Below are 138,864 nucleotides of genomic sequence, written 5' to 3'. Positions count from 1 at the left end.
TTAGAAATCCAGCTTCTGTGTTTAAAACAAAAGCATTGTGTGTTTAGGAATCTATCCAAGGTAAGTAATGAAAATCATGTATAAGATTTAGCTACACGAATGAATAAATTTCAACCCTTACTTCATACCACTTACAAAAGTTAACTCACAATAGATCAGAGGCCTAAATGTAAGAGCTAAAACTGTAAAACTCTTCGAAGGAAATATAGGTAGAAATCCTATGACCTTGGGTTTGGCAACAGTGTCTTAAATATGATACCAAAAGCACAAGCAACAAAAGAATTGCTTTTGATAGTCCAATTGCTTTTGAAGTCCAATAGATGAATTGGACTTTATCAAAATTAAAAACTTTCATGCATTAAAGACACTATCAAGAAAGTGAAAAGACAAAATGGAATGGGAGAAAATATTCACAAGTAACATCAGGTAATGGCATAGTATCCAGAATATATAAAGAACCCTTAAAACCAACAATAAAAAGACAAACAACCCAATTAAAAAGTGGGCAAAAGATTTAACAGACCTTCTTAAAAGATGATATACAAACAACCAGTAAACATGTGAAAAATGTTCAAATTCAATAGTCATCGCTAAGTCGATTCAGTTGTGTCTGACTCTGTGCAACCCCAGAGACGGCAGCCCACCCGTCCCTGGGGTTCTCCAGGTAAAAACACTGGAGTGGGTTGCCATTTCCTTCTCCATCAATATTCATTAGGGAAATGTGAATCAAAACCACAATGAAATACCATGCATACATACTAAGATAATGATACTAATAATATTTTAAAAGGAAAATAACAAATATTGGTGAGGATATGGAGGAATTAGAATCTATACACACTGCTAGAGCAGTGTAAAATGGCATAGCCACTGAGGAAAATAATTTGTTGTTAAGTCTCTAAGTTGTGTCCAACTCCTTGCGACCCCATGAACTGAAGCATTAGAAAGCATTCACTGTTCTTCACTGTCTTCCGGAGTTTGCTCAAACTCATGTCCATCGAGTAGGTGATGCCATCCAACCATCTCATCCTCTGTTGCCCCCTTCTCTACCATCAATCTTTCCCAGCATCAGGGTCTTTTCCAATGGGTCGGCTCTTCTCATCAGGTGGCCAAAGTATTGAAGTTTTAACTTCAGCATCAGTCCTTCCAATGAATATTTAGGGTTGATTTCCTATAGGATGACTGGTTTGATCTCCTTGCTGTCCAAGGGGCTCTCAAGAGTCTTCTCCAGCACCACAATTTGAAAACATCAATTTTTGGTGCTTAGCTTTCTTTATGGTCCAACTCTCACATCCATACATAACTACTGGAAAAACCATAGCTTTGACTAGATGGACCTTTGTCAGCAAAGTGATATCTCTGCTTTTAAATATGTTGTCTAGATTTGTTATAGCTTTCCTTCCAAAGGAGCAAGCATCTTTTAATTTCATGGCTGCAGTCACTGACTGCAGTGATTTTGGAGCCCAAGAAAATAAAATCTGCGACTGTTTCCATTCTTCCTCATCTATTTGCAATGAAGTGATAGGACTGGATGCCACGATCTTCGTTACTTGAATGTTGTTTTAAGCCAGATTTTCACTCTTCTCTTTCACCCTTATCAAGAAGTTCTTTAGTTCCTCTTCACTTTCTGCCATTAGAGTGGTATCATCTGCATATCTGAGATTGTTGACATTTCTCCTGGCACTCTTGATTCCAGTTTGTGATTCATCCAGCCCGGCATTTCACATGATGTACTCTGCATAGAAGTTAAATAAGCAGGGTGACAATATATAGTCTTAACATACTCCTTTCCCAGTTCTGAAGCAGTCAGTTGTTTCACGTCTGGTTCTACCGCTGTTTGACCTGCATACAAGTTACTCAGGAGACAGGTAAGGTGGTCTGGTATTCCCATCTCTTTAAGAATTTTCCAAAGTTTATTGTGATCCACACAGTCAAAGGGTTTAGTGTAGTCTACGAAGCAGACTGGAGATCAGTGGAGAAATAACTCCAGAAAGAATGAAGAGATGGAGCCAAAGCAAAAACAACACCCAGTTGTGGATGTGACTGGTGATGGAAGCAAGGTCCGATGCTGTAAAGAGCAATATTGCATAGGAACCTGGAATGTTAGGTCCATGAATCAAAGCATATTGGAAGTGGTCAAACAGGAAATGGCAAGAGTGAACATCAGCATTTTAGGAATCAGAGAACTAAAATGGACTGGAATGGGTGAATTTAACTCAGATGACCGTCATATCTACTACTGTGGGCAAGAATCCCTCAAAGAAATGGAGTAGCCATCATAGTCAATGAGAGAGTCCGAAATGCAGTACTTGAATGCTATCTCAAAAACAACAGAATGATCTCTGTACGTTTCTAAGGCAAACCTTTCAATATCATGGTAATCCAAGTCTATGCCCTGATCAGTAATGCTGAAGAAGCTGAAGTGGAACGGTTCTGTGAAGACCTACAAGACCTTTTAGAACTAACACCCAAAAAAGATAATCTTTTCATTATAGGGAACTGGAAAGCAAAAGTAGGAAGTCAAGAAACATCTGGAGAACGAGAGTGGACTGTGGCTCAGATCATGAACTACTTATTGCCAAATTCAGACTTAAATTGAAGAAAGTAGGGAAAACCACTAGACCATTCAGGTATGACCTAAATCAAATCCCTTATGATTATACAGTGGAAGTGGGAAATTGATTTAAGGGACTAGATCTGATAGATAGAGTGCCTGATGAACTATTGACTGAGGTTCCTAACATTGTACAGGAGACAGGGATCAAGACCATCCCCAAGAAAAACAAATGCAAAAAAGCAAAATGGCTGTCTGAGGAGGCCTTACAAATAGCTGTGAAAAGAAGAGAAGTGAAAAGCAAAGGAGAAAAGGAAAGATATACCCATTTGAATGCAGAGTTCCAAAGAATACCAAGGAGAAATGAGAAAGCCTTCCTCAATGATCAATGCAAAGAAATAGAGGAAAACAATAGAATGGGAAAGACTAGAGATCTCTTCAAGAAAATCAGAAATACCAGGGGAACATTTCATGCAAATATGGGCTCAATAAAGGACAGAAATGGTATGGACCTAACAAAAGCAGAAGATATTAAGAGGTGGCAGGAATACACAGAAAGACCTATGCAAAAAAGATCTTTGGAGAAGGAAATGGCAACCCACTCCAGTATTCTTGGCTGGGAAATCCCATGGACAGAGGCGCCTGGCAGGCTACAGTCCATGGGGTTGCAGAAGAGTCGACGACAACTTAGTGACTAAACAATAAATGTTTTGGAACCTGGAAAAAAAAAAAAAAAGATCTTCATGACCCAGATGATCATGATGGTGTGATCCGTCACCTAGAGCCAGACAGCCTAGAGTGTGAAGTCAAGTTGAGCTATTTCAAATCCTAAAAGATGATGCTGTGAAAGTGCTGCACTCAATATGCCAGCAAATATGGAAAACTCAGAAGTGGCCACTGAGTCAGTTTTCATTCCAATCCCAAAGAAAGGCAATGCCAAAGAATGCTCAAATTACCACACAATTGCACTCATCTCACACGCTAGTAAAGTAATGCTCAAAATTCTCCAAGCCAGGCTTCAACAGTATGTGAACCTTGAACTTCCAGATGTTCAAGCTGGTTTTAGAAAAGGCAGAGGAACCAGAGATCAGATTGTCAACATCCACTGGATCATCGAAAAAGCAAAAGAGTTCCAGAAAAGCATCTATTTCTGCTTTATTGACTATGCCAAAGCCTTTGACTGTGTGGATCACAATAAACTGTGGAAAATTCTGAAAGAGATGGGAATACCAGACCACCCGACCTGCCTCTTGAGAAATTTGTATGCAGGTCAGGAAGCAACAGTTAGAACTGGACATGGAACAACAGACTGGTTCTAAACTGGAAAAGGAGTATGTCGAGGCTGTATATTGTCACCCTACTTATTTAACTTATATGCAGAGCACATCATGAGAAACACTGGGCTGGATGAAGCACAAGCTGGAATCAAGATTGCCGGGAGAAATATCAATAACCTCAGATATGCAGATGACACCACCCTTATGGCAGAAAATGAAGAAGAACTGAAGAGCCTCTTGATGAAAATGAAGGAAGAGAGTGAAAAAGTTGGCTTAAAGCTCAACATTCAGAAAACGAAGATCATGGCATCCGTTCCCATCACTTCATGGCAAATAGATGGGGAAACAGTGGAAATAGTAGCAAACTTTATTTTGGGGGGCTCCAAAATCACTGCATATAGTGACTTCAGCCATGAAATTAAAAGACACTTGCTGCTTGGAAGGAAAGTTATGACCAAACTAGACAGCATATTAAAAAGGAGAGACATTCCTTTGCCAACCAAGGACCATCTAGTCAAGGCCATGGTTTTTCCAGTAGTCATGTATGAATGTGAGAGTTGGACTATAAAGAAAGCTGAGCACCAAAGAATTGATGCTTTTGAACTGTGGTGTTGGAGAAGACTTTTGAGAGTCCCTTGGCCTGCAAGGAGATCCAACCAGTCCATCCTAAAGAAGATCAGTCCTGAGTGTTCATTGGAAGGACTGATGTTGAAGCTGAAACGCCAGTACTTTGGCCACCTGATGCAAAGAGCTGACTCATTGGAAAAGACCCTGATTCTGGGAAAGATGGAAGGCAGGAGGAGTAGGAGACGACAGAGGATAAGATGGTTGGATGGCATCACCTACTCAATGAACATGAGTTTGGGTAAATTCTGGGAGTTGGTGATGGACAGGGAGGCCTGGCGTGCTGCAGTCCACGGGGTCGCAAAGAGTCAGACATGACTGGATGACTGAACTGAACTGAACTGATCTGAACTGAATGAAGCAGAAAATAGATGTTTTTTTTGGAATTCCCTTGCTTTTTCTATGATCCAACGGATGTTGGTGGTTCCTCAAAAAAGTGAAATAAAGCTAAGCTAGCAATTCCACTTCTAGGTATAAACCCAAGAGAACTATAAACATATGCCCACACAAAAATTTGTACAGTAATATTCATAGTATCACTATTCACAACATGTCAAAATGTAGAAACAACCTAAATGTCCATTATCTGGTGAATGGATAAATAAAATGTGGTGTATTCATGTGATTGAATATTATTCAGTCATAAAAAGGAATGAAGTATTGATACCTGCTATAACATGGATGAATCTTGAAAACGTTTTGCTAAGTGAAAGAAGTCAGACAGAAAAGGTCACATACAGTGTAATTCCATTTGTCTAAAATGTCCAGGATACGTAAATACATAGAGACAGAAAATGCACTGGTAATTGTCGTGGGATTTGGGATGGCAGTTGGGAGTGATTGGTACTAGCGTGGGGTTTCTTTTTGGGGTGATAGAAATGTTTAGAATTAGATACTTGTACAACCTTGTGACTATACTAAAAACTTCTGAATTGTACACTTTAAAATTGTACACAAGTTTTGTTTTGTGAATTTTATCTCAAAAAATTACAAAAAAGCTTTGACTACAAGGGTATTCACTAAATTGTGATTTTTCATACAAAAATAAAAGGAAGGAAAAAATAAAAGAAAGATGTTAAATATTCAACTATGGGGTGTTCTTTGAATGAATTGGACTAGAGCCATATGTACAAACTTGTAGAAATTTATTAATGTGGAAAGGTGTTCATGATATTGAGTAAAAAAGTTACAGAATAATATTTAAGGAATGATTCTATATTTTGAAAAAATAATGAAAACAAAACCAAAATACACTAGGGAATGAGAGACTGGAAGGGTACACACACAGTTTTCTTCCTCTTTTTGCCTCCTAGTGTTCTTGGATTTTTCCACAAATCCCTTTGCTCCCATAACAGATTATGGTGAAATAATTGGCTAAGATCGAGGGGTTTAGGAATTCTGAAGCCTGGGGCCACCTTGACTCTCTGACTTGCCCAAAGCTGTGCTTTGCTCACAGTCAGAAAAACATGACAATTGAAGGGGAAGGAATAAGGTCCCTAGGTAATAAAGAAACAGTTTTAGAAAATGTCATTAGGCAAATGACACCTGTAACTGCTAGACTGCCTGCTGCTTGACGATTTCCTTTTACCCTTCACACTCTACTAGTGAAGGAGGTAAAAAGACCAGTGTGTTGGCAATAAAATCCTTACGGCAGCACTGGGGAGTGCTACTGTAATTATGGGCTCTGCGCACTTTCCTGCAATTCCAGCTTTCAGATGTTTAAAACTATGTTGTAAATTCTTTATCCACATTGAAACTTAGCACATTTGACTACTAGCTGCCCAGAGATTTAATTGCTAGAATCAACAATGCCTTTTAACTGGAGAGAAAAGAAAAATAAGCTAAATATTTCTGGAACTTGGAAGGTATTCTCTCACATCATTTTATTTTTTTAAATGAAAACTTTTTTCTGACAGTCTTTTTGTATACTTAGGAGGTTTAAAAACAATATGAACATCTTAATATTTAAAAAAGCATTTTAAGATGCACTGATGAAAGTTGAACATTTCTAAAAACTCCAATAAATTACAAAATAATGTTTACTTATTGACCACAAGGAAAATAGAGGAACATTTACCAGCTGTTCACTAGCTGTGCAACTTTGGGAAATTTACATAACCTCTGAGCTTTGTTTTTCTTTCTGAAAAATGGGGATGACTATAAAATCCACCTCTTTGTGAGAGCCATGATGTACAGCACTCAGATCCTGCTTCAAGAAAGGACTTGCTCTTGAGTTCTAAGGATTGTTAGCACTTTCAGGATCAACCTCAATTTCTGGGGTGAGATCACGATGTTCTGGAGTAGCCCCTAGCCAGTAGCTGAGCTCAGTGGGGTACAGTGTAATCATTTCAGGCCAAGGTGAGACTCCTCTAAAGGGAAACATTGCTCCAGAGTTCCTGATGGCCAAGACTTTGTCACACTGCCGTGTGGTCAGAGACTGGCCTGGCCCAGCCTGCTTACTCTTTAACACGTCAGATCTGCAGTGTGGTCTGAAGACTCCCTGCCAATCTTGCTTTTCCTTCCTTTTATCAATATCTTTCCTAACTCTACCTGCTTCTTAGAAAACCCAGCTGACACGTTTGAATCTGTTTTAAGACTTAAGTGTGATAGTATATGATAAATCCTAGTCGATCGATGCCTGGCACACAGTAAGCCCTCAATAAATGTTTGACATTACTAGGATTATGTAATTGATTTTAAAATTAGTTTGTATTTTTGATCACCACTATTTTCTCATTTATTCTTGATTCAGTTTCCATCAGCCTTTTCTATTGGCATATAAATACAAGGTTGCATATGTACTGACTTTTTAAATAAAAGTTTTATCATTTGATGTTCTATGAAGAGAAAAATTGAAACAAATATTGACTAGTATTGGGCAAAAAACTTAAAGAAATTAAAGAGAAGAAAATAAGATGTGCATGAAGTGAAGATAACAGATTTGGGGGACATATTTTTATCTAACATTTAAACAATGTTACATGTCATATTCTTTAACTACTCACTTGCTCCACCCCTGCTTCATAAGAATTCTTTGTCAGCATTTAAAAGTTCTGTTATTTAAGAAAATTCTTTTTTAAAAATTTATATTGGATTATAGTTGATGAACAATGTTGTGTTAGTTTCAAGTGTACAGCAAAGTGATTCAGTTACATATATACATGTATCTATTCTTTATCAAATTCTTTCCCAATTCAGGTTATTACAGAGTATTGAGAAAAGTTCCCTGTGCTATAAGTAGGTCTTTGTTGGTTACATGTTTTAAATATAGCAGTATGTACATGTCAATCCCAAATTCCTGATCTGTCCCTCCCCACTACCCTTCTCCCGTAGTAACTATAAGTTCATTCTCTAAGTCTGTGAGTCTGTTTCTGTTTTGTAACTTCATTTGTATCATTTTTTTAGATTCTGCATATAGTAATATCATATGATATTTACCTTTCTCTGTCTGACTTACTTAGAATGATAATCTCCAGGTTCATTCATGGTGCTGCAAAAAGCACTGTTTCATTCTTTTTTTTAAAATATAAATTTATTTATTTTAATTGGAGGTTAATTACTTTACAATATTGTATTGGTTTTGCCATACATCAACATGAATCCGCCACAGGTGTACACATGTTCCCCATCCTGAACCCCCCTCCCACCTCCTTCCCCGTACCATCCCTCTGGGTCATCCCAGTGCACCAGCCCCAAGCATCCTGTATCCTGCATTGAACCTGGACTGGCAATTCATTTCATATATGATTATTATACGTGTTTCAATGCCTTTCTCCCAAATCATCCCACCCTCCCCTCTCCCACAGAGTCCAAAAGACTGTTCTATACATCTGTGTCTCTTTTGTTGTCTTGCATACAGGGTTATCGTTACCATCTTTTTAAATTCCATATACATGCGTTAGTATACTGTATTGGTGTTTTTCTTTCTGGCTTACTTCACTCTATATAATAGGCTCCAGTTTCATCCACCTCATTAGAACTGATTCAGATGTATTCTTTTTAATGGCTGAATAATACTCCATTGTGTATATGTACCACTGCTTTCTTATCCATTCAACTGCTGATGGACATCTAGGTTGCTTCCATGTCCTGGCTATTATAAACAGTGTTGCGAAGAACATTGGGGTACACGTGTCTTTTTCAGTTCTGGTTTCCTCGGTGTGTATGCCCAGCAATGGGATTGCTGGGTCATAAGGCAGTTCTATTTCCAGTTTTTTAAGGACTCTCCACACTGTTCTCCATAGTGGCTGTACTAGTTTGCATTCCCACCAACAGTGTAAGAGGGTTCCCTTTTCTCCACACCCTCTCCAGCATTTATTGCTTGTAGACTTTTGGATAGCAGCCATTCTGACTGGCGTGAAATGGTACCTCATAGTGGTTTTGATTTGCATTTATCTGATAATGAGTGATGCTGAACATCTTTTCATGTGTTTGTTAGCCATCTGTATGTCTTCTTTGAAGAAATGTCTGCTTAGTTCTTTGGCCCATTTTTTGATTGGGTCATTTATTTTTTTGGAATTGAGCTGCAGGAGTTGCTTGTATATTTTTGAGATTAGTTCTCTGTCAGTTGCTTCATTTGCTACTATTTTCTCCCATTCTGAAGGCTGTCTTTTCACCTTGCTTGTAGTTTCCTTTGTTGTGCAGAAACTTTTAATTTTAATTAGGTCCTGTTTGTTTATTTTTTATTTCATTTCCAATATTCTGGGAGGTGGTTCATAGAGGATCCTGCAGTGATTTATGTCAGAGAATGTTTTGCCTATGTTCTCGTCTAGGACTTTTATAGTTTCTGGTCTTAGGTTTAGATCTTTAATCCATTTTGAGTTAATTTTTGTGTATGGTGTTAGAAAGTGTTCTAGTTTCATTCTTTTACAAGTGGTTGACCAGTTTTCCCAGCACCACTTGTTAAAGAGATTGTCTTTTCTCCATTGAATATTCTTGCCTCCTTTGTCAAAGATAAGGTGTCCATAGGTGCGTGGATTTATCTCTGGGCTTTCTATTTTGTTCCATTGATCTATATTTCTATCTTTGTGCCAGTACCATACTGTCTTGATGACTGTGACTTTGTAGTAGAGCCTGAAGTCAGGCAGGTTGATTCCTCCATGTTTCATTCTTTTTAATGGCTGAGTAATATTCCTTTGTATGTACATACTATATCTTCTTTATCCATCTGCTGATGGACATTTAAGTTGCTTCTATGTCTTGGTTATTGTAAACAGCACTTCAATGAACATTGGGGTGCATGTATTTTTTTGGACCATGTTTTTCTTCAGATATATGCCCAGGACTAGGATTGCTAGATCATATGTTTGTTCTAGTTTTGGTGTTTGATTTTTGTTGTCACTGGTTTTTCATAGTGTACCAATTTATATTCCCATGAACAGAGAAAAGGGTGCCCTTTTCTCCACATCCTCTCCAGCATTTACTGTTTGTAGACCTTTTGGAGATAGCCATTCTGACCAGTGTGAGGTTATACCTCATTGTAGCTTTGATTTGCATTTCTATAACAATTAGTGATGTTAAGCATCTTTGCTTGTGTCTACTGGCCATCACTGTGTCTTCTTTGGAGAAATACCTACTTAGATCTTCTGCCTAAGTTGTCTGCCTTTTGTTTTTGTTTCTTGATATTGAGTTGCATAAACTGTTTGTGTATTTTGGAAATTAATCCCCTGTTGGTCACATTGTTTGTAAATATTTTCTCCCATACTTTGGGTTGTCTTTTTGTTTTGATGATGGTTCCTTTTGCTTGTGCAAGCTTTTAAATTTAATTAGGTTACATTTATTTACTTTACTTTATTTCTTTTGCCTTGGGAGACTGATCTAAGAAAATATTGCTACAGTTTATGTCCGAGAATGTTTTGGCTATATTATTTATCCTCTAAGAGTTTTATGGTGTCATGTCTTATATTTAGATCCTTCAGCCATTATGAGTTTGTTGCTGTATATGGTGTGAGAGTGTTCCTATATCATTGATTTACATGTAGCTGTCCAGTTTTTCCAATGCCACTTACTAGACTGTGTTATCTCCATTGTATATTCTTGCCTCTTTTGTTGTAAATTGTCTGTAGGTTTGTGGGTTTATTTCTGGGCTCTCTATTCTGTTCCATTGATCTATATGTCTCTTTTTGTGCCAATACCATGCTATTTTGATTACTTTAGCTTTGTAGCATAGTTAGAAGTCAGGAAGGGTTATACCTCCAGCTTTGTTCTTTTACCTCATGACTATTTTGGAAATTCTGGGTCTTTTATGGTTTTATATAAATTTGAGGATAATTCGTTCTGGTGGTGGTGGTGGTTTAGTTGCTCAGTTGTGTCTGACTCTTGCAACCCTGTGGACTGTAGCCCGCCAGGCTTCTCTGTCCATGGGATTCTCCAGGCAAGAATACTGGACTGGGTTGCCATTTCCTTCTCCAGGGGATCTTCTTGACCCAGGGATCGAGCCTGGGTCTCCTGCATTGCAGGCAGATTCTTTACCAACTGAGCTAAGAGGGAATTTTGTGGAAAATGTCACAGGTACTTTGACAAGGATCTATTAAATTAAATCTTAAAACTTAGATTAAATTTGTAGATTGCTTTTGGTAGTATGGTCGTTTTAATGGTCCTAATTCTTCCAATTGAAGGAGCATGGCATATCTTTCCATTTCTTTGTGTGTGTACCTAGTTGATAAGGCGTGTCTGCCTCTTGGTGACCCACACAAAAGAGGCTCTGTAACAAAGTTCATAAAGAAAGACAGAGAAGGGCACTATATAATAATGAGGACCAATACAAGGGATATTACATTTACGTTCATTAACATATATTCACCAAATAGAGGAGTACCTAAGCATATAACACAAATACTAACAGACATAAAGAGGAACGTTGACAGGACTATAATAATAGTAGGAGACTTTGACACCCTGCTAACAGCATTGGACAAATCTTTCAGACAGAAAATCAATAAGGCAACAGAGATTCTAAATGACACAATAGACCTGTTGGATTTAACTGATATCTGTAGGACGCTACACCTAAATAAACCCAGAATACACATTCTTTTGAAGTGGATGTGGACCATTCTCTAGGTTAAACCGCATTCTGAGACACAAATAAGCCTCAACAAATATAAGAGGATAGAAACTATTTCAAGCATATTTTCTGACCACAATGGTATAAAACTAGAAATTAACCACAGGAAGAAAAATGGTAAACTAACATACAGATGGAGACTAAACAACATGCTACCAGAACAGTGGGTCAATGACGAAATCAAAGAAGAAATAAGAAAACTGAAAAAATAGATTAAAAAAATAAAGAAAATACCTCAAGACAAACAACAAAATGAAAACACAGCCTTACAAAATCTATGGGATGCAGCAAAAGCAGTTCTAAGAAAGAAGTTAAGAGTGATACAGGTCTTCCTCAAGAAAAAAGAAAAACTCAGAAAAATAATCTAATCTACCACCTGAAATGATTAAAAAAAAAGAAAAAAACAAAGCCCAAAGTCAGCAGAAGGGAGGATATCATTAAGATCAGAGAGGAAATAAATAAAATAGAGATGAAAAAATAATAGAAAAGATCATGAAAACCAACAGCTGGTTCTTGAAAGGAAAAAAAAAATTGAGAAACCTCTAGCTAGACTCAGCAAGAAGAGACAGAGGACCCAAATAAACAAAGTAAAAGATGAAAGAGGAGAATTACAACTTATACAACATGAATACAAAAAAAAGGAGAATACTACAAACAGTTGTTATTGTTGTTCAGCTGCTCAGTTGTGTCTGACTCTGTGACCCCCATGGACTGCAGCACATCAGGTCTCCCTGTCCTTCACCACCTCCCAGAGTTTGCCCAAGTTCATGTCCATTGAATCAGTGATGCCATCCAACCATCTCATCCTCTGCTGCCCTCTTCTCCTTTTGTCTTCAGTCTTTCCCAGCATCAGGGTCTTTTCCAGTGAGTCTCCTCTTTGCATCAGGTGACCAAAGTATTGGTGCTTCAGCTTCAGCATCGGTCCTTCCAATGAATATTCAGGGTGGGTTTCTTTTAGGATTGACTGGTTTGATCTCCTTGCAGTCCAAGGGATTCTCAACAGTCTTCTCCAGTACAATTCGAAAACATCAGTTCTTCAGTGCTCAGCCTTCTTTATGGTCCAGCTGTCATGTCTGTACCTGACTACTGTACCTGACTACTACATAGCTCTGACTATACGGAACTTTGTTGGCAAAGTGATGTCTTTGCTTTTCAGTACACTGTCTAGGTTTGTCATAGTCTTCCTTCCAAGAAGCAAGAGCATTCTAATTTCATGGCTGCAGTCATCATCCACAGTGATTTTGGAGCCCAAGAAAATAAAATCTGTCACTGCTGCCACTGTTTCCCCTTCTATTTGCCAGGAAGTGATGGGATCAGATGACCTGATCTTAGTTTTCTTAATATTGAGTTTTAAGCCAGCTTTTTCACTTTCTTCCTTCACCCTCAGCAAAAGGCTCTTTAGTTCCTCTTCACTTTCTGCCATTAGAGTGGTATCATCTGCATATCTGAGGTTGGTGGTATTTCTCCCAGCAATCTTGATTCCAGCTTATAACTCATCCAGCATTTTTCATGATGTACTCTGCCTGGAGAATTCCCATGGACAGAGGATCCTGGTGGGCTACAGTCCATGGGGTTGCAAAGAGTTGGACATGACTGAGCGACTAAGCATAGCGCAGCACCCTGCATATAAATTAAATAAACAGGGTGACAGTATACGGCCTTGCCATACTCTGTTTCCAATTTTGAACCATTGTTCTGTTGTTCCATGACCAGTTCTAACTGTTGCTTCTTGACCCACATACAGGTTTCTCAGGAGACAGGTAATATGGTCTGGTATTCCCATCTCCTGAAGAATTTTCCACAGTTTGTTGTGATTCACACAGTCAAAGGCTTTCGCATAGTCAATGAAACAGAAGTAGATGTTTTTCTCGAATTCCCTTGCTTTCTCTATGATCCAATGAATGTTGTTGATCTCTGCTTCCTCTGCCTTTTCTAAATCCTGCTTGTACATCTAGAAGATCTCAATTCAAGTACTCCTGAAGCCTAGCTTAAAGGATATTAAGCATAACCTTATTAGCATGGGAAGTGAGCACAATTGTCCGATAGTCTGAACATTCTTTAGCACTGCCCTTCTTTGGAATTGGGGTGAAAACTGACCTTTTCCAGTCCCGTGGCCACTGCTGAATTTTCCAAATTTGCTGACATATTGAGTACAGCACTTTAACAGCCTCAGATTTTAGGATTTGAAACAGCTCAGCTGGAATTCCATCACTTCTACTAAGGTGATAATGCTTCCTAAGGCCCACTTGACTTCACACTCCAGGATGTCTGGCTTTAGGTGAGTGACCACACCATCATGGTTATCCGGGTCATCAAGACCTTTTTTGTACAGTTCTTCTGTGTATTCTTGCTACCTCTCCTTAATCAATTATATGCCAACCTATTGGACAAACTATAAGAAATGGACACGTTTCTAGAAATATACATCCTGCCAAAATTCAATCAAGAAGAAAGAGATAATTTGAACAAACCAATCAGTAGAAGTGAAATAGAATTCATAATTTAAAAAAAAATCTCTGCAAACTAAAGTCCAGGACCAGACGGCTTCACTGGGGAATTCTACCAAGCATACAAAGTTATCCTTCTCAAACCATACCAAAATAATGAAGAGGAGGGAACACTTACAAATTCATTCTATGAAGCCACCATCACCATGATACCAAAATCAGAAAAAGACAGTAACCAAAAAAAAAAAAAAAGAGAGAGAAAAAGAAAATAACAGGGCAATATATTTGAAGTCACTTAAAAACTATTTTCTGCGTCATGATTCCCATTATCCAGATTGGAAGCACCTGCTGGATACTGATGTATGGAGCTGGCTATCAGATATTTTAGAAACCTTTTGTGCTTTTAGGTAAATCTAACAGAAAATGAGCAAGGCAAAGTCTGCTGTTTGATTGCCATGAATGTAGGCATTAAAGTCTGTTCCTTTTTATGGTGGATCACACTTTATGAGTAAGATCCATCAGAGAACATGGTTAGGCAGGTTTTTGCCCTGAACATCTTTGGTACTTAGTTGGATGAAATTTTGTCAAAAATATCTTTCTAAAAATAGGACCTTAGAGACTATCAGGTACAGTTTTGGCTTCTTGAGTCTTGTGACTAATATCAAACATCGCTGGCATTTTCCCATCATGTCAGTTTAAACAGTGTCATCTATTTTCTTCTTGCTCCTTTTTTGTTTGAATGCTTTTCTGTAAGATCTTAGTTCTTCCTTGCCGTGATTGTTACTGATCAGAAAAGTAAAGTCAGTTTATTTCTTAGTCAAAGAGCAATGGGAGAATAAAAGTTATCATGAGTCTACAGAAAAGGCATAGCACTCTAAGCTTCTTAAGGACAGTCAATGTTGTGCATCTAATTGTATTTTCTACAATTCTTACCCTTATTGATATGCATGTTATGCTGCTGCTGCTAAGTCACTTCAGTCGTGTCCGACTCTGTGCGACCCCATAGATGGTAGCCCACCAGGCTCCCCTGTGCCTGGGATTCTCCAGGCAAGAATACTGGAGTGAGTTGCCATTTCCTCCTCCAGTGCATGAAAGTGAAAAGTGAAAGTGAAACTAATACAATTATGTAAAGTTTAAAAATAAAATAAAATTAATTAAAAAAAATTTAAAAAAATGAAGGAGAGATAAATGTCAGACAAACCAAAACTTAGAGAATTCTCTGCCCACAGATTTATACTATAAGGATATTAAAAAGAGTTTTCTAGAAAAAGGAAAACTATATCAGAAACTTGGGTTTATACAAAGCCATGAAGAGTGTTAGAAATGCAATAAACAAATATTGGATGCAAACACCTGCCCCAATCATCCCTAAATTGGCCATTTCCTTTTGGACACTAAGAAAAAAAAAAAAAAAAAAAGTGAAGTCGCTCAGTCGTGTCCGACTCTTTGCGACCCCATGGACTGCAGCCTACCAGGCTCCTCCGTCCATGGGATTTTCCAGGCAAGAGTACTGGAGTGGGGTGCCATTGCCTTCTCTGATGCATGTTATAGTTTCTGAAAATAAATTTAGGGAGTGTGTTAAAATATATGTGCATGTGTAAATTGTGGAGTGAGCCATAGTAGTTTATAGATTTTTATGTGGTTATTATAAGGTTAACTGAAATATACACACACACAAAACATGAATTTGATTATTTTAAACACAGTACACTCCTGGCTTTTTCAATGTTATCTGGTTTATAACTCTCAGGAAATCTTCAGCTGTGTTAATCAAAGTCATTTAGAATGTTGCCGAAATGTTGCCACTAGCACAATCAAAGATGCACAGTTTGCTTGCAGAGAGATGAGCCTCTATTCTCTGGGGGAACTAGAGAGGCTGGTCAAGGACAGGACAATAGGAACTGATGGCCTCTCAATAAACTCTGTTATAAGGAATGCATTCCCCACCCCTTGCAACATTCAAGCCAAAATTATTTGACCACGTCTTAGAATCCTGAAGAGGTGATTTGTATATGAGAGTTGGACAGGAGGAGAAGACTGCTAAGATTTTTTCTGTATGAAAAAAAAAAAACTGTCTTTGAGAATTAGATTTACAAAATTAGCAATGTTTAATGCTTCATCAGGACATTCTTAAATGGAACTTTTTTGTGTGTGTGTGAGTACCTGTCAGTGAAGAGAACAATAGTTATTAGCACAGTTTAGTGTCACTGCCTTGACTTGGGCTACAGTTCCAGCTGGTTTCCCCTCCATTGCATTTTCCCATCATAGTGCAAATGTCAACAGAGACATTTTCTGGTAAATGTCATACTTTCATTATGAACACAGAATCATTTTAAAATCCAGTCTGACAACCCTTCTCTTTTAGTCTCTTTACATTTATTATAAGTACTATACATTTGGATTTAGATCTATCATTTTACCCTTTACTTTCTTATTTTATTCCATGTATGCTATCCTCCTTATTCCCTCGCTTTCTATGCTTTCTTTTGGAGTAATTGTTTTTTATTATTCCATTACTGTCCCTACTCACCCTGTTAGATTGTTACTTGCTTGCATTAGCTTGTTAGTTATTCTTTTACTATTCTTTTTTGTTAAAGAATCCACCTGCCAAGATCCCTGGATTGGGAAGGCTCCTTGGAGATGCAAGTAGCAACCCACTCCAGTATTCTTGCCTGGAAAAATCACAATGACAGAGGAACATGGCAGGCTATAGTCTGTGTGGTCACAAAAGAATGAGACATGACTAAGTGACTGAACAACAACAACTCTTTTAGTGGTTACTCAAGAGATTAAACATGAATCCTTGATCAATCAAACTTTCAATATAAATAAGTACTTTTGCTACTTCCCAGACAATATGAGAACTTTGATCATTTTTACTCCATTTACCTTCCTTGAAACAATATTTTTTTGAAAAAATTTTTACACCTTCAAAAAGTTGCAGTAATAATATAATAAACTTCTATGTACACAAATACATATATTCTTATAGATTCACCAGTTGAATCTATAAGATTCTATGGATGTCTGTCTCTTTCCGTCTCAGTTTTGCTCATAAGGCCTTTGTATTGATTAGATGAGGCCCACCCAGATTATCAAGGATAATCTCCAGTATTTAAAGTCAACTAATTGTAAATGTTACTTATCTAAAAAATACTTTCACTTAGATCAGTGTTTAATTGAATAAATGGGTACAATGGCTTAATCAATGTGCACATAAAATGAATCATCACAAAGCACATCAAGTTTCTTTCTTGTTCCAAGTCAGAGGACATAATACACTTACCATTTGTACACTCATGACTTCATTCATTCATTTATTCAAGAACTATTTCTTTTTTTAATATAAATTTATTTTAATTGGAGGCTAATTACGTTACAATATTATATAGGTTTTGCCATACATTGACATGAATCTGCCATGGGTGTACACGTGTTCCCCATCCTGCCCCCTCCCACCTCCCTCCCCAAACCATCCCTCTGGGTCATCCCAGTGCACCAGCCCCAAGCATCCTGTATTCTGCATCAAACCTGGACTGGCAATTCATTTCTTATATGATATTATACATGTTTCAATGCCATTCTCCTAAATCATCCCCCCTCCCTCTCCCACAGAGTCCAAAAGACTGTTTTATGCATCTGTGTCTCTTTTGCTGTCTTGAATACAGGGTTGTCATTACCATCTTTCTAAATTACATATACATGCGTTAGTATACTGTATTGGTGTTTTTCTTTCTGGCTTACTTCACTCTGTATAATAGGCTCCAGTTTCATCCACCTCATTAGAACTGATTCAGATGTATTCTTTTTAATGGCTGAGTAATACTCCATTGTGTATATGTACCACTGCTTTCTTATCCATTCATCTGCTGATGGACATCTAGGTTGCTTCCATGTCCTGGCTATTATAAAAAGTGCTGTGATGAACATTGGGGTACACGTGTCTCTTTAAATTCTGGTTTCCTGGGTGTGTATGCCCAGCAGTGGGATTGCTGGGTCATAAGGCAGTTCTATTTCCAGTTTTTTAAGGAATCTCCACACTGTTCTCCATAGTGGCTGTACTAGTTTGCATTCCCACCAACAGTGTAAGAGGGTTCCCTTTTCTCCACACCCTCTCCAGCATTTATTGCTTGTAGCCATTCTGACTGGCGTGAAATGGTACCCCATAGTGTTTTGATTTGCATTTCTCTGATAATGAGTAATGCTGAACATCTTTTCATGTGTTTGTTAGCCATCTGTATGTCTTCTTTGGAGAAATGTCTATTTAGTTCTTTGGCCCATTTTTTGATTGGGTCATTTGTTTTTCTGGAATTGAGCTGCAGGAGTTGCTTGTATATTTTTGAGATTAGTTCTTTGTCAGTTACTTCATTTGTTATTATTTTCTCCCATTCTGAAGGCTGTCTTTTCACCTTGCTTATTATAGTTTCCTTTGTTGTGCAGAAGCTTTTAATTTTAATTAGGTCCCATTTGTTTATTTTTGCTTTTATTTGCAATATTCTGGGAGGTGGGTCATAGAGGATCTTGCTGTGATTTATGTCAGAGAGTGTTTTGCCTATGTTCTCGTCTAGGAGTTTTATAGTTTCTGGTCTTACGTTTAGATCTTTAATCCATTTTGAGTTTATTTTTTTTGTATGGTGTTAGAAATTGTTCTAGTTTCATCCTTTTACAAGTGCTTGACCAGTTTTCCCAGCACCACTTGTTTAAGAGATTGTCTTTTCTCCATTGTATATTTCAAGAATTATTTCTTGAGCACCACCTATGTTCCAAACACTGTGATAGATACATGGATACATTTTCTAAGATCCAGACAACTGACAACAGTTATAAATAACTGTTACAATACAACCTAATTTTTGTTAAACTAGGACCCTACTGTGTATTTTTAAGGCTATTGTCTTATTAGTTTTCCTAAAGACATAGACAAGACTATTTTCATGGGTTTCATAAGTGTCCTTGCATAATTGCTTGTCAGGTTATATATATAACTACGTCCTATAAAAAAAAAATAGCATTTTAATTAAATCAATAGTTTTACCAGAAAGGTTGAACTCAATGATTATTAAAATGGAGGGGAAATCTCAGCTCTATTTAGCAGCTTATTTCCAAAAGCTACAATAGAGGATCAGCCCCAGTGCATAACTGCTTTTCAAACTTCTGCTTGCACCTCATTTGTTTATGTCCTATGTTACAAAGCAAGCCACAAGACCAGTCCAGGTTCAGGATGTGGGGAAATAGACTATATCTTGATGGACATTGCTGCCATCATGAATTCATGGCCATTTTCCCCCTCCATGTACTACCATGGTTTGAAGGTAAGGTGAACCACATCACAGTTTTTTTGCAGAGGGTCACAATAAAGTAGCCCAACCGGACATACTCTGGTATACGTGGTGCCTTCCCTACCATACTATCATACCTGGTCACTTTAAAGTTGAAGTATAAACAAAATGGCTTACAATGTTATATTAGTTTCCCGTGTACAACCTAGTGAGTTTTATATGTCACAAAATGATTACACGACATGTCTAGCTACCATGTATCACCACACAAAGTTATTACATTACTGACTATATTCACTGTGCTATACATTATATCTCTGAGGCTTATTTATTTTGTAACTGGAAGTCTGTATCTCTTAATCTCTCTCACTTATTTGCCCACCTCAACCCTCCTCCCCTCTGGCAACCATCTGTTTGTTCCCTATATCTGCAAATCTGTTTCTGTTTATTATGTTTGCTAATTTTAAAAAAGTTCCACATATAAATGAAATTATATGATATTTGTCTTTGTCTGAATTATTTAACTTAGCATAATACCCCTTGGGTCCATCCATGTTGTGGCAAGTGGCAAGATTTTATTCATATTTTATGGTTGAGTAATAGTCCATATGTAATGGAATAATATGCCTGCAATGCAGGAGAAGAGATGACAACCCACTCCAGTACTCTTGCCTTGAAAAACTCATGGACGGAGGAGCCTGGTAGGTTACAGTCCATGGGGTCACAAAGAGTTGGACACGATTGAGCGACTTCACTTTCAATTTCAATGCAGGAGACCCAGGTTGGATCCCTGGGTCGGGAAGATCCCCTGGAAAAGGAAATGGCAACCCACTCCAGTATTCTTGCCTGGAGAATCCCATGGACAGAGGAGTCTGGCAGGCTACAGTCCATGGGGTCACAAGAGTCAGACATGACTTAGTGACTAAATCTGAATATTCCATTGTGTATATACCACAATTTCTTTGTCTATTAATCTATTGATGGACATTGACTTTGCATCCATATCTTGGCTATTATGATTAATGCTGCTATGAACATAAGAGTGCATATATTTTTTCAAATTAATATTTTGAAAAAAACATTGTTTTTGTTTTCTTCAGAAGAATACTGATAAGTGGGATTGCTGGATCATATGACATCACTGACACAACAGACATGAATTTGAGCAAGCTCTGGGAGCTGGTGATGGATAGAGAAGCCTGGCATGATGTATTCCACGGGGTCGCAAAGAGTCAGACACGACTGAACGACTGAACTGAACTAATGGTAGTTCTGGGCTTCCCTGCTGGCTTAGGCGGTAAAGAATCTGCCTGCAGTGTGGAAGACCTGGGTTCTATCCCCGAGTCAGGAAGATCCCTTGGAGAAGGAAATGGCTAAACACTCCAGTATTCTTGCCTGGAAAATCCCAGGGACAGAAGAGCCTGGAGGGCTACAGTCTATGGGGTCACATAGTTAGACACGACTGAGAAAGTAACACTTATACTTTCACTTCATGGCAGTTCTACTTTTATTTTTTTTGAGGAAACTTTCTGCTGTTTTCATGTGGCTGGACCAATTTATATTCCTATCAACAGTGCATGAGGGTTCCCTCTTTTCCACATCCTCACCAACATTGATTATTCCTTGTCTTTTTGATAATAGCCATTCTGACAGGTGTGAGGTGATATCCCATGGCTGTTTTGATTTCCCTGATAATTAGTGATGTTGTATACTTTTTTCATGTACCTGTTAGCCATCTGTATGTCTTCTTTGGAAAAATGTCAATTCGGATCCCCTGCCCTTTTTTTAGTCAGATTGTTTGGGGGTTTTTTGCTATTAAATTGTGAGTTCTGTATATTTTGATTATTAATTCCTTATCATTTGCAAATATCTTCTCTCTGCCCACAGACTGATTTTTAAAAATTTTCTTGATTGTTTCCTTCACTGTGCAAAAGTTTGATGTAATCAGTCCTATTTTAAAATTTTTGCTTTTGTTTCCCTTACCTGAGAAGACATATTTACCTGGTCACTTTTTAACATAAAGGGTAAAAGCTGGTGATTATGTAGTTAAATAAGACAAACTAGACAGTTCAAGCATAAAAACAAAAATCTCCTTTGAAACCTGAATTATTGGTTTTTCCATTACATCAACCAGGCACCTTGTCAGCTGTTCCCTTTGTTTTGAAGACATTAGATCTGCAATCTAAGTCACTGCCTCCTTCCTTTATTTCCATGCACATAACCATTCCTTCAACCCTTGGGAAAATGTCAAAATTTCCTTTTTTTCCTTGATTATACACTTTTAAACGATGCTTGGTCATTTAGATTCAAAATAAAACATTTTACTTACCTGGAAATGCCTTTTGATTTTTTTTAATAAGTAGAGTGGAAGATATGTAATAGGTGCTATGGTAGTTGTTTTCCTCTCATGGGAAAATTATTTAGTTTTTGTAATAAGATGCTATGCTTTAAACTTTGGCAAGAAGTAATGAAAGTATACCCTTCAACAAGGTTCCAGTGAGGACAACTGAGTAGCTAAGATACTTAGTGAGGGAAATTCAACCATAAGCTGTCTAATTCAACTGAGCACGAAAGCTCAGAATCTTGCAATGTGACCCTATTGACCTGAAAGTATGTGCGTACCTTTAAACATTGAACAGATTGCTTGCTTCCCATCAGCAGGTTTAAACTTGGTATTTTCGTGGTTGTGTAATAAAGCTTTAAAAACACAGTTAAAATGATAACTACTAGTTGGAGAAGGAAAAGATTAAAATTCAAACGTATTTCAGTTCTCTTAAACAGATTCTGCCCGGGGTGTGCACATATACAATTGGTCGCTTTCCTCAGTGAATGTTGTACAATCACACACCCTAGAAGAATTTGGCTGTGTTCAGTTCCAATTAACAAAGAGCCTTTTTTTCAAACATCTCTAGAGTGATATAAATAGCTGGGAAGGGTGTTAATTGCAGAAGTACAATGGTTTATCAAATGAATAGCTATGTGAATGAGCTCTGTAAACTCTACAAAACACTCTAAAACTTTGTTGTCATTCTTTTTATACTTGTGTACATAATACAAGAACACAGTCTAACATTTCACCTTCCGCAAATTGGCTTTGCAGTGTGTTGGACTGAAAATGAAATAACTTTGGTAACACTCTTCTTAGATGACTGAATTTTTAAATTTTACTTTCTTGTCACTAGAATCTAGACACAGTTCCCAACAGTATGAGTAGTTTCTTAAAAGGATTATTTCTGATGATCTGCCTAATATGTACCCATTTTAGAAAAATTTGAAAATGGAGGAAAGTATGAAAAATAAAGTGAATAATCGTTCACAATTTCATAATCTAGAGGTGCCCTCTGTGCTCAGTCACTCAGTTGTGTTCAACTCTTAGCAACCCTTTGGAATGTAGCCTGCCAGGCTCCTCTGTCCATGGGGTTTCCCAGGCAAGATTACTGAAGTGAGTTGCCATTTCCTCCTCTAAGGGATCTTCTACAACTCAGGAACTGAACTGGGGTCTCCTGTGACTCTTGCTTTGCAGGTGAATTCTTTATCACTGAGCCACTGGGGAGGCAGTAGTCATTAATATTTTAGCATTTTCTTCTCATTTTTTTCTATACATATAATATACACAGAAATATGAAAATTATATATATTTACTATAATATATGGGGCTTCCCCAGTAGCTCAGCAGTAAAGAATCTGCCTGCAATGCAGGAGCCACTGGAGACATGGGTTCAATCCGTGGGTGGGGAAGATCCCCTGGAGGTGAGCATGGCAACACACTCCAGTAATATTGCCTGGAGAATCCCATGGACAGAGGAGCCTGGTGGGCTACAGTCCATAGGGTCGCAGAGTCAAACATGACTGAAGCAACTTAGCATGCACACACGCACTATAATGCTATGATACTATATATGAGGCAATATAGTATAGTGGTTAACATTGCCAGAATATTAAGTTTGAATTCTGGATCCTCTGCTTTCTAGTTGGGTAATCTGGGCAATTTATTTTCACTGTAACTCACTGTATGTGTTAATTACTCAGTTGTGTCCGACTCTTTGTGGCTCTATGGACTATAGCCCACCAGGCTTTTCTGTCCATGGAATTCTCCAGGCAAGAAAACTGGAGCAGTTTGCCATTTCCTCCTTCAGGGTATCTTCCCGACCCAGGGATTGAACCCTGTTCTCCTGCACTGCAGCCAGATTCTTTACCATCTGAGCCACCAGGGAAGCCTTTTCCTTAGCTGTAATATGGAATAATATTAGTGACCTATTTTGTAGAGGTATTTTGAGGATTAAGTGAATTGATAGACTCAAAGCACTTAGAATAGCGTCTGCTGCTGCTGCTGCTAAGTCGCTTGAGTCGTGTCCGACTCTGTGTGACCCCATAGATGGCAGCCCACCAGGCTCCCCCGTTCCTGGGATTCTCCAGGCAAGAACACTGGAGTGGGTTGCCATTTCCTTCTCCAATGCATGAAAGTAAAAAGTGAAAGTGAAGTCACTCAGTCGTGTCTGACTCTTAGCGACGCCATGGACTGCAGCCTACTAGGCTCCTCCATCCATGGGATTTTCCAGGCAAGAGTACTGGAGTGGGGTGCCATTGCCTTCTCTGAGAACAGTGTCTAGTACATTATAAATGCTCAATTTTTAATTTTTTTGGTGATGCCACATGGCTCGTGGGATCTTCGTTCTCAGACCAGGGATCAAAACCAGGCCCATAGCAGTGAAAGTGCCAAGTCCTAATCACTGGACCACCAGAGATTTCCCTAAGTGCTGAATACTATAAACCATTCTTATCATATAACACCAGGGCATAAGCCCTTTCCAAAATAATTTAAACATTTAAAGATTGTGCTTGTGTGCTGTTGCTTCAGTCACGTTCAATTGTTTGCGACCCTATGGACTGTGGCCCACCAGGCTCCTCTGTTCATGATTATTCTCCAGGCAAGAATACTAGAGTGGGTTGCCATGCCCTCCTCCAGAGCATCTTTCTGACCCAGGGATTGAACCCATGTCTCATGTCTCCTGCATTGGCATGCAGACTCCTTACCACTAGCGCCACCTGGGAAGCCCATTTAATGAACATATAATTGAATATATTCCACTGGATAGAGATGCCATAATATACTTACCCAGTTTCATCGCTGAATTTTGTTTCCAAATTGTTATGATTATAAATATTTCAATAAATATATTAATACATACACTTTTATTGCATTTCAGATAATTTTTATTAAACTAGATTCCTACAAGTAGACTCTGGTGACCAGCTCCCATTATGGTCCCCAGTGATCCCCCTCTTCTGGTACTCAGGCCCTTGTCTAAGACCTCCCCATTCCCAACCTCACACTAAATACACAGAGCTTTTTGGTTTAACCAGCAAAATATTGCAAACATGATGAAGGGTGACTTCTGAGGCTAGGTCACAAAAATCACCATGGGTTCTTCCCTGCCTCTCTCTGTTTGATCACTCTCTCTGGCAAAGGACAGATGATACACTGTAAAGACACTTCAGCATCTCCATGGAGAAGAGATCGTGAAGAAGGCTGTATGCTGAGGAACCAAGGCCTCATGCAACTGCTATGTGAATGAGTTGTCCTGGAAGCAGATCATGCAGCTCCAGATGACTGTAGATGTGGCCAACAGATTGAAAAACCTTGACCCAGAACCACCTAGCCCAAGCTGTTCCCAGATTCCTGACCTGCAGAAACTATGTGAGATGATAAATGTATTGTCTATAGTTAATACAGACAACATTAGTCTGTTATAATCATCAAACTTGCTAAAAGGCTGCTGCTGCTAAGTCTCTTCAGTTGTGTCCGACTCTGTGTGACCCCATAGACGGCAGCCCACCCCACCAGGCTCCCCCGTCCCTGGGATTCTCCAGGCAAGAACACTGGAGTGGGTTGCCATTTCCTTCTCCAATGCATGCAAGTGAAAAGGGAAGGTGAAGTCGCTCAGTCGTGTTCGACTCTTAGCGACTCCATGGACTGCAGGCCGCCAGGCTCCTCCGTCCATGGGATTTTCCAGGCAAGAGTACTGGAGTGGGGTGCCATTGCCTTCTCCGCATTTACTCTCTAGTGAGGTTAATATTTTTTCTTACAGTCTTCTTTTTAAGACAAATTTTTTAAGCAGTTTTAGGTTCACAGCAAAACAAGAAACAGGTATAGAGATTTCTCATATATCCTCTGCTCCCACACACACACATAACTTAGACCATTATCAACAAATCTCATCAGAGTGGTACAGTTTTTACAATTGATATACCTATATTGATACTTCATAACCACCCAAAGTTCATAGCTCACTTAGCTGAAGCATGTGGGATCTTCACTGAGTCATGCAGGAACTTTTATTGCATCGCCTGGACCCCCTCTTGTGGTGGGGGGGCTCGGTAGTTGTGGCATGTGGGCTTAGTGGCTTGGCATGTGGGATCTTAATTCCCTGACCAGGGATTGAACCTGCATACCCTGCATTGCGAGGTGGATTCTGAGCCACTGGACCACTAGCCAAGTCCCTCATGTTTCTTTTCTATTTGTATTTCCTCTTCTTGGAAACCTCTTTATTTATAAATTGATCAATTTCCTATTGAGGTTTTAGTGTTTTTCTTTCAATTGTTTTTCTTTCAATTTGTATGAACTCTATAAAGGATATTAACCAGTTTATACTCGTCACATTTTCAACTGATTATTCTTTTTATGGTTTTATGTTTAATGATATGTAGATGTTTTAAATTTTTATATAGTCATTGGACTATGATATTTTCTGTAGTGTTTAAGCCTAGAAAGTCCTATTCTATTCAAAGAGAAGACAAACATTTATGTCAGTTTTTTTAAATCTGCAATTCCCAACTTTTTTGGCACCAGGGACCAGTTTTATGGAAGACAATTTTTCCACAGACCAGAAGGAGGGGAATGGTTTCAGGATAATTCAAGCGTATTACACTTATTGTGCACTTTATTTCTACTATTATTACATCAGCTCCATCTCAGATCATCAGGAATTAGATCTCAGAGGCTGGGGACCCCTGCCGCACATCGCTCCTGCCCCCACTATGTGCAATAGCCTCCCATATGTTATAGTTTTTGATTTTGTTTTATATTTGGGTCTTCAGTTCATTTGGAATTTATAGTGGTTTTTTTTTTGTATCACTAAATAGCTAATTTTAAAACAATTTATGAAATAAATAGAACAGTTTTCCTCTTTTCTATCAATGATTATGATAAATTAGGTTTTTTAAAGATCTTGTGCTTATTTCTATGTTCTCTATTTCACTGAAAAGCTCTTCCTGTGTCACTATCACTCTGTTTTAATTAATGTGGTCTATAATATTTTAATAACTGGAAGGACTAGTTAGTAGAATGACTTTAGTAGCATGACCTCTGGAAAGCCACAGAACTTTCCAGAATGCAATCAGATACCATTCAAAACTGTTTAAAAGTTGGGTGACATTTCACAGAACAATATGAAAGAAGGCAAAATTTCATCAAGGTCAGAAGTCCGTGGAGCTGGGCAGAAAAAACATTTTAACTTTCTAAGAACCAAAGAAATAAAAAGTCCAATCAGGAGTTTTAGCAGTCTGCTGAGAGTTGTAGACTTCCAGGAGTCAGCAAAGAAAGAAGGCAGACAGATTCACACACAGGAATGCAAATGAATTCCTCTGTGCAAACTAAGTTTGGCCAATAAATTCATTTTCATATTTTTGTGTATCTTTGTCAAACTCTGGAAAGTTTGAAATAATTCAACTGCAAAAAAAATTGAGCTTGAAAAAAAACTGATCTTGGAAAGCTTCTTGAGACATTCAGCTTTGATAACTGAATATTTTCTTCAGTTTTCTATTATTTTGAAAATAGTTTGATGTTATATTTGTTTTCTTCTTTGAGTCAACATTGTTTTACTTAAAAAACGAAGCCCTGGGTAAGCAAACCACAGTTCTCTTTCTCTCTTCATTTACATTTTCAAAAGTGGAGCAACTCTTTTTTGTTCTCTTCTTCCCTGAAAATAATCTTTCAAAAGTATGCCATAGAAGAATTTTAGGAAAACTAATAGAAATCACTGATTTTGAGACATTCATTCCACTTACTTGATACTTCTTCCTCTTGACTCACATTAAACCAACTGATTTTGAGAATAAAAGTTCTAAACCGTTACGGCTGAATGAAATGTGTAAAGTGAAAGCCTTAGGTAAACAGATATATTTTGGCATCAGCAAATTTGTGCTACAGCTAATATCTTGGATCCATGATTCAAAGCAGAAATGTAACTGAAACAGCTGTTTAATTTACAGCTTACGAGAGCACAAAGTAAGCAGCATATTTGATGGCAGGAGAAAGGTACAGGTGAAGGTCATAGAATCTATGAGAAGGAGGCGGCCAGGTGATCGTCGTTGTCTGGGAGAAAAGAGGCATGACCCCACTTGTTGAGCCCTTCAGCCTCCACAGCGGTAGTGCCTGGGGGTGAACGTCGCTTATTGCTGCCAGGGATTCACTGTAGCCAGTTGCTGCGGTGACCTGTACATGCCTCCCACCATCTGTATGAACTCTGGGCCCACTTAGATGGAGGCACAGCCTAGAGCATTAGTATGTGCTCTGTTTCCTTTCCTGTATGGCTGCACCATGGCATGTGGACTCTTTTAAGTTGTGGCTTGGGGATCATGCGGGATCTTTAGTTGTGGCATAAGGGATTTAGTTCCCTGTCCAGGGATGGAACCCAGGCACCCTTCACTGGGAGCATGGAGTCTTAGCCACCGGACCACTAAGGGAAAGGAAGTCCCTTCACTTCAGAATTTTAAGGTCTAATCTTCTATTTTCAATTGAAATTATCTGAGCTTTAAAAACATACCCATATCGACCAGAAAGATTTAGATACACAACAAAGTATGCGTGTGTGCTAAGCCATGTCTGACTGACTCTTTGCAACCCTATGGACTGTAGCCCACCAGGCTTCTCAGTCCATGGGATTCTCCAGGCAAGAATACCAGAGTGAGTTGCCATGCCCTCCGCCCAGGGATCTTCCCCAGCCAGGGATCGAACTCAGTCTCTTACAGCTCCTGCACTGGCAGGGGTGTTCTTTACCGCTAGCACCACCTAGGAAGCCCTTCACAATTAAATATTGTTGTTGTCCAGTTGCCAGGTTGTGTCTGACTCTGTGACTCCCTGAACAGCAGCACACCAGGCTTCCCTGTCCTTCACTGCCTTCCGGAGTTTGCTCAAACTTATGTCAATTGAGGCAGTGATGCTATCTAATCATCTCATCCTCTACTGTACTCTTCTCTTGATCATATTGGACACCTACCAATCTAGGGGACTCATCTTCTGGTGTCATATCTTTTTGCCTTTTCATACTGTTTATGGGGTTCTGGAGACAAGAATACTGCAGTGGTTTGCCATTCCCTTCTCCAGTTAAGTACACATCTGAAATATTATTTAAACTCAGAAATTGAAGCTGTGTAAAAGTATTTATTTGTAACTGGCTCCCCCTAGTGATAATTATTTTAAATAGCATAATTCATTTAGGAATTTCTCTTGAACTGGTAAAATTTTTTGAGAGTGGTTTCAAATTTTATTCTCTATTGAATCCCAGATTGTAAACTAATAGATTTTTATTATTACAGGGTCTATTTTAGAAATTTATAATGGAAAATAATCCAAAGACACACATAATTAATTATCCATGTCTCAACACCATAACTGCAACTTTTCGGATAAACAATAAAATTGACTTTCTTTTTTTTTTTTTAATTTTTTTATTTATTTTTTTCCAACTACAATTTTATTTTATTTTTAAACTTTACAAAATTGTATTAGTTTTGCCAAATATCAAAATGAATCCGCCACAGGTATACATGTGTTCCCCATCCTAAACCCTCCTCTCTCCTCCCTCCCCATACCATCCCTCTGGGTCGCCCCAGTGCACTAGCCCCAAGCATCCAGTATTGTGCATTGAACCTGGACTGGCAACTCGTTTCATACATGATATTTTACATGTTTCAATGCCATTCTCCCAAATCTTCCCACCCTCTCCCTCTCCCACAGAGTCCATAAGACTGTTCTATACATCAGTGTCTCTTTTGCTGTCTCGTACACAGGGTTATTGTTACCATCTTTCTAAATTCCATATATATGCGTTAGTATAAAATTGACTTTCAAAGATAAAAATCTTGTAGAAAAGTGTAATACTGACTGCCCTTGAGATAATAAGTGAGTGTGGGACACAGCAGAAAGATGGTGATGAGATTGCTATAGAATTCAGACTAAAAATAATAACCTTGTTAACAGTTCCAAATTGCTTGTATTAATACTTGTTTTTTCATTTGCTCTTTTGGGGTATCCTGTAAGCTAGGTATCATTCCTCTGTTTTGCAGATCAGAAAACAGTCTCAACAAGTGAAGTGCTGTGCCCAAGGTCACAAAGTACTGTGGATGCCGTGCGTGCGCTCAGATTCCCAGACTCTCCTTCAGGGCAGGGTTACTTATTTCTCCAGTTGCTGGGAGAGTTTTGGCTAATGCCTCTCACCTTTTCTCAACCAAAGAAAGACACTTTGCCCAAAGTTATGCTCTGTTCCCAGGGACAGTGCACATCTAATAACTGGTTCATAAGGGGGACAAAGACTTGTTCACTTTGCCTCAATTTGGGATATCACAGAAGGGCCATCCCAGCTTCAGAACTCCCCATGGGATCTTCTGTGACCTCAGTTGCAGCCACACTGCAGCTCGACTTTTCCTCTCTGCCCGGTCTTTCTACCCTCACCACTCACAGGTGCTACTTCTGCCAGGGTTCTCCATTCACCTCTGCTCAAAAACCTCAGTTTCTCAGTCTGTTTCCTGGAAAACCCAGCCAATGACAGTTGGTTCTGGATGTGCTTCTAAAGTGAGATTTTGTTGCTGGCCCTGGCTGGCTGAGATAAAGACCCCATTGCTGTTAGTGAGAGGAACATTAATAGCCCCAGGCAGGCAGTTCCAGTACTATTGCTAAAATTTAACAAGTGGTAAACAGAAATGGATACCGATGGGAAGCAGTCCACTGGCAGGTGCAATATCTCAGGGGTTTGAGAGTTTCGGGGGAAATTAAGTAAATATAAGAATTTTGAAAATTAGCTGCCTTGTTTGGAAGTAGATGGCCGTGGATATTTTAGAGAGAGGCAATGAAAGACTGAGGATGATTACTCACCAGTACATGGTGCAGTGTGAAGCCAGAGTGCTTCCTTTCTGTACATAAATGGATTCCCATCTCCTGCAGCCTGGGAGGAGTAAACTGAAGACTTCTACATTGTAAGAGTAGCAGAATTCCAGAGAATGTTAAATTCTCAGCTTGAGCTGGTCTGCCGTTTCTAGGTTAGGGCCCTGATTTGGAAGGAGTGAGAGCCTGAGGCTTTGGGTGGGGACATCTGGCTTGTGCACTAAAAACTCCATGATTCCTCTGGACCCTCTGGACCTGCTGAAATGATTCACTCCTCCCTACTTAAGGCTAGTGCCTCTTATTTATTTGCAGATAATGCAAGCTCTAAACAGGGGCTCTAGAGGGGTGGGATGGGGAGGGTGATGGGAGGGAGGTTCAAAAGGGAGGGGATATATGTATACCTTTGGCTGATTTATGTTGAAGTTTGACAGAAAACAACGAAATTCTGTAAAGCAATTATCCTTCAATTAATAAATAAATTAAAAAAATAACCTCATGCTCTGCTCAGGGTGTATCTCTACCTCCTCTTGTGGCCATCAAACCCATAACTAGGGTCAAGTTAATCATAGCCAGAGAAGTGCTGGGCCTGCTAAGGGAGAAAGGGACTGTCCCCTGAAGTGAAGTGACTACTGGAGCTGGTCAGCATGTACTCTTAGAAATTGGGAGGTGTATGTGTGGGGCTGGATTCTGAGGGTACTGAATCAAGAGGCACAAAATATAATATTGGAAAAGGGAGTTTGTTTTGTGTGAGTGTTCTCTCATGGTACAGGACTTACACCTTGGCAAGGGTGCCAGGAGATGGCGCTAATACATTGGCAGTTTGCCTCAGACACTTGGGGAAAAAGTATGCATTAGCTTACATGAAGTAAGGTATTAGAACTGGAAGCACTGCTATGGAAAATAGTGAAAGAAGAAATCAAAATGTCCAGAGATGTGGGTGAGCTAGACTGAATACACCACATAGGCCTGAAACCTCACCAGCTACTTCTTTCTGCGGGAACCCAGAGGACACTCCGTTTACCTTAGAAATAAGCAGGTCCTTGGGGAGAAGCTCTGGGCTGCTGTTAGGAGATGCTGTTACAGAATGCGCTCACTGATTGTAATGGGGACAATGGGGAGCTGAAATAATGGAGGCCAGGTGGCAAGGCTAACTGCTGTAAGCCAGTTGGAGGCAGCTGAGAGCCCGTTGGCTGTAAAAAACAGAAAGACAGGCAGTCAGCCAGGACAGGGTCCCAGCCCCCACCCCGATTCTCCACCCAGGACTCATAACACTTAAGTGAGTAAAGTTCGGAACTCCACTTTTTGTTTTAAATGTTAGGCTCCAATTCTTGTTTTTTGTTATTGCTAGTTGTTTTTTTTTTTCAAATGCTTCTCTTTACCAGATGCCTTTGTCAACCAGATCCAAGAGCAATTCAGCTGCAGTGCTGCTGGCATCTGTTGCAGGGTGGCATCTCAGGCTTACAAGCCCAGGCTGGAGGGGAGATCCTGACTCTAACTTTTTACATTTTCTTGCCTGTCTTTCTGGAAGCTCAAGCTAAACCCTATGAGCCATCCTCAGTGCCTCTGATTTCTTCATCCAATTGTTCAGTAAATTCTTTGGTTCAGGCTCCAAAGTGCATTCCTGTCCATCCAATTTTTTTCACATAACTACAGCTTTCACACTGTAGTCTAAAGTTTTGTGTCTATTATTAGTTTACATTTATCGAGTGCTTGAGTATTGCATTAGTTATCTATTGCAGCATAACAAATTACCCCTAAACATAGGGCCTAAAACACTAGTTTCTTGCAGTATCTGTGGGCCGGGAATCTGGAGTGGCGTAGCTGGATTTTTTGACTCTGGGACCCACACAGTTACAGGTGTCTCAGGACTCATTTGGGAAGGATCTTCTTCCCTGGATCCTGGTGATTGTTTGCAGAGTTCATTTTCTTGCAAGTTGTTGGACTGAGCCTTTATTTCCTCACAAACTCCTAGCTAGAGGCCTCCTTCAGTTCCTTGGTGCCTGGGCCTCTCCACAGAGCATCTCACAAGATGAGATCTGACTTCATCAGTGAGAGTTTCAGAAGAGGGAGTGCTAGCAAGACAGAAGTCAATCTTTTGTAACTTAATCACAGAAGTGATAGTTCATCATTGTGGTCATATTCTGTTTGGTTCTAGAAGCAAGTCATCAGGTCCAAACCACTCAATGGGAAGAAATTAACACAAGGGTTGAGTACCAAGAGTTGGGAACCATTGGGAGCAATGTCAGAAGCTGCCTACCACAGGCATGTAGGTACTCTTCTAAATGCTTTACACATCTTAATGCATTTAGTCCTCATAAGAGATCTTAAGATAAATATGCTATTACTGTGTTCATTTCACAGGCAAATAAGTGCCAAGCAGTCAAGTAACTTTTCCAGGGTCAGATAGCTAAAGTCAGTAGGATACAGAAATTTGAACCTAGGCTGTCTGGCTTTAGCATGTGTATTCTTTTCTTTCATGCCACTTTTTAAGAAGTTGTGATATAATTAACATGTAAAATTATATGTGTATATTGTGGAATGATCACCATAGTAAGTCTAGTTAATATCTATCACCATACATAGTTGCCCCTGGAGAAAGAAATGGCAACCCACTCTATTACTCTTGCCTGGAAAATTCCATGGACAGAGGAGCCTGGCGGGCTATAGTCCATGGAGTCGCAAACAGTTGGACACGACCGTGACTAACACACACATACATAGTTGCAAGTTTTTTTCTTACTATGAGAATTTTGAAGATCTCAATCAGTAACTTCCAAATATACAATACAGTATTGTTAACTATAGTCATCATGCTGTACATTACATCCCTAAGACTTTATGGAATTTTGTAACTTTTGATCACTTTTGCCCATTTGACTCCCCCTGCCCCCATTCTTCAGCTCTGGCAAAAGAAACCTGTTTTTTTTATTTTTAGATTTCACATATAAATGAGATTTATTTTACTCTGACTTATTTCACTTAGCATAATGTCCTCAAGGTCCATCCATGTTGTCACAAATGGCAGGATTTCCTTCTTTGTTGTTGCTGAATAATATTCCACCTTGTGTGTGTATGTATGTATATGTATACACACACACACACATACATACAGCATACCAATGTCAGTATTCAAGTGACAGGTGGCATCTGGACTGCTTGGAAGAGGATTGGTCTGGCAAAAGATATTTAGAAGATGAAATTGACTAATTTGAGAAAAAGAATCACAACTGATTCCCAGTTTGTTTCTGTATAGTACCCAGACTCCTCCAGTGCCAAGGAGTTAAGGAAAAATAGATTTAAAGCTTTTCTTCTGTATTTTTTCCTTCCTTTCTCCTCCCCCTTCCCTCCTTCCTTCCACAAATACTCACTGCCAACTATGTTCTGGGGAAAATACTAGATCCTGGGGAATGGATTTTTTTTAGCTCTCCAGATACAAAAGATATATTATTTTGAGCAGTTTATGAACAACCTGCAGTCGTCCCCGAATCATCTACTTAACTGTCACGTATTTCAACTTAAATGGTCTTCCTATTAAATGTACCAACATTAAGTGTTGTGACAGTACTAGAAAATAAGCAATTTGTAAAGCATATGCACAAATTCTAACCAGGCTAACTATTCTGGCTTTCTCTATTAATTTGAGCAATTCCTTAATTTAACATATGATGATGAAAATAATTTTACAATATTTCCAATTAAGTTAATCTTCACATTGCTTTTGTGTTCTTTGTCATAACACGTAGAATGATAAAATTCTGTTTTGCATATTATTAATGAATATGGGGCATGTTTTTCCATCTGGGTCATTAATAGCTCGCTTTTATCTAATTTCAGAAATGAGTTCAGTACTCAGTCTACAGATTATACAGTAACCAACTTCTCTCAATGAACCACAATTCTGTTAAGCTCTCAACCCACTTTTTTCTACACTTGTGCCAATCTATAACAAGCCAAATCCTGATGTTCTACTTCAGCTAAGTTGGCTGCACAAAATTTAGAAGTCATTAGCAAGAAATCTGACCCAGAACCAATATAGGCCCTCACACACATGAAGAAAAGATGAAAATAACAAGGTCTTATTGTATAGCAAAGGGAACTATATTCAATATTCTGTGATAAAACCATAATGGAAAAGAATATGAAAAGATAATATATACATACCACTGAATCTTTTTGCTGTACAGAGAAATTAACACAACATCATAAATCAAATATACTTCAGTAGAACTAAAAAAAAGTGGGTTAAAAAAAAGAAAAGATGAAATTGCACAATCCACATTAGATTGAAATTGCACAATCCACATTAACCAATGTAGATCTAATCCGCATTGGTTAGGTCCACATTAACCATTCCCTAGTTTATGATTTGAGAAGATCATTTAAGTGGCAACCCTGCTTCTTATTTATAAATGACTTTAAAACAATGGGAACAGTAACTGTTCTATTTTCAGCTTCTGCTGAGTATTTAGATGATTACCAAGAAAAGTATGTTGTAAACAGCAGCCTATAGAAAATACCAGGAAAGAAAGCAATGCTGCTTGGGAAAATCTAACCTATTCAATTTTGAATAGTGTATGGGCTACCAATTTAGTGCTAGGATATTCTGATAAAAGACAACTATTTCTAAGGGATCTATCTGAAAAAGTCTCACCATAGCTCCATTTGGGCATTTAAAAAGTTGTCATGTTGTTGCCATGGAAATATTCTGATGATTTACAGGGCTGTGTCAGAGCACTTTTATTTGTCTATTAGAATTGTGAGAACTTCCTTTACAAAAGTGTTCAATTTTATGTGCCTAAGAAGCCAATTCCCGGTCAGAGAGTAGCTTACTCTATTTTGGAGAAGGGAATGGCAACCCACTCCTGTATTCTTGCCTAGAGAATCCCATGGACAGAGGAGCCTGTCTCCTCTGTCAGTGGGCAGGCTAGAGTCCACGGGATCGCAAAGAGTGGGACATGACTGAGCGACTAACACACAAGAAGCCAATACAGATATTCTCCAAAGATACCGTCATTATGACTCAAATGAAATTAGCATACCAAAGGATTTCTATTTAACTGCTGGAAGTGCTCTCTGGGTCAAAATCAGTCTATCAGGCAGGCATGCATGCTCAGTCGCTTCAGTCGTGTCTGACTCATTGCGACCCTGTGAACTGTAGCAGGTCAGGCTCCTCTGCTCATGGAATTCTCCAGGCAAGAATACCAGAGTGGGTTGCCATTTCCTCCTCCATTTGGCAAGGCTTTGAAAAACCCTGACTGAGAGCCTAGCATAGTTCTAGGTACCCTGGGGTTGTGACACACCACACGTGCTGCACACCAAGATCTAATGGAGAGCTTTATCAAATAAACGAACATACATGATGCCAAACCTTAAGAATCTCATTGGTAGGTTCTGGCACCAGGCTCCTGGGAATCTGCTTTTGTTTTTAATCTTTTAACCTCCCAGGTGATTCTAATGATTTATTGGAACTGGGAACTGTTCCTGCAGAGATTGTCAAAGTCTGGTCCCTGGACCTTTATCACCAGCATCACCTGGGAACTTGTTAGGAATACAAATTCTCAACCCCATTCAGATTTATTATAAATCATAGACTCTGGAGATAACAATCAGTGGTTTTTTCCAAGAGAATTTATTTATTTTTATTTTTTGCTTTGCTGGGTCTTTGTTGCTGGATGGCTGTCTCGCCGCTCACACTGTTCACTGAACCCAGGTAGATAAGGTGCGACCAGGGAAGCTGGAAGAAGACTTGAAGAGCATGAGGACTGCAGACATGTTTATTCTCTCCGGGTAGCAGAAGTTATAGCTATGGAGAAAAAAGCATTAGCTAAGTCCACCACTTAGTGATAAGTGCCCAGTGCTGTATGTTAACTGGTCTATCAAGTCATGGATTGAAGGCATGGCAGAATGCATAGGAGGTACCACTTTATTCAGTTCCCTGTAGTCCACAGTCATCCACCAAGAGCCATCAGGCTTCCACACGGGCCACACAGGGAGTTGAATGGGCTCTGTGCAGGACGTACAGTGTGCACTTTTGCCAGCTCAGCAATGGTGGCGCCTATTTCCTAGTGGCCACCTGGTACATGATATTGTCTCATAGTCACTGCCCTCCGGGCTGTCGGCAGCACCTGCGGGGATGCTTTGCATATCCCCTCACAATTGCCTTCACAACACGCACTCAGAGATGGAATTCTACCACAGAGGTCCACAACACAAGACCTTTTAAAACATCTATCCCCAAAATGTATTCCAGAACTGGGAACACGTACACAGTGTACATCGCATAGAAAGCCGTCCAATTTCCAGTGGTAAGGACACAGCCTTTACTTCAGTGCTTTGGCCATCGTGGCCATCCATATATGCACTGTGGCCAGGAAACTGTTCTGGTTTGCCGTGTACCAGGCTGCATTCGCACCAGTGTCAACCAGGGCCATTACTCTTTGTACATTGATGGGTGACCAGTGAATTGCAAGTTCCACATGGGGCCTCCGGTCCCTGCTTGGGCTCTCTGGATGGGCATCTTGGCCTGAGCCCTATTTAAAGTGGAACAGGGCATCAACAGAGACATCCCCAGTTGGCATTAAGTCCTCTAGTTGAACAGCCCGTACTTCATGCCATGGACACTTCTTTTTACACTTGGTAAACTGTTGATCCGGGCTCAATTGTTTCCATAGTTCTAAGAATACAGCATTAGGTTGCTTATCAGTTTTATTTCTGTCAAGTCTCACCCTTAGCAAATCAGCCCACATTTGTAACTGTGTCACCCGGGTGGGGCCTTATGTTTATTCTCTCCGGGTAGCAGCCGCCAGGAGTCTTCAAAAACTACTGATACACTAAGACAGACAAAAGTGGCCCATGGCCAAGCGGGCACGCAGGCACAGCTCTGCCAAGGTCAGCAGTATCTATGTTTATAGAACATAAGGTATGAGGCTGTGAGAGAGCAGGGCAGGAGAGCCTGACTGATGCCGTGTTGTCAGTTAACTTCTTCATAACGGCTTTTCTCTAGCAATGGTGAGCTGGGCTGCTCTCCAGTTGCGGTGCACAAGCTTCTCACCGCAGTGGCTTGTGTTGTTACAGAGCACAGGCTCTAGGGTGCAAGGGCTCAGTAGTTTGGGCTCACAGGTTCTGGAGCCTGGGCTCAGTAGATATGGCGCACAGGCTTAGTCACCCCAAGGCACCTGGGATCTTCCTGGACCAGGGATGGAAATTGCCCTTGCATTGCAAGGTAGATTCTTAACCACTGGACCACAAGGGAAGCCCAACAATCTATGTTTTAACAAGTCCACAAGGTGACAAATTCAGAGGATCTTGGCCTTTTCTTCAGACTGAGATAGATGCTGAAGTTCTTTCTTTCTTGGCTGCAGAGCTAAGGAACTAGGATGGACTTTCTCTCCCTAGTAGGTAGCCAGTCACTCTCTCCTTCTCTTTACTCTGAGAATGTCTGAAGAAGTGTGGGGCGAAATATGCTTCCTCATCCCACTTCCTTGCTGCTTGGTAAGATGATATGTAGAGAGAGGCCCTTTTGTTTTCAGGGAAAATGGAAAGAGGATTACAAACAATAACCAACATGGGGAAGTGGCAGAAGTCCTAAGATTTAAAAAAAAGCCTTCTGTCCGGGCCCAGGGCCTTCTATCTTCTGTTTTGACTCCTGAATATGGAGCTCACATCCTCCCTATTTCTCACTTCACCTTCAGCAAAGCCATATGACTCTTCACAGTAACTCAAGGCCTAAAAATAAATAAAACCATGCAATAGATTTCCTCTTTCAGCATAAAAGTTTTCTTTTTTACTTTTAATGAAAATTACTCTAAAATGAATTTTGTTCAGTATATTCTGGATTTTTCTTGATCATCTAGTGTTATTATAATGAACATTAATTGTATATCCTACAGCAATCAATGGTATCATGGATTTTTGAAGACTGAAGACACATTTGCATAGTAAATAATCTTAGATGTCTAGGATTTTTTTCTTGTATTCTAAATTTTTGTCTTTTCTCTCACTCTCAAGCTATCAGAAAACATGTCCAAGTATCTTTTTCAGTATTCTTCACCTTGCTCCTAATTTTTTGCTTTTGATATGTGGGGGCTGGGAAATCAGAAAACAAGTTTGTTACATCTATGTTTTAAAAAAGGGTACAACAAATTGGGAAATTTTATTTTTCACTGATAATACTCAGTGTTAGTGAGGTTGTATTAAAGCTAATATATCCTGATATTGTCCATAAAAATGTGACATAATCCTTTGGGAAAGCAGTATGGCACTATATGCCAAGATCCTTAAACTATTCATACTCTTTAATAAAACATTTTAGGAATTTCCCTGGTGGTTCAGTGGTTAAGAATCCGCCTGCCAATGCAGGGTACATGGATTCAATTCCTGATCCAGGAACCAAGATTCCACATGCTGTGGAGCAACTACACCTGTGTACCACAACTGCTAAAGCCTGCGTGCCCTAGAGCCCATCTCCACAACGAGAGAAGTCACCACGATAAGCCTGAGCACCATACCTAGAGAGTAGTCCCTGCTCACCGCATCTAGAGAGAGCCTGCAGGCAGCAACAAACTCTCAGTGAAGCCAAAAAATAAATAACATTTTACTTCCAGAACTAATATAAGAAAATAATTTATCATAAAAATATTTATCCACAATGAAGTTTCTTGTTTTATCATTTAAATAGGAAAAAGCTGGAAATGATCAGAATATTTAATAGTAAAAGAATTTTTAGGTCAATTCTTTTTTTAATTCTTTAATTTAATGTTTCCTAAACTGATAGATAAAAAGATTTCTGAAATAAGTTTAGCATATATACGTATAACATTAAATGAAAGAGACAATCCTCTTATGTTTTGCAGAGCTTAGAAATAATATAATAGTAATGGCTAATTACTTCATTTATGCTAACTCATTTAAACCCCATTAAAAAAACCCATTAAGTAAGTAGTATTATAAACTTCATTTAATAGATGAAGAAATTGTTATTAAGAGTGTAAGTAACTGGAGAATAATTGCCAGAGCTAGTATTCAGACCCAAGCAAGGTGGGTAAAAAAGCTCATGCTTCTAGCCACTAGGGCTTTAAATAGGGACATCTCAGGTTATGCTTGCTGAACTAGAACAATTATCCATGGTGCCCCATTTCATCCTCAGAAGTCCTAATTGAGAGGATAAGTCATATGGTTGCACTAGCTATAGATGTACACAGCAATCTCAACAATTCTCAGAGGATCAGAAACTGCGAGGGTTTTCTGACACTGAATGCATATGGAATAAAATAGGAGAGGGACCCAGAACATGCCTAATGCAAGGGCATGTATGATCACAAAGGATCAGTGACTAAGTGGGCCTCATGCCTGGAGGCTGTCAAAGCCAGGAGGGGGGCCAGGGGAAACTAGTATGGGGGGTAGTGGGTTCCGATGGCAAGAAGAGTGACTTCAGTTATAACAGACTGCAGAAATGGTCACCATTCGCCTCCACCAAGGCGTGGTATCTATTTCCTCCCCAATCCCCTTGAATCTGGGCCAGCTTCATGACTTTCTTTGACCAAAAGAGTGTGATGAAAGTGACGCTGGGTGAATTCTGAACACTGCTACCAAGTGAACAAGCCTGAGTTAGCCTGGTGAGAGATGAGCGATCACATGGTGAAGAAACAAGTGGCCCCAGCCAAGATCCAGACACCTGTCAGACATGCAAGTGAGGCCGCTTAGGACCAGTAAGACTCCAGCAGACCAGCCAGCTGATTGCACACCCAGCAGCTGACTACAAATTCATGAACAGGACCATGGAATGGCTGCCTGCTGAGCCCAAACTGCTGACCCACCAGAACTGTGAGCTGAATAACTCAGTGTTATTTTAAGCCACTGAGATTTGGAGTGGTTTGGGATACAGCAAAAGCTAACTAACATTTCAGGAAATCCTTGCAAATATCTCCAGCTTCCACTCCTCAGAGGTTTAGGCAGTGTTTCTTTGGGCAGGAGAAATGCTTGGGGCAGGGGTGAAATCTGTGGGTCTAAAGTTACTCAGGAAAAAATATGAAAATCACCGAGTCTGGAAAAATCAGCCATAAGATAATATACAATAAGATGTGTTTGGTTACTTCTTTCAAAAAATGAATAATATATGTTGCAAAATGTGATAAGAACAGATGAAGTTTTGCCAAATTTCTAAGAGAAATTTCTTTATCCAGAAGTCATTCTTTTTGTTTTTTAATGCAGCTGTTGAAGAGGAACCTGTTGGAGAGGAACTCATCAGACCAGCTCCTCCAGGTAATTCAAATGCTAGAATTACAACTGAATGTTACCACAGCCCATATACCTTTTGCCTCAAGAGAGGTTATAAAGAAACAACATTGCCTCTTTGAAGCAGATTCTTGTTCACGCTACAAGTTTGGCTGTAAATTGCAGACCAACCTCTGTTTCATTGCCAAGATAAATAAATGAGATCAGGACTGCTTCAGTTCAGTTCAGTCACTCAGTTGCGTCCTACTCTTTGCAACCCCATGAACTGCAGCACGCCAGGCCTCCCTGTCCATCATCAACTCCCGGAGTCCACCCAAACCCATGTCCATTGAGTCTTGCTTGTAAGTTTGCAAAAAGTAATTCATCGCTCAAGCAGAGGTAATGTCTAGCATTGTTTTATACATTTATTTTTTTGTTGAGGTATATTTCACCTATTACAGAATTAACCATTATAAAGGGTACAAGTCAGTGGCATTTAGTGTATTTACCATGTTGTGTAACTACCACTTCTCTCTAGTTTCAATACTTTTTTTTCACCCCTCCAAAACACCCATACCATTAAGTAATCACTGTGTCCTCCTCTAATTCCCTGATAACCACTAATACACTTTTTATATCTTTGTGGATTGCCTATTCTGGATATAGCATATTAAAATAATCATTCAATATGTGACCTTTGTGTCTAGTTTCTTTCTTAGCATAATGTTTTTAAGGTTCATCCAAATTGTAGAAAGTATTCAGCTCAGTTCAGTTCAGCTGCTCAGCCGTGTCTGACTCTTTGCGATCCCATGGACCACAGCACACCAGGCCTCCCTGTCCATCGCCAGCTCCCGGAGTTTACTCAAACTCATGTCCATTGAGTCAGTGATGCCATCCAGCCATCTCATCTTCTGTTGTCCCCTTCTCCTCCTGCCTTCAGTCTTTCACAGCATCAGAGTCTTTTCAAATGAGTCAGTTCTTCACATCAGGTGGCCAAAGTATTGAAGTTTCAGCTTTAGCATCAGTCCTTCCAATGAATATTCAGGACTGATTTCCTTTAGGATGAACTGGTTGGATCTCCTTGCAGTCCAAGGGACTTGCAAGAGTCTTCTTCAATAACACAGTTCGAAAACATCAATTCTTCGGTGCTCAGCTTTCTTCACAATCCAACTCTCACATCCATACACGACTACTGGAAAAACCATAGCCTTGATTAGATGGACCTTTGTGGGCAAAGTAATGTCTCTGCTTTTTAATATGTTGTCAAGGTTGGTCATAGCTTTTCTTCCAAGAAGCAAGTGTCTTTTAATTTCATGGCTGCAATCACCACCTGCAGTGATTTTGGCGCCCAAGAAATTAAAGTTAGCCACTGTTTCCACTGTTTCCCCATCTATTTGCCATGAAGTGAGGGGCCCAGACACCATGATCTAAGTTTCCTGAATGTTGAGTTTTAAGCCAATTTTTTTCACTCTCCTCTTTCACTTTCATCAAGAGGCTCTTTAGTTTTTCTTTGCTTTCTGCCATAAGTGTGGTGTCATCTGCATATCTGAGGTTATTAATATTTCTCCTGGCAATCTTGATTCCAGCTTTTGCTTTACCAGTTCAGCATTTCTCCTGATGTACTCTGCATATAAGTTAATGAGCCATTGCTGGGGATAAAATGTTGAACCAGACGTCATTGTTACCTTCCAGGAGTTCAGTTTGGTGGGACAGACAAACAGGGAAAAGGGGGAATTTTTGTGCAGTGTGTTGAGATAAAAGCAGCGTCAAGTCAGGGTGTTTTGAGACCTTTCTATTTTTTCTTTCAAAAAAATTTTACTTTATTGAAGTATAGTTGATTTACAATGCTGTGTTAATTTCTATTGCACAGCAAAGTGATTTAAAAATATATTTTTATATTATATACACACACATATACATACAGATTATAGGGGCTTTTCTGGTGAGTTAGTGGTAAAAATCCACCTGCCAATGCAGGAGATGCAGATTTGATCCCCGGGTCAGGAAGATCCCTTGAAGAAGGAAATGGCAACCCACTCCAGTATTCTTGTCTAGGAAATCCCATGGACAGAGGAGCCTGTTGGGCTACAGTCCATGGGGTTGCAAAGAGTCTGACACGACTTAGTGACTGAACCACAACCACCACCACCACCACAAAAATATATGTGTATAATTTTTTCACATTATTTTCTGTTATGGTTTATCACAGGATAATAAATATTATTATCTCTGTGCTATACAGTAGGATGTTGTTTACCCATTCCATATGTAATAGTTTGCATCTGCCAGCCCCAAACTCCCAATCCTTCTGTCCCCTACACCTCTCCCTTTTGGCAACCACAAGTCATTTCTCTATGTCTTCAAGGCTGTTTCTGTCTCCTAGATAAGTTCACTTGAGTCATATTTCAGATTCCGCATGAAACTGATATCATACGTATTTGTCTCTCTCTTTCTGACTTACTTCACTAGTATGATAATCTCTAGGTCCATCTATGTTGCTGTAAATAGCACTATTTCATTCTTTTTTATATCTGAGTAATATTCATATATATGTGTATATATATAGCTGTTGTTCAGTCGCTAAGTTGTGTCCGACTCTTGGGGACCTCATGAACTGTAGCACATGAGGCTCTTCTGTCCTCCACTACCTCCCAGATTTTGCTCAGATTCATGTTCATTGAGTCGGTGATGCTATCTAACCATCTTTTCCTCTGCTGCCCTTCCTCCTTTTGCCTTCAATCTTTCCCGGAATCAGAGTCTTTTCCAATGAGTTGGCTTTGCATCAGGTGGCCAAAGTATTGGAACTTCAGCTTTAGCAACAGCCCCTGCAATGAATATTGACAGTTGATTTCCTTTTATACCACATCTTCTTTATCAGTTCATCAGTTGATGGACATTTAAGTTCTTTCTGTCTTTGTTATTGTAAATAGTGCTGCTAGAACATTGTGATGTGTGTATCTTTTTGAATTATAATTTTGTCTAGATATTTGCCCAGGAGTAGCATTGCAGGATTATATGGAAATTCTATTTTAAATTTTTTTGAGTAACCTTTCTAATGTTTTCCATGGTGGCTGCACCAATTTACACTTCTACCAAAGAGCCAAGAAGACACTGCAGAGTAAGGACTGCCTCAGTTGAGACTTAAGCTTGATTGTGAGTAAGCCAGAAAAAAAGAGAGGAGGGGAAAATCTTCAGGCCAGAGATCCAATGTGTAAAAATTCCCCCAAACGAGGTAGAGCTTGGCCAGTCCAGGGAATCATTTAGCATGGCTGGCGGACAATATTCTATTGGGAGAATAAGTTGGGAGCAGTAAAAATGCATGGGGCCCTTTCTGCAGGGTCCTGTGAGATTTCTCATTAATTCTGGGCCTTACAAAAACAGCAGTAGGGAGCCATTCAAAGATTTTAAATGAAGGATGGGGCGAGAATGAAGGTAAGAAGGCTAGTTTGAGAGTTGCCATAAGCTGGATGAGAAGTGATGATGATGTAAACTAATGAGTGAGTTGAGAAGTGAAAAAACAATTAATGGAATTGAATGATATTAAAGAGACAGGTTTTGGAGATTTACCATGTGCATGTGTGTGTGTTTGTGTGTTAGGGGTGGGGACAGCTAGTTGAGAGAAGTTAAGGATTACTGGCAGGCTTCCTATCTATGCCTGAGAAAGAAAATAAGTCACCGAGAAGAGCAGTGTTGAGTGTGGGCAGAAGTCAAGGTCAGACCTACTGGGTTTGGGGGCCTCTGTGACAGCTATTTAACAGGCATTTGGATTTATGAATCTGGAGTCAGGTGAGAGATTTAAGCTGAGGAAGCTTTGGGAATCATCCCCATATAGATGGTGACTGACCCCATGGGTCCTTTCCTTCCATGTCTGAAAGTCTGTCAAAGGACAGAGGAAGAAGGGATCCCATTTTCCACAAATTAATCTACACTTCCTCCTCCACACTTCCTTCACTGATATCTAAGGTGTCGGGAGCACCTTGTGAGAAGCGTGTTCACCTTCGCAGGAAGCACGTATGGTCTGAGGCTTCAGGGACCTCAGGAAGGGGCAGAGGTCCTCCCAATGATTGTGAACACTTCCTTCACTGGCGGTCAGATCAGCAGTTTCTAGTACTACCAAGACTTCCAAAACCTGTTAACTGGAAGAAGAGCAAACAACCAGGTGCCAAGCTCCATCCCTGGAGAAAGGCCATCCCTGGGCCAGAATCACGGGGAGTGAGCCAGGAGCCTGGATCGAAGGCACAGGGCTGTCAGGGTCTGCGATTCTTGTGCTGTTCATTGCTTCCTTTCTGTTCCTCTAAGCCTGCTCCTGGAAGAACCTTCTGCTTCATCTTGTCAGGGATCTCAGAGGCCAGTGAATTCTGACTTCTAGAAGAGTTCCAAGGCTGTCACCTTGCTTATTTAACTTATATGCAGAGTGAAAGTGTGGAAAGTTTAGTTGTTCAGTTGTGTCTGAGTCTTTCTGACCTCATGGATTGTAGCCCACCAGGTTCCTCTGTCCATGGAATTCTCCAGGCAAGAATACTGGAATGGTTGCCATTCCCTTCTCCAGGGGATCTTCCCGACCCAGGGATTGAACCCAGGTCTCCAGCATTGCAGGCAGATTCTTTAATATCTGAGTGACCAGGGAAGCCCAGAATACATCTTGTGAAATTCTGGGCTGGATGAAGCACAAGCTGGAATCAAGATTGACAGGAGAAATATTAATAACCTCAGATATGCAGATGATACCACTCTAATGGCAGAAAGAGAAGAGGAACTAAAAAGCCTCTTGATGATGATGAAAGAGGAGAGTGAAAAAGCTGGCTTAAAACTCAACTGTCAAAAAACTAGGATCATGGCATTTGGTCCTATCACTTCATGGCAAATAGATGGGGGGAAAATGGAAACAGTGACAGACTATTTTCTTGGGCTCCAAAATCACTGTAGACAGTGACTGCAGCCTTGAAATTAAAAGAAGCTTGCTCTTTGGAAAAGAAGCTATGACAAACCTAGACAGCATATTAAAAAGCAGAGACATCACTTTGATAACAAAAGTCCATATAGTCAAAGCTGTGGTTTTTTCAGTAATCATGTATGGATGTGAGAGTTGGACCATAAAGAAGGCTGAGCACCAAAGAACTGATGCTTTTGAACTGTGGTGCTGGAGAAGACTCTTGAGAGTTCCTTGGACAGCAAGGAGATCAAACCAGCCAATCCTAAAGGAAATCAACCCTGAATATTCATTAGAAGGACTGGTGCTGAAGTTGAAGCTCCAATACTTTGGCCACCAAATGTGAAGAGCCAACTCATTGGAAAAGACCCTGATGCTGGGAAAGACTGAGGGCAGGAGGAGGACGACAGAGCATGAGATGATTGGATGGCATCACCGACTCAATGGACATGAGTTTGAGCAAATTCCAGGAGATAGTGAAGGACAGGGAAGTCTGACTTGCTGCAGTCCATGGGGTTGCAAAGAGTCAGACATGACTGAGCAACTGAACAACAACAAGAAGAGTTCAGGTCCGAAGTTCACACGTCCTCCCAGTGGTAAGTGTTATTTGGAGAACCTACAGCCCTACAATAATAAGTTCTATATAGAGTATTTTTGTATATCTGTTAAAATAAATTTTGATACTGTAAAGGTGAGCTCTCTTGAGGGAAGACGCTCCCTAGGACGAAGAAACATTTGAATATATAGAGTAGTAAAACAATGCAAAACAAAACAAACAAACTCCATTTATTAGCTGGTTTTACCCATTGTTCAGGCTGGACACAGTAAACTTCACTGAAGCAAAGGTTGCAGGAAACACTTGTTTCTGGATCCAGATACTTATATCCCTTACGTCTCAGGTACCCATAAATTTGCCCTGATGAATGAATGTTGAATGGATTTTGTACATGCTTTAGCCTTGCCACAGGGCTTACTAGAGCAAACAGCTCGTGCACGGGTCCTCAGTGGCTCAGTCATGTCTGACTCTTTGCAGCCTTATGGATTGCAGCCCTCCAGGCCTTTTTGTCCATGGAATTTTCCAGGCCAGAATAATGGAGCATGTTGCCATTTCCTTCTCCAGGGGATCTTCCTAACCCAGGGATCAAACCCAGGTCTCCCACATTGCAGGCACATTCTTTACCATTGAGCCACTGGGGAAGCCCTGCAAATAGCTCAGGTCTTTTTATTTCAGACACAGTTGCCCTTGGCATATTCCCTTATCTGTCCTCAGGGCACCTTCCATGTGCCAGGCATGGTGATAGTTGCTGAGATCTGCCAAAGGAAAAGACTATCATTCAATATCTAAACAAAAAAACCAAATGTAATACTTACTGAAGCACAGTCTTTTCCAGCAAAGCAAGGAGCTGATTTTATACAGGGTTTGGGAAGTGGAGTTGAGGGATTGGTGGACTTTCAGGGGCAGGAGTGGGTTGATGCTAGCTGTGAAAACCTGCTTGCTTAGATAATGGTGTGGACTGGCTGGCTTTCAAAAGCACAGGGCCGTTTCTGGCTAACTTTCAAAAGTGTGTTCATTTAGGCAAGTTGCCATTGATTCATTAATGCAGTTTAGAACTGGTTCTGGTGGTTGCTTATTGCCACAGCTACAGAACATTTAATCTTTTCCTAGGAGTGTGGGAAATCTTTTTATTTTCAGGTCACTGCCTTCAAGAAAAATGATAACCTATGTAGAAGATAGCTATGCAGCCTATACATACAGGAGGGACTCTCAGGTGGTGTAAAGAATCCGCCTGCCAGTGTAGGAGACGCAAGAGACATGGGTTCGAACCCAGGGTCAGGAAGATCCCTTGGAGGAGGGCGCGGTAACCCACTCCAGCATCCTTGCCTGGGAAATCCCAAGGACAGAGGAGCCTGATGGGCTATATAGTACATGGGGTTGCAAAGAGTCAGATATGATGAGCGACTGAGAACACACACACATGTACACAGAAGCAGCCTAACAGAGAGGTTCAAAGAACAGTATTCTTGCTCAGCCCAGAGGATTGGATACTTTGCATTTACCTCTGTTCCTTCCTAAATCTCCAACCAGATGGTACTTAAGGGATTAAAAAAGATACAAACCTGTAAGAAAGAGGAGACCACAAGGAGAGAAAACAGTAGGATGTAGAAGAGCAGTTGAAAGATGTCTGTCCAGTTTTGGAAGCCAAAAGGCAGATGGGCAAGACCAGCTGATCTGGCAGACCAGGGAAATCTGAACCATATTGCTTGCAGGAGAGAAGCCAAGATGCAAAACCTTGCTTTAGGAGCCTGGAACATCTCGGAGGTGTGGTGCCAGTTATCTCTGAAGGCAGGGGTGAGGGGTGGGGCTGAAGACAGAAAAACTGAAATTCTGTAAAGGAAACAGTTAGGCTCTTGTATCCCTTTTTACACCCCAGGCAGCCAAATAACTTGCCCCAACAGAAAATGGAAGGGCATTGAATTAGGAACTCCAAGTTCAGGCATAGAGGAAGAGCAGGGAGCTCTGTGTAAAGCAAGGGGATTAAACTGAAATCAGCATCTTGTGAAGTAAGATTCTAAAGCCTCTTTACCAACTTGGCTCCCAGAATTGACACTCACCAAGGTAAGAAGCTAGTGGGAGAGTTTCCCCTGGGGAGAGTGACCATTCCAGGGGAAAAGACCTAGAAATGCTAATGCATTTGGGAGGCTGTGTCCCTTAGCAGATGGCTTGGCTCCTGCCCGTTATTCTGCAATGAAGTCGACAAATCAGTACTTTTTATTTCCCCACTCAGGTCTTCTTATTGGGTTTTAGAGCCTCACACTCAACCATAAATGAATAAGTAAGAATTGCCAAATGTTTGAGGAAAGTCTTCTGCATGAAAAAGTCTAGAGATAAAAGCAAACAGAAAAGAATTTTGAGGAAACTGAAAAAATAGAAGAATAAAAAAAAAACCTGAGACCTACAAATCATAGTATTTTTATCAGTTGCTATTTTACCATATTAGAACAGAACAGTTATCAGTTTGTTTTTCAGTTTTACTATACAAATAAGCTTATCTGAATAGTTGATACTTTTAAATATGTTAGCTTAGAAAAAATTAGTCTATATAAACAACATGGAAAATCAAGTTATTAATTCAAAAGTACTTTTTAGTGGATATCTAGGCAGCAGTTAAGAGGAGGGAAGCAGAGCTACTGTAATCAAAGTTATCACAACAGGGTTTCCCAGGTGGCTCAGCGGTAAGGAACCTGCCTGCCAATGCAGAAGATGTGGGTTCAATCCCTGGGTGGGGAAGATCCCCTGGAGAGGGAGGTGGCAACCCACTCCAGTATTCTTGCCTGGGAAATTCCATGGACAGAGGAGCCTGGAGGGTTACAGTCCATGGTATGGTGAAGAGTCAGACACAACTCAGCAACTAAAAATAACAACAATCAATACATACATAGCAAAAATATTTTTAATGTGTGACCATGATAAACATCAATTCATAAGAGGGATGTGAGGAAAGGTAATAAGATTAGGAAGGGGACACATGGTGTGGTGGGGGCGTCAATGACACTTGAAAGCTTTATCTCTTGGGCTGAGTAGTAGATGTTTGTTATATATTAATAATTCTCTGTGGGGCTTTTGGTATGCTTAAAATGTTTCACAATAAAAGTTATATAATGAAATTTTTAAAAAAAGTACTTTTAAAACTAAACAGTAGGTATTTGCCTGGAGGACCAGTGGTTAAGACTTCACCTTCCAATGCAGGGGTGAGGGTTCAATTCCCTGGTCAGGGAGCTAAGATCTCACATGTTTTGCAGCCAAAAAACATAAAATGGAAGCAATATTATAACAAATTCAATAAAGATGTTTTGAAAATAGTCCACATAAAAAAATCTCTTTTTAAAAAACTAAATAGTAGTAATTATTTCTAAGAAAAAGAGGGCAATGAGAAATTCATGAAGCCTATTGCCAGCTGCTTTTTTTTTTTTTTTTAAGAATAAAAAAACACTTAAATATAGTTCAGATTAGTATGCCTGGTTCATTTCAGCTTCTTCACTGCCAAACCTGGGGAAGGGACAGCTTTCTAGTTTCTCTGCCTTCTCTTGGTCTGTGACGATTAAGGTTTAGATGTATCTGCTATCTCAAGCTTTAAACTCTGGATTGTCCATGATTCTCTTCATCTTGACAGATTTGGCATTCTTTCACCTGGTTGTGAGCACAAAGTCCTTGATTTCCTCAGTTTCATTGGGCAAACAGGAGAGTGCTCAGGCCAACCAATCCCAGAGTGGGAGGAAGCAAGAAAAAAGGGGAAAAGCTACTGTAGCTATTTTGATGTTTTAACTCCAAGAGCCAGGTTGGGGGTTGAAATACATTCATTTTTCAAGAACTCTGTACTCAGCACCTAGTGACATGTGTGGCACTATACTAGGTGCTGGTATTTATTTGTTTCATAATTGCATTTTAAGAAATATAAAATGATGGACTGAAAACCTCTTTAAAGAGTAAGATCATAAATTAAAGGTGAGGAAATGTCTCTGAAAATAGAACAAAAAGACAAAGTAATGAAAATTAGGAAAACAAATAGAAGAAAATTAGAAAATCAGCTCAAGAGACAGAACATCTGAATGATAAGCATTCCGTGGAGAGAGAAAAAGCAAAGTAGAGAGGAGGCAGTTATTGGAGAATAAATTTTAAAAAATTTCTCAGAATTGAGTGTCTGATTGGTAGGGCCCGCTGAATACACTAGGCCACTTCACTTAGAAATTTCAGGACCCTGGGATAAAAAGAGGATCAGAAAAGCTTTCAGGTTTAAAACAATACCACCTGTAAAGGACTCAAAATCATCATGGCACTGGGTACTCAACAGCAGCACCGAAAACTGGAAGACAGTAGAACATTGTCTTCAATATTTGGAGAGAAAAAATCATCAGCCTGGAATTAAAAAGTAGGCACTCCATTGCTGCCCTGCAAATAGACTCATCAGGCCCATTTTGCTAGATTCTATATATATGCATTGAGATATTTGTTTTTCTCTTTCTGACTTACTTCACTCGGTATAACAGGCTCTTGGTTTATCCACCTCATTAGGACTGACTCAAATTTATTCTTTTTATGGCTGAGTAGTATTCCATTGCATATATGTACCACAACTTCTTTATCCATTCATCTGTTGATGGACATCTAGGTTTCTTCCACACCCTAGCTGTTGTAAATAGTATTACCATGAATATTGGGGTACATGTGTCTCTTTCAATTATGGTTTTCTCAGGATATATGCCCAGCAGTGGGATTGTTGGTAATATGGCAGTTTTATTCCTAATTTTTAAAAGAATCTCCATACTGTTCTTCATAGCAGCTCAAGGAGCTCAAGTCAGGGGCTCTGTGACAACCTAGAGGGGTGGGAGTTGGGAGGGAGGTTCATGAGGGAGGGGACATTTGTATACCTATGGCTGATTAATGTAGTATGGCAAAAACAACACAATATTGTAAACCAATTATCCTCCAATTAAAAACTATACCTGTGGTGGATTCATTTTGATATTTGGCAAAATTAAAACAATTATGTAAAGTTTAAAAATAAAATAAAATTAAAAAAAAAAAGTAGGCACTCTTATCAATCACATGTGAGGATAGAGTAAGTTTTAATCTCTAGTAGTTGAGTTACAGGAAATTAATTGAAGAAAATGGCTAAGATCCAGAAAATAGGAAATCGATAACAAAAAAAGAGGCAAAGGGAATTCCCAGGTGACTGTGAAGATAAACCTCTGATATCAGCACCTGAGAGCCTGCAGCCCAGACTGAAGCAGCTTAGAAAGCTTTAAGAAAAGTGTCTTCAGGAAAACAAACTCTGAAGTACCCGAGGTGTTGGCATGTACTAAGATAGAGGCAACTGGATGAAAGTTCAGGGATGCTATCAGTTCAGTTCAGTTCAGTCACTCAGTCGTGTCCGACACTTTGCAACCCCATGAATCGCAGCACGCCAGGCCTCCTTGTCCATTACCAACTCCCGGAGTTCACTCAGACTCACATCCATTGAGTCGGTGATGCCATCCAGCCATCTCATCCTCTGTCACCCTTTTCCTCCTGCCCCCAATCCCTCCCAGCATCAGAGTCTTTTCCAATGAGTCAACTCTTCACATGAGGTGGTCAAAGTACTGGAGTTTCAGCTTTAGCATCATTCCTTCCAAAGAAATCCCAGGGCTGATCTCCTTTAGAATGGACTGGTTGGATCTCCTTGCAGTCCAAGGGACTCTCAAGAGTCTTCTCCAACACCACAGTTCAAAAGCATCAATTCTTCAGCACTCAGCTTTCTTCACAGTCCAACTCTCACATCCATACATGACCACTGGAAAAACCATAGCCTTGACTAAATGGACCTTTGTGGGCAAAGTAATGTCTCTGCTTTTTAATATGCTGTCTAGCTTGGTCATAACTTTCCTTCCAAGGAGTAAGCATCTTTTAATTTCATGGCTGCAATCACCATCTGCAGTGATTCTGGAGCCCCAAAAATGAAGTCTGACACTGTTTCATGATGATTGAAAATTAAATGAGGCCACCAGAGAAAGAGTAAAACATAAATTTCTTTTGTTTTCCTAGTTTTCTAGGTAAATACAAATATTAGGCAGTTTTAAATTCCAGAGCAAGCACACATATGTACAAGTGTGTATATAGTGCACTACATGTAATTAGTTCACTGCAACTGTGCTTGGCACACAGGAAGTACTTAGTAAGTTGTAGTTACGTATGCTATGTTGAGTGGTATAAGAGAGAAATGTATAAAGTTTCAATATTTTTTAAAAAAATATTTATTTATTTGGCTGTGCTGGGTCTTTCTTGTGGCATGTGGAATCCTTAGTCATGGCATGCAAACTCTTAGTTGTGGCATGTGGAATCTAGCTGCCTGAACAGGGATTGAACCTGGGCCCCTGCTTTGCAAGTGGTGAGTCTTAGCCCCTGGACCGTGAGGGAAGTTCCTAAAGTCGCACTATTGAAAACAGAACTTAACTCTGTCAAAAAGATATAGGAATGCTTTTTTAGTAGTAGAAAACCCAGTTGGCTGAATAGAGTTTGACAGATGACAAGTGAGAAGGAAATTTTCCAGGTGGAGAAAGTTATAAGCTGGAACACAGAAGTTTGGAAATTCATCGTGTGTTAAGCAAAGAAAATGTGTGCCAAAGATAACAAACACCCTCTTCCAACAACACAAGAGAAGACTCTATACATGGACATCACCACATGGCCAACACCAAAATCAGATTGATTATATTCTTTGCAGCCAAAGATGGAGAAGCTGTACACAGTCAGCAAAAACAAGACCAGGAGCTGACTGTGGCTCAGACCATGAACACCTTATTGCCAAATTCACACTTAAATTGAAGAAAGTAGGGAAAACCACTAGACCATTCAGGTATGACCTAAATCAAATCCCTTATGATTATACAGTGGAAGTGAGAAATAGATTTAAGGGCCTAGATCTGATAGATAGAGTGCCTGATGAACTATGGAATGAGGTTCGTGACATTGTACAGGAGACAGGGATCAAGACCATCCCCATGGAAAAGAAATGCAAAAAAGCAAAATGGCTGTCTTGGGAGGCCTTACAAATAGCTGTGAAAAGAAGAGAAGCAAAAAGCAAAGGAGAAAAGGAAAGATATAAACATCTGAATACAGAGTTCCAAAGAATAGCAAGGAGAGATAAGAAAGCCTTCCTCAGCGATCAATGCAAAGAAATAGAGGAAAACAACAGAATGGGAAAGACTAGGGATCTCTTCAAGAAAATCAGAGATACCAAAGGAACATTTCATGCAAAGATGAGCTTGATAAAGGACAGAAATGGTATGGACCTAACAGAAGCAGAAGATATTAAGAAGAGATGGCAAGAATACACAGAAGAACTGTACAAAAAAGATCTTCACAACCCAGATAATCACGATGGTGTGATCACTGACCTAGAGCCAGACATCCTGGAATGTGAAGTCAAGTGGGCCTTAGAAAGCATCACTACGAACAGAGCTAGTGGAGGTGATGGAATTCCAGTGGAGCTATTCCAAATCCTGAAAGATGATGCTGTGAAAGTGCTGCACTCAATATGCCAGCAAATTTGGAAAACTCAGCAGTGGCCACAGGGCTGGAAAAGGTCAGTTTTCATTCCAATCCCAAAGAAAGGCAATGCCAAAGAATGCTCAAACTACCACACAATTGCACTCATCTCACATGCTAGTAAAGTAATGCTCAAAATTCTCCAAGCCAGGCTTCAGCAATACGTGAACCGTGAACTTCCTGATGTTCAAGCTGGTTTTAGAAAAGGCAGAGGAACCAGAGATCAAATTGCCAACATCTGCTGGATCATGGAAAAAGCAAGAGAGTTCCAGGAAAGCATCATTTCTGCTTTATTGACTATGCCAAAGCCTTTGACTGTGTGGATCACAATAAACTGTGGAAAATTCTGAGAGAGATGGGAATACCAGACCACCTGATCTGCCTCTTGAGAAATTTGTATGCAGGTCAGGAAGCAACAGTTAGAACTGGACACAGAACAACAGACTGGTTCCAAATAGAAAAAGGAGTTTGTCAAGGCTGTATATTGTCACCCTGTTTATTTAACTCATATGCAGAGTACATCATGAGAAACGCTGGACTGGAAGAAACACAAGCTGGAATCAAGATTGCTGGGAGAAATATCAATAACCTCAGATATGCAGATGACACCACCCTTATGGCAGAAAGTGAAGAGGAACTCAAAAGCCTCTTGATGAAAGTGAAAGTGGAGAGTGAAAAAGTGGGCTTAAAGCTCAACCTTCAGAAAACGAAGATCATGGCATCCCGTCCCATCACTTCATGGGAAATAGATGGGGAAACAGTGGAAACAGTGTCAGACTTTATTTTTCTGGGCTCCAAAATCACCGCAGATGGTGACTGCAGCCATGAAATTAAAAGACGCTTGCTCCTTGGAAGGAAAGTTATGACCAACCTAGATAGCATATTCAAAAGCAGAGACACTACTTTGCCAACAAAAGTTCATCTAGTCAAGGCTATGGTTTTTCCTGTGGTCATGTATGGATGTGAGAGTTGGACTGTGAAGAAGGCTGAGTGCCGAAGAATTGATGCTTTTGAACTGTGGTGTTGGAGAAGACTCTTGAGAGTCCCTTGGACTGCAAGGAGATCCAACCAGTCCATTCTAAAGGAGATCAGCCCTGGGATTTCTTTGGAAGGAATGATGCTAAAGCTGAAACTCCAGTACTTTGGCCACCTCATGTGAAGAGTTGACTCATTGGAAAAGACTCTGATGCTGGGAGGGATTGGGGGCAGGAGGAGAAGGGGACGACAGAGGATGAGATGGCTGGATGGCATCACCGACTTGATGGACGTGAGTCTGAGTGAACTCCGGGAGTTGGTGATGGACAGGGAGGCCTGGCGTGCTGCGATTCATGGAGTCGCAAAGAGTCAGACACGACTGAGCAACTGATCTGATCTGATCTGAGCTGACTTTCAACCCTAAAGGCTATAGGCAAACCATTATGAACATTTAAAAACTCAGAGAATATTGTTGCCACGAACTCTTCCTTAGGAATATACTAGAAAATTAGCCTGAGATCATCAAAGACTAAAGAGACCTTGTTTGATGTTAAAGACTACAGCATTGATCACTAATAGCTGTACATCACTCAAAGAGAGGTAATCAGATATTACATACTTTCTAAGAAAAGGGCACAGACTTGTGAAGCGACTGTGTCATGACAATTGAACCTGAGTCTAACCATAAAGGAAATCTAAGAGAGGTGGAGACTATTTGAGAGAAAATTTGGAAGCACTTAGATGCTTGATTCCATACGGAGAATGAGGGAATGGTGAGAGTCTTCTAGTGTTGGTCAGGAGGGAGAAGGGACCAAGGAGGGAACCTTCTAGTGTTGGTCACCTTCTAGTATTTAATCCAACAGTCATTATTAGTGATACTTTCTGGTGTCTCCTATGATCTCTGAATCACACGATTTTATTTGGCCTTAGCAGGTGCAGAAGACTGAATTAATCATACAGCCCAATCCTAGTACATTATCTAGACTCCATCAGTAGTCTGAGCAAGGTCCTTCTCTTGTTTCATTTACGCCCTCTTACCCTTATTCCCACTTGTATCTCCTTCCTCTCCTATATGAAAGAATTCTAATCTATTTAACTTTAATGTGGTTCTATCTTTTTGTATTGTTCTTACAAAATGTGTATTTTTATTTATAAAAATGTGCATCTTATACATCCAAGTCTTGGGTGCTATGCTTTCAGTCCAACCGTATTTCAGTGTGTATATCTGATCTGTTGCTTCTAATTGCTGCACAGTGCTCCACGTGTGCATCTACCATATTTTACTAATCAATCCTCCCAGTGATGGGCATCCAAATTATCCCCCACTCACTGTGCCACGAATACAGTTACAATGAACAACTTTGCATATGCCCTTTTCTGGACCTGAGATCATTTTATCACTGGATGAAGCTTAAATATTGCCCAATGCTCATTCAGTGATAACAAGTGTTTATGGAATGTTGCTGGGCACTGTTTTTAGGTTCCAGACATACAAGATAGACAAGATCCTCGGTCTTGAATAGCTCCAGTATTCCTGCCTGGAGAATCCAATGGACTGAGGAGTCTGGTGGGCTAAAGTCCACAGGGTCACAAAGAGTCAGGCATGACTGAGCTACTAACACAACAACAAAGTAAGGAAACTAAATAAATTTTTATTGGTAGTAAAAAGCTTTATGCAGAAAACTAAAACTGTATAATGTGCTAATGTCAGGGTTGCTACTTAGTTAGGTAGATAAGAATGAACACTACAGTTGAGACCTGAATGGCAAGATAAAGTCGACTAAGTGAAGAGTTGGGTTAGGAACCTCCTAAACAGACAGCATGGCAAGTGTAAGGGCCCTTAGAAGGGAATAACCTTGACATATGGGGACACCAGCAAAAAGGCTCAGTGTAGGTAGATTATAGAGGATGAAGAGGAGTGTGGTGGAAGACAAGAATTACCTATTGTTGCATTAACAATACTACTGCATATTTATCAGCTTAAAATGACACAGTTTCTGTGAATCAGAAATCCAGGCACAGCTTTGCTGGGTCTTCTGAGCAAGGTGAGGGCTGGGTTCTCATCTGAGGCTCATCTGAGGACTGACTTCCAAGTTCATGAAGTTGTTGACAGAACTCAGTTCCTTTTAGGCTGTTGGACAAAGGCCTTCATTTCTTGCTGGTGTCAGCTGGAGGCTGCCTTCAGTTCCTTGTCATGTGAGCTTTTCCTACATGGCTGCTTGCTTCCTCAAAGCTAGCAAGGGAGAGAGAGTCTCCTTGTGAGATGGGTTACAATCTTATGAAATGTTATTGGTGTAGGAGCACTCCATCACCTTTGCTGCATTTTATTGAGTAAAAACACGTCCAGGCCCCATCTATTAAACGGGGGAAGATTACACAAGGTGTGAATACCAGAGGAAGGGGTCATGGGGGGCCACCTCAGACTCTGCCAGCCACAACAAAGTAAGACAGGTTTGGCGGGGGGAGGTTAATATCAAGAGGGTCGTTATAAGTATGGATATTTTTTCTAAGTGGGGTGGAAAACCATTAGGAGCTTTGAACAGGGGATTGCATCAAATTTAAATTCTTACATATACCTCTGCTTTGGTATCTTGGATAAATTGTAGTGGGGCCAGCAGAGAAACAAGAAAGCCAGAGGAAGCTGTTACTAAACTCTAGATAGGAAATTAGTGGTCTGGCTTAGGTGATAGAACATATAGAAAGAAGTAGGTAGATTGAGATATACATTGGAGGCAGAGTTAACAGTACTTGCTGTTAATTTATTATATGATTGTTCACAGATAAGTAAGTTTGCCCAAGTTAACAAGCACTGTCATTAAAAGAGCCAGAATTAGGCCTGTGCCTGCACAGCTCTTAGTTCTTAGTTCTGCTATGCCATTGTAGATGTCATGATGCACGCAGTGCATGCTTTCTCTATAACTCCCATTGCCCATCCTCTATCTCTCACCATCAAATATTGCTTTTGACAAACAAACCAACAAAGCACAGTTTGCTATGAAGAAAAGGTGGTCTTCCTGCATCTCTAGAAGGTATTTTTGAAATTGGTAGCGTTAATATTGCAAGTGGTAGATAGGAATAGCAAAAGCAATGGTCTCAGAGGGTGGAATATCCCTACTCCAGTATTGCAATTTGTTTTTGTTGTTCAGTAGCTCAGTAGTTTCCGATTCTGTGACCCCATGAACTGCAGCATGCCAGGCTTCCCTGTCCTTATCTCCTGGAGTTTGCTCAAACACATGTCCATTGAATTGGTGATGCCATCCAACCATTTCATCCTCTGTTGTCCCTTTCTCCTCCTGCCTTCAATGTTTCCCAGCAGTAGGGTCTTTCCCAATGAGTCGGCTCTTTGCATCAGGTGGTCAAAGTATTGGAGCATCAGTTTTAGGATCAGTCATCTCCTTTAAAGCTTTAATTAAAGATGCATGGTTTCAAAGAAGTTAGTTTCCAAGAGACTGAAAAAATATCAACATTGCGATGAGTCTGAAACAGATATAGGGACATTCAGACCAAATAACAAGAAGCAGCTCCATTATTTGGAGGGGGATGTAGAGCTTTCTCAACCAAATTTTGCCTGATTTTAATTCCAGACAAAAAGAATCCAAAGAAAATACTTTTAGTTGGGCAGCTGGGAGGGAACACTGGAAAGGGAAGTAGAGAAATGACAGAAAAAGAGCGGAAAGTAATGAAAGGTGCACTATTAAACTAGTTATCACGTGGAAAAACTCTGAGAGATAATGCAACATACCAGTCTCAGGATTGTCCTACCCAAGGGAAGAAGGACCTGAAAAGTCATGGGTGAAAACTGCCCCTTGTGTGTGCATGGGGGGTGTGACTGAAAAATATAGCCTGCCATATTAGTAACAAAATTTGCAGCCATCAAACCATCACATTACAGCCACTCCAAGCCTTGAGGGAACTTAGGATAGAAACAGGATGTCCACATCTCTACAAATGACCCAATTTCATTCCTTTTTATGGCTGAGTAATATTCCACTGTATATATGTACCACATCTTCTTTATCTATTCCTCTGTTGATGGACATTTAGGTTTCTTCCATGTTTTGGTTATTGTAAACAGTGCTGCAATGAACATTGGGGATACATGTACCTTTTGGAATTATGGTTTTCTCCAGATATATGCCCAGAAGTGGGATTGTTAGGCCATATGGTAGTTTTATTTTTAATCTTTTAAGGAACCTCCATACTGTTCTTCATAGTGGTTGTACCAATTTACACTCACACCAACAATGCAAGAGGGCTCCCTTTCTCCACAACCTCCCCAGCATTTATTGTTCATAGATTTTTAAAAGATGGCCATTCTGACAGGTGTGAGGTGATACCTCATTATAGATTTGATTTGCATTTATCTAATAATTAGTGATGCTGAGCATTTTTCATGTGTTTTTTGGCCATCTCTATGTCTTTGTAGAGACATGGATGGACCTAGAGACTGTCATACCAAGTGAAGTAAATCAGAAAGAGAAAAATAAATATCATATATTAACACAAATATGTGGAACCTGGAAATGGTATAGATGATATTATTTGCAAAACAGAAATAGAGACACAGAGACATAGAGAAAAGCACTAAATTCCCTAACTTGAGAGATCTGGTTTTCTTTAATTAATAATAATTTTTGATGTTCCAACTACCTGGTCTTTCTTACAAAAACTCATGTATCCTGTGTGTGTGTGTTCAGTTGTGTCTGACTTTTCGCAATCCTATAGATTGTAGACCGCCAGACTCCTCTGTCCATGGAATTTTCCAGGCAAGAATACTGGAGTGGGTTACCGTTTTCTCCTCCAGGGGATCTTCCTGACCCAGGGATTGAACCTGCATCTCCTGTGTCTCTTGCATTGTAGGGATATTCTTTACCGCTGAGCCATGGGATCCTGGCTTCTTCCTTACTTCTTTGGAGCAGTATCTCAGAGTGATCTGAGATGCTGTGTCCCAGGCTTGAAGTCCTCAGTTTTGTCTGATGAATAAAAACTCTCTGGGAAAGATTGAGGGCAGGAGAAGGAGCGGGGAACAGAGGATTAGATGGTTGGGTGGTATCACCGACTCAATGGAGATGAGTTCGAACAAACTCCGGGAGATAATGAAGGACAGGGAAGCCTGGGATGCTGCAGTCCATGGGATCACAAACAGTGCAACATGACTGAGCAACTGAACAAAGAACAAGAGTTAATTAACAGTGTCGTGTTAGTTTCAGTAGCACAACAAAGTTTCAGTCATACATACACATGAATCTATTCTTTTTCAACTTCTTTTCCCAATTAGATTGTTACATAATATTAAGCAGAGTTCCCTGTACTATACACTAGGTCCTTATTGGTTATCTAAGGCACCCCACTCTAGTACTCTTGCCTGGAAAATCCCACGGATGGATTCCATGGTAGGCTGCAGTCCATGGGGTCACTAAGAGTTGGACATGACCGAGGGACTTCACTTTCACTTTCACTTTTCACTTTCATGCATTGGAGAAGGAAATGGCAACCCACTCCAGTGCTCTTACCTGGAGAATCCCAGGGATGGGGGAGCCTGGTGGGCTGCTGTCTATGGGGTTGCACAGAGTCGGACAAGACTGAAGCGACTTAGCCACAGAAGAATAAAAGACCTAGGAATGACTGAATTACACTGCCGGTCACCAAAACAGTTTCATATGCAATAAAACGTAAGTTCATATCCTCCAGAGAAATCTACATGATTAGGGGAGTTCTTCGTCTTCTAAATGTCCAGTGGTTTCTGCCACTAGAGTATATAAATTTCCACTTATGACAACCTAAATCTAGAACCCTTAAAACACAAAACAAAATAGAACACCTTTATTAGGATATAACTCACATGCCATTTGTATTAGTTTCCCGGCACTGCCATAACAAATTACTAGACCACAATCTAGGTGGCTTAGGACAACATTTATTCTGTCATGATTCTGGAAACTACAAGTCCAAAATCAAAATCAAGGTGTTGGCAAGGCCAGTGAGTGAGTGCCTGCTCAGTCATGTCCAACTCTATGACCCCAAGGACTTAAAGCCCTCCAGGCTCCTCTGTGCATGGAATCTTCCAGGCAAGAATACTGGAGAAGGCTGCCATTTCCTCCTCCAGGAGATCTTCCCAACCTAGGGATCGAACCTGCGTCTCCTGCATTGCAGTTGGATTCTTGACCGCTGAGCTACCTGGGAAAGCCTCTCAGCAAAGCCATGGTCCCTCCAAAAGCTCCGAGAAAAATCCTTTGTCCCCTCCTAGTTTCTGTTGGTTGTCAGCAGTCCTTGCTGTTCTTTGATTTATAGCTCTGTGGTTTCAGTCAATGTCTGTTCTCACATGGCATTCTTTCTTTTTTCAGTTATATGTATATATCTACATACTTTTCAGATTATTTTCCATTATAGATTATTACAAGATATTGAATATAACGCCCTGCAAAAAGTAAATCCTTTTTGCTTATCTATTTTATGTGTAGTAGTTTGTATCTATTAATCCCGTACTTCTAATTTATCCCTCCCCGACTCTCTTCCCCTTTGGTAACCCCAACTTTGTTTCCTATGCCTGTGAGTCTGTTTCTGTTTTGCAAATTAGTTCATTTGTATTATTTTTTAAAGATTCCACATATAGTGGATAAGCATATAAGTGACAGCATATGATATTTGTCTTTCTTTTTCTTACTTCACTAACTATAATATTCTCTAGATCCAAGGCAACATTTATTTCTTTTTTTTTATTTTATTTTTAAACTTCACATAATTGTATTAGTTTTGCCAAATATCAAAATGAATCCGCCACAGGTATACATGTGTTCCCCATCCTGAACCCTCCTCCCTCCTCCCTCCCCATACCATCCCTCTGGGTCGTCCCAGTGCACTAGCCCCAAGCATCCAGTATTGTGTATCGAACCTGGACTGGCAACTCGTTTCATACATGATATTTTACATGTTTCAATGTCATTCTCCCAAATCTTCCCACCCTCTCCCTCTCCCACAGAGTCCATAAGACTGTTCTATACATCAGTGTCTCTTTCGCTGTCTCGTACACCGGGTTATTGTTACCATCTTTCTAAATTCCATATATATGCGTTAGTATACTGTATTTATGTTTTTCCTTCTGGCTTACTTCACTCTGTATAATAGGCTCCGGTTTCATCCACCTCATTAGAACTGATTCAGATGTATTCTTTTTAATGGCTGAGTAATACTCCATTGTGTATATGTACCACTGCTTTCTTATCCATTCATCTGCTGATGGACATCTAGGTTGCTTCCATGTCCTGGCTATTATAAACAGTGTTGCGAAGAACATTGGGGTACACGTGTCTCTTTCCCTTCTGGTTTCCTCAGTGTGTATGCCCAGCAGTGGGATTGCTGGATCATAAGGCAGTTCTATTTCCAGTTTTTTAAGGACTCTCCACACTGTTCTCCATAGTGGCTGTACTAGTTTGCATTCCCACCAACAGTGTAAGAGGGTTCCCTTTTCTCCACACCCTCTCCAGCACTTATTATTTGTAGACTTTTGGATCGCAGCCATTCTGGCTGGTGTGAAATGGTACCTCATAGTGGTTTTGATTTGCATTTCTCTGATAATGAGTGATGTTGAGCATCTTTTCATGTGTTTGTTAGCCATCTGTATGTCTTCTTTGGAGAAATGTCTATTTAGTTCTTTGGCCCATTTTTTGATTGGGTCGTTTATTTTTCTGGAGTTGAGCTGTAGGAATTGCTTGTATATTTTTGAGATTAGTTGTTTGTCAATTGCTTCATTTGCTATTATTTTCTCCCATTCTGAAGGCTGTCTTTTCACCTTGCTAATAGTTTCCTTTGATGTGCAGAAGCTTTTAAGGTTAATTAGGTCCCATTTGTTTATTTTTGATTTTATTTCCAATATTCTGGGAGGTGGGTCATAGAGGATCCTGCTGTGATGTATGTCAGAGAGTGTTTTGCCTATGTTCTCCTCTAGGAGTTTTATAGTTTCTGGTCTTACGTTTAGATCTTTAATCCATTTTGAGTTTATTTTGGTGTATGGTGTTAGAAAGTGGTCTAGTTTCATTCTTTTACAAGTGCTTGACCAGATTTCCCAGCACCACTTGTTAAAGAGATTGTCTTTAATCCATTGTATATTCTTGTCTCCTTTGTCAAAGATAAGGTGTCCATATGTGCGTGGATTTATCTCTGGGCATTTTGTTCCATTGATCAATATTTCTGTCTTTGTGCCAGTACCATACTGTCTTGATAACTGTGGCTTTGTAGTAGAGCCTGAAGTCAGGTAGGTTGATTCCTCCAGTTCCATTCTTCTTTCTCAAGATAGCTTTGGCTATTCGAGGTTTTTTGTATTTCCATACAAATTGTGAAATTATTTGTTCTAGCTCTGTGAAGAATACCGTTGGTAGCTTGATAGGGATTCCATTGAATCTATAAATTGCTTTGGGTAGTATACTCATTTTCACTATATTGATTCTTCCAATCCATGAACATGGTATATTTCTCCATCTATTAGTGTCCTCTTTGATTTCTTTCACCAGTGTTTTATAGTTTTCTATATATAGGTCTTTAGTTTCTTTAGGTAGATATATTCCTAAGTATTTTATTCTTTCCGTTGCAATGGTGAATGGAATTGTTTCCTTCATTTCTCTTTCTGTTTTCTCATTATTAGTGTATAGGAATGCAAGGGATTTCTGTGTGTTGATTTTATATCCTGCAACTTTACTATATTCATTGATTAGTTCTAGTAATTTTCTGGTGGAGTCTTTAGGGTTTTCTATGTAGAGGATCATGTCATCTGCAAACAGTGAGAGTTTTACTTCTTCTTTTTCCAATTTGGATTCCTTTTATTTCTTTTCTGCTCTGATTGCTGTGGCCAAAACTTCCAAAACTATGTTGAATAGTAATGGTGAAAGTGGGCACCCTTGTCTTGTTCCTGACTTTAGAGGAAATGCTTTCAATTTTTCACCATTGAGGATAATGTTTGCTGTGGGTTTGTCATATATAGCTTTTATTATGTTGAGGTATGTTCCTTCTATTCCTGCTTTCTGGAGAGTTTTTATCATAAATGGATGTTGAATTTTGTCAAAGGCTTTCTCTGCATCTATTGAGATAATCATATGGTTTTTATTTTTCAATTTGTTAATGTGGTGTATTACATTGATTGATTTATGGATATTGAAGAATCCTTGCATCCCTGGGATAAAGCCCACTTGATCATGGTGTATGATCTTTTAATGTGTTATTGGATTCTGATTGCTAGAATTTTGTTAAGGATTTTTGCATCTATGTTCATCAGTGATATTGGCCTGTAGTTTTCTTTTTTTGTGGGATCTTTGTCAGGTTTTGGTATTAGGGTGATGGTGGCCTCATAGAATGAGTTTGGAAGTTTACCTTCCTCTGCAATTTTTTGGAAGAGTTTGAGCAGGATAGGTGTCAGCTCTTCTCTAAATTTTTGGTAGAATTCAGCTGTGAAGCCGTCTGGACCTGGGCTTTTGTTTGCTGGAAGATTTTTGATTACAGTTTCAATTTCCATGCTTGTGATGGGTCTGTTAAGATTTTCTATTTCTTCCTGGTCGAGTTTTGGAAAGTTGTACTTTTCTAAGAATTTGTCCATTTCTTCCACGTTGTCCATTTTATTGGCATATAATTGTTGATAGTAGTCTCTTATGATCCTTTGTATTTCTGTGTTGTCTGTTGTGATCTCTCCATTTTCGTTTCTAATTTTGTTGATATGATTTTTCTCCCTTTGTTTCTTGATGAGTCTGGCTAATGGTTTGTCAATTTTATTTATCCTTTCAAAGAACCAGCTTTTGGTTTCGTTGATTTTTGCTATGGTCTCTTTTGTTTCTTTTGCATTTATTTCTGCTCTAATTTTTAAGATTTCTTTCCTTCTACTAACCCTGGGGTTCTTCATTTCTTCCTTTTCTAGTTGCTTTAGGTGTAGAGTTAGGTTATTTATTTGACTTTTTTCTTGTTTCTTGAGGTGTGCCTGTATTGCTATGAACTTTCCCCTTAGGACTGCTTTTACTGTGTCCCACAGGTTTTGGGTTGTTGTGTTTTCATTTTCATTCGTTTCTATGCAAATTTTGATTTCTTCCGTGATTTGTTGGTTATTCAGCAGCGTGTTGTTCAGCCTCCATATGTTGGAATTTTTAATAGTTTTTCTCCTGTAATTGAGATCTAATATTACTGCATTGTGGTCAGAAAAAATGCTTGGAATGATTTCTATTTTTTTGAATTTACCAAGGCTAGCTTTATGGCCCAGGATGTGATCTATCCTGGAGAAGGTTCCATGTGCGCTTGAGAAAAAGGTGAAATTCATTGTTTTGGGATGAAATGTCCTATAGATATCAATTAGGTCTAACTGGTCTATTGTATCGTTTAAAGTTTGTGTTTCCTTGTTAATTTTCTGTTTAGTTGATCTATCCATAGGTGTAAGTGGGGTATTAAAGTCTCCCACTATTATTGTGTTATTGTTAATTTCTCCTTTCATACTTGTTAGCATTTGTCTTATGTACTGTGGTGCTCCCGTGTTGGGTGCATATATATTTATAATTGTTATATCTTCTTCTTGGATTGATCCTTTGATCATTATGTAGTGACCTTCTTTGTCTCTTTTCACAGCCTTTGTTTTAAAGTCTATTTTATCTGATACGAGTATTGCTACTCCTGCTTTCTTTTGGTCCCTATTTGCATGGAAAATCTTTTTCCAGCCCTTCACTTTCAGTCTGTATGTGTCCCCTGTTTTGAGGTGGGTCTCTTGTGGACAACATATGTAGGGGTCTTGTTTTTGTATCCATTCAGCCAGTCTTTGTCTTTTGGTTGGGGCATTCAACCCATTTACGTTTAAGGTAATTACTGATAAGTATGATCCCGTTGCCATTTACTTTATTGTTTTGGGTTCGAGTTTATACACTGTTTTTATGTTTCCTGTCCAGAGAATATCCTTTAGTATTTGTTGGAGAGCTGGTTTGGTGGTGCAGAATTCTCTCGCTTTTGCTTGTCTGAAAAGCTTTTGATTTCTCCTTCATACTTGAATGAGATCCTTGCTGGGTACAATAATCTGGGCTGTAGGTTATTTTCTTTCATCATTTTAAGTATGTCTTGCCATTCCCTCATGGCTTGAAGAGTTTCTATTGAAAGATCAGCTGTTATCCTTATGGGAATTCCCTTGTGTGTTATTTGTTGTTTTTCCCTTGCTGCTTTTAATATTTGTTCTTTGTGTTTGATCTTTGTTAATTTGATTAATATGTGTCTTGGGGTGTTTCTCCTTGGGTTTATCCTGTTTGGGACTCTCTGGGTTTCTTGGACTTGGGTGATTATTTCCTTCCCCATTTTAGGGAAATTTTCCACTATTATCTCCTCAAGTATTTTCTCATGGTCTTTCTTTTTGTCTTCTTCTTCTGGAACCCCTATGATTCGAATGTTGTAGCGTTTAATATTGTCCTGGAGGTCTCTGAGATTGTCCTCATTTCTTTTAATTCGTTTTTCTTTTATCCTCTCTGATTCATTTATTTCTACCATTCTATCTTCTAATTCACTAATCCTATCTTCTGCCTCTGTTATTCTACTATTTGTTGCCTCCAGAGTGTTTTTAATTTCATTTATTGCATTATTCATTATATATTGACTCTTTTTTATTTCTTCTAGGTCCTTGTTAAACCTTTCTTGCATCTTCTCAATCCTTGTCTCCAGGCTATTTATCTGTGATTCCATTTTAATTTCAAGATTTTGGATCAATTTCACTATCATTATTTGGAATTCTTTATCAGGTAGATTCCCTATCTCTTCCTCTTTTGTTTGGTTTGGTGGGCATTTATCCTGTTCCTTTATCTGCTGAGTATTCCTCTGTCTCTTCATCTTGTTTAAATTGCTGAGTTTGGGGTGTCCTTTCTGTATTCTGGCAGTTTGTGGAGTTCTCTTTATTGTGGTGTTTCCTCACTGTGTGTGGGTTTGTACAGGTGGCTTGTCAAGGTTTCCTGGTTAGGGAAGCTTGTGTCGGTGTTCTGGTGGGTGGAGCTGTATTTCTTCTCTCTGGAGTGCAATGAAATGTCCAGTAATGAGTTATGAGATGTCTATAGTTTTGGGGTGACTTTGGGCAGCCTGTATTTTGAAGCTCAGGGCTGTGTTCCTTTGTTGCTGGAGAATTTGCTTGGTATGTCTTGCCCTGGAACTTATTGGCCCTTGTGTGGTGCTTGGTTTCAGTGTCAGTATGGAGGCATTTGATGAGCTCCTGTCAATTAATGTTCCTTGGAGTCAGGAGTTCCTGGAGTCAGGGTTTGGACTTAAGTCTCCTGCTTCCGGTTATCGGTCTTATTTTTACAGTAGTTTCAAAACTTCTCCTTCTATACAGCACCATTGATAAAACATCTACATTAAAGATGAAAAGTTTCTCTACGGCGAGGGTCACTCAGAGAGGTTCACAGGGTTACATGGAGAAGAGAAGAGGGAGGAGGGAGTTAGAGGTGACCCAAATGAGATGAGGTGAATCAATAGTGGAGAGAGTGGGCTAGCCAGTAGTCACTTCCTTATGTGCACTCCACAACTGGACCACTCAGAGATGTTCACGGAGTTATACAGAGAAGAGAAGAAGGAGGAAGGTGACAGAGGTGGCCAGAAGGATAAAAGGGGGGAATGAAAAGGAGGGAGACAGATCCAGCCAGTAATCAGTTCCCTAAGTGTTCTCCACCGTCTGGAACACAGAAATTCACAGAGTTGGGTAGAGTAGAGAGGGGTTAGGGAGGAGACACAGGCGACCTGGTGGAGAAAAAGGAGAGTCCAAAGGGAGAGAGAGCAGTCAAGCCAGTAATCTCGCTCCCTAGTGAAAAATGGGTCCTGAAGATTGGGTTCTTAAAGGTACAAAGTTGGTAACAAATACATAAAAGCAAAAATTAAAAATCTAGAGTAGAGTTTGGGATTTCAAAAATACGATGTTAAAGAAAAGAAGAAGGAAAAGAAAGAGAAAAAACGAACAAACAAAAACAAACAAGGTCACGAAAATTATAAAGAAAGTACAGGTACAAAATTGATAACTAATATCAAAAAGCAAAAATTAAAAATCTAGAGTAGAGTTTGGAATTTCAAAAATACAATGTTAAAAAAAAAAAAGAAGAAGAAAAATAAAGAGAGAAAACAAACAAAAACAAACAATGTCACAAAAATTATAAAGAAAATACAGGTACAAAATTGATGTCATTCAGATATACAATGTTATATAAAAGAAGAAGAGAAAGAAACAGAGAAAAAAAAAAAGTCACAGAAATTATATAAAAAAACTATAGGTATAAAATTGATAACGAATACCAAAAAGCGAAAATAAAAAATCTAGAGTAGAGTTTGGAATTTCAAAAATACAATGATAAAGAAAAGAAGGAAAAAAAAAAAACAAGGTTATAAAATATATATATATATGAAGTTTGCTGAAGAAGAAAAAAATAGGGTCTTTTTTTTTTTTTGCAAAGTAATAGGTTATAAAAGTGAAAATTAAAGGAACAATAGAGGACTTAAAAAATTTTTTTAATTAAAAAAAAAAAGAAAGAAATGATCGTAAAAATAATAAAAATATATCTAGGACTTTCTTGGTTTTGTTGTGGGTGTTGTGGGTTCAGTTCATTTTTGGCTAGTTCCTTGGTCAGACTTATATTTCTCAAGATCTATAGGCCCCTTCCTATGTAGTCCGTAGTAACCACAGGGTTTTGATCTATTGCCTGTAGCTTCCAAGGCGTTTCCCTCTGTTATATCTTCTTCTGTTTGCTAGTCTCTTCAGTATCTGGTTTCCGCCTGACACAAAGGGGACGGTGGAGGACACTTTTTTTTTTTTTTTTTACTTGTTCAGTCGCTGCTGTGGGGAGGGAGGGAGGGATGCTGCAAACAAATAACACTGGCGTGGGCTCGCAGTGCCTCAGCCATCCTGGGTCTGCCCCCGCTCACGGCGCGTGTAGCCTCCCTGTCCACACTGCTTGGACTCTAGGTTGTTCCGCCGGGAACAATCCGAGGCCGGCCCTGGGCTGCATGCACCTTCCAGGTCCAAGCCGCTCAGGTTCAGGCACTCAGGTAGTCCTCAGAGGCGCAGACTCAGTTGGGCCTGCGTTTTGTGCTCTTCCCAGGTCCGAGCAGCTCAGGTGATGAGGTGTTTGGCGAGCGCCAATGCTGCGACTTATCGCCTCCCCGCCACTCGGTTATCTGGGTGTAAAACCGGCGCACCTTCTCAGGCAGATGTTGACTGTCCAGACCCCCAAGAAGTTTTAGTTAGCAAAGAAGCCTGCTTACAGTTTTATAGATAATGTCTCTCTGGGGCTGCGATTGCCCCCTTCCGGCTCTGGCTGCCTGTCACCGGAGGGGGAAGGTCTGCAGCCGGCTATCTCTGTTCAGTCCTTTGTTCCGTGCGCGGGCCTGGCGGTCTTAGGTTAGGGCTGGCTTTTCGCGTGGTAGATATCCCACAGTCTGGTTTGCTAGCCCAAATTATTTCGCTCAGATAGCGCTCAGGGTATTCTGGCCAGATTCTTACTCTCAGCAATGCAGCCCGCGCGGCGCCTCCCTGCCCAGCCCCCGCTTGCTAATGGCGGATGCAGGCGTCTGCGCTGCTTCTCTGCTGGGGGAGTTACCATAGGGCTCACAATCTGCGAGTTTTAATTGTTTATTTATTTTTTCTCCCTGTTATGTTACCCTCTGTGCTTCCAAAGCTCAGCACAGATTCGGCAGTGAGAAGGTTTCCTGGTGTTTGGAAACTTCTCTCTTTTTAAGATTCCCTTCCCAGGACGGAACTCCGTCCCTCCCTCTTTTGTCTCTTTTTTTTTGTTTTTAATATTTTTTCCTACCTCCTTTCGAAGAGTTGGGTTGCTTTTCTGGGTGCCTGATGTCCTCTGCCGGCATTCAGAAGTTGTTCTGTGGATTTTACTCGACGTTTAAATGCTCTTTTGATGAATTTGTGGGGGAGAAAGTGTTCTCCCCGTCCTACTCCTCTGCCATCTTGGCTCCTCCCCATTTGTTTGTTTTCAACATTTATTTCTTAAGCCAGTCATCTTAAGTCAGTTATCTGTTAATGGGCCAATCATTTGTTGATGGGCACTTGGATTGTTCCTGTGTCTTCGTTGCTGTTGTTCAGTTGGTAAGTCATGTCTGACACTGTGACCCCCATGGACACACCAGGCTCCCCTGTCCTTCATTTCTCCCAGAATTTGCTCAGATTCATCTCCATTGAGTCAGTTATGCCATCCAACCGCCTCATCCTTTGTTGTCCCCTTCTTCTCTTGCTCTCAATCTTTCCCAGCATCAGGGTATTTTCTAATGAGTCAGCTCTTCACATCAGGTGGCCAAAGCTTCAGCTTTGGAGCTTCAGCTTCAGCATCAGTCCTTCCAATGAATATTCAGGGTTGATTTCCTTTAGAATTGACTGGTTTGATCTCCTTGCTGTCCAAGGGACTCTTGAGTCTTCTCCAAAAAGGGAACCCTCCTACACTGCTGGTGGGAATGTAAATTGATACAGCCAAGAAGGTAGTATCAGCCATGAAAATCAGTATGGAGATTCCTTAAAAAAACTAGGAATAAAACCACCATATGCTCTAGAAATACCAGTTCTAGGCTCACACCCTGAAGAAATAAAAACTGAAAAAGACACGTACTCCAGTGTTCACTGCAGCACTGTTTACAAAAGCCAAGACATGGAAGCAACCTAGATGTCCATCGACAGATGAATGGATAAAGAAGCTGTGGTGCATATATACAATAGAATACTATTCTGCCATAAAAAGGAATGTATTTTAGTCAGTTCTAATGAGGTAGATGAACCTAGAGCCTATTATACTGAGTGAAGTAAGTCAGAAAGAGAAAAACAAATATCTTATATTAACACATATATATGGAATCTAGAAGGGTGATACTGATGAAATCTGTTCACAGAGCAGCAATGGAGATGCAGACATAGAGAAGAGACTTATAGACAAGGGTAGGAGAGAAGAGCAAGAGGGTGAGATAAATGGAGAGAGTAGCATGGATGCATATACACTAACACATGTAAATAGACAGCCAATGGGAATTTGCTGTATGACTCAGGGAACTCAGACTGGGGCTCTGTAATGATCTAGAAGGGTGGGAATGGGTGGGAGGTGGGAGGGAGATTCAAGAGGGAGGGGACATATGTATACCTATGGTTAATTCGTGTTGTTGTATGACAGAAATCAAACCAATATTGTAAACCAATCATCAATCAATTAAAAATAAATAAATATTTTAAAAAAGAGTTCTCCAGCACCATAGTTTGAAAGCATCAGTTCTTTGGTGCTCAGCCTTCTTTATGGTCCAACACTCACATCCATACATGACTACTGGAAAAACCATAGCTTTGATTATACACATATGGACCTTTGATGGCAAAGTGATGCTTCTGCTTTTTAATATGCTGTCTAGGTTTTCATAGTTTTCCTTCCAAGGAGCAAGCACCTTTTAATTTCATGGCTGCAGTCACTGTCCATAATGATTTTAGAGTCCCGATGTAGGGAATATGCTATGCACAGGCCTGTACTATAATTAACAGGGCTTTTTTGAAAAATAAGAATGACTTTCTCATCTCCCCCAGGCAAAGGGCTGGGAGCAGTAAAAAGTACATCTTGGAAAGACATCTTGAAAACAAGATATTGAAGTACTGATGCAACTGATGGAAAACCATTAGTGACTGTTCCTGTAACCAGAGCCTTGAGGGAGTTGCTGAGAAAGGGCGTCACTAGCTGAAGGGCTAAACAAAGTCATGAAAGGCCTGAAGGTTTGACACTGAGGACTGTGCATTCTATATCTTTACCCCCAATCTGAGATTGTAAAGAACAGATATCTCTAGAGCACGAACAAGGAAGTAGAAGTTAACAATAAAAGGCATGCAAGGATTAGTTCAGTTCAGTTCAGTTGCTCAGTCGTGTTCGACTCTTTGCCACCCCATGAACCACAGCACGCCAGGCCTCTCTGTCCATCACCAACTCCCAGAGTCCACCCAAACCCATGTCCATTGAGTTGGTGATGCCATCCAACCACCTCATCCTCTGTTGTCCCCTTCTCCTCCTGCCCTCAATCTTTCCCAGCATCAGGGTCTTTTCCAATGAGTCAGCTCTTTGCATCAGGTGGCCAAAGTATTGCAAGGATTAGGATCTGGGCTTTTGCCTGCGAATGGCATCAGCCCCCTGATTCCCACTTTATTTCTGAGTCTTCTTTTTCTTTATTCCTCTGTGGTACTGATCCCTCAGGTTGGTTCGTTGTTGGACTGGTCCCGACACCAGGAAAATAAAATTTTTCACTGCTTCCACTTTTCCCCTTCCTATTTGCCATTAAGTGGTGGGACCAGATGACATGATCTTAGTTTTTTGGATGTTAAGTTTTAAACCAGCCTTTTCATTCTCCTCTTTTGCCCTCATCAAGTGGCTCTTTAGTTCCTCTTCACTTTCTGCTATTAGAGTACCATTTGCATATCTGAAGCTATTGATATTCCTCCCAGTAATCTTGATTCCAGCTTATGATTCATCCAGCCCAGCATTTCGCATGATGTACTCCATGTCATGGATACTGTAAATGATAATGCTATGAATTCTGAGATATATGTATCATTCTAAATTAGGGTTTTCAACTTTTCTGGATATATGCCCAGGAGTTGGATTGCTGGATCATATGGTAGCTCTATTTTTCATTTTTTAAGGAACCTCCATATTGTTTTCCATAGTGGTTGTACTAGTTTACATTCCCATCAAGAGCATAGGGGGATTTCCTTTTCTCTACATCCTTTCAAGCATTTGTTATTTGTTGACTTTTTGATGATAGCCATCTGACCAGCATGAGGTACTCATTCATTGTGGTTTTGATTTGCATTTCTTTAATCTTTGGAGATGTTGAGCATCTTTTCATATGCCTATTGACCATCTGTATGTTTTCTTTGGAGAAACTTCTATTTAAGTCTTCTGCCCATTTTTTAATTGGGTTGTTTGTGTTTTGATATTGGTTTGTATGAGCTGTCTGTATATTTTGGGTATTAACTTTTTTGGTTGCATGTTTTGCAAATATTTTCTCCTTGTCCTTAGGTTGTCTTTTTGTTGAGTTGATGGTTTCTTATGCTATGCAAAAGTTTTATTTATATTAAAATTTTTTCTTAAGTATAGTTAATTTACAATGTTCTGTTGATTTCTGCTGTATAGCAAAGTGATTCAGTTATATATATATCTCTCAACATTCTTTCCATATTCTTTTCCATTATCACAGGATATTGAATATAGTTCCCTGTGCTATACTGTAGGACCTGATTGTTTTCCATCCTATTTGAATATACTAATCCCAGCCTTCCAATCCATTCCTCCCACATCTCCCCTCCACCTTGGCAACCACAAGTTTGTTCTCTACATCTGAGAGTCTATTTCTGTTTAGTAGATGTGTTAATTTGGTCATATTTTAGATTCCACATATAAGTGATACCATATGGTATTTGTCTTTCTCTTTCTGACTTACTTCACTTAGCATGATAATCTCTAGGTTCATTCATATTGCTGGAAAAGGTATTATTTCATTCTTTTTTATATCTGAGTAATATTCCGTGCGTGTGTGTGTGTGTGCACGCACACACACTCAGTCATGTGTGACCCCATGGACTGTAACCTGCCAGGCTCCTCTGTCCATGGAAATTTCCAGGCAAGAATATTGGAGTGGGTTGCCATTTGCTACTTTAATATTCCATTATATATATATATATATATATATATATATATATATATACATACATACATATATATATACTCACATTTTTTTATCCATTTATCTGTCCATGACATTTCAGTTGTTTCCATGTCTCAGCTATTGTAAATGCTGCTGCTATGAACATACAGGTGCATGTATCTTTTCCATTTAAGAGTTTTGTCTGGGAGTGGGATTGCTGTATCATATAGAAACTCTGTTTTTAGTTTTTTAAGGAACTTCTATACTATTTTCCATAGTGGCTTTGTTGTTGTTGCTTAGTCATTAAGTGGTATCTGACTCTTTGCAACCCCATGGACTCTAGCATGCTAGGCTTCCCTGTCCTTTACTATCTCCTGGAGTTTGCTCAGATTCACGTCCATTGAGTTGGTGATGCTATTTAACCATCTCATTCTCTGCCACCATCTTCTCCTTTTGCCTTCAATCTTTCCAAGCATCAGGGTCTTTTCCAATCAGTTGGCTCTTTGCATTAATGGTGGCCAAAGTATTGGCACTTCAGCTTTAGCATCAGTCCTTCCAATGAATATTCAGTGTTGATTTCCTTTAGGATTGACTGGTTTGATCTCCTTGCTGTCCAAGGGACATTGTATGCATGTGTACTAAGTCTCTTCAGTCATGTCTGACTCTGTGATGTTATGGACTATAGCCCATCAGGTTCCTCTGTCCATGGGATTCTCCAGGTAAGAATACTGGAGTGGGTTGCCATGCCCTTCTCCAGGGGATCTTCCTGACTCAGGAATCAAACCAGGATCTCTTACATCTCCTGCATTGGCAGGTGGGTTCTTTACCACTAGGCCACCTCTGACGTGCCCAAGGGACTATATATATATATATATATATGGTGGCCAAATCAATTTACATTCCCACCAACAGGGTTCCCTTTTTTCCACACCTCCTTCAGCATCTGTTATTTGTAGAAAAATCTTTTAAGTTTGATTAGATTCAATTTGTATATTTTTGCCTTTATTTCTTTTGCCTGGGAGACAGGTTGAAGAAAAATATTGCTATAATTTATGTCTGAGAAAGTTTTGACTGTTCTCTCTTCTGAGAGTTTCATGGTGTCAAGTCTTATATTTAGGTCTTTAAATAATTTTGAGTTGTGTATGGTATGAGACAGTGTTCTTATATCACTGGTTTACATATAGCTGTCCAGCTTTCTCAATATCATTTGCTAGAGAATTTTTCATAGTATATTCTCGTCCCCTTTGTTTTAGATTAATTGGCTGTAGGTGTGTAGGTTTAATGTTCTCAGGGCTGTCTGCTCTCTTTCATTGGTCTATACATCTATTTTTGTGCCAAAACTACACTGTTTTAATTACAGTGGCTTTTCAGTATAGTTTGAAGTCTGGGAGAGTTATCCCTCCTGCTTTGCTCTTTTTCCTGAGGATTGTTTGACAGTTTTGGGTCTTTTGTGGTTCCATATAAATTTTAGGATTATTTGTTCTAGTTCTGTGGAAAATGTCATGAGTATTTTCATAGGGATTGCATTAAATCTGTACACTGCTCTGTGTAATATGACCACATAATGATATTCATTCTTCCGATTGAAGAGCATGGTATAGCTTTTCATTTCTTTGAATCATCTTCAATTTCCTTTATCAATGTTTTATAATTTGCAGTGTATTACCTCCTTGGTTAAGTTTATTCCTAAGTATTTTTGTGTGTGATTTTAAATAGTGTTTTTTTGTTTGTTTGCTTGTTACCTTTTCTGAAATTTCATAGTTAGTGTAAAGAAATGCAACAGATTTCTATATATTAACCTTGTATCCTGCTACCTTTCTGGATGCATTTATTAGTTCTAATAGTTTTTGTATGAAGAATTTAGGATTCTCTACATAGAGTATTTTGTCATCTTCAAATTAGGACAGTTTTACCTATTCCCTTTCCATTTGGATACCACGTATTTCTTTTCTTGTTTGATTGCTGTGGCTAGGGCCTCCAATACTATGTAGAAGAGAAGTGGTGAGAATGGGTATCCTTGCCATGTTCCTGAATATAATGAGAAGACTTCAGCTTTTCACCATTGAGTAGTATGTTGGCTGTGGGTTTGTTATAAAAGGCTTTTACTATGTTCTCTCTATATCCCCTTTGGTGAAGAGTTATTTTTACTATCAATGGATGTTGAATTATATCAGATGACTTTTTTTCTTTCTTTTTTTATTTTATTTTATTTTTAAATATTGTATTGGTTTTGCCAAACATAGAAATGAATCTGCCACAGGTATATATGTGTTCCCCATCCTGAACCCTCCTCCCTCCTCCCTCCCCATACCATCCCTCTGGGTCGTCCCAGTGCACCAGCCCCAAGCATCCAGTATCGTGCATTGAACCTGGACTGGTGACTCGTTTCATATATGATATTATACGTATTTCAATGCCATTCTCCCAAATCATCCCATCCTCTCCCTCTCCCACAGAGTCCAAAAGACTGTTCTATACATCAGTGTCTCTTTTGCTATCTTGTATACAGGGTTATTGTTACCATCTTTCTAAATTCCATATATATGCGTTAGTATACTGTATTGGTGTTTTTCTTTCTGGCTTACTTCACTCTATATCAGATGATTTTTTTTTGCATCTATTGAGACAATTTTGTGGTTCTCATATTTCTTTTCATCACTGTGGTGTATCACATTGATTGATTTACTTATGTTGAACTGGCTTTGTGACCCTGGAATGAGTCCAACTTGACTATGGTGTATGATCCTTTTAAGGGGCTGCACAAGATCACAGAGTAGAAGGACGTGTGCTCATCTCCTGCAAGATCTCCAAAAGTACAACTTGCTGCTGAACAAACATTGACAGGAGAATGTTGGATCCCACCATAAAAGGACACCCCCACATCCAAGGGCAAAGGAGAAGCCCCAGAAAGATGGTAGGAGGGGCAAAATTGCATTTAAAATCAAACCCTACACCTACCAGAAATGCTTAGAGGGCTCAAATAAAACTTTGTGTGCACCAGGACCCAGAGACCACACAGACTGAGCCAGAGAATCCTTTGAGTGTTTGAGTGTTTCCTGCAGAGATACAGGTCAGCAGTGGCCTTCCACAGGGGAAGGGACTCTGGGTGCAGCGGATCTGGGTCACACAGCAAGTGGCATAAGCCCTCTTGGAGGAGGTTACCATTAATCCCACTATAGAGCCACCTAGCAGATGACCCACAAACTGTAGAACAATTATACCAAATAAATTCTTGCACTGCTAAGAAAGTTCTAGGACCCAGAACAGATTTCCCAACCTAGGTATCTGACAAAGAGACTGAGAACCCCCAGGGAATTGACTTTGGTGGCCAGGGGGATTTGATTACAGAACTTACACAGGACTGGTGAAACAGACTCTTGGAGGGCACAAACAAAAGTTTGTGCGCACCAGGAGAAACGAGCAGTGACCACACAAGAGACTGACCCAGACTTGCCTGTGAGTGTCCAGGGGATACGACACTGAAAGATGAACTTCCAGGTCAGTAGGTGCCCAATATGCTACTGGAGAAGAGCAGAGAAATTACTCCAGAAACAATGAAGGGACAGAGCCAAAGCAAAAACAACACCCAGTTGTTGATGTGACTAGTGATGGAAGTATGGTCTGATGCTGTAAAGAAGAGTATTACATAAGAACCTGGAATGTTAGGTCCATGAATCAAGATAAATTGGAAGTAGTCAAACAGGAGATGGCAAGAGTGAACATTGACATTTTATGAATAAGTGAACTATAATGGACTGGAATGGGAAAATTTAACTCAGATGACCATGATATCTACTACTGTGGGCAAGAATCTCTTGGAAGAAATGGAGTAGCCCTCATAGTCAACAAAAGAGTCCAAAATGCAGTACTTGGGTGCAATGTCTAAAATGACAGAATGATCTCTGTCTGTTTCCAAGGCAAACCATTCAATATCACAGTAATCCAAGTCTATGCTACAACCAGTAATGCTGAAGAAGTTGAAGTTAAATGGTTCTATAAAGACCTGCAGGGAAAAGGCTAATAGAGTTTTGCCAAAAGAACGTACTGATCATAGCAAACACTCTCTTTCAACAATACAAGAGAAGACTCTACACATGGACATCACCTGATGGTCAATAGTGAAATCAGACTGATTATATTCTTTGCAGCCAAAGATGGAGAAGCTCTATACAGTCAGCAAAAACAAGACTGGGAGCTGACTATGGCTCAGATCGTGAACTCCTTATTGCCAAATTCAGACTTAAATTGAAGAAAGTAGGGAAAACCACTAGACCATTCAGGCATGACCTATATCATATCCCTTAGGATTATACAGTGGAAGTGACAAATAGATTCAAGGGATTAGATTTGACAGACAGAGTGCCTGATGAACTATGGACAAAGGTTCATGATATTGCACAGGAGGCAGTGATCAAGATCATTCCCGAGAAAAAGAAATGCAAAATGGCAAAATGGTTGTCTGAGGAGGCCTTACAAATAGTTGAGAAAAGAAGAGCAGAGAAAGGCAAAGGATAAAAGGAAAGATATCTTCATTTGAATGAAGAATTCCAAAGAAGAGCAAAGAGAGATAAGAAAGACTTCCTAGTTGAACAATGCAAGAAAAAAAAAAAAAAGAGGAAAACAATAGAATGGGAAGGACTAGAGATCTCTTCAAGAAAATTAGAGATATCAAGGGAATGTTTCATGTAGAGATGGGCACACTAAAGGAGAGAAACAGTATGGACCTAACAGAAGCAGAATATATTAAGAAGAGGTGGCAAGAATACACAGAAGAACTATATTAAAAAGCTCTTAATGACCCAGATAACCATGATGATATGATCACTCACCTAGAGCCAGACATCCTGGGGTGCAAAGCATCACTATGAACTAAGCTAGTGGAGGTGATGGAATTCTAGCTCATCTATTTCAAATCCTAAAGGATGATGCTGTTAAAGTGCTACACTCAATGTGTCAGCAAATTTGGAAAACTCAGCAGTAGGCACAGGACTGGAAAAGATCAGTTTTCATTCCTATTCCAAAGAAGGGCAATACCAAAGAATGTTCAAACTACTGCACAATTGTACTCATCTCACATGTGGTTACTAAGAGTTGGACAGGACTGAGTGACTTCACTTTGACTTTTCACTTCCATGCATTGGAGAAGGAAATGGCAACCCACTCCAGTATTCTTGCCTAGAGAATCCCAGGGATGGGGGAGCCTGGTGGGCTGCTGTCTATGGGGTCACACAGAGTCAGACACGACTGAAGTGACTTAGCAGCAGCAGCACATGCTATAAGATAATGCTCAAAATCCTTCAAGCTAGGCTTCAACAGTATGTGAACCGAGAACTTCCAGATCTTAAAGCTGGGTTTAGAAAAGGCAGAGGAACCAGAGATCAAATTACCAACATCTGTTGAATCATAGAAAAAGCTACTGAATTCCAGAGAAACATCTACTTCTGCTTCATTGACTACACTAAAGCCTTTGACTGTGTGGATCACAACAAACTGTGGAAAATTCTAAAAGAGATGGGAATATCAGACCACTTTACCTGCCTCCTGAGAAACCTGTATGCAGATCAAGAAGCAACAGTTAGAATCAGACATGGAATAACAGACTGGTTCAAAATTTGGAAAGCAGTATGTTAGGCTGTATATTGTCACCATACTTATTTGACTTATATGCAGAGTGCTGCTGCTGCTGCTAAGTTGCTTCAGTCCTGTCCGACTCTGTGTGACCCCAGAGACAGCAGCCCACCAGGCTCCCCCATCCCTGGGATTCTCCAGGCAAGAACACTGGAGTGGCTTGCCATTTCCTTCTCCAATGCATGAAAGTGAAAAGTGAAAGTGAAGTTGCTCAGTCGTGTCTGACTCCTAGCGACCCCATGGACTGCAGCCTACCAGGCTCCTCCATCCATGGGATTTTCCAGGCAAGAGTACTGGAGTGGGGTGCCATTGCCTTCTCCTATATGTAGAGTACATCATGCAAAATGCTGGGCTGGATGAAGCACAAGCTGGAATCAAGATTCCCAGGAGAAATATCAATAATCTTAGATATGCAGATGATGCCACTCTTAAGACAGAAAGTGAAGAGGAGCTAAAGAGCCTCTTGAGGAAGGTGAAAGAAAAACGTGAAAAAATTGGCTTAAACTTAACATTCAATTGCGCTTCCCAGGTGGCACAGTGGTAAAGAATCTGCCTGCCAATGCAGGAGACAGAGCAGATGTGGGTTCAATCCATGGGTCAGGAAGATCCATTGAAAGAAGAAATGGCAACCCACTTCGGTATTCTTCTCTGGAAAATTCCATGGACAGAGGAGCCTGGTGGGCTATTGTCTAGGGGGTCACAAAGAGACATGATTGAGCGATTGAGGATGCAACATTCAAAACACTGAGATCATGGAATTCAGTCCCATCACTTCATGGGGCAAAATAAATGGGGAAACAATGGAAGCAGTGCAGTGACAGACTTATTTTCTTGGGCTCCAAAATCACTGCAGATGGTGACCCCAGCCATGAAATGAAAAGATGCTTGCTCCTTGGAAGAAAAGCTATGACAACCCTAGACAGTGTATTAAAAATCAGAGACATCACTTTGTCGACAAATGTCTGTATAGTCAAAGCTATGATTTTTCCAGTAGTAACATATAGATGTGAGAGTTGGACCATAAAGAAGACTGAATGCCAAAGAATTGATGCTTTCAAACTGTGGTGCTGGAGAAGACTCTTGTGAGTCCCTTGGACAGCAAGGAGATCAAATTAGTCAATCCTAAAGGAAATCAGTCCTGAATATTCATTGGAAGGACTGAGGCCTAAGCTGAAGCTTTAATATTTTGGCCACCTGATGTGAAGAGCTGACTCACTGAAAAGACCCTGAAGCTGGGAAAGGCTGAAGGCAGGAGGAGATGGGGATGACAGAGGACGAGATGGTTGGATGGCATCACTGACTCAATGGACATGAATTTCAGCAAGCTCTGTGAGATGGTGAAGGACAGGGAATCCTAGTGTGCTGCAGTCCATGGAGTTGCAGAGTCAGACACAACTGAATGATTGAAGAACAACAACGTGTATTATGTTTATTTCCTTTGTTTTTCACTTGTCTTTCTGTCTGCTATTCTGATCTGTCTTCCAGCTCACTTAGTCATTTTTCCTTTGTTATTATTATTTAGCCTGCTATTATGTTGTTTAGTCTGCTCTTCATTGTTTCTTGGTTGGTTTTTGTCTCAGCAATTGAATTGTCCAATTTTGATTAGTTCATAGTTTCTATTTCCTTTTTACTATGATCTGCTTTTCTTTCAATAATCTTTCTTAATCCCTTCATCATTTCTATTATCTCCTTTTTGAACTCTGGGTCTAGTACAGTAGTGAGGTCTGTTTCATTATTCTTTCAGGGGATTCCTCTTGTTCCTTTGATTGGAAGTATTTCCTTTGTTTTTTCATTTTACGTGAATTTCTCTACTGTGGTCTTGAAGCAGTGTTTTAATGTGGTAGCATCCCTGTCTAGACTTCTGTGAGTGCAACATTTTTGGTGAAAGTTCTCCTTTTTTCTGCATACCAGCCATGTCTTTTTTCTGAGTGTGCCAGTTGCTATCCCCTTGACAGGGGATATGATTTGTACTGTGGTGTCCAGAGCCTGTGCTGGATGTGTGGGCAGAGCTTCCTCTGCCCTGCTGCTGTCACTGCCCTAGTGGGGATGGGGTCTTCTCCTAATTGTTGGACTATAAGCCCTGAGGTTTGGGTTCTATCAGGCATTGTTGCCCTTGAGTGCGTGCCCTGCTTCAAAGGAGGTGACTGTTGAAGCAAGTGAGGCCTCTGTGGTCACAGCAAACCTATGTGTTCCCCCTGCCAGTGTCTGCAGTTCTGCCCCAAAGCAGCTGAAGGTTGCATCCTTTCTCTGCTGTGTTTTTCCCAGACCTAGTTCAAGGCTGTGGTGTGGCATTTGCTGGGGTGAGGAACAGCAAATTTTATATCTTTTATCTGATTCTTTTCTTGTAGCATAATATTTTCAAGACTCATCCATGCTTTTACATGTATCAGCATTTCATTCCTTTTTATGCTTCAATAATATTCCTTTGTATGGGCATGTCACATCTTATTTATCTACTCATCAGTTGATGAACATTTGGGTTGTTTCTATTTTGTGGTTATGTGAATAATGCTCTTGTGAAAATATGTGTTCAACTTTTTGTGTGGAGATATCTTTTTATTTCTCCTGAGTATATACATATGAGTATATACTTGGAAAGCATATACTTGGAATTGTTGGCTCATATGGAAATTGTATGTTTAATTGTTTGAGGAACTGCCAAACTGTTTTCTGAAGAGGGTGCACCATTTTAGATTTCCACCAGCAGTGCACAAGGAATTCCAACCAATTTCTCCACATTTTCATCAAGATTTCTTATTATCTGTTATTTTGGTTATAATCATTTTAGTTGCTGTGAAGTGGTATCTTACTGTATTTTGATTTGCATTTCCTTGATGACTAATGATGTTGGGTAGCTTTTCACGTACTTATTGGCTATTTTTATGTTTTTATTGCAGAAATGCCAAATCAGGTTCTTTACCCATTTTTAGATTAAAAAAAATTTAGTTGTATACTTCTTCATATATTCTCATATAAAAATGTATAACATTGATGTATATAGTAAAACATATATTGATGATATAAGTACCTTAACAAGTATGTGATTTGAGAATTTTTTCTCCAGTTCTGTGAACTTTTTTATTTTTTGATGGTGTCCTTTAAAGGACAAAAGTTTTCAGTTTTGATGAAGTCCAACTTAATTTTTTCTTTTTTTTGGTCTCCATGTGCTCTCCATGCCTTGTATAAAAAATACAACTCTTTTAAGATGTATTTCTTATTAAAAATGAGTAAATTTATGTGAAAAATTCTGAGGTAATATGATCATGGATAAAAAGTAGTTTTTCAAGTGACAAAATAATTTGTACTATTTTAGGCTTTCTTTTAGGGTAATTTTTTCATGTTTCATTTAGGATTTTTGCCCATTTATGGGGGGAAAATTATACAAATTACCATTTATTCAAATATTTACTATTATATATTATTTTTGTGGTTCCCATTTGGACAATTAACATTTCTGTTAAATTATCTAAATGATACTTTGTGTCATTTATTGTTTTTCTAACTTCTTATTTGTTCACAGGAAAGTAAAAAGAAGATAATTGACATTCAAAATTATAGTACCCAAACCTAACTCAAAATTAAAATTTAAGATTCATTTATTAGTTAATAATTATGTTAATTATTATTTAATAATCATATTATTATTTCATTTGGCTGTGGTGGGGTTTGGTTGTTTCACGGGGCTTTCTCTGGTTGTGGTGAGTGGGGACTTCTTTCCTGTTGTGGGACGTGGGCTTCTCATTGAGGTGGCTTCTCTTGCTGCCGAGCATGGGGTCTCAGTGTGGGCTTCAGTAGCTGTGGCTCATGAGCTCTAGAGAGCAGGCTTAGTAGTTGTGGTGCTGGGCTCAGTTGCTTCGCAGCATGTGGGATCTTCCTGGACCAGCAATCAAGTGTCTCTTGCATTGTAATGCAGATTCTGGACCACCAAGGAAGTTGAACATTTGTTTTAAAAAAAGATGTGTAACATGTTTTAAGTAAAAATGATAGAACTGCCGAATATGTTTAGTACATTTCCATTTTTGTAAAAACATTATATAGATATTTGCTTGGAAATAAAGTCTAGATGGCTGTAAGAAGAAAATTAATAGTCACAGTTTTCATGTTTTGGGGAAACTTTTTTGGTCTACTTTGCTCTCTAAAATAAACATATGCTATAAAAATAAAGAGGAAAATATCGTCTAGCCTTTTCCATGCATATTTAAAATTAAATGTTTTACAAAATCACAACTGTATTCAATAATGTCTTGTGTATGTGCTCAGTTGCTCAGTTGTGTCTGACTCTTTGCAACCTCATGGACTGTAGACTGCCAGGCTCCTCTGTCCATGGAATTTCCCAAGCAAGAATACTGGAATGGGTTGCCATTTCCTCCTCCAGTGGATCTTCCCCACCCAGGGATCAAACCAGAGTCTCTTGCATCTCCTGCACTGGCAGGCGGATTCTTTATCACTGTGCCATCTGAGAAGGCCAGATGTCTTAAATCATGTTATTACCCTGCTTTTGTTTACTTTGTATAATATCATGCCACTGAATATTTGTACTGCTTGAATTATAATTCATGGGTCAGAGTCTCTTTATTTAGCTATTTCCCTAGTTTGACAGAATGATCTCTGTTTGTTTCCAAGGCAAACAACTCAATATCATAGTAATTCAAGTCTACGCCCCGACCAGTAACGCTGAAGAAGCTGAAGTTGAACAGTTCTATGAAGACCTACAACACCTTCGAGAACTAACACCCAAAAAAGATGTCCTTTTCATTATAGGGGACTGGAATGCAAAAGTAGGACGTCAAGAGATACCTGGAGTAACAGGCAAATTTGGCCTTGGAGTACAGAATGAAGCAGGACAAAGGCTAATAGAGTTCTGCCAAGAGAACACACTGGTCATAGCAAGCACCCTTTTCCAACAACAGAAGAGAAGACTTTACACATGGACATCACCAGATGGTTGACACCGAAATCAGATTGATTATATCCTTTGCAGCCAAAGATGGAGAAGCTCTATACAGTCAGCAAAAATAAGACCGGGAGCTGACTGTGGCTTGGATCATAAACTCCTTATTGCCAAATTCAGACTGAAGTTAAAAAAAGTGGAGAAAACCACTAGACCATTCAGGTATGACCTAGATCAAATCCCTTATGATTATACAGTGGAAGTGAGAAATAGATTTAAGGGACTAGATCCGATAGACAGAGTGCCTGATGAATTATGGATGGAGGTTCATGACATTGTACAGGAGACAGGAATCAAGACTATCCCCAAGCAAAAGAAATACAAAAAAAAGCAAAATGGCTGTCTGAGGAGGCCTTACAAATAGCTGTGAAAAGATGGGAAGTGAAAAGCAAAGGAGAAAAGGAAGATATACCCATTTGAATGCAGAGTTCCAAAGAATAGCCAGGAGAGATAAGAAAGCCTTCCTCAGTGATCAATGCAAAGAAATACAGGAAAACAATAGAATGGAAGTTGGTGATGGACAGGAAAGCCTGGCATTCTGCAGTACATGGGGTTGCAAAGAGTCAGACATGACTGAGTGACTGAACTAAGCTGATAAAATGGGAAAGACTACAGAGATCTCTTCAAGAAAATTAGAGATACCAAGGGAACATTTCATGCAAAGATGGGCTCAAAAAAGGACAGAAATTGTAGGGATCTAACAGAAGCAGAAAATATTAAGAAGAGGTGGCAAGAATACACAGAAGAACTGTACAAAGAAGATCTTCATGACCCAGATAATCACGATAGTGTGATCACTCACCTAGAGCCAGACATCCTGGAATGTGAAGTCAAGTGGGCCTTAGAAAGCATCACTACGAACAAAGCTAGCGGAGGTGATGGAATTCCAGTTGAGCTATTTCAAATCCTGAAAGATGATGCTGTGAAAGTGCTGCACTCAATATGCCAGCAAATATAGAAAACTCAGCAGTGGCCACAAGACTGGAAAAGGTCAGTTTTCATTCCAATCCCAAAGAAAGGCAATGCCAAAGAATGCTCAAACTACTGCACAATTGCACTCATCTCACATGCTAGTAAAGTAATGCTCAAAATTCTCCAAGCCAGGCTTCAGCAATACATGAATGGTTAACTTCCAGATGTTCAAGCTGGATTTAGAAAAGGCAGAGGAACCAGAGATCAAATTGCCAACATCCGCTGGATCATCGAAAAAGCAAGAGAGTTCCAGAAAAACATCTATTTCTGCTTTATTGACTATGCCAAAGCCTTTGACTGTGTGGATCACAATAAACTGTGGAAAATTCTGAAAGAGATGGGCATACCAGACCACTTGACCTGCCTCTTGAGAAACCTGTATGCGGGTCAGGAAGCAACAGTTAGAACTGGACATGGAAACAGACTGGTTTCAAATAGGAAAAGGAGTACATCAAGGCTGTATATTGTCACCCCGCTTATTTAACTTATATGCAGACAGAGTACATCATGAGAAACTCTGGGCTGGAAGAAGCACAAGCTGGAATCAAGATTTCCAGAAGAAATATCAATAACCTCAGATATGCAGATGACACCACCCTTATGGCACAAAGTGAAGAAGAACTGAAGAGCCTCTGATGAAAGTGAAAGAGGAGAGTGAAAAAGTTGGCTTAAAGCTCAACATTCAGAAAACTAAGATCATGGCATCTGGTCCCATTACTTCATGGCAAATAGATGGTGAAACAGTGGAAACAGTGGCTGACTTTATTTTTCTGGGCTCCAAAATCACTGCAGATGGTGACTGCAGCAATGAAATTAAAAGACGCCTACTCCTTGGAAGGAAAGTTATGACCAAGCAACACAGCATATTAAAAAGCACAGACATCACTTTGCCAACAAAAGTCCGTCTAGTCAAGGCTATGGTTTTTCCAGTGGTCATGTATGGATGTGAGAGTTGGACCTAAAGAAAGCTGAGCATCGAAGAATTGATGCTTTTGAACTGTGGTGTTGGAGAAGACTCTTTGAGAGTCCCTTGGACTGCAAAGAAATCCAACCAGTCCATACTAAAGGAGATCAGTGCTGGTTGTTCATTGGAAGGACTGATGTAGAGGCTGTAATTCCAATACTTGCGCCACCTGGTGCGAAGAGCTGACTCATTGGAAAGGACCCTGATGCCGAAAGGTTGAGGGCAGGAGGAGAAGGGGATGACAGAGGATGAGATGGTTGGATGGCATCACCGACTCAATGGACATGGGTTTGGGTGGACTCCGGAAGTTGGTGATGAACAGGGAGGCTTGGCGTGCTGCAGTTTATGGGGTCGCAGCGAGTCGGACACAACTGAGCGACTGAACTGAACTGAACTGAATTAGTTTGAATGCCTCAGTTTTTGTTCACAATTTTTCATCACCAAAAAAAAGCTGTGATTAGCATTTCGAAAGATAAATTATTTTCTGCATGTCTGATTATTTCCATAGGGGAGATTTCTAAAGTAAGGGGTTACTGTGTCAAAAGATATGACTATTTTAGGATGTATTGTTCAATAAATTCCTTTGATGATATATTGATATGTGAAAGTACAATACTTTAAAACAACTTTATTATGCTATCTGTTCCACGAGAATCTTTCTTAGCCATTTGTTTATTTATTTTCTTGTTCTCTTTGTGGCAACACTCTAGAAAGCCTTATAGAACCACATAGAGGCAGATTTCTATCACCCATAACAAAATATCTAGGATAATTTCTTCTATCTCCACTCGTGGTAGGAGCTTCAACATCCTTTAGTGAATTAATCTTTCCAGTTTCAACAATGCGAAGCTACATAAATTTTAAGAGACTACAGCATAACCTCCAGAGAAGGCAATGGTACCCCACTCCAGTATTTTTGCCTGGAAAATCCATGGACAGAGAAGCCTGGTAGGCTGCAGTCCATGGGGTCGCTAAGAGTCGGGAACAACTGAGCGACTTCATTTTCACTTTTCACTTTCATGCACTGGAGAAGGAAATGGCAACCCACTCCAGTGTTCTTGCCTGGAAAATCTCAGGGACGGGGAAGCCTGGTGGGCTGCCGTCTCTGGGGCTGCACAGAGTCGGACACGACTGAAGCGACTTAGCAGCAGCAGCACGGCATAACCTCAGATGGCTCAGTGATAAATCTGCTGGCCAATGTAGGAGACATAGAAGATGCAGGTTTGATCCCTGGGGTGGGAAGATCCCCTGGAGGAGGAAATGGCAACCCACTCCAGTATTCTTGCCTGGAGAATCCCATGGACAAAAAAGCCCCATGGGCTACAGTCCACGGGGTTGCAAAGAGTTGGACACGACTGAGTGACTGAGCACACATGCACAGCACAACCATTCCTGCAGGAACCATGTGTTTACCAGACAATGCATATTTAAAATCTTCACATTTTCAAGGGATGTAAAGTTTGACCAATTTTTACAGAAATCAAATGATCCATTATAAGTCTTTAGTATTTTTGTTAATCTATTTTGAGTTGATTGCTTTTGCTACTTATTCCTGCAGCTTTTATTGAATTCCCATGCAGATCCATGAGGTCAGTGGCTATATCTCTCACTCACCAATATATCCCTAACACATAACCCAAGACATACTGGACAATACATACTTGGTTTAGCTAACATAACAATATGTATTTGTTGAATGGATGTGTTCTTCCCTCACTGATTTGAAACAACTTTAAAAATCATATTTGAAACAGTAATTCATTGCTGATCTTGGAGGTGGCTTTCCAAAAATACTCCTCACTGTTAGCAAGGCAAATAAAGGTGTAGAAAATAGGGAATGGGGAGGGGAAAACAAAGAAAATCACTAACAAATAAAAATTGAGGAGGCATGTACTTTCAAAATAAACCAGACTCACTGGCTTTAAAGATCTTTTCTAGCAGAAAAGCTTTTTTTCTGAATCACTTTTTCCATTTTTTTAAAGAAAATATCACAACATTATCTATTAGGTACAATCTCCTATAAATGTTATGCTGTGCTTATACAGACTGTACCTTACCAGACTTGAAATTCAATTATTTTTGCTTTTGCATTCTTGATTCATTTTCTGAATCATGTTTGCAAATAAAACGGTATAGATTTATTCAGAATTATTACATTTAGTGGAATATTTAGGATCCATGGCCAGATCTATATGACACAAAGGATAGTTTATTCTTGGTCAATTAGAAGACAAACATATAATGATTAGTATGTCAGAAATACTGTTCATTCTTAGATTCACTATTAGTTCAGGCTACCACAGGCATAAACCTGAGCTGTAACTTTGTTTCTACTCAATGATACAAAAGTGTGTCCTTCACGTGTTTTTACCTTTGTTCATTGCTTTTTGCTCTCTTAAGGATGAAGGCGTAGTCTTCCTCCCCTGACGTTCAACAGCTTTGTTCTATCTTTCGTTATAAACAATGAAACAAATGGACAACCTATGATTTGTCCGACCCTCAAGGTCGCATGTGGGATTCAGAGATTCAAAGCTACAATGCAACATAGACTGAAAAGAATGCCGCAAGTGGCAAAATGCTGTATCAAGAAATGTTAAACATCATGATAATTTTTGTGTTGAGTTTCCCCAACATTTTTTAAGTTGGAGTTTTGTTTCCTTGATTATACTCCTGATTTTGCAGTGTTCTTCTCTTGCTAGTCTAAATAATTTTTATCAGAGTCCCAGGTACAGGACCTAAAACATTTTTTTTTTTTTTTGGTGTAGTAGCTAGACACATGTATATCTGGGTTTTTTTCTCTCTTTCTTTTCCTCTTTTGGTATGAGAAACGCCATCCCTTCCTTCAAAAACAGAGTTGTATTTCCAACCTTTTCTCTTAATTTGATGCAACTGTACCAAGATTTTTATTAGCTTTTTCTCTGAGTGCCAACGAATTAATGTTTCAAAGTAACAAATGACACAGCCTAAATAAACTAAATCTTATTACTGAAGGTTGCGGAGTCACCCAGATCGTTTTTATGGCAATGCTGGTTTGGAGTATTCTGCTCCTATGAGTCCTTTCGGCGGAAACGGTGATTCCTCTCCACTGGACAGTGAAGGATGGAATCTGGAGGTGAGGGGCAGAGGCACGCCTGCACTTCAAGACTGCCCACCTAAACCACCAAAGGCTCAAGTTCGGTTTAATTGGCAATTCCGCAAAGAGCTCTCTGCGCTTTTCGAGTGATTCAAATCACCTGTTCAAGGTCACGCCAAGAGTTACTGGCAGCAATCAGCAAGGTCGCGTAGAGCTGCGGAGTTCGCGGGCGGCCGGCTCTCGACAACTCAGCGGGCCCACCTGGTGGCCCGCAATCTGCGCAATCGCGGGGAGAACGCGCCCTCTCGCGACGACTTCTCGCCGCATCTGGGCCTGGCACAAGCGTCCCCCGCCCCTGGCGGAGGCCCGCGGCGGCGGGGCCCGGCACCGGAAGGAGGAGGTGCGCGCGCGTGGGGGCGGGGCGCACCTATATAGGCCCCCCCCACGGCGTCGAGGGCGGGCCTGGGCAAGAGCGGCTGAGTCGGCGGTGTGCCTGGTGCCGCAGACGCCGCCTGCGAGGACAGGGAGGGGAGAGGGGGAAGGCGGGAGGAGGAGACACGAGTGCGGGGTGGCGCTGGTCCACCTCCGCAGCTCTCCTGGCTCCCGCCGGCTTTCGAAGGCGGGCCCGGGCTGCGGCAGCGGCGGCGGCGGCAGCGGCCTCGGCGGCCTGCGGAGGTGAAGCCAGGCTGCGGCTGCCTGAGTCGGCGCTGCGGGGGCAAGTGGCCGGCCGGCGAGGGTGGGCAGGGTTGGGCGACCGCTGCCTGGAGTGCAGGACGGCTCGGCATCCTTGGGGCGCGGCCCTGGCGGGCAGGTAGCCCGTGCGTCTTACGCAGATCGGCCTCCTAGAGGCACCTGCAGAAGTGGCCCCGGCCCGCTGCTTCGGCGACCGGACGACTGAGGGAGGGCGGGGGTCGCTGCCCTCGGGGGGCCGAGGGCCCTCCCAGTGGAAGCGCCTCTGGCGCGGGCCTTGCGGGGGCCTGGGGCCTGTTTTGTCCTTGCTCTGGGGATGCTCCTCAAGGGGAGTGGGGAGAACAGCGCTGATGCGCGGGGCTGGAGGGGGAGCGAGGGCCACGGTCGGGGCGGTGTAAGGCTCGCCAGGATGCGCCCTTAAACCGGTTGACTTGTGAGTGGTTATGGGTTAGTTTAAACAAAACTGAACACGAACTCGAAGAGGTCGCAGCTTGAGAGTACCTCGCTCCAGTGTCCAGTAGAGACGAGCTTGCCTTGTAGGCCCCAGAGCAATCAAAGGGAAGTTAGCATTCTTGTTCAAGAAGTTTCTCCGCACTTGGTGAAAGAGAGCTCTGAAAGAATTGTGTGTTTGGGATTTTCTTTTAAATGTGGTTGTTAGTGATTGGGGTTGGGGCTGGTGGTGAGAGATAATGTGAAGAGTTTCGAATGGCTGGCTGCCTTGTCCGGATGGGGAAGGCTTATTTTTTGTGTGTGTCATCACTTGACCATAGAAATTATTCAGAATGTGGGTCGCCCTCAGCTCTGAAGCCACTGTTTGATTAGCAGTTCTTCCTCCCTATGTGGGAAATTGAATTTCTGGAAATATCCCCCGTATTGTAGATTTTTGCCTATGCAAAGGCTCCAGTGCTTGGCACGAACTGCCTTCAAGGTAGTGAAATGAAAGTACAGTATTTAAAACAACATTAAGTTTTGAGCTCACTTCTGTGGAAGAGAATTTTGTGGGGCGTGGGTCTAGACTTTAAAGGGAATTTAAAGCCTCTAGTCGTAATTTAGTTTTATTCCTAACTTTTTTTTTTTCCCTTCCCTCTTTCAGCCTCATCTGTTTCAATGGTGCAACTCTCTTCATCTCCTTTTGGTTACCAGTCACCTTCAGGCCATTCAGAGGAGGGAAAACAGAGGACAATGAAGTCAGCCAAGCCCCAAGTGAACCACAGTCAGCATGGGGAAAGCCAGCGGGCGATGAGCCCCTTGCAGTCTGCCCTCAGCTCTGCTGCCTCTCCTTCCCAAGCATATGAGACATATATTGATAATGGACTCATATGCCTTAAACACAAAATTAGAAACATCGAGAAAAAGAAGGTAACTTTTTTCCCCCACCCAGCCCTGTATATACACCATGTTAAATTAGACTTAAGGAACTTGCTTTTTTACTTTCTATCAGGGCTCCTAGATATTCTTCCTAAAGATTTCTTTCCTGAAGATTTAAGTAACCTTGAGATTTAGCTGGCTGAAAATGTACAAGTGGGCTAAATACTGACTGTATTAAACACTTTATATTTGATTTGCCAGAATAGCTGAATAAAAATATTCTTCATAGTAAAATTATTATGCATGCTACTGTTGAAATATTTGCAGAGGTAGCTACTTTAGCTCAGATTAATTCCTTGCATGTAGTATTAATATTTCTTTTCATAAATGAATAGTGTTCCTTTTTTTTTTTAGCTTGTTTTCCTTGTGACTTTCTGCAGCATTTGATATTGCAGTATAACTGCTGCAGTCATTGGAAGCTTTAACGATGGCAGAGCCAGAAGATGTTTTAGCACTAATTTTTGTGTTGCTAGGTGATTGTTTCAGATTGGTTGGTGAAAGCATTGTAGGGAGCCTTGTAAAGATACGCAGGTTGTAACCAGCCTGATGTGACAGTAAATGCTGATGTAAAGATCCAGATCATTCCTCATTTCCTGAGTCATGTAGCCTGTGAAATGGTACTGCACATAGCTTTGTTGTGTCATGATTCTCTTTTGCTTGTGATAGTAGGTGAGTTACTATCTGGACCGAGGACCTTTTGAATATTTCTATGCCAAGACCTAGTTAAATCTAGGAAAGTTGCTTTTGATGCAGGAGGGTGAAGAGATTTTCAAGAGTTTGGTTGACCCTGTTCCTTTCCGTTCCCATTCCCCACCCCCCCCCACCCTCCCCCAACACACACTCTAGGAAGATAGTGAAGAAGGGCCAGTTACTGGTAGCTTCTCTGTAGCCTTAGTTCTCACCAGTTGTCTTTTGAATGCATGCAGTTGATCATGAGCATGATAAGGTGAGTGTGCCTGGGTCAGCACAAATCCCCTGCCACTGTGGGAAGTTAGAGTCAGAGCAGGATCTGTTCTAAGCGGGATCTTTTGATAGACTCATAAATGTCTTACCCAGGTGGAGGAACTACATATATATGTGTAATATATGTATAATTATACTCTTCAGCTGAACTATAGTACCTCTTTAATTTTGAATACCAATCTGGTCAGTACTCATACATTTGTTTCAAGCTTCTGAAAGTATTTTAAAGCTATAAAGCAAACATAGAAGGTGCCTAAAATTGCTTTTAGAATACCATAAAGGGTCATGTCATTATTTGGACAATACAATTTATTTGTCATTTATTTACTTAAATATCAGATTTTTAAAAATGAAAGATGGCTTCAAGTTGAGGCTACTATAATTCTAGAAAAAAAATATATTACATTTTTGTACTTCCATTAGGAAGTTTCACTGGACAAATGCTCACATAGTTCAACAGGTAACCATTTAAGCAGGACTTTTCAGCCTCACAAACACTGTTGCCATTTTGTGCTGGATAGTTCTTTGTTGTGGGGGGCTGACCTTTGCACTGTAGGATGCACTGCAGCATTCTATAATGGCCTGGCCTCTACCCTCAGGATGCCAGTGGCACCCACCTCCTCCCTATCCCCTGAGTGGTGATAGCCAGAGATACCTCCAGACATTGTCATGTGTCCTTGGGGGACAAAATTGCCCCTGATTGAGCACCTTGGGTTAGGGGCATATGATTTATTTGTTAAATCCCTATGTGTCATGTAATCTAGTTACAGAGCCCATTAAGAGAAAAAGGGTTTATTACCACTTAACTTTTGTAATTCCAGACTAGTGTTGATTGTGTGTAATATTTTTTTTTCCTGACTGGAATTCATCTACAACTGCCTTTTATCTTGTACTAAAATGTTATTCTTAAAGATTGGTAGTTTACTGCAAGAACTTTGTTTTCATGAGAAACAGTCTGGTATTTAGTTTGTTTCAGAATTTTGTATCAGATTGTGGTAGATACAAGTTTCTCTTTTGTAGCTCAAACTGGAAGATTACAAAGATCGCCTGAAAAATGGAGAGCATCTTAATCCAGACCAGTTGGTAAGTGGTTTCTGATCCTTTGGTCAGACTTATTTTCTTAATAAGACTCTAGATGAATTTGGGGGAGACCAAAGAACAGGAGGAGAAGGGGATGATAGAGGATAAAATGGTTGAATGGCATCACCGACACAATGGACATGGGTTTGGGTGGACTCCGGAAGTTGGTGATGGACAGGGAGGCCTGGTATCCTGTGGTTCATGGGGTCGCAAAGAGTCGGACATGACTGAGCTACTGAACTGAACTGAAAGATTTGATAGGCTAAAAAGGAAGAGTGAAAGTCCACTGGGTTTTTCCAAAGACTTTGTCTTCAGCTATCAGGTCTTATATCTTTGACTTTACTTTTGCACTAGTAGATAGTATATGGATGGGGGTGTGTGTTGTCAGATAAGAGTGAAGATGTAGATAATCACAAAGTGTTAATGTATGGATTTAATTAAACTTTCTCTAGAGTGGACTGAAGGAGAAGAGCAGGGAATCACCTAGCTTTCTACTATTTACTCACATATTCTAAACCTTATATCTCTCTGCTTTAAAATGTAAAAGAGTAACTGCTACAGCTTGCCTTAGTTTTCTCTAGCTGCTTCTCCTTAATTCCTTTGATGGTATCTCCCTGCTTTTCTATCCTGCATTGCTATGTTCCTTCTTAGGAGGCATGTTTATCTGATAGATATCAGGCCTTCAAATATTTACTGTTTATGAAAGTTAAAAATACTCTTTACGTTGCTCATGGTATAACTAGTAATTGCAAGTTTTATCTAATGGGATGAAGGATAGTTTTTACCATATGGAAAAATTTAAAAACGCTTTATTTATGTTTGCCTTTTTGATCTGATCACACTTCCTGGCTAAGACAGCACAAAATTAAAAGTTATTTGATCTAGCATGTGGATCTGTTGTCTTTTATGTTATTTAAAGTTTTTGGTTGTGAATTGCAGGTACTGGTATTCAAGGACTTTTTCCTTGCCATGTTGGCTGTTCTTCACTGACCTAGAATTTTTGTGATGTAGTGAATTACTGTTTTGCTGAGACACAGATTTGAATTGTCGAGTTCTGAGAATGATGTGCTCAGATGGCTGGTGAAAGGACTTAGCTGGACATTCAGCATTTCAACACGGTTTTGTTTTTAAGTAGTCATGGTATGTTCACTAACTTTTAAAGTGATGAAACCTCTGTCTAAACACCCTTGGAAAAAGTGTTCTATTACATGTTTTTGTCTTTGGGGAAACATAGGGGATGGGAATGGGGAGGCTGGTGATTCTCATGGTAGCTCTCTAAGAAATGTTGAGGAGCTCCAGCCAGGTGAACTTTAATCTCACTAGTCTGAGATACACAAGCTACTACATGTTGCTTCTACAGTATTAACTTTGATTGCTTGAGTGATACCTGACAGTCTCCAAATTTATATTGTCAATAGAGCAGTTCTCTGAACTCTAGATTCCTCTGTCCAGTTGCCTTTTACTTCATTTTGCTCCGCAAAACCTGTTCTCCTTTAACCTCCACTGTATCAGTTAACAGCCTGATTTACTAGAAGGATGGTATCACTCAAAACCTTGGAGAATTTCTCATTTTTCTCCTCATACCTCGTATCTAGCCCATCAGCAAGTGTGTGGTCAATTCCTCCTTCAAAATAAATTCAGAAACAGACCATTTCTCATAAATTCTACGTCTGCCTTCCTGTTCCACACCACATCACCTTTCATCTGCATTACTGTAACAGCTCCCTTACAGGTTTTTCTGTTTCTGCTCTCCCTCCATGTCTGTTCTTAACACAGTAGCCACGGTGTGTGTGCCTGCGTGTTCACTCAGTCATGTCTGACTCTTTGCGACTCCATGGTTTCTAGCCAGCCAGGCTCCTCTGTCCCTGGGGTTCTTCAGGCAAAAGAACTGGAGCAGGTTGCCATATCCTTCTCCAGGGGATCTTCCTGACCCAGGGATCAAACCTGCATTGGCAGGCAGGTTTTTTTTTTTTTTTTTTTTTACCACTGAGCCACCTGGGAAACCCCAGTAGCCTCTGTTGCTGCTAAGTCTCTTCAGTCGTGTCCGACTCTGTGCGACCCCATAGATGGCAGCCCGCCAGGCTCCTCTGTCCCTGGGACTCTCCAGGCAAGAATACTGAAGTGGGTTGCCATTTCCTTCTCCAATGCATGAAAGTGAAAAGTGAAAGTGAAGTCATTCAGTCGTTCCCGACTCTTAGCGACCCCATGGACTGCAGCCTACCAGGCTCCTCCGTCCATGGGATTTTCCAGGCAAGAGTACTGGAGTGGGGTGCCATTGCCTTCTCCAAGTAGCCTCTGTAGTTCTGTTCAAAAACAAGTAGATATCAGTCCTCTCCTCAGAAGTCCCCCCCTATTGGTTCCCATCATGGTGCAGAATGTGATATATAGTAAAGTGTTAGTCGCTCATTCGTGTCCGACTCTTTGCGACCGCATGGACTGTAGCCTGCCAGGCTCCTCTGTCCATGGGATTCTCCAGGCAAGAATACTGGAGTGGGTAGCCATTCCCTTCCTCCAGGGGATCTTGCCAACCCAGGGATTGAACCTGGGTCTCCTGTATTGCAGGTGGATTCTTTACCATCTGAGCCACCAGTGAACCTCAGAATGGCCTGTAAGGCCTACAAACAAATTATGCTGCCTATTTCTTTTTACATTTTCATTGCATTTCCTGCACTTCTCTCTTGCTGGCTTCATCCCAGCAACACAGGCCTTCTTCTGGTCCTCACATACCGCAGCCGCACTGCTACTTCAGGGTTTTGCTGTGCTGTTTTTACTGCCTGGGGTGCTTTTTCCCCAGATGTCTAAATGGCTCCATTCCCAACCTCCTTCACCTTTTTCTTTGAAGGTCATCTCAGTAAGGCCTGTCCTGATAACACTCCTTTGCTCCTTTCCTTGCTTTAATTTTTTTAAATAAAAGTGCTTCTCTGACAAACTAAAGTTTTATCTCTTCTTCCCTTGCAGTGTAAGTTCTGTTAAAGTAGAGATTTTGTCTGCTTACTGCTGTTTTCCTATTACTAGAATGGTTTATTGCATATGGTAGGTACTTAAATATTACATACAGATTTACTAAATATAAAATGATTGAATATTAGGTTTTTAGATGTGATTATATAGTTAGTGGTACTTTTGAGAAATAACATCTCGTACAAGGAACATATACTTCAGGCAGAAATTTAGAAAATGCAAATAAGTCAGAAGAAAAAAAATCTATAATCTGAGCCCTCAGAGACCTGTTGTCAATAGTATAGTACTTAATTAAAAAGCCCTTAAGTTTAGTGTTTTAAAATTGGAAGTAATTCACATAGTTTAGAAATAGGAAATGTTAAAAAAGATGTTTTTTCTTTCACCCTGTCCTTCCTCTGTTCAGTACTCATCTTATAAAATAATGATTCTGATAGATTGCTTTGTATCTGTCCAAAGTTTCTTTAAGCCTGTATACAGCTTAGCTTAATATAGGTACTTCCGGTTTCTTTTTTTTGTGTGGCAGTTTTAGATTCACAGTAAATTTGAGCAAAAAGTGGAGAGAGTCCCTTGACCCCACACACGCACAGCCTTTTCCACTATCAGCGTTCCTTACCAGAGTGGTCCATTTGTTACAATTGAACCTATGTTGACACAGCATCATCACTCAAAGTCCATAGCTTACATTAGGGTTCAACCCTTGGTATTGTACATTCTGTGGGTTTTGACAAATATATAATGGCATGTATGCTGTCATGGTAACATACAGAATAGTTTCACTGCCTTAAAAATCCTCTGTGCTCTACCTGTTCATCCTTTTTTTTTTTTTAATATGGTGTCTGTGTTTCCACAGTACTTTTAAATGATTTAAAAGTATTCATTTAAATTGCACATTTCTGTGATGTAGGTCCTATTGTCTTTATAAGTGCTTGAAAACTGAGATGAGAACAGTTAATGGGAAAATTGCTGGTAAATGAAAAGCTGGAGAAATGGAGGAAAAATGGAAGTTCAGTGTTATAAAAAATGAGTTGTTTGTAGAGCAGGAGGGTGCCTCTGTGTTGAAATCTTCTGAAAAGTTAACCAAAATGAGAGCTATACAAGATCCACAGGTTTAAAGGATGGGATTGACATCACTGACCTTCAGTTCAGTTCAGTCGCTCAGTCATGTCCGACTGTTTGCGACCCCATGAACCGCAGCATGCCAGGCCTCCCTGTCCATCACCAACTCCTGGAGTCCACCTAAACCCATGTCCATTGAGTCAGTGATGCCATTCAACCATCTCTTCCTCTGTCGTCCCCTTCTCCTCCTGCCCCCAATCTTTCCCAGCATCAGGCCAGGACAGTTCTGGTGGAATGGTGGAAACAATCCAGGTTGATAAGGGCTGAAGAGGAAATGGAGACTGTAGACATTTTGAAATTTGTCTGAGACTTGAAGGAAGTGGTTGTCAGAAAGGCACTTTTTATTTTTCTTGTGTAGGTTGGGGGAAACTTGAACTTCAGTGCTGGTTTCAGCATCAACAGAGAGGAAGAGGCTTAAGGCGTTAAAGAGAGAATCATAGATTAAGTTCTTCTGTGAATGCAGAGTTGAATAGGATCCAGGGCACAGGTGGAAGGATGTCTCTTACACTGTATAAAAAAGGAGAGAAAGGAAGGGTGGATCCACATCTAATGATGGGAAGTTGAGTTAATATTATTTGGGAGCAGATATGAAGGGGTATTGGAGAAGGAAATGGCAGCCCACTCCAGTGTTCTTGCCTGGAAAATTGCCTGGCGGCGGGCTATAGTCTATAGGATCACAAAGAGTTGGACATGACTGAGTGCACACACACACACACAAAGGGGTATTCCTTTGCAGTTTCACATCCCTTTGAGGACTGTTTACTATGGTTATGTTACCTGTGCATTCTTGGTTCTAATATTTGAACTGCCTGTTTTATTAAGAAATATGTAGTCCATACAAAATATTGCATATAAGTTACAGCACCTAATAAAGCAAGTGTCAGAACCCACTGCTGCTGCTGCTCAGTTGCTTCAGTCGTGTCCAACTCTGTGCGACCCCATAGACAGCAGCCCACCAGGCTCTGCCGTCCCTGGGTTTCTCTAGACAAGAACACTGGAGTGGGGTGCCATTGCCTTCTCCAGTCAGAACCCACTACTTAGCTCAAATAGTATATTAGGAACACTATTGAAGGACCTTCCCTGAGCTCCTTCCTGTAACCTGACCTTGAACTTCCCCTGTTCATTCCCTTCCTTATGTTTGAAGAGAACTTACTGTCCTTAAATCTGTTAGGGTTACATTTTTTTTGAAACTTACAATAAATGTTATACTGTATATTCTGCAGCTTATCTTTTTTCATTCACTACATTTAAGATTTTTATATTGAGGCAAGTATTTCTATTTCATTTGCTTTTCTCTACTGGATAGTAGTCTATAAAGATGTATGTTTGAGTTGTTTGCTCTTATTTTTTGGTATTCTACTTTGATTGGTCTTACATGTAAGATAGAGGTGTAAGATTTCTTCAGGGTGTGTACTTATCATTGGGCTGTAGGGTATACCCATAGTTAACTTCCCAGTAAAAATGCCAAATTAGTTTCCTAAATTATTGTACCAATTTATGTTAAAACTATGTTATGTTATAGTACACAGTTCTGTTGCTCTATACCGTTACAAAGACTTAATAGTATCCGATTATTTTAAAAACAGCTTTCTTGAGGTATTGTAAATATAACATTAACTCCTTGTAACTGCACAATTCAATAATTTATAGTAAATTTGTAGAGTTATACAACTGTTACAATTGAGTTTTATTTACTTTAAAAAATATTAATTATTTATTTTGGCTCCAGTGAGTCTTAGTTGTGACTTGTGGGAACTTCGTTGCAGCAAGTGGGTTTCTTAGTTGTGGCATGCATGAGGGATCTAGTTACCCAACCAGGGATCGAACTGGCCCCTGCATTGGGAGCGTGGGGTTTTACCTACTGGACAACCAGGGAGGTCCTAGCAGCGAGTTGTAGTTCCATATCCTTTTCAAGTTCTCTTTTGTGCTGTTATTTGCTTTCTGTCTCTATAAATTCGTCTTTTCTGGATATTGCATAGAAAATAAAGTCTTGTATCTGTCTTCTTTGACTTACCATTATGTTTTTCAGGTTCGTTGCATGTTATAGCATGTATCAATAATTCATTTCTTTTTGTTGCTAGCCAGAATTCCTTTGTATGGTTATAACACATTTTGCTTATCCATTTACCAGTTGCTGGATATTTGGATTGTTTTTATCTGGGGCTATAATAAATAATGTGCTGTATAAATTTGTCTACAAGTCTTTAGGTGGGTATATGCTTTCATTTCTTTTGGGTAGATATTCAGAAGTGGAATATTACACTATTTTAACTGTAGAGGCTTTGTAATATGTCTTTATCTGATTAGATGAGTTCCCCATCTTGTTCTGTTTCATATTGGCCCTTTGTTCTTCCATGTAGATTTGAAGTAAAGTCCATAGAAATTTGCCCCTTCTCTAATTATTTACTTTCTTCATCTATGAAATTGAAAAGAAAAATTTGCCTCTTTAAATTTACAGGGAATTCCCTAGTGGTCCAGTGTTTGTGACTCTGCTTTCACTGCCAAGGGCCCAGGTTCAGTCCCTGGTCAGGGAACTGAGCTCTGGCAAGCCACATGGCATACCCTCCAAATTTGCAATATTTCTGTTATAATACTTAATTTGTTGTTATAGGTAATTATTGACAAGTTTTTCCTACCATAGTGTAAATTTCTTGAGGTTGCTTCATCTGTGACTCTCACTGTGCTACTTGTGTAATATATTTGTGTAGTGAATGAATATTGACAGAGGAATCCTGTAGGTTCAGTGTTCTTAAAACCCTCAGGCCTCTCTGACCTTAGACTTCTTTGGATAGTCAACTTCATTTTTATTATTATGGTTCAGATTTCTAGCAAAAAGTTGAATTTTTGAATTTAACTTTATTTAACTTCTACTAAATACTTTCTCCTTACTTTTTTGAGTATGTGTAGTAAATGTGTACTTAGTCGTGTCTGACTCTTTGCAACCTCATGGGCTGAAGCCCGCCTGGCTCCTCTGTCCATGGAACTTTCCAGGCAAGAATACTGGAGTGGGTTGCCATTTCCTTCTCCAGGGAATCTTCCTGACCCAGGGATTAAACCTGCGTCTCTTGTGTCTCCTGCATTGGCAGACGGAGTCTTTACTACTGTGCCACACCTGGGAAGCCCATGTGTAGTGAATGGCTAGTTTCTAAAGTGTTCAATCTCTTCTGCTATTATCAAGGAGCACTTATTTTGACATATTGTACTTGGAAATTCACAGAATTGATGTTTTCTTATCTGGTTTGGTAGGAAGCAGTTGAGAAATATGAAGAAGTGCTACATAACTTAGAATTTGCCAAGGAGCTTCAGAAAACCTTTTCTGGACTGAGCCAAGATGTGAGTATGTTTTTTTTTTTTTTTGCTTTTCTTAAAACCAGCTTAATTACTGACCTTGAAGAGAATGTTAGCTTCTGATAATGGTACTTGGTTATTGTTCATCTAATTCCTGCTGATTTTTTATTCTGGGAGGTGGGGTGGAGGATAGCTACTGAAGAACTCAATACAAATGTTATCTGAATACGAGACATTGTGAATAAAGTATTCATTATCAAATGTATATTATTTCACTATGGAATTATAGAAATCACTGAGAAGTGGAGTGAAAACTTTTTGACAGATTTGTTTATAAAGAAATGTGGGCTTGAAAATTTAAATAATACTGGCTTGTATGTTTAGCATTATTTGACATATGATGAAACATAGAATTGGTAGATCCTTCTTGAGAGCATGACAGTTATTACCAGGAAAATTTATGGTTCATAATTTAAATAGAGTTAAGTGTGGTCTCACTGATATAGTTTTAATTACTCTATATTGGCAATTCAAGTTTTTTTCTCCTATACATTTAACCAGTAATTAATATGAAGTCTTAAGCTTTCATTAATGGGTATTCTTCATTGTTTTAGAGTCTTAGTTTTAGAAAGATGGACCTTTAGAGATCCTGTTCTAACAACTGAGGAAGTATTTTGGTGAATTCATTCTGGGGTAGGGAGAATGTCTCATAGGCTTTTCTACTTTTCGGATAGTTTATTGTATAGTGAATTAAAATTCTCTTCTCCATTCCCCTGGGATCAAAAACAAACAAAATACCACAAAATATCATTCTGAAGTTGATGACATCTACCATCTTAATCTTTGTATTATATAATTCTGAGTAGCTCTTTTCTGGATGTCTGACTTTTAAAAGGTAGTGTGAAATTTAAAATAGCCTAGTATAGAGATACTTCCTTCTGTTTTCTGAATACTTCTGTTAATGCAAGTCTAAGATGATATTAGATTTCATGGCATCTGATATCATGATATTATATATTCATGGCCTCAAGTCCCATCACTTCATGGAAAATAGATGGGGAAATAATGGAAACAGAGACTTTATTTTTGGGGGCTCCAAAATCATTGCAGATGGTGACTGTAGCCATAAAATTAAAAGACGCTTGCTCCTTGGAAGAAATGCTATGACCAATCTAGACAGCATATTAAAAAGTAGAGACATTACTTTGCCAACAAAGGTCTGTCTAGTCAAAGCTATGGTTTTTCCAGTAGTCATGTGTGGATATGAGAGTTGGACCATAAAGGTGAGCACTGAAGAATTGATGTTTTTGAGCGGTGATGTTGGAGAAGATTCTTGAGAGACCCTTGGACTGTAAGGAGATCCAACCAGTCAATCCTAAAGGAAATCAGTCCTGACTATTGATTGGAAGGACTGATGCTAAAGCTGAAACTCCAGTAGTTTGGCCACCTCGTGCAAAGAACTGACTCATTGGAAAAGACCTTGATGCTGGGAAAGATTGAAGGCAGGAGGAGAAGGGGACTACAGAGGATGAGATGGTTGGATGGCATCACTGACTTGATGGACGTGAGTCTGAGTGAACTCCGGAAGTTGGTGATGGACAGGGAGGCCTGGCATGCTGCGATTCATGGGGTCACAAAGAGTCGGACACGACTGAGCGACTGAACTGAAGATGATACTAGCTTTGTTATCCATAGGGCACTTTAACTCATGTTCGCTTTTTCATTACTTAATTTTAATACTTTCTGTTGGCTCCACATCTGTTAAGTATTTCTAGGTTATTTTATTATATTTATTTTTTTGGCTATACCATGTGGCATGTGGGATCTTAGTTCCCTAATCAGGGATGAAACCCATGTCCCCTGCATTGGAAGGGTGGAGTCTTAACAGCTCGGCTGCCAGGGAAGTTCCTCTAGATTATTTTATTATTTAAAAAACTTTTTATTGCTCTAGGCTATTTTCAGTACAGTGTTTTTAAGTCATTTTTTTTTTTTTCTGATACATGTGATTGATTTATCCCTCTTCCAATGTGTTGAGTTTATTTAGTTTTGGTCCATTGTGCTAAAAGAAAGATGTTTATGTTTACCTTCTGGTTAGAGGTTTGAAGTATATTTCTATAATACTTAATAGTTTCTGTTAACTCTTTTCTCAGAGTTAACCCTATCAAATTTTAATTTTCTACCCAGGTGTTTTTTTTAGTGTATGTTGTTCTTTTTAGATTTAAATCTTGTTTTAAACATCATCCATGTGCCAGGCACTATGGAGTTTCACTATTTTTATAATGAAGTACCTTTCAGCCTATTGAGGAATTTTTTCTTTTTTTTTTTAATGAAGTCTTTCTTTTGTTAGACCTCTGCTATGAGATAGCCTGTTTGCAGTTTGTGTAACATTTTCTTCTTTCCCTTCAAATCAGAGTTGGGAGCCTTCCAATTCAGTCCACATCTCTCTGTTTTTTTGATAAGAGCTTTGTCCTTTGATGGGGATTTATCATTCAGAGTCATGGTTCAGAAAATAAATTTTATGGTTTGGTACTATTGGTTGATGATAATCTACTTCATTTCTTTTTAACCGGTCCTCAACTGAAAGAAGATAAGTAACCTGACTTACTAGTTTCCACATAAATAAGGAGAAATAGGCTGCTGTTAGTGGTTTGCATGATATCTGATTATGACCTGGTTGTCATTCAGCTACTAAGTCGTTCTGATTCTTTGTGACCCTATGGACTACAGCATGCCAGGCTCCCCTGTCCTTCACTATCTCCCAGAGTTTGTTCAAACTCATGTCCATTGAGTCAATGTTATCCAACCATCTCATTCTCTGTCATCCCTTTCTCTTGTCTTCAGTCTTTCTCAGCACCAGGGTCTTTTCCAGTGAGTCAGCTCTTCATATCAGATGGGCAAAGTATTGGAACTTCAGCTTCATCATCAGTCCTTCTAATGAGTATTCAGGGTTGATTTTCTTTAGGATTGACTGGTTTGATCTTGCTGTCCAAGGGAATCTCAAGAGTCTTCTCCAGCACCACAGTTTGAAAGCATCAATTCTTTGATGCTCAGCCTTCTTTACGGTCCAACTCTCACATCTGTACATGGTGGTAGTTAACTCACTAAGTTGTGTCTGACTCTTGCAACCTCATGGACTGTAGCCTCCCAGGCTCCTCTGTCCATGGGGATTCTCCAGGCAAGAGTACTGAAGTGGGTTGCCATTTCCTTCTCCCACATCTGTACATGACTACTGGAAAAACCATATCTTTGACTGTATGGACCTTTGTTGGCAAAGTTCTGTCTCTGCTTTTTAATACACTGCTTAGATTTGTCACAGCTTTTTCCTAGGAGATCTGGAAGACAACATATTTCTTAACTTGATTAAATCAATAAATATTTGAGGTCCTGTCACATGTCAGAGTCTATGTTGGGTCCTAGTGATATACTGGTGAACAACAGAGATAGAGTCCCTGTCATAATGGAGCTGAAGGCTAAGGGGGATGCAGTTCAAGAGAAAGATAAACATTTAATGCAATAGATACTTTGATAGGGGAGGTTCAGTGTGACCTGAGCAATAAGAACACCTAATCCAGCCCTGGGAGGTGGCTAAAGAGAGATCTGAGGTAATCATGTGATACAGTCCCAAAGTGTCCTCATCACCTTTGTATTTTCTTATACCATCATGAGTTTGTTTCCAAGGGAATCCCACTGTCTTGGAGAGCTAGAATTACCACCTCTTTTGTCTTTCCCCCTCTCAAGCAGAAACTGAATTTGATAAGTGCTATTGAGGTCCATATTGAGGTCTTGGAAAAAGCTTTGCTGAGCCTCTGCCATCCTGGAGAAAATTCCCTTGTTCACATAACCCCCAACCAGTCTGTTTCTCACTCTCAACGTTTTATCTTCACCCATTGTCTCTTATTGGAGAAGGCAATGGCACCCCACTCCAGTACTCTTGCCTGGAAAATCCCATGGATGGAGGAGCCTGGTAGGCTGCAGTCCATGGGGTGGCTAAGAGTCAGACACGACTGAGCGACTTCACTTTCACTTTTCACTTTCATGCATTGGAGAAGGAAATGGCACCCCACTCCAGTACTCTTGCCTGGAAAATCCCATGGATGGAGGAGCCTGGTAGGCTGCAGTCCATGGGGTGGCTAAGAGTCAGACACGACTGAGCGACTTCACTTTCACTTTTCACTTTCATGCATTGGAGAAGGAAATGGCAACCCACTCCAGTGTTCTTGCCTGGAGAATCCCAGGGACGGGGGAGCCTGGTAGGCTACCGTCTGTGGGGTCACACAGAGTCGGACACGACTGAAGTGACTTAGCATAGCATAGCATAACATTGTCTCTTATCCCTGGTAGTAGTGCAAGTCATAGTTGGCGTTCATACCCTGTAGAAAGGAATTAATAATGCCATAATGAATCTTTTTCCTGAGGGTTTTTTTCTTTACCACCATCTTAGTTGATTAGGATTTATGAACATCTTTTTTGTAGAGTTTTGAATATTGATGCAGAATCAAAGTACTTTAATTAATTTATAGGAAAAATCGAAAGGATTTTTTTTTCTGTTCCCTTAATTTTCATACCTTGGAGAATATCCAGTATGATGGAAACATTACAGACAGAAAAACAGTTACGGGGAGAAAAAACTGTTTAGGTTTCTCAGAGGAAATAGATGGTACTTTTTATTATTGGTATTTTATAAATGAGCAGTCACTTTTGGGACCCACATATTATGTCAGACTTTAAAGTATTATAGTTGTGACCTTTCGAGTAGACTAAGCTACTCAGACTATACATACACACATATTCATTTGAGGGAAAACTTACATTCTGCTAATTTTCCATATGTATTTTGTCAACTAAATATTGGAAGATACAGCTCTATCCAGACTGACAACATTTGAAAATATCTCTCAATTTTGCTTAAAAAATCCCTATGTGCTGTGGCTGTTTTTCTGGCATTTGTAAGACATTTTATTTCTGTTTGGTTTTCAATTCCTCATGTTTTAGCCAGTCATTTTTGGTTGGTTGAAAATTAGCCACTTTAGTTTAAATATACTTCCCCTGGAAAATGAGATAAAAAAAAAACAACCCCCAAATTAAACTGAAGCATTTTCTTAAAATACTTAGCCTAAAAAGGCTTGGTATACATGATATGGACAAGTAAAACCTTGGGATTAAATGGACATTAATGATAGATATTTTGCTTCTCATGATGATAATAGAGGTACTGGATTCAGCCTGGAGTTGGGAGTCACGTATTTGGACTTCCTCAGCTCTATTGCACCACTGACAAACCAGCTTAGTACCCGGTGATCTTGTCAGTTTCACAGTCAGTGTTAGAGATTTATCATCCAGTCCCACCTCTTTGGGATTAGACTTCTGTAGACTAATGGAAGGCTTTCCAGGTAGCACAGAGGTAAAGAATCCACCTGCCAATGCAGGAGACGCAAGAGATGTGGGTTCAATTTCTGGGTCAGGAAGATTCACTGGAGTAGGAAATGGCACTGTAGTCTTCCTGGGAAAATCCCACGGACTGAGGAGTCTTGTGGGCCACAGTCCATGGGTAGCAAAGGGCTGGACATGACTGAAGCGACTGAGCAGCACACACACAGCACAGACTATAGATTGCTAATATGGATTGTGGAGAGTTGCTCACTTTAATTAACATTTGTTTTAACAGCTACTTAAAGCGCAGAAGAAAGCCCAGAGAAGGGAGCACATGCTAAAACTTGAGGCTGAAAAGAAAAAGCTTCGCACTATACTTCAAGTTCAGTATGTATTACAGAACTTGATGCAGGAACATGTCCAGAAAGACTTCAAAGGGGGCTTGAATGGTGCAGTGTATTTGCCTTTAAAAGAACTTGACTACCTCATTAAATTTTCAAAACTGACCTGTCCTGAAAGAAATGAAAGTCTGAGGTAAGTTAATAAAAATGTTTTCCTAAAATAAGACACATGACACTTTAGCTTTTCAGTGTATATATTCAGCATTGGAAACATTGGCTGTCCAGGCTCTCACAAGGTTGATAGACTATCTAGTAGGAAAGTGAATTTGAATGGTATCATTAACCTGCTTCTTTATTGTAACACTGATCTTTAAAATGTCTGATAGTTTAGCCTTATACTGGTATTAACCATAATACTAATTAGTATACTCTTAAACATTTTTTTGTAATTATGTCAGACTGTTGTATGACTGAGAGTCTTTGCCTCCTTACTACTGTACCTAATTGGAGGTAAATGAAATTTAACTTGATCCGTATCACTCAGCTGTCAAAGTTAGAATTATTTAGTGTTCTTCTTTTGCTGTGAATAAATACTGAGGAATAAATTTAATAATTTAAAATAAAAACCCAGCAAATTGAGGCATCTCAATTTTTTTCTTCTACAGCTATCTATTTGCTGTTTTTGCTCAAATGGAATATGGAGTAAATCAGCTATTGAGCAGAGCTCTGTGCTTTTGATTTGTTAGATTCAGGTCGTTTCAATGCTGTGTTTGTTAGCCATGCCAAAGCAGAGTTAGTTTCAACTGTTACTAGAAATTACCCTATCAGTTCAGGAAGAAACCTTATAAAACTCTTTAATTACCTATATATAGCCATATATTTATTTATTTACTTATTCCTACCTGATAATCTACTCCACCATCATCGTCTATTTGGTTGCTTCCTTCTAATGCTTCACTTTGATAGATCCAGGGAATAAAACTTACTTTAATATTTGAAATGTAAGTGAAACCTAATTTGAAAAATGAGCCGCTCTCTTTAAAGTCTGATGTAGCTCTTAATATTTCCAATCCACTGTTCTTTTATCTAGGATGTATACTTGGTAATGAATGATACCATATTGATTGCTTTAAACTCTTTTTGAGTCTATTCCTTAATAGCTGTATTTGGTAAAATCTTTATTTTAGTTGTTTTAAGGAAAAATGCTTATATATATGAAGTCCATAAATGGGCATTTAGTCATCTTTTATAAAATTTCAATTTTTTATTTCCAGAGAGTAGAAAAACACAAAATGAACACTGAATGTCTTAATTGTTGATGGGTTATATTGTATAAATTGGTCTGCTCCACGTGCCTCTAAAACCACTTTTTTCTGCTGCTGCTTTTCCTCGTCAGCGTTGAAGACCAGATGGAGCAGTCATCCTTGTACTTTTGGGACCTTTTGGAAGGTAGTGAGAAAGCAGTGGTAGGAACAACATGTGAGTTTTCTCTACTCTGGGCTTATGCAATAAATACTAAACTTTATGTCTAGGAGTTTAGTATGATATCAAGGGCCAAAACTGTGTCAGTCCATCAGAACTTACATGTCTGACAATACTGGATTCATTGGCAGAATGATAGCTTTGTTTTGTTCTGTTAGAAGCAGCTCTTGTTTAATTGTACTCACTAAAATGGAACCTGTGGTGAGTTTTGAGTGGCAATTCACTATGATTTGGGAACAGAGCTATAGACTAGTGCTTGACCATTTTGGGATTCAGTTCTCTGTTCTGCGTGGTAGTACCCATTCTGTTCAGGAAACTTAAATCCACACATTGTTAATATCAAAGTTTATTTACCAGACCTGCTTCAAAAAATAGGAATGGTTTGGCTCCATAGTTTATGGAAACATTGTTGTCTACCGATCTGGAATTGATCTGGAGAGAAAGAGTCCTTTTGGCTTTGTAAGTAGGCTTTGACCAGATGACCAAGTACAAATGTCTGGACATGAAGTACATAATTTTGTGTGCTAGTTTAAGATCATGAAAACTCACTGGAAGCTGGTAAACATTTTTGTTACTTCCTTTTTAAAAATATTTGAGTATGAATAACTCTCAATTTCTTAAGTCCTTTCAAATTTAAATCACAGATATTTATTGCTTGGTTAGAATTCAAAGTGATACAAATACTTTGGAAACTAGTTTGTCAGTTTTTTTATAAAATTGTGTATACTTACTATATCACCAAGCAGTTACACTTCTAGTACCCAAGAGAATTGAAAACATACATCCCTTTAAGTACTTGTACACAAATGTTCATACCAGCTTATTCAGAACAGTCCCAAATTGAACCCAGTCCAGATGTACATCAGCTGATAATTAATAAACAAAATGTGATATATCCATACAGTGAAATCATTTCAGCAGTAAAAAAGGAATGAATTATTGATACTGTAGCAGCATGTGTGAATCTCAAAATAAATTATGCTGAATGAAAGAAGCCAGATAAAAAATGAATGCATAATGTATGATTTCATTTATATGAAATTCTAGAAAAGACATAACGTGAATGATAGCGGGTCAGTGGTTGTTAGGGAGTAGGGGGAAGAGATTGTTTATAAAAGGGAAATAAGGGAACTTTTTGAGTTGATTAAAATAGTCTATATTGTGGTTATGGTGGAAGTAACATGACTATTACATACCTGCTAAAACTGTACACTTAAAATGGGAATTTTGTTTCTTGTAAATTTTACCTCAGAGTTGATTTTAAAAGAAAGGTAATCTGTGTCATAGTATTCCTCTGAAAAGAATAGTAGACCCAAATCAAGTTTGAGAACTCTGCTTTATTTGGGAATTATGTTTTTAGTGGCTATCAAAAGTGAAATAGATTTTAGATCTGTTTATGATCTTTAATGTCATTTTAAGGTTTTTCTTGATTATCAAATGGTGATGTGGTAGGAGTGAAATACAGCATAATTCAAGAGTGAAATCTTAATCATGGAATTTTGTACTTTAAACATTCTTTAGAGATTGTCCAAGATAGGTTTTTCTAAAGATTATATTTGAGGAACTGTGTTATTTTACTTCTCCAAAGCCGTAGTTACTTGGGGAAGGTAGAGTAATTGCTTATTGTGATGTCTTAGGGGTGGATGGGAAAATTCTATTTTCTCCCAGCTCAGGGAATAAATATGTGCTTTTTATGACACACTAGAGTCTTCAACTGGAATCTCTGATTTTTAGTCATTTTCCAAATGGTGGAAATGGAGGTCCAGAGAAACTTAAATGGCTTGCTAAACTTTGGGATTCTGACTTAAAATGTGTATTCCTTCAGTGTGAGGTAGTGATGGACTACGTATTCCCTTTTTGTAGCGCGGCCAGTCCGTAAGTATCCCCGGTGTGAAATGTTATAACGACATACAGCCAGGATAAAGCTGCGTTAAGATTTCTATTTCACATAATTTTCCATTAACTGTTCAGCTATGTGATAACTAACTCTTAGTCACTTTTTGTTAGACAAACACATGAAAGATCTACTCTCTAAATTGCTGAACTCAGGCTATTTTGAAAGTATCCCAGTTCCAAAACATGCTAAGGAAAAAGAGGTATCATTGGAGGAAGAAATGCTAATAAAATCGGAGAAGAAAAAACAATTATTGAAGACTGAATCTGTTAAAGAGTCAGGTTTGTTGTGATCTCTGAAATTCTTTATAGTGGTTGCATTTTTAACACTTAACCAAATGAGTCAAGTCATTGTAAAATGATTGCTTTGTTTTAATTTTATTTTCTGCCTGCATAGAAATCTTTACTAGTCCCAGGATAAGCCTAGGTTTAGGAAACATGTCTAGGCTTTACTACCATGATTGGCAGAGTGAATCTCAATAGAAACTTTAGGGTATACTTTGTTACAAGAGAGTATACTGTTAAAATGAGGCATTTATGGAATTTGAAGGAATCTCTTCGTTAAACTATTAGGATCATTCTATTTAAAACTGTTAAAGTGTAAGTTATAGTAGAGTTCAATACTCTACTGTAGGCCAAGAATATAAATAATCTAAGGTTAACATACTGATCAAAGGAAAAAAATGCCAAAATCAGTTAAAGAAATATTTTTCAAAATTCTACTTTTCTTGGAGAAGAAATACTTTAAGTAAGTAACACGTTTACTAATGATTGTTGAGGCTGGAAAGAAATATTACTTCTAAGGAGATAGTCCAAGCAGCTTTCTGGTAGCCACTAGCAAGATTCAAGTGTTTCTCATTTATACCCCATGACACCAGAGCTATAACTCTATCTTGAAAGAAGCTGGTGTTTGTGGGTAAGGGGAGATAGTCCTATTCAGTCAGAAATCAGTTTGTAACTGCAGCTTGAATTCAGAAAACTGTCTTGAGTAAGGAGAGCAACTAGCTCCAACTAGCCTCAGCCCACATGCTTTTGACCAACACCCAATAGTGAGAATTACTTCTTCCATAAATATACTTAATTGCACCATCCTTTTTCTATTACCCTTCTGAAAATTGTTTCTTAAATGAATTATAGTGTAATCAGTCTAAAAACTTACGGTTTACCTGGTATTTCTTTTATTTTCTCAGAGTCTCTTATGGAACTGGCACAACCAGAGATACAACCACAAGAGGTAAAGTACTAAAAGGCGGTTTTCAGTCAACTTCGGGTTTTGAGACTTTCGGATAGTGTTGTGGTTAAAAACTGAGGCTCTGGATCTAGACTGCATAAGCTTGAATCCTGGCCTTGCCGCTTATTAGCTTTTTAGTGACTTTGGGCGAGCTACCTAGCTCAGCTGTGTCTGTTATTCTCCTGCACAAAATGGGGATAATGATAATGCCTGCCTTACATAGTTACTGTGAGGTTTGAAGGAGTTCACTTAAATTCTAAGTTACTTACACTTTGGCCTGGCATACAAGTTACAAGTGTTAGCTGTTGCTGTTTTTGGCTCCTGTACTGGAATTTAAAGATGAGTAGGATTTTGCTCTTGCCAAAATTTACTCATATTGGTAACAGAAGAGGGTATTTGTTCTCTTTCTGAAGTGACATTTTAATTCATGGAGGCTGAAAATAATGGAAGAAGCAGAATTACAGTATGATTGATACATAATGGGAATAAAGAAGAGGTTGGTAATTCAGGGAACATAAGGCTTCAGAATAAAGAGAATAACTTTGTGTAGTTGAACTATCCTCTGCCTTAACATTTGAGGGAGTCAGGTGGTCCCAAAGGCGGCAGAGGCAGAATAACCTTGGTAAGAGAGCCTGAGTCAAGCAAATGTGGCACCAAGATGTGCACTGCTTACCAGTCTGAGGTGAGTCAAATGTAGATCGCTACTTTTGAAGTTTGTCTTTCTGTTAATTGAGGGGAAAGGAATGGACCAAAAAGGAGGAGACTCTCTTCAAGGAGGTTAAGGACAGAAATTTCCTGTTAGCACAGTGGTTCAGACCAGTGGACATAGGAGTTTAGTACTGCCCCCAAGGTCTACAGACTGACTTGAACACGTTTTCCCTCTGGTTTAGTTTCTTAACAGACGCTACATGACAGAAGTAGATTATTCAAGTAAACAAGATGAAGAGCAATCTTGGGAAGCAGATTATGCTAGAAAACCAAATCTCCCTAAATGTTGGGATATGCTTACTGAACCAGATGGGCAGGAGAAGAAACAGGAAACCTTCAAGTCCTGGGAGTCTTCTGTAAAGCACCAGGAGGTATCAAAGCCTGCGGTTTCCTTAGAACAGAGGAAACAAGAGATTCCAAAACTCAGGTCCACTCTGCAGGAAGAGCAGAAGAAGCAGGATGTCTCCAAAACCAAACCAACTCCTGGCCAGTGGAAGCAGGAAGCTTCCAAATCCAAACCAGGATACATTCAAGAGGAACAGAAGAAGCAGGAAACACTGAAGCCTTGGCCAGTTCAGCCACAGAAAGAACAGGAGCCAAAGAAGCAAACGCCAAAGTCTTGGACACCATCTGTGCAGAGTGACCAGGACATCACCAAGTCATGGACCTCTCCCACGTGTGAAGAACAGGATTCAAGACATCCAGAGACTCCAAAATCCTGGGAAAACAATGTTGAGAGTCAGAAACATCCTTTAACACCACAATCACAGATTTCTCCAAAGTCCTGGGGAGTAGCTGCAGCAAGCCTCATACCAAATGACCAGCTCCTTCCCAGGAAGTTTAATACAGAACCCAAAGATGTGAGTTGATTTGTATCAGTCTGTTCCTGTCATTGTAGGCATAAATAGAGATTTGTGATAGTGATAATTTAAAATTTCTCATTAGAAAAAAATCAGTAAAACCCATATTAATATATAAAGTATTTCACTTAACCCTTTAATGCATAGTTTGTTTTTCCTAGAAAATCGAAGCACTTAGTCTGTCTTTTGTGCTTAACCTGAAGTGAAATTTCTACAATTAGAAAATAATGTTTTAATGCTCAAATTTTAATGACATGATATGACATCAAAATAATGATAGTTCAGAGAAGACTATAATGTGAAGTGAGATATGTAAATGCATATCAAAAGGTGGGAGACCTTTTTCTGATGCAAGTTATATTTTTCTGTATTCTCTTCCTTCTCTTTCACTGACTTATAGTCATTCAATTAGCTTGTCCTCTTTGAATAAGGAACAAATGGACAGGAGAAGAAACAGGAATCTTTCATGTTCTGTTTCTGAAGATTAATGCTTGGGGAGGGAGCTGGATTAGTTGTCTGTTTCTGTTTCAAAATAAAAATTTTCTGCAGATGAAAAGTATAGGTATTTACCATTCTATAATTAAGTTTTGGAGTATGAGATTTGGTTCAAATATGAGGCCTCATTCTGTTAATAATAAATAACTCATGCCAGTAATATAAGGCTTATAATGAATAATCCTTAGATACAGTGCTAGTTAGTCTTGTCTTTTATTAGAAGTTATTTACCACTATTTCAGTGCAAACTTGTTGAAGACTTGTTATCACCTTGTTTGCTAAGAAGTGTGAACTCACTACCCTCCCAGTGTTCTCCATGTCCATCTCGTAGTGTTCCTGAACTTCCATGACATTTTAGCCAGAAGTGAAAGTGTTAGTTGCTCAGTCGTGTCCGACTCCTCACAACCCCATGGACTAGCCCAATTGGCTCCTCTGTCCATGGGGTTTCCCAAGGCAAGAATGCTGGAGTGGATTACAATTTCCTTCTCCAGGGGATCTTCCTAACCTAGGGATCGAACCCAGATGTATTGAGGACCATATATCTTTGGTCCTTTAACAGTTTGAAGATTATTTTTGTATGTTGCACAGGGAACTGTACTCAATAGTTTTTAATAACCTATAAAGGAAAAGACTCTGAAAAAGAATGCACACACATACATGTATAAAAAACGGAATCACTGTGGTGTACACCTGAAACTAACATGATACTATATATCATAAATCAACTATACTTCAATTAAAAAGTGAGGGGGCAGAAAACATTTTGTTTAGGGAATTCAGATCACTGCATTTTATAAATTATGCCTGCCTCAATTCTACCTTTTGGGAAGAGAATTTTAGAGATATTTGTCTCCTTTTATTTTCCTTTCTTCCTCTTTAAGTGGTAATGTAATTTTAGCTTCATCCTGACCCTGCAGAAGATTGATAGCCTTATTTCACTAACCAGATATGATATGACAGTAATTTTAACAGGATAGCTATCAATATTTTGGGAAATTTATAAACCAAATTTAATACTTCAATAAAGTTGCTCAAAAAACACAGTTAAAAATTCCAGTAGGTATAACAGTGCTGAGCCTTGACCATAGGAAATATTGATACTCTGCTGTTTGTTGAATAGTATTTAAAATCAAGAGTGTTTAATTGTAAAGGTCAGAACTCATTTATTGTACCTTATGGCACAGACATCGTCATATTGAAGTTACAGGGTCTCTCAGTGAGTGCGTGCCTCTATCTGTATTGCAATCTCCACTGTCTTTATTTAATATGACTAAGTACAGTCAAGGGCAAAAAAGAGTTCAAAGACAAAAGACTAGATACATGAAATAAATCACCAAAGTTCATACTTTTCTCCTAAAAGAGCCTTTCATATATTTCCTTAGGGTCTATTAACTATTATTTTATGACGTTGTTGATGTAGCTTAGCTGTGTGATTTCTTAGTGAATTAGAAGGTGGAGAGGAGGAGCTGGTAGGGATCGGTTTGCTGATACCTGTAAGAAATAACCATAAACATGAGGTCTGTTTCAGCAATCTTAAGAAATATAGCTGGAGGGGGACCACATTCTAAACAACAGTAGCCCCGCCAAAGTATACTTACTTTATAACAAAATATAACAATGTATATATAACAAAAATATAACAATATATAATAAAATATAACAAAATATAACAAAATATAAAAATCCTAAACTCTAGGATATATGTGTATACATTTTTATACCTTAATGTCGCTGAAATCAGATATATATAACAAAATATAACAATATATAATAAAATATAACAAAATATAACAAAATATAACAATCCTAAACTCTAGGATATATGTGTATACATTTTTATACCTTAATGTCTCTGAAATCAGATATATATTAAAAATGGGATATATAATTAATGTGATAGTAACTTTTTTCCTTGGAAAAACGTCATTGAGGTGTTTTATATTGTAGGCAGTGGCATCTTGTGGAGGACATAAGGTAACCGATGTCCACAATGAAAGAACTTTTTATCAAGGAAGTTCTGCTGTTATTGGCCTTCCTTTTAAAAAGATGATGATTAGCAACAGTTCCCATTAAAGTTGTACTGAAGGGGGAAACATTTAAAGTTTGTTTAAATTACTTAGAAGAGGCATTTATGTGGAAATTCTTTACCTGAGATAAACCTATAAGTGAACACTGCTATGTGTTTTGATTACATTAAGATGCAGTGATAAGCTAAGTTTCCTGAATCAAGCTGTTGAATTTGAACTTCACTCTTACACATTATGGGTTTATCTTGTAGGTGCCTAAGCCTATGCATCAGCCTGTAGGTTCTTCCTCTACCCTTCCAAAGGATCCAGTATTGAGGAAAGAAAAACTGCAGGATCTGATGACCCAGATTCAAGGAACTTGTAACTTTATGCAAGTATGAGTCATTATTAAGTGAATCTTAAATGCTAGTTATGGGGCTACTAGCTTCTGGTCTGAAGCATTAAATGAAGTCGTTAAGAGCATATATTCTGGTGTTCAGAATGAGTACAAATCTCAGCTCTGCCACTTGCTCACTCTGAGAGTTTAGGCAAGTTACTTAACTTTCTGCCTCAGTTTCTTTTTTGAAAAAAAAAAATGAGGATAATAGTTCCTGTTCCTGTTTGTTGTGAGTAATGAAACGAATTAAACATGTAAGAAGCTTAAAGTGCTCAAATGATATTGCTGCTATAGCTCATTAGTAGTTTCTACTCAGACTGGGAGAACCTGTACTATGCTTGGTATTTGATAGATGCCATTGTGTGTAAATAATCATGACATTTATTGTCCTCAAAGAGTTTATATTTCATTTGTATGAGTTAAGTCAATAGTTAAATGTAAAATTGTGTTATACAAACACATGCAGAATTTCAAAATATTGTGATATTATTGAGCTAGGAAGTAGGCAAATAGAGATTTTTGTGTGTTAATAGTAAAAAGATCTTGCTTTGGAGTTAGACCTACATTTAAATCCACTTCTGCCAATTACCAGTTATATAATCTAACAAACTCCCAACCTTCTACTTTTTTTTTTTTTTTTCCTTCTACTTTTTTATTAAGTGAGGGAATTGCTTACTTTTTCAGATTATTTGATGATAAATAAAGAACCTAAAATGATCACTACAAGTGTGTAAGTTAAGTACTCAAAATGTTGGAAATATTTCTGGGATAACCAAGTTAGGCATATGGGAGAAGAGAATGGCTTGTTGTCATGAAAGTGTCTAAGAGCATGAGTTAGTTTAGTGGTTGAAATAAAATAATTAGAACTTCTCATTGGTTATGATAAAAATGAGGGCTCAGTCTATGCTAGGATTAATGTTTATGTTTAAACCTTAAAGTGAGGAGTTTTCCTAACTTGGCCTTAGAATTACTATTAGAATTTTAATACTTGATGGTCTTAAGGTTTGACAGTTACTTTAGATTTACTTTTAATTTCTTCTCCTAAAAGACTTAAGTTATTAACATCTTAGATAGTTATTAGATAAATTCCTATAGCTAATAAGCAGAGGTTTATGACAACATCATAAATAATTTAATGGTAATAGGTTTACCAACAAACGGTGGTCTTTGTTTCCACTCATTATTTAAAATCTTATCTTTAGGAATCTATTCTGGATTTTGACAAACCTTCAAGTGCAATTCCATCGTCACAGCCGCCTTCAGCTACTCCAGGTAGCCCAGTAGGTATGTCCTCATTCTTAAGACTTGTTATACCTACAGCTGTTTGTTCCAGTTGTTTCTTTTATAAATAATTTTTCTCTTGACTTGCTTGACTCCTTTCAACTCTGTACATCTAGTGTTGAGGCTTTTGCATCCTGTGAGTGAAATTATATCAGTGGTATTTAGTGCAGTGCTTAACACTGATTAACACAGGACTGGAAAAGGTCAGTTTTCATTCTAATCCCAAAGAAAGGCAATGCCAAAGAATGCTCAAACTACCACACAATTGCACTCATCTCTCACACTAGTAAAGTAATGCTCAAAATTCTCCAAGCCAGGTTTCAACAGTACGTGAACTGTGAACTTCCAGATGTTCAAGCTGGATTTAGAAAAAGAGGAACCAGAGATCAAATTGCCAACATCCACTGGATCACTGAAAAAGCAAGAGAGTTCCAGAAAAACATCTATTTCTGCTTTATTGACTATGCCAAAGCCTTTGACTGTGTGGATCACCACAAACTGTGGAAAATTCTTAGAGATGGGAATACCAGACCACCTGACCTGCCTCTTGAGAAATCTGTATGCAGGTCAGGAAGCAACAGTTAGAACTGGACATGGAACAACAGACTGGTTCCAAATAGGAAAAGGAGTATGTCAAGGCTGTATATTGTCACCCTGCTTATTTAACTTATATGCAGAGTACATCATGAGAAACACTGGGCTGGATGAAGCACAGGTTGGAATCAATATTGCTGGGAGAAATGTCAGTTACCTCAGATATGCATATGACACCACCATTATGGCAGAAAGCTAAGAAGAACTAAAGAGCCTCTTGATGAAAGTGAAAATGGAGAGTGAAAAAGTTGGCTTAAAGCTCAGCTTTCTGGAAAATTAGATCATGGCATCTGGTCCCATCACTTCATGGCAAATAGATGGGGAAACAATGGAAACAGTGACAGACATTGTTTTTTGGGGCTCCAATATCGCAGATGGTGACTGCAGCCATGAAATTAAAAGACGCTTACTCCTTGGAAGAAAAGTTATGACCAAGCAAAACAGCATATTAAAAAGCAGAGACATTACTTTACCCACAGAGGTCCATCTAGTCAAGGCTATGGTTTTTCCAGTAGTCATGTATGGATGTGAGAGTTGGACTATAAAGAAAGCTGAGCGCAGAAGAATTGATGCTTTTGAACTGTGGTTTTGGAAAAGACTCTTGAGAGTCCCTTGGACTTCAAGGAGATCCAACCAGTCCATCCAGAGGAAATCAGTCCTGAATATTCATTGAAAGGACTGGTATTGAAGCTGAAACTTCAATACTTTGGCCACATGATGTGAAGAACTGACTCATTGGAAAAGACCCTTTTGCTGGGAAAGATTGAAGGTGGGAGGAGAAGGGGACAACAGAGGATGAGATGGTTGGATGGCATCACCAACTTAGTGGATATGAGTTTGAGTAAACTCTGGGAGTTGATGATGAACAGGGAGGCCTGGTGTGCTGTAGTCCATGGGGTTGCAAAGAGCCGGATACAACTGAGTGACTGAACTAAACTGACCGAACTGATTAACACTGCACCAACACTGGTTAATCTGAATCTGGTCTGACACTTCAGACTTCAGGCTTTTTGTTCTGCATTAGTTTATCTTAGGAGTGGAATGACATGATCAAAGCCATAGTTCAGCTATAGTAAGCAGTATACACCAACCAGAAGACTGGTGCTGTAATTCCTGGGTCGGGTAAGGAGAAGGAAGAGAGAGTAATTAATAAAAGTGAAGACATTAACAAGAACAAATCAAACTGAAACTATGTAATTGAAAAGTATGTTTAATTTACATGATCAAAGAGAAAAAAAATGAAGAGACAGATGACTGCCGCAAGGACTTATTTTGAAACTTGTAATTCATAGTGTATCAGCTAATTACTGCTCATGATAGCTCAGATTTTATCTTCCAGATTACAGCACTGGTTTTTAAAAAGTCACAGTTCTTTTCTTTTAGAAGACTTGAAATGCTGCTTTTGTCCATTTAACCATAAAACATTATTAAATACCACAAATGGAACTAGGATGCTTTTTCTCTATAATCCTCTCTAACTTTTTAAAGCTCTAATAGAAGGGACTTGAGACCCAGTTCTTCTAGCTACTGCTTGGTTTTATAAAATATAAACTTTAGTTTCCATCCAGTTTTTAATGCATAAAGTTTTCTCTTCCCTCAATAGTTTACTGTTGATTTCACTCTCTACAGCATCTACAGAACAGAATCTATCCAATCAAAGTGATTTTCTTCAAGAGCCATTACAGGTAACTTCTCCAGATTCATCTTTCATTTACTTTTCCAGGAGAAAGTCTTGCGTTGGTATGAACGGTCAGACTCACTGATTCTAATATTCCTAACTAAATTATTGAAAATGTTTTAAGGATATCTAGTTTTTTAGATCAAGTAAAATTGGTCCTCAAAAAATTCCCTAATGAACATGGGCAAGTCATCTGTTACAACAAAGAAGGAAATTTTAGTAAGGAAAGAGCAAGCCTGAAGAATTCAGAGGTACTCTGGGAATCTTACTTTGCTGTTTAAGCTACCTAAGTTACTTAGTATATTGGCATAGTAAAGAGTCTAAAGAAAGAAATGAATTTTTCTTAATTCATGGTTAGTCCCTCACCCCACTCCCTGCTTTAGCTAAAGAATTCCACATTATCTGTTCTAACTATTAGATTCTGTATGAGGCTTTCAGTCAGTAAGTTAAGATTTTTTTTTTTTTGATAAACCAGTAGTCTAGTCTAATTGTTCTCACAGGCATGCCTCTGGGGTGGCTGCATCAGAATCATTTGGTCACTTTAATAAAAATACATATAGCTGACCCTTGAACAATATAAGTTTGACCTGCTCAGGTCCTCTTATATGTGTTTTTTTCTCCCACTAAGTCCATACAATACTACATATCTGAGGTTGGTTTAATCTGAAGGTGCGGGACCACAGGTATGGAGGGTCAACTGTAGGGTCTGAGCATCTCTCAATTTTGGTAGCACAGCGAGTCTTGGAACCAGTCCCTGTGGATAACTGAGAGAGGACTATATTGTTAGTTACCACCTTAAACCTGTAAGGTTGGCATTTCCAGGGGTGTTGTCTGTTCATCTATGTTTTTAGTCTGCTCCTTGGGTGAATCTGCACGTTGATTTTTTGGAACCACTGGCCTCCATCATCATGCTTACTCAGAAATACTTAAAACGAACTCTAGCTGGTGTACTTAAAGAGCAATAACTTGGAAGCAAAAACTGCCTTAACTTCTCAATAAATACTAATGTAAAGAATGCTTATCTTCTTTGTTAACCTCTTAACTAAAATTCAAAGTCTCTTAAAGCTTAACTATGAGGTGTGCCAAATTGCCTTAACTTAGTATCTGTGAATTTTTTGGCAGTTAACTTAGTTGTGTTCCCACAACAGCCAATAGCATTTATTTTGGGTGGTTGTCTCATTGTTTTAAAGAGGAGGCCAGAAGCAAGGCCTAGGTTTAAAACACTCCTGTTTTATAATAGTTTGGTCAGATCTAAATTATACCTATTTAAATATATAAAATGCTCTAAAGGATTTCAAAATTTTTTTCATAAGCCCTTTTCCATGAGACTTTTTAAACCTGGTCCCCATCTCCTTCCCAAGAAGCAGCAGCATATCATGATGAACTCTTGGAGAAGATGACTGAAACATAACTGCTCTGTTAGCATTGGGTAACCCATGTATTACTTGGGCTTCTGAGAACTGAATTGAAGCATTTAGATAAAAGGAGTGGATTCACTGACACTTCGGACCTTGTGATTGCTAGAATTTTATGGATTTCTGTTATATTCCAATACCTGTTATGCCATAGAATTCCTTCCTAGCTGCTTTCATAGTTTTTTTTTTATTGGTTACAGTTGTCAGACTTAGTTCCTATATGCCTTCTCCCAATTTTTATTTTATACATATTAGCTTTAATTTTTGTTGGGATATTGGTGCCATTGTGATTTATATAGAGTTTATCCTTTTTATTTATACTTCTTCCTACTCCTTTAAGACACTGAGAGCACTTAGAGTAAAAGATAGTTGTCATGATTCTGGCAGACCCATGCTCAGAGCGTTAATGTACCCTGGGCTCTTTGCCCAGGGAGCTTGCTGTTGAGTGCCTGATGGAAAATCTGGCCCCAGATTTCCAGGGCCAAGAATCTTGATAAATGAGGATGGGATTAGATGTGTAGCTTTGGTGACTAGGCCTGGAAAGGCAGTGTAGCTGGCTGCTTGGATTTGAATCTTAGCTCTACCCCTTAATTTTAGAATGATCTTGGGTAAATTATTTAACTTTCTTTGCTTCTGCCTGATTATGAATAAAATGGGAATAGTTGTACCTATTGCACAGGGTTATTGTTAGGAGTAAATATATTAATATGTATTGAAGTGTTAAGCATAGCAATTGGCACTGCTGAGTGTTCAGTGAGAGTAATGTGTTGGGAAGGTCAGGGCCCATGTAATATAAAGTGAACAAATTGTGCCTTTTACAATTTTTTATATTTTCCTGTGTCTAGGCTGCTTCTTCTCCAGTTACTTGTAGCTCAAATGCTTGCTTGGTTACTACTGATCAGGCTTCTTCAGGATCTGAAACAGAGTTTATGACCTCAGAGACTCCTGAGGTAATAAGAGACCAATTGTCTTAATTTCATTTCTGACTTAAAGAATAGCAGAACCAGCTTAACATGTGAATTACAGGCATGATCAACTTAATGACTGAACATTTATACTTTACTAATGTTTGCTTTTTATTGATGTTGTAGTCCTGGAACTTACACAGGTAACTTTAACTTTATTGTGACTTTACCATATAAATAGACGTAATAGTGTATTAAATAGACTGAAAAGGCAAGTGTATTGCCTTTTCAGGTACAGTAAATTATATCTGAAATGCTAATGTCAGAAGAATGAAAATTTCTAGGTAGGGGTAGGATTAACGATTAGTTCAAGTTTCTCATTATATTTATATTGAAGGACTCCTTAGGAGAAAAATCTTTTATACATATAACTGAAGACTCAATAACTTTATAGTGTTAATATTAGCACTGACTCAGTCAGAATGAGTTCCATTCTCTTTTCAGCTAATTTTGTCAAAGCATTTTGACAGTATTATGTTTGTGCTTTTGATAGTTTTTACTATGTTTGAGCAAATCCTTGAGATAGATATAGCATGATAGGTAGATTTTTAAAATTAATTTAGCAACTCAGGTTTTATTATTATTTCTTGGTTAACTATTATATAAGAATATGTATTCATTATATAAGAAAATAGTTTTTATGATGTTGATTTGGTCTAAATTTAAATTAAGTGTTCGCTACCTAATGAGTCACACCTGTCTGCTTCATTACCTCATTGGGATTGTTTTTTTCCTATCTTTTAAGTATTTGGCTTTATAATCTGTTGTATCAAGGAGTTGCTAATTCCCTTAGTTAAGAGTTATTTACATTAGCTCAGGTTTGGTTTTCTTTTTAAAGGCAGCTGACTAAGGAATCCACTACTAAGACTTTGAAACAGAAAAAAGTTAACACTGACTAAGCAACTCACCCAGGGTTTTTCTTAAACCTAATTCTTCTGTATAAGTTTGGAATAATATTAGATTCTGAACTAGAAAATATTACAGGGTTTGAAAGGGACTAGGTCCTCATAAAAAGTTCAACCCCTCGTCTCTTAGACTGATTAATAGTAAGATTCTCACTTAGTCAGCAAGCTGTGCAAAGCAAATACTAGTGTGCATGCTCAGCAATTGAGATTTGAATTTGTAAGCAAAAGCTATTCTTTTGCATTCCTATGTCCAAATGTCATCCTATAGGACTTGCTGACTTATGCCATCCTGGGGTTTAGTGTAAGTTAACTGCTTGTTGTATGGCAGGTGATTGGCTGATACTGCATTTCTCCTCCCTAGGCAGCAGTTTCCCCAAGCAAGCAACCGTCTTCACTAGCTTCTCCAAATCCTCCCATGTCAAAGGGCTCTGAACAGGGCTTCCAGTCACCTCCAGCAAGTAGTAGTTCAGTAACCATTAACACAGCACCCTTTCAAGCCATGCAGACAGTGAGTATAAAACATGAATGATGATTGCAGTTCATTATTCCATTTAAAAAGCTACTGTTTCTTTAATATTGGGTACTATGTGAAAAAGTTTGCCTTTTCTATTATTCTTATTTGGACTGATAGAATTTGTGTTTGTTCAATGGAAATATTGTTTGTGGAGGGAAGAGTGTTAAATCCAAAGCCTCAATAATTTTGAATGAATATTTTGTCAGGGCATTTACCCTTCTGAAAATTAGTGATAGGCAAAGCTGAGACCACCCATATTAAAGAAATGAAATGTAAGTGGGAAACAATTTTCTATAAATAGCTTAATAATACTAACAATTACTAATATCACAGTTCTGGTATTCCAAGGCATCAATACCCTGAAATACAGGACACATACTTGTGTGTTCTCTTATTGTTGAAACTTTCATTTGATTTCATCTTCATTTATCTCATGCTGGGTTTTGGAGAATTGTTCAAGACTTGTATGGTATTTTGAATTACAATCTACTTCCCTCGTGGCTCAGATGGTAAAGTGTCTGTCTACAATGCAGGAGACCTGGGTTCAATCCCTGGGTCGGGAAGATTCCCTGGAGAAGGAAATGGCAACCCCCTCCAGTACTCTTGCCTAGACAATCCCATGGATGGAGGAGCCTGGTGCAGGCTACTGTCCATGGGGTTGCAAAGAGTCGGACATAACTGAGCAAGTTCACTTTCTTTCTTTCTACAAGTTGTAGTTTAAAACTTCTTAAGATTATATTACAACTAAGTTTGTATATTTATTCTCTAAACTTAGAATAAATATAAAACTTCTTTAGAAGAACGCAAAGTCTTAGCCAATAAGTACTCTTCCTGATGGTGCTTAATGTCCCACTTCACGTCCTTGTGAGTGACAGTAGTGAGATGAGGCCAGTGGAATGGCAGTGGGAAGCAGAAACAAGGCAGGGAGATGGGCTGGTGAATTCAGACACGTGAATTCACTAATCTTCTTACTCCCTGCTTGGCCACCTAGAAAAAGCTCAGTGTCCTTGCTTTCCCTCTATGCCTGTCAATCCATCCTACACAGTTTTTTTTTAGTAAAAAAACAAAAATCCAAGCTACATTGGTTTTATTAAGTTTTTCTTATTCCTAATTAAAAGCAAATATTGTTCCATTATTAAATGAAATTGAATGTCTTTACCTGACACTCAGTAACTTTTGAAGCCTGGTATAACTTGCCAGCCTAGTCCCCTGGACTTGCCCTTTACATTCTTATCACAAATACTTCTTTTGCTCATGCCGGTCTGTCTTCTCTACCTGTTTGGTTCCTATTCAGTAGTACAAACTGGTTCTTATTTGTTCATTTACTCATTTATTCAACAAACAGGTAGTTACAAAGCCAGGCACTGTTCAACAATACCTGGGTTGTAACAATGGAGAATAGATGGGTCTTTGTGCTTAAGAAGCTTATACTTTATTATGGAGGTGGGAAGGCTAGAGAGAAAAATACTCATATATATATTGTATCATATGTGTATTGAGGAAAAATGGAGCAGGATAAGGGGGCTCAAGAATAACAAAAGTGCTTTATTATACTCAGTGACCAGAGTCTGGTCAAATCACTGTCCTGCCACGTGGTAGAAATTCAGTACTGAATTTACAGGTTTTTTTCATTCATCCTCGGTTTCTGAAAAAGTACCCTCTTCCCCTATGAAGTTTTTATTCTCAATAAGCAGCATTATGATAATATAATATCAGGAGAGTTAGTTTTTGAACTTGATTTAACTTCTGTCAGAAATAGGAATTTTTTTTTACTGTAGTAAAATGTGCATAAAATTTACTGTTTTAACCATTTTAAAATGTATAATTCTGTGGCATTAAGTACATCCACAGTGTTGTACAGCCATCACCACTGTTTTTTTCCAGAACTTTTTCATTATCCCCTTCTTCTCCCTAGCCCCTGGTAACTTGTATTCTACTTTGTCTCTATGAGTTTGCCTATTTTTAGGTACCTCATATAAGTGGACTCATGATATTTGTCCTTTTTCTACCTGGTTTATTTCAGTTAGCATAGTATTTTCAAGGTTCATCCATCCCTGTTGTAGCATGGATCAGAATTTCATTCTTTTTTATGGTGAAATAACATTCCATTGTATGCATATATCACATTCTGTTTACCCTTCATCTGCTGATGGACACTTGGCTGTTTCCACCTTTTAGCTCTTATGAATAATACTGTGCACATAGGTGTGCACATCTCTCTTTGAATCTCTGCTTTCAGCTCTTTGGGTGTATGCCTAGAAGGGGAGTTGCCGGATCATACGCTAATTCTACATTTAGCTCTTTGAAGAACCACCATACTGTTCTCTACAGTCGGCTGTACCACTTGACGTTCCTATCAGCGTTGCATGAGGATTGTAATTTTACCCCACCCTCAGTTATACTTAGATTTTCTGTTTTTTTGTTTTGTTTGTGTTTAAGTAATAGTTGTCCTAACGGGTATGAAGTGGTATCTCATTGTGGTTTTGATTTATTTTTTTGTCTAGCGGCTAATGATGTTGGGCATCTTTTCATGTGCTTATTGGCCATTTATTGTCTTTGAAGAAATGTCTGTTCAAGTCCTTCGCTCATCAGACAGAAGTTTTTGAATGTTGCAGAGTTTTGCCGAATGTCATCCCTCATTATTTTCTATGAAACTTTGCAAGTGACTCAGTGTACTCTGTCTTTTAAGGTATTTAATGTTAATGCACCTCTGCCTCCACGGAAAGAACAAGAAATAAAAGAATCCCCTTATTCACCTGGCTACAATCAAAGTTTTACTACAGCAAGTACACAAACACCACCCCAGTGCCAACTGCCAGCTATACATGTAGAACAGACTGTCCTTTCTCAAGACACTGGTAAGATCTTTGTGTATATTTTGAAGACTTAGATGAGAGCTAATTAAATGGAAAGCAAGTCTGTAGTGACATTTGAGCAGTTCTTTCCTGACTAGTAAGCATTATCTTTTCTCCTGTTCAAGTGCTGAGAAATGCTTAATGCCTTGTCATTTCTTTAGTTAAGTTCACCTGTTACTTTTAACGTTTGTAGAGGTAGGACTTCGATGGCTGATTTAACCTTGGAGTAGGCTTTTTAAAAATCTGATTGCTTTGATTACCATCAGCAGTGGTAGAGGTGCATAAGACACTATCCAGCTGCTTTTATGAAGGCTTTGAAATGATTGTTAACTCTGTGTTATCACAGAGAGATGGCTATCTGACCATTTCTCTTTTCTTCTCTCTTGAAATAGAGCATTGATTAATGTGAAGATACATATTTAACTTATTATGCTTATTCCACTCTTTGCTTAGAGATGGGAGGCCCTTTTGGTCTTTCATGCTATTATAATAGGTACATGAAAGAGTAGGCAACTTTGTAGTCATTTCCCAATCATAAGAACCATTTGTAGATTTTTAATGTTGGTATTTCAGACCCCTGTTGGGTTTTCTAAAACTTAAGCCTAAGCAAACAAATTGAGCATTCTGAGTACTTGGTTAATTGCAAGGGGTGGTGAATGTAAATCCCTGGACCTAGCCACAGATACCTCCTTCTTTTCTCAAAACCTGTGCTGTGAAAACATAGGACGGGCGATGTACATAAAGGATATTGTTTGTCATATGCCTTTTCAATTAAAGTATTAATAAAAGTTCACTTTCTTTTTCTCCATGAGGTGAAATATTTAGCCTTTATTTTTCCTTTGTGGTAAAAATATACATAACATAAAATTCATCATTTTACACATTTTTTAAGTGTATAGGTTTTATGGCATTAAACAATCCAAGTTGTTGTGTGGCCCACACCACCATTCATCTCTAGAAATTTTTCATCTTCTCTATTTAACATAACTCCCCATTTCCCTTTCCTTCCAGCCCCTGGCAGCCAGCATTCTACTCTATGAATTTGCTCTAAGTACTTATCTTATATAAATGGAATCATACAATATCTGTTCTTTTGTAACTGACCTATTCCATTTACCATAATGTCTTCAAGATTTATCCATGTTATATTGTAGAGTGTGTCAGAATTTTCTTTCTAGGGCTGAACAATATTTTATTACTTAAACATCTCTATATATACACATGCCATATCTATGGCACCTATTTTTTTTTTAAAAGGGAGAAAGTTGTATTAAAGGTTTGCTCTACACTGACTTCTAAGTGTAAAGAATATTAAATTTTTATTACCGTTTAACTCTTGGACTCTAAAACTGTTTCCTTAAGCAGCAAGTTTTCCCGATGGAACTATTCAAGTAAGCAATGGTAGCCTTGCCTTTTACCCAGCACAGACGAATGTATTTCCCAGACCCTCTCAACCATTTGTCAATAGCCGGGGATCTGTTAGAGGATGTACTCGTGGTGGGAGATTACTAACCAATTCGTATCGGTCCCCTGGTGGTTATAAAGGTATGCTCTGAATAAAATTTAATTATACTGAATTATTTTGTCTATATATTTACTTGACTCAAGCTGTTTTTACTTTACCTTGTTCCTTTTTGTTGTTTCTGTTTATAATGTAGTAGAGAATTCCCTATTTCTGCAAAATAGATTATTTCTAATATATCTTTTGTCTATAACAGAGGAACTTTTTGTATGAAAAACAGATTGATCCTGTGACTTACTGAAGTAAAAGGTTGAACATTTTGTTTTTTCCAGGAATTACTTTTGGTTTTCATATTTGAATAATTTCTTTCTTTTGTTAATGGACCTGGCTGGCTCAAAACATGTTATAGTTAAGACAATGCCCATTTCCTAGTTTTTTTGTCAGAGTATACCACAGATGATAACTTTGAGAGTATAATAGTGATACTCTTTTAAGTTAGATATGGTTCCAAATATTCTAGTCACTACATGATATTGGCAAAAGTATGCTAGACCAAGGCTTTAACCACCATCCTTTCCCAACCCCATCTGTATCCCAGCAATAGTAAAATTCTACAGTTGGCTTATTTGAAGTCTGTGGTATTTTTATAAATGTGTGTTTTATTGTGGAAATAAAGAGTTTTCTTAAGGCATAAATCTAGTGATGGCTTTATAAGATCAGTTTAACTTTTTAAGTGGTATAGAACAGACTATTTAAATTAGTGTAATTTTGCCCATAATTTTAATGTAAGTTGTTTATTTACTAGGTTTTGATAATTATAGAGGACCTCCTTCAATTTCCAATGGAAATTATAGCCAGCTACAGTTCCAAGCTAGAGAGTATCCTGGAACACCTTATTCCCAAAGGGTAAGAATAATTGTCATAATTGAACAATTGATGTGAAGTACAGTTGATGTGAAGCTAGTGATTAACCTATAGCAGAGTCTTTTACTACTATGGAGAGTTGAGTTGGGAGCTTTTCTAATAACCCAAGTAGGATACATGACAACTGCCTGTTACATGGAACTTAGGAGGTCTTAAGTGTATTAGTTGCTGAGTCGTGTCTGACTCTTTGCAACCCCATGGACTATAGCCTGCCAGGCTCCTCCATCCATGGGATTCTCCAGGCAAGATCTCCACTATCCAAGAGTGGATAGTCATTTCTTCCTCCAGGGGATCTTCCTGACTCAGGGATCGAACCTGGGCCTTCTCCATTGCAGGCAGATTGTTTACCGTGTGAGCCACTAGGGAAGCACAGGAAGTGTTACGGTCTTGATTAAATTTGCATTAACTCATTTACTTCACCACTCTATAAGGGAAACTGGAGTTCAGAAACAAGTAACTTGTATAAGGACATTCAGCAAATAAATGGTAGAAATTATATGCAAGTTTAACTCCATAGCCCATAGGCTTTACTATATTGCCTACATTTTAGCTTTTCTAGATAATCAAGTATAAGAAAGTCTTTTTGTTAAAAGTTTAATTTTTTGGTTAATTCTTTATTTGAATAGTTCAGATATTCTTCACTGTATGTGGTAAAAGATTGATAGGAAGATGTTAGACTTTCCACTTTAACAGTCCTTGGAAACTCCTTATCTCTGATCATACCTGGATATGAATTTATACTACATTAGCATTTTAAGTTTTGAAGCTTTACAAGCCTTCAGTTATATATGTGGCATTTTACTGAGTTCTGTTGTTAATATACAAAGGATCTATACTTGAAGCGCTTACAGTTACATGAGGTAAGATAGATGTCTGTACAGAGGCAGTATTGAAGAACACACTTTGGAGAACACACCATGTCACCTGAATGACTTGAGTTTGACCCCGGATCTCACCACTCCCCTCATTGTGTGACCTTTGACATGTTATATAAACTTTTTGAGCTCTAGTTCCTTAATCTTTTTTTTTTTTTTTTTTTAAGTCACTCAGTCGTGTCTGACTCTTTGTGACCCCCATGGACTGTAGCCTACCAGGCTTCTCCATCTATGGGATTTTCCAGGCAAGAGTACTGGAGTGGGTTGCCATTTCCTTCTCCATAGTTCCTTATCTTTTAGATGGAGACTCATCAGTTTGAGTTACTTATATCTGAAGTGTTGAGGATTACTCTGAGAGAGTCTTAGGATTAAATGAAGTGATGGACATAAGTGCTTTGTATGAAAATGCCAGGCATGTATCAAGGATTCAAATACTGTTATTACTTGATTGTCAATACTGTGTGTGAAGAGAATATGTTGACTAAAACAAACTTCAATAATAGCACATGTGTTCTCAGTACCAGTATTCTAGTATTTTTTGGTGCTGTTTTCGCTTTCTTATTGAGGAAACATAAGATATCAATGATAGTAGTGTTCTTGGGAAGAGGATGAGGAGTTTGGGGTAGGAATATTATTTTTATTATGTATTTTCTTGTCCTATTGAAACTTTTTATTACACGTTAATAATTAATGACACCGTTAATTATTCTTTTCATGACTTGTACGGGGGGCTTTTATCATACTTGGGAGTCAGTTTGAAATGTTGTCTTTTGGACATTTTTTGGTAAGGATTCCAGGAAATAATATGTTCATGTGTTATAATTCTTACCAATTTCCCTGTCAAAACAAAACCCTTAACACAGTTAATAGTTGTCATCACCCTTTGGTTTATAAATAGAGAGACTGAATTAGTCTGTATTTTTGCTTTATTATGTCCTTTTGTATTGAGATGAGGCACAGAGGACCAGGCCATATTTCTGAATTTCCCTCATAACCTAGTATTGTGTCTTTTATGTAGTGTTATCTAAATTCTTTCCTGTTTTTGCAAGTGTTAACATATCTAACCTGTCAGGTTAATTAACAGATGAAGATATATGTTACTATGACCCTTATTTTGTTTTTCTTGGTGTCATCTGAGCCCCTTTGGTTGGTTGTTGGAGAAGGCCAGATCAAAAGCTCAGAGGACTTAGTCTTACAGATTTATTTGCTAGTAACTATTTTGCATTTTTTTGTGCTGAGGTAAATACTATGTGTTCATTTTAGGATAATTTCCAGCAGTGTTACAAGCGAGGAGGGACATCTGCTGGTCCTCGGGCAAATTCGAGAGGTAAGGATAATTAACTGAGGAATTTATTTACCCAAAACGTACCTCTAGATCTTTCTTTATTCTCTGTCAAGTTCTCCCCAAAGTATGTTGTTTTCAACATTTATCTTTTGAGGTTTTTGGTTTGCTTAAATGCAGTTCTGTAGACCCAGGGGAGATATACTGGACTACTAGAAAGGCTGTGGAGATCATTTGTCACTCTTAAGTGTATGTGGGTGTTGTGTATTTTTTAAATTTGCTTGGCACCAGAGCATAATTTAACCTTAGGTGCATATTCACTATACCAACTTGGTATAGTTTTGGGTGCTGTTTCAGGATGGTGGTTGTGGAATAATGGGCACTCCTAGATACTCTAGTGCCCCTTAGTACATTGACAGATAGGAATAAACAGTGGTTAAGACGCCATGACTTGAATAAAAGCAAAATACTGTAATACTTCTTAAAATGTGAAGGTACAATTAAAAGACTCAGTGTAACTGAGAAAATCAAGAATGAAGATTAACTTTGTCACAAGAAAAAAGAAGCTTTTTCTTTTAAGAAAGTAGTCACTATTCACATTATCTTTACCTTCTATCTGAGCAGTGTTTTTGTATACTACTGAAAACATTAAAATTTTATGAAATCACATTAACTTAGAAATAAAGATAAGCATTTATTATGGAACTTAGTACCATAACAAAATGTTTGAATGTCTAGTTCCAAAAGTTGCTTCTTTTATGTAATCTCAGTTTTCTTGAGTCCTTCTCTGTTAAATAACTTGGAGATTTATCACTGAGGAATTAATAACTCAGAAATATGGGCGAAAGATAAAGAATAGACTGTTCATTCACATCTGGGTTTTACACTTTGCCCGCTGTAACTAGTGTTAAGTTATCCAACTTTTGGGGGGCCTCATTTTCTTAATATTAAAAAATAAAGCTACTGGACAAAATCATCTAGGTCCTTTCTGGCTTTAGAATAGTACTATACAAACCTATTGTCAGAGAAATCTAGAAAAGTATACTGTAGCTCTACTTTATTGCTTTTTAAAAAACTTACTATAAAATGCATTTTTATCTGTGTTTCAGTAGCCGACTAATGTTAAATATTGTGTTCAAAGCTAACTGCTTCATTATGAGAAACTCACTGTTGCTAATAAAACAGCAGGGTGGAGTGATTCTTCTCAGGTGAGCAGCCCAGAAAGAGACAACGAAACCTTTAACAGTGGTGACTCTGGACAAGGAGACTCCCGTAGCATGACCCCTGTGGATGTGCCAGTGACAAACCCAGCAGCCACCATACTGCCAGTACACGTGTACCCCCTGCCTCAGCAGATGCGCGTTGCCTTCTCAGCAGCCAGAACCTCTAATCTCGCCCCTGGGACTTTAGACCAACCTATTGTGTTTGATCTTCTTCTGAACAACTTGGGAGAAACTTTTGATCTTCAGCTTGGTAGATTTAATTGCCCAGTGAATGGCACTTATGTTTTCATTTTTCATATGCTAAAGCTGGCAGTGAATGTGCCACTGTATGTCAACCTCATGAAGAATGAAGAGGTCTTGGTATCTGCCTATGCCAATGATGGTGCTCCAGACCACGAAACTGCTAGCAATCACGCAATTCTTCAGCTCTTCCAGGGAGACCAGATATGGTTACGTTTGCACAGAGGAGCAATTTATGGAAGTAGCTGGAAATATTCTACATTTTCAGGCTATCTGCTTTACCAAGATTGAAAGTCAGTACAGAATCGACAGTGAAAGGATATGGTGTTCTAATTAGTGGGAATAAGGAAAAGTAGTTCTTGCCCTTGTGACTGATTGGTTAAGGAAAATGTTTTCATTCCCAGAAGGAGGAGGAGATCCTTACTTTTTGTTTTCCTCCTCATGGTGAAAAATTTCAAGCTGAATGACAATTAGCACTAATCTGGCACTTTATAAATTGTGATGTAGCCTCGCTAGTCAAGCTGTGAATGTATATTGTTTGCACTTAATCCTTAACTGTATTAATGTTCAGCTTACTAAACTAACTGCCTCACGTTCAGGCAAATTATAATGCCTTGTTGTGCCTCAATAAAAAAGTTACCTGCATCTTCAGTGTTCTTATTTGATTAAACATTTAGTTAAGAGGTAAGATGTTTAGTTTTTAGTGTTCATCACTGATAACTCTTGGATGGGAATCTTCATGGGTTCATACTGTTTATTTTATTTATTTATTCTTTTTTTTTTTTTTTTTACTTTACAATATTGTATTGGTTTTGCCATACATCAACATGCATCCGCCACAGGTGTACAAGTGTTCTCAATCCCAATCATACTGTTTATTTTAAAATAAGCCTTTTATTTATGAGAGCTCCTTTGAGTTACTTTTCTGTTGTTATACATATCATTCATCAAAGTATTTCATCTGTTTTCCACTGCCTAAATCACATATTCTCCTTGAAGTTATTTTGTAGTAGAGTGTGTTATCCTTTATTTAGCTGTCTTCAAGTTCCTACCATATGAATACAAAATAGAGCAGGAGATACATAGATAATACTACTGGTCCACTGTCAATAAGGCTTATGCTTTTTTGTGGATTCTTAATTTGAGTAGGTAAAATATTTAGTCATCAAAAAGCACACATCGGTCTGTGGTCAGGCAGTGCTGTGTTGGAGTGCTGCTTTTGCCACTTAGTAACTGATCTTGGGCAAGTTATACATCTTAAGATTTTTTAAAAGACCATTTCCCAAGATGTAAAATGGGCATGATAGATCAGCCTCATAGGGCAGTTGTGAAGTTCAGCTAAACAGTTTAATGCGTCTAAAAGACTTAACACAATAACTGGCACTTAAGCATTTAATAAATGTTAGGTGCTGTAATTGTGTTTTTGTCATTCTGAAAGCTTTCAGGTTCTGCGTGTGTATATACTGTCTTGCATGCAGTATAGCCAGAGTTCAATGTCCATCTGGGCATACGTCACCACAGATCTTGATTTGTTTGTAAATGCTTCTCACTAATAGGAACTTGATAATGTTTCTCAGTGACTTTAAAGAATAGTTTTTTAAAATAAACATTTTGATTGCGCATATGCTAGGGTTTATTAAGGGTCAGAGAAATGGCATTCTTACTTTGCAACCAAGCAAGTCACTTGCTGAGGTAGAAAGTTCTTGTTCTGATCCTTCACTCACTCTGTTGTTAAATAATCTCAGGAAGATGGTGTAAGAGCATTAAATCATTATGGTTAATATTTTTGAGCTAGGTGTGGTGTTAAATGTTAGTATAGTGCTCTCAAGATAGAGGATGTAATGTGATTCACTATTTAACAGAACTTTTCAACACATGATGTACTTTGTGAGTTAAAGATATCAGTATTCCAGTTAGTTCATGGCTTTTATGTCCAGAGCACAAACTGAAAAGCATACAGGGAAGCCCAAGAATACTGGAGTGGGTAGTCTATTCCTTCTCCAGTGAATCTTCCCAACCCAGGAATTGAACTGAGGTCTTCTGCATTGCAAGCGGATTCTTTACCAACTGAGCTATGAGGGAAGCCCCTGTATAGGAAAGCAGAAATACGATTAAATGATTGAGTGGAAAACTTGATGTTTAATAACAGTTGATCAAGTTCAGTGAGGCCTTTCTCAGTCCTTTTTAGCCACTATTTTCTGCTGCATTAGGGTCTTCAGTTTAGTTTTTTATCCAGCACCCAATCAATGTTTATTTAAAATATTGTGAATGACTTTATATTTTTTAAGATAAGTGTCCAACAAGAAGAGATTCATTACCTAGGATATCCCCTCATGAAACTCATGTTTTAGGAGAGTATTTTAAATGAAATACTATTTTTCTAAGTATAAAGATAATGAACTAGAAAATTAATAATTCTTAGACTTAAGGAATGGATGAACAAGATCTTTCATTCTGAAGCACTATAACTTTTGAAGATACAGTTCTTCTGGAATCTTTTAGTAAAAGTCCAGATGTCTTTACAGAAAGATGTACGTAAGCAGATTTTAGATACCTTTGCAAAAGATGGTGGGGATCCGTAGATATGCAAAAGCACATTTAGGGACCTTGTATAAGGAACTTATATTTTACTGAGAGGATCTTGTGGGTATGACAGGTGGAAAGGCATTCCATAAAGTTACAATGTATCTCTGAATATATAGATTGTTACTTGTCTTACTGGAGATAGAGATAGGGGAGGTGGTTTTTCTAGGAGATAGAGATAGGGGAGGTGGTTTTTCTATTTTCTATAGATTTTCTATAAATTTGCCTTGAGGTTTTTTTTTTTTTTTCCCACTTGAAATCTTTTAGTCTTTTGTTAAATGAATTTCCCCTTAAGAATTGTGAGCAACTGACTCCTATCTCCTCTAAAGTTATTTAGGGAGTAAATGCAGGTATTTAAAGCAGGAAATATTTTTGAGAGGTTTGTTTACTTGCCTCCCATACCAAGTATCTTGTCAACCATTCCGTTTTTAAATTGAAACTTTCTAAACTCCACCCTGGAGGCTCAGTGGTAAAGAAACCTCCTGCAATGTAGGAAATGTGGGTTCAGTCCCTGGGTGCGAAGATCCCCTCAAGAGGGGAATGGCTACCCACTCCAGTGTTCTTGCCTGGAGAATTCCATGGACAGAGAAGCCTGGTGGGCTATAGTCTAAGGGGTAGCAAAGAGCGACATGACTGAATGACTGAGCATGCTTGCGCACATACACAAACTCTGTGATAGCTACAATTTTACAGTGCTTTTGACATCACATCCTGTGTTTTTATACTTTAATCTTCCCTGTTTGCAAAATTTTCTTTCTTATTGACTGATGTTCTATTGTGATCTTTGTGATGATACTTTATATATTTTATAAGGTGAAATTTTTGGCATGTAGACTAAAGGTTTTTTCACATGAATTCCACTCTGCTCCCATGACAAACACTTTATTTTGATGAAAGATTTTTGAGTTGTTTCTCTAGGTCCTCCACTTGGTAATGTATCTCAGGGGTATTTTTAATTGTCACTTCAATGATTAGGTCAATACCTTTAATCTTCACTTTTCAGCTTTTGGCGAGTGTTGACAAACTGATAGGGACAGCTCACTTGCTACCACAGCAAGATGCTGAATGCCAGATGATAAAATAGTTACCCGTTTTAAGTATCAGGAAGCCTTGGGCTCACTAATTGTAAGTTTTGTAAGCATTATTATTTTATTTCAAGGGCTTTATGCTTTGAAATAAGTGATTAATTTAGTCTTTCAAATAGCTGGCTTATCTGATTTGTACCTGACTCGGGGGCTACAAAGATGAATGCTCAGACACATCAGTAACAGTTTTATCCATTTCATCTGCTGAGAGCAAATCTCTTGAGTTATTTCTCTGATTTCTATCACACTTCTGTTTTTCCTGATCTGTATCCGGAAATCTGACTATTCCAAAGTTAAACCTCATTGGACTGGTTATTTAATCTTCTCATCTTTTCTCTTGTTTCTAAGTTTCACTTCCTGGAAGATTTCCTTGATTTTGTCTTCTGACATTTTTACAGAGTTTTAAATTTCTGGTATGTTAAATTTTTAAGTATACTTCTGTTATCTTGAATGTTCCTTACATGTGTAGTCTATTCGTTTTAAGATTGCATTATTGTCTAATTCTGAGGATAGTTTTTCTCTCTAAGTTTTCTTCCCTTTGTAGTCTGTTTCCTACACTTTCTGTTTGTCCTAATCTCTTATCTGGGGTGTTACATTTGATCAGAATCTTGTGATTATTGGTTGAGTATTCATATTTAAGAAGTGGTACCTAAAAGTGAGTGGAAGCTTTGAATGCAGAGCTGGGGCTTCTTGACTTTTGAGTTCATAGTATCATGATTTTTGTGGAGAGGACACCAGTGTGGAAGTAGGGAGGAGTTGTCTTAACACTGAAGCTGTAAAAGATGGATAAATTTGACATGTAGAATTTATTCCTCTTAAAGTTCTGTTAGGGAAAATAATGTCAAAAGACAAATGACTGCCTGCAGGGGGAGAAAATCAAGAAAAAGGCCAGCAGAATTGAACACTCAGTTCATATGTACTTAAAAAAAATCAGTAAGCATATGTAAAGTTTTAAAGTGCATCTTGTGGAAAGCATGTGGGAAAACAGGCACTCATACTGTAGATGATAATAAAATGAGTACTTTTTGGAAAGAGAAAGTATATGCTTTCTGACGCCGAAATTCCAGTACTAGTAATTTACAAATAGTTTTGGAATTACACTGAGATACAGCATTAATTATAACAGCAAAAACTGGAGAAACAACCTAGATGTCCATCAGTAGGAATTGGTTAAGTCAGAAAAGACTATCCTGCAGTGTGTGCAATGTCATTTGTGTAAAATTTCTGAAAGAAAGTATATGTGGTTGAATTTTTTTTTTCCTAGTAGTATGTACAAAATGTGATAGTGTTGGCTCTCAGGAAAAGGGGTTGGTTAGTAGGTATTTTTCATTCTGCATATTACTATAGAACTTTAAATGTACTTGTCACTTTTTTGTTAAAAACTAAAGATAAAATGTTAGATTGCTGTGGTACTTACCCTGTCTTGTTTTTGCTTGGATAGAGCTTGAGGGTCTGCTTTAATTATCATTAAGCCTGGGATAACACATGGAAGAATTTTACTATAAAAACCTTTCACCTTTCACTAATATTTGTATTTCACTTAATGATTTAGAGTACTCTCATTTGTGTAATCTTATTTGATCTTCATAGTGGTCCTGGTGAGGCAGATACTTTTTTAGGAGATAAGAAAATTGGGACAGTTGGAGATTGACTTTCTAAGGCCACTAGCAGAAGTGCCCCAGCCAGGCTTTGAGTCCAAGTACAGTGGCAGCCATTCCTATTGTTCATGTTGCTCTTCTTTAGTTCTCAGGTGTGGTTTCCTCGTATTTTCCATTGCTTTTCTTTTTCTTTTCTTTTTGCACACAGTTATTTTAGAGGTACTACTCAGCTTTTACTAGGGCAGACTAAACACTGTGAACTGGATACACTGAACCTGGTTGAGGCTGTCATAAGTTATCATTTTTCATATGTCCTGAATTTGAACAGGATGACTCCATTTCCAAAGTGAAATGTGGAAAGTCTGAGGAAACGAAGAAACAGAAGATTTTGAGGAAAAAAACTGATTTGAAAGTACAAATTTCATCTTCAGCCTTAGTTAATACCACTCTTTTTAGTTTCTCTGCCTCCCACCACTACTATCATTTTAGTTTCTTGGAGATGGAAATTTCTGGCTTCTGATCCAAAACTTCCTAACCCTCTATTGCTGTTGCTGCTAAGTCGCTTCAGTCGTGTCCGACTCTGTGCGACCCCATAGACAGCAGCCCACCAGGCTCCCCCGTCCCTGGGATTCTCCAGGCAAGAACACTGGAGTGGGTTGCCATTTCCTTCTCCAATGCATGAAAGTGAAAAGTGAAAGTGAAGTCGCTCAGTCGTGTCCCACTCTTAGCAACCCCATGGACTGCTGCCTACCAGGCTCCTCTGTCCATGGGATTTTCCAGGCAAGAGTACTGGAGTGGGGTACCATTGCCTTCTCTGAACCCTTTATTACTTTAGCTTATAAATACTGATTTCTTATCAGTGTTATCAGTATCAGGTTGGATGGCATCATCGACTCAATGGACATGTCCAAACTCCAGGGTATGGTGAAGGACAGGGAAGTCTGGCGTGTTGTCCACGGAGTCACAAAGAGTCAGACATGACTAAGTGACTAAACAACAATAGATTTTTTTATTTAAAAAAAATTCTTTTTTAACTGAGAGGTCTGTCAGATTCTTCTAAAAAACTCTACTCACGGCTTTTGGTTACATGCGACAGTTCAAAGGAGAGTACCATGCCACTGACTTTATTATACTAACAATACTGAAGATCTTACATTTATGAGACGTATGTAAGTACTGTTGCCTGTATTTCAGGTGCTATGACGTAGAGTTCAGCCAATAGAGACCCTTTTGAAGTAGAGGCATTTAGTCAAAAAATTTATCATACTCACACATCATTTGAATGATTTAAGATTAAGAGATCATGTAACTTACAGATAGAGATTTTTGTGCATTGGGTTTTAACTCCCATTTTTGTCTTTACCATATGGACGAGATTCAATCCTGCTAACATAGACTTGCTGCTAACATAGCAGATGAGCTGCTGCCAACAGATGGGGAGGACAGCTGTGTGATATTCCATTTAGATGACTGAAATGTTAAATCTTAAAAAAAGGCCACAGTGGTAGTGCTTGGAGTGAAAATTGCTTTCCATAACTTGAGCTGTAATCATGCCAGTTATCCTCTATAGCTGTATTTCTAGGATGATGTCATCTACTTCTATGCTGTCAACTAACTTACATACACAGATGACTCACGGTTCTCTTTACTCCTTCTTGTAACCACCTCCCCGCACCCCCTCTCCCCGTCATAACTTCCTCTTTCTCACCCAGCTATTCTGTTGTGAGATCCAGATGTCAATTTCCAGATGTCACTGGAAATCTACCTGTATAACCCATAAGCACCTCTAGTTCAACATGTCCAAAGACAAATCCATCTTTCCTTCAGAATATAGTACTCTTCCCATTTTCCCAAAGGTCATCAAATCTTGATGCTCTATAATCATTTTTGACTTCCTTTTTGTTACTTTGTGGATATAATCAGTCACAAATGTCTGTTGCGCCAATGAAGTCACAAATTTCTGTTGTTTCTGTGAAATGTCTCGTATCTGTCCTATCTTCTTTATTCTTACTGTGTATATCCTGTTTCTCTCACACATTCATTTATTTATTCATTCAACCAATATTTACTAATTGCTTATTATGTGTCAGGCATAGTATGGAACTATGTCTCATTTATCAAAGGATGAATAAGGTCTCTCCTCTCCTTAATAGAATACAATGATAATAATTAATACTGAGCATTAGCATGGGCAATGTACTTACCTTATTCAGTCTTCACAGTAGCTTTTGGAAACAGATGAGCAAACAGGCCCAGAAAGGTGAGGCAATAAGCAAACTACAATGAGAAAAT

General features: G+C 39.1%; 1 protein-coding gene and 1 pseudogene across 19 annotated transcripts; one reads left to right on the top strand and one right to left on the bottom strand.

The window, feature by feature from the left end:
* Window positions 1-49,572: 49,572 nt before the first annotated feature.
* Window positions 49,573-88,152, bottom strand: LOC102272900 (large ribosomal subunit protein eL38 pseudogene; annotated as a pseudogene).
* Window positions 88,153-89,297: 1,145 nt separating this feature from the next.
* On the top strand, window positions 89,298-131,945 carry CAPRIN2 (caprin family member 2). 19 transcript variants are annotated; one of them, XM_070371279.1, is made up of 19 exons: window positions 89,298-89,519; window positions 90,628-90,893; window positions 92,886-92,948; window positions 100,269-100,355; window positions 105,976-106,214; window positions 107,418-107,500; window positions 109,511-109,678; window positions 110,587-110,630; window positions 111,518-112,195; window positions 114,969-115,091; window positions 116,296-116,377; window positions 118,598-118,653; window positions 120,907-121,011; window positions 122,293-122,439; window positions 125,135-125,303; window positions 126,663-126,845; window positions 127,568-127,668; window positions 129,825-129,888; window positions 131,029-131,945. In XM_070371279.1, the coding sequence occupies exons 2-19, from the start codon at window positions 90,642-90,644 to the stop codon at window positions 131,595-131,597; spliced, it is 3,213 nt and encodes a 1,070-aa protein (XP_070227380.1). In that variant the 5' UTR covers window positions 89,298-89,519; window positions 90,628-90,641; the 3' UTR covers window positions 131,598-131,945. The 19 variants fall into 19 exon arrangements, with proteins under 19 accessions (XP_070227380.1, XP_070227374.1, XP_014337181.1 ...); XM_070371273.1 differs by having other exon boundaries at window positions 89,386-89,519; window positions 126,723-126,845; XM_014481695.2 differs by having other exon boundaries at window positions 89,386-89,519; window positions 126,666-126,845.
* Window positions 131,946-138,864: the final 6,919 nt, after the last annotated feature.

Source organism: Bos mutus, chromosome 5 (assembly GCF_027580195.1).
Source record: "Bos mutus isolate GX-2022 chromosome 5, NWIPB_WYAK_1.1, whole genome shotgun sequence".
NCBI lineage: Eukaryota > Metazoa > Chordata > Mammalia > Artiodactyla > Bovidae > Bos > Bos mutus.
This window is presented reverse-complemented; position numbering and strand designations above follow the sequence as displayed.

Excerpts from the sequence above, each read along its gene's own strand:
- CAPRIN2 (XM_070371279.1), top strand. The coding sequence starts at position 90,642 with ATGGTGCAACTCTCTTCATCTCCTTTTGGTTACCAGTCACCTTCAGGC. Across the intron at positions 109,679-110,586 it reads TGAATCTGTTAAAGAGTCAG|AGTCTCTTATGGAACTGGCA; the intron begins GTTTGTTGTGAT and ends TTATTTTCTCAG. Across the intron at positions 115,092-116,295 it reads GAACTTGTAACTTTATGCAA|GAATCTATTCTGGATTTTGA; the intron begins GTATGAGTCATT and ends TCTTATCTTTAG.